Consider the following 144179-nt stretch of genomic DNA (forward strand, 5'->3'; position numbering starts at 1 on the left):
ACAAGGGTTCTAATTGTTTCTAAGAACAGTCACGGAAGATATAGCCTTGGCACAAAACCAAACAACGTAACTGATCCACTCTCAGTCCCCTTACATCGAGACACGCTGTATGACAATATTACAGTAAATGTGCATCACGAGTCCCTTGGAGAACAGATACTAAACATGATCTTAGCTTAAAGGCATAGAAGACTCGCCCCAAACAGCGTGCCGCCATCTTTAAAAAGTTAACTTTCCGTTGCTTGCAAGTGAAATCTTTCTCTTGTCGCTACAAAATGCAGACAACGTGATACCTTGTTTTCTTTAGCTGGACCTGAGATGTCCATAGCTGCTATGTACACTGTGTTGTGGATATTGACCGTAGCTGCATGTTCTGACTGTACACTAGTGTCTAATTACCGACGGTAGCAAGCTGTGCGTGTGTATTTTCTGGGATCGATGGTGGTGTCTAACACTTCTGTTACATCTCATTCGAAAATAAGTCAGATTACTGGCATGACGTTTCTTTTTGCGCAAGTCTTCACACCCTTTTTAAAGGCCACGAAGCTTTCTAAGTGATGACCATTACTAATTTCAAGTTAGCAGGCCTATGGTCCTTGCACTGCAGTGGACTTGCCTTTTAAGTACTAACTTCATCCATGTAAGGTTTACTTTTGTGTCATCAGGTTGACAAGGTTTTCAGACTTTGACCTCTGTTGACCTCCACCAACCTTAATATTGTTCTGGTATGCAAAATATATAGATCTATATACAAAAGTGTAAAGTTCAAACCAAGTTGTAAATTGGAGTTGTTATCTTAACAAGGTTTTCAGACTTTGACCTCTGTTGACATCCACCAACCTCATTGTTGTTCTGGTATGCACTAAGCAGGATCTATATACAAAAGTGTGAAGTTCAAACCAAGTTGTAAATTGGAGTTATCTTCACAAGGTTTTCAGACTTTGACCTCTGTTGACTCCACAAGTTTCTTGTATTTCTTGCAGGGATTTGATTATCATCTATGGACTGCAACCAACATGTGTTAACAGGGTTTTCAGACTGATAGTTGTTGTCTTCAAACGACCTTTGACCTCCACCAATAGGATTCTTGTACTCACCATAGGAGGATCTACATACTAAGTATGAACTAGAAGATGTACTTTTTGAGTAATCGTGTTTACATTTTCAGACACTGACTTCAGTACAGAGAAGATAGGTCTTGTATCCAAAAAAGATGGAACCATGTACCAAGCTCATCCACTAATCAGGGCTTCTCACACCTCCACAGATAACATCGCGTAGATTCCGTTTGCCCTCGACAAGATATAAACGTTTCAAGGTCCCTTTATTTTAGATGTTCAATTTCATTTGTTAAGATGTAGTCAAGTTTAGTTACAAGTGCCAAAGGATATAAATGAATGATGGTTTTGGTTGAACAACTGCTGTAGTAGTAAAGTAACCCAAGTGTTGTTAGAATGCCCTTCATATTTATGAAGTTCGTAAACCTGCGATCGAAGCTTAAATCCATGTTTCCACACATAAAACTGCTTTAAATTTGTTTAACTGGAATAAAGGATTCATAGGTCTGAATTTGCTATCTTGTTTAAATGGGATTTTATATGATTTGTAGGCAGTCAATGGCTTTGAATTATTTGGATTTGGTCAATTGGGTCAAATGAACCAAAATATAGTGAAACCAGGAAACGAAAACGTTTCAGTGGTTCCGATACCTCATGATATTCGTGGTGTGGTATGCAATACATGTTAGTATTCATGCATTCAACTTGTGCACACTTAAATGAAGAGGATCATGTATTGACTGATGTGGCAACATATAAAGGGGGGTACCAGGAATAGTTATCGTAATATAGTATAAAAACATATAGGGCCTACATTCATGAATATTAATGAGGTCAACATTTTATGATCTCATAAGCATGTATCTATATATTTACATTGCATGCTGCAAGTAGGCTTACATGTGTAAATCTAATGAATTTCAGAAATATCTGATTAAGAATTGTATGTTCACTGATTAATTCATGATATGCACACTAGCACAACATGGTTGATTGTATGAATGTAGTGTGTCAAATTTAATATGCCAAGGATGAAAACCATGCAACATTTGGTTCTTGTCCTGTGTTTAAAGGCATTTCTTGCAATTTGATGAATATTAATGACATAAAGTCAAAAAATACTTGTTATGCACCAACATTACCATACCAGCATGAACCAACTTTATGTTGAGCCCCAACCACTCATTTATATTCATGAGATGAGAACCAAGAACAATAGGGCACATCTACTCATCATGGGACATCTATCTACCCTTTATTGATTCAACTAGTATTTGTAGAGATATCATGTTTACAAGCTGTTTCTGACAATTTCCCATTACACCTCACCCACTCATGAATATCAATGAGGTAAAAATTATTTTGCAAAGAACTTAGTATACATAGTTACATCACTATACCAACAATGAACTAAATCCAGTGCTGCCAAGTCACCCGCTTTGGGCGGGTATCACCCGCATTTTCGGGTCGTCTCCCGCTCACCCGCCCACCTGTCCGAATCTCCCGCATTTTCCCAAAAACTCCCGCATTTTTGAAGAATCTCCCGCATTGTAGGCCCACAGAGTTTTTCCTGTGAAAGTGTATCATTGCTAGCGTGAAATTCATTTCATCACACCAAAATGCGAATTATCTCAGAACCGCCAGGATCGGAAATTACTCAAAGCCGATCGTGCTAAATATGCCCGGCTGAAAGCAACGTTACCTATACGATTCGTGAAAAATAATACCGTTACGACACACGTGAACGCTACAGCGTCCGCAAAATTTCAGAGATTTTTTCTATTTCAAGATATTTTTTCCTCTGGAATGAAAAAAAAAATAGACACAATACAAATATGGAGACAGTATAGATTCAGCTTAGATGACCCGGGAAGTGATGTTTCCGGCCATCTGAGGGGCCGTAAGATCCCAAAATTTTCTTGTACGCTTCGCGCAAACTCATGGTGGCGCTCCGCTTAGATGGTGTACGTAACCAACAATACCAGACAATTTTCACCCGCCTAAAAAACAACTGACCTTGGCATCTCTGTAAATCAGACATATGGTTGAAGAGACATTTTAATAATGTTAAGCCCTGCCCACTCATTGATATTCAAGAGATGGGAACCAAAACCAATAGGGCACATCTACACATCATGGGACATCTGTACCTACCAAGTACAGTATGTCATTGATTCAACTTGTGTTTGAGATATCATGTTTACAAGCTTTTTTGATGATTTCCCATGAAGCACCATCCACTCTTGAATATAAGTGAGGTACAATTGTTGTTTTGCAGAGAATATGTACTTACTATGTAGTTACATCACCATACCAAATATGAACTATATCGGACATACGGTAAAAGAGACATTGACATTTTAAGAATTTCACGTTAAGCCCCGCCAGCTCATTAATATTCAAGAGATGGGAACCTACATACATTTGGGAACACCTACACATCATGAGGCATCTACCTACCAAGTATAACATTGATTCAACATGTGGTTGTTGAGATATTTTTGCAAGCTATTTGTCACATACACACATGCTAACATAATAATTATTGCAAAAGTTACTGAGCCTTCTGACATCGTAACTTCCCTTCGGACATCGTAACTTAAAAGTTACCTAAGTTTGTGTGAAATGGGTCAGATTAACAGGACTGTTGTACGTCAGTGTGAGTTAACATATTCTTAACTTGCACATATGATGTCATCACAGCTAATGGTGTGAACTTATTACAATGGACGGAATGTTGTACATTAAAAACATAACATAAACACTGTGATGTTTATCTGCAAAAATAGAATATTTATTGTATTATTGCTCTTTAACAAACATGTTTACAGAATGTGGCAAGACATAGCTGGACCAAAGATAATCATTACAGTCACAAATATCAGTTATTGGTAAATGAGGCAATAAGTTACCATTTCTCATTGCAATGCATTCTTCCAACTGATCAAATATAGTATAATAACCTTGTTTGCTAACAGAATCCTTATAAAAAAGAAGCACAGTTTTATATTTACTAACTCAATTCCTTCTGAACATTACAAGTAAATTATATTTTCAAATATTAACATGGCAATGACATTCAACTTATGAGAATAATAAGTTGTATCAAGGGTATTCAGTAATTGCAGTACATTTATTACCTATGGATATATTGTTGTCTTTACTCTTGTAACAGTGGAGTGGTTTTGAAATGAAAACGTGTCATTCCAGTTTTACATTGATGACTCAATAATCAAGTTTTGGACTAAAGACAATACCTTTACCACCCATGATATTAAAAGATGGCTTAAATAGGGAAAATACAAACTGTCATCAATAATCATAGGCGTAGGAGCCCAATTTGATTTGGGAGGGGGGGGGGGGGGCTGTAACGACTTGCCCGAAAAATATAACCAAAACGTTCAACATTTTAATGTGCATATCATATAGGCATGCATCGGTTATTACATTACATGCCAATAACATACAATCATTTGCTGTGTTATTACCCTTCCATATTGGTTATAATTATTGGGGAAGTTGTTACAATAATCATGATAATAATATCAGTCTAACCATTGAAAAGCACATTGCAAATTATTTTGTAGTATATGCCCGAATAATTCTCAGCATATTGCCCAAATTTTCACAATAAATATTGGTTGGGGGGCTTCAGCCCCCCCCCCCAGCCCCCCACCTCCTACGCCTATGTCAATAATTACTGAAACAAAGAGTGGCATATTACTGTGATATTTCCAACTAAGTCTGATGAGTTTGATACAGAATAGTGTAACTGGATGAAGATGCAAATGTTTGTGTCAAAGTTTAAAATGGTGCTCCCCCCCCCCCAAAAAAAACTTTGTCCTTTAATATGGTAAACTGCATTGAGCTACTGTAACTTGAATGGTTTACCTTGAATCCTTGGTACAGTATTTCAGTCCATTTGATTCTACTGATCTAAATTTGATGTAACCAAACAAATACTAAACACACCACAACTAATTATGAGTAATTAATATGGTTTGCCACAGAGGGTTATTACTCTCCATAACTATATATATATATATATATATTAATATAATACTTTCAGGGTTGACCTAGTCATGACAACTACCAGGAGTGATGACCAAGCTGAAATTAATACTAAGCAAGGCTTTTCTTTCCCAAAATCTGACATGTAAAATGAAACCCTGCAGGAATTTGCCAATTTGGGTCATCATTGATAAACTATGAAGAAATCTTTTTCAGCGACTATCAGATTATTATATTAACAGAAAGGTTTTAAACATGATGACGTTTAACTTAGCATGTCAAATCGTGTGAGTTAAAGTAACATCCAAAAATATTGTCCCTGAAATTTTGTATAAAGTCAATGTGAAAGTTCTTAACAAAGAATAAAAAAAATATAAAAAAAATACAGAAGAAGATGGAGAAGAAAAAACATGCAAGTAGAGACTAAGTGAGGAAAGTAAGAAGACCAAAACACTGCTGGAAGATGCAACAAGTCTTAACCAGATGGAGGACTTTCACAGACTTGGCTACTGTACTTGCCTTATAAGGAAATTAAAGGGTGTGAAGACTTGCGCAAAAAGAAACGTCTAATGCCGGTAATCTGACCTAGTTTGGAATGAGGTGTAACAGAAGTGTTAGACACCACCCATCGATCCCAGAAAATACACACACAGCTTGCTACCAGTACCATCAGTAATTAGACACTAGTGTACAGTCAATACATACAGCTACGTCAATACCCACAGCACAGTGTACACACGAAACAGCGAAGGACATCTCAGGTCCCGCTAAAAGTAACAAGGTATCATGTTTCATTACTGTCTGCATTTTGTAGCGACACGAACAAAACGTCACTTGCAAACAACGGAAAGTTAACTTTTTCAGATGGCCGCACGCGGTTTGGGGCGAGTCTTCAAAGTCTTTAAAAGGCAACATTCAAGTAACCAATTTTGCTACTCTTCTGTATGCACATTTCTTCCACATATCTGAAGGGAGCTGTTTCAATCTTTAAGAATTTTGTTAAAGAGGGTTTGTTTTGACATAAATGTCACATTAATTGTCAAACTAAATAAGTTACTTGAAATGATAACCATCAGACCTTTGGCTGAGGTCTTCTGATGGACAAAGGTTAAAAATATGCGCAGTAAAATAAATTTCATGTTTTGCTGGTTTTTCTGGTCTTGCTTTCACTTATCGCATATTGTGCCATATAGCAAAATCTGAATCAAACTTTCAAAGCTGTAAGGGATTGATTTGATCAGAATTTTTTAACAGAGATAGCACTTTGAAGACTCTCATTTTAGCATCATTCCGTTTACCTCAAATGATCTTTGATGACACCAACAAACAATAATTTGGATCATCCTTGCACTTGTTAAATTGGAAAGGCACAAACTAATTATGATAATCTGTCAACATCACCCTTCTTGAGATATCATGTTCTCACATTAGGGTTGTGATGGTACAGTATGTCCATGAATGTCAGCTTGGGATCACAACTGCTAGATCTCATACCACAGACAGTAATGAGGTAAGTCCAATTTGCCGGTATGTGACAGATAATTCTGTTGAAGGTGATGTACTTCAAAATAAGTAGATATAGACTGTTCCTGGATGTACACAAACATAATGACAGCTTAGAAACATTGCCAGTTTAACTCTCAGTACCAAGATATTTTCTCAGCTTCTAACAGGTACTGCAATGTAATCATGTTGTAATTGTTATTCACCTGACATTCTGTTAAGTTACAAATCATCTCACAAAACCCAAACAGTATTAACCTGATGGTAGCTTCATATGACTTGCTCATGTGTAGAATACATGCAAGGTTCATTTCTGTTGCAAGCTTGGGTCATTCCAAGGTTCTAGAATCCTAGCAGTACACTTCTCGTCGCAGGTGCCCCCCTAAGGCACACCCTGTACCCGCTCGCAGCACTCCGAGGGTAATTTATTCCAGTTGTAAACATAAGACTGTCTGAGTTGTTGTTCACTTTCACACATCTTACCAGTACTTTGCAGATGCTGCCATTTATTTCTAAGGCTCTCTATGCTCTGTTTATGAGAGATGATATACACATTCCGACAGCCTCGTGATTTGTACTCGGTGTCGAACCTGGGGTCGTGCTCCCTGGTGACATCGACCGGAGCCAGCCATGAGCCCAAGGAGACGTCTTCGGCATGGTGAAGTTTAAGGTACGGAGCATTCCTGGCGACAAAGTGAACAAGATCCGATGAGATGACGTACCCTCCTCCGAGAGCATAGGGAATGTATCTATCGCAGAGGACCCAGTCAGCTTCACCATACTTGCCATTTCTATGGACATGCGCCCGGCCATCAAAGAATCCCCAGTATAACTTGACCTTACTCTTGCTTTCGAGTTCTCTCTGGAGTACATCCAGTCTCACAAAGGAATCATCGTCCACTTTAAGCATGTAATCAAATTCAACGTTACTGTCGGCCCATACCATCATTTCCAGAACTTTACGGGTCAAACTCTTGAAAGCGTCTTCGACGTTGGTCAAGTATAAGAGATCTTTAAACTTGTCGTTCTCTTTCTTTAACTCTGCAAATTCCTTTTCAGAGACTTTCGCCGTTCCTAAGACAAATCTGATCATGACATCTTTATTTTGCTTCTGTAGCCAATTGTTTCGTAACTCTTCCCTCCTGGTCAGGAGAGGTGGTGCAGAGAGAATAAATACAACGAGAGATGCTTTGTATTTCTTATGGACAATGGCTGAATCATCCCGGCTAAATATGTCGGCACTTTGATGGTCATTGCCGGCACATTGACCACCGGAAGGATTGCATCTCGCCAGGTACAGGAAGATTGCAATGAAAGACAGGCCTGGGATTATGATGAGAAATGGGTTTGTGGTTCTGACCATTCTGCCCACCTTTCTTTGGGCTTTGTAGTTCATACCTATCAAGAACAAGGAAAAAGTAATCATTATTTATTAGAGGTGGTAGGTATGTTACATAAATGTGTTAAATAAACTAAAAGCATTCTTAAACAACAATGTCAGTCATCAGTATATCTGCGATTGAAAATGGTGCAACTGTGTACATCGGCAATCTACTGTAGCTCTACAGTAAACTACTGAGCAAAATCAGCAAAGTTGTTCTTTTGTTAACTATACAATAAGGACAGTGTGAGGAACTTTAATGGGGGAAGGGTAGGGGGACTTAATTAAAAAGTTCTTGTGTCTAGTCATAAAATTAAAATCTAGCATATATACTGTAGTACTATAGACATTGTAGCATACTCATTTTTAGTAAATTAAAGGAGATAAAAATGTCGCTCATGATGCTAAAAGTTGCTTTTAAGATTTACTTTCTTACTCAGTAAAATGAGCCTTCAAATTTTTCTGAACTACTGTATTAAGGAGGGTTAAATGAGACAATTCACAACTGACTGACATTACATTTGGCAATAGTCAAATATGTTGCTGGACAGAAATACATCAGGCACAGTGTATCATTCTGGGTAAGTCATGGATGTGTTAATAATGCTGTTTACTTCAGCATGCAGTAGGTAAGACATCCCATCCACTGCATTTTATATCGGTTAGACAGCTACTATTAAGCATTCTGAAGATCATCAAATCCTGAATAGCTTACACATTCAGCATGTTTTAATGAGCTACATGCACTTTGCATACAAATAAGGAAGGGCTTCAATGTACTGTACTTTTTCCAAAGGGCTTCTGATTGTGCTGGCCATTAATGGCCTGGAAGTCGGATCAAAGTGCTTTGTTTGCAAACTTTGAGCCACTGTAATTACTCTTTGGACAAGATACTGATGAAAGTGTCTTAGTGATGTAACACTACTGTAACAATGGTTTGCAGCCACACCTAGGCTGTAGTGGCATGCACTGGATTTGAAAGGTAGTGGAGGGAGGTTGGTATGTCTAGCCTGGTTAGGTTACTAAAATCTAGATTATTGAGGATTACTACTTACTTAATAGTTTCTACAATTTCATACTTCACAATTTAACTCTTTAACAACGTGGCAAGTTCTTCAAATGCAAACAAGGTAGCAGTGCATAAACTGTAACACAATTGGAGTTGAACAACGTCCGGATATCTGACGTTAGGCTACATTGTGTCCATATTAGTAGCGATCAGCTGTTTCTTGTATTATGCTCCACGCAGGCAGTAAACAAACCGGCACTTCAACAAATTCTCGTCCGAATTCTTTAAAGCAAAAACCACTTACCTGATCTAGTGCGGATTGATAATGATGGTACCTTGATCCAAATTTCTGTCACATTTGCCCTGACATTTGACTGTATGATAACAACGACCATCTAGCGGTATTTTTTCGCGTAGGCAATGGTAGCCCCTGATGTAGGCGTATATAGCAACGTCAACGTAGTGTCCATGTGTGTTTGCACACTAGTTTTCAAACAGCAGACTATTTTGCCTGTCAGCAAAATACATCTCAGACGAAACATCACCGAACAAGCATGGAACGCCGAACTATCGCACGCATTTCTGTTGTGTGTAAACGATTTTATGGTAAAATACACTTTCCAGGCAGTGGCTCACCGCTCACGTACAAATGTTCGACGGAGATGGGGAGGAAGGGTTGAATCAATGTGTTGTTGGCACTTTGCACCTTCAAAAATCTCTGTTTGTCCCGACAAAAATCTGTTTGTCCCGACAAAAAATTCTCGAATTTCCCATAACTCATACTCCTCATCATTGATGGTGATAGCACACTATGTACAATCAAGTAATTAATTTTCTTCATAATCCGTCGAATTTAGATTTATTTTGTCAATATTAAAAAAAAAAGGGACAAAATAGTTGAAATTTTGTTCTAAATCGTCACAATGATGAGATTAAACATCAAAATTTTGAGACATATTTGTAGAAGACTTGAGATAAAAAGTGACATAAGTTGTCACACATTTGAGATGAAAAGTTGACTTACAAGTACACCACATTACTGTGACAATTTTGTGATGCTTAAAGGTAGTCGACTCAGTATAGGCCCCAAATTATAGCATGCTATAACTGCTGGAAGTTTTCATAAAGTACTTTCCTGGAGGTCTTTACTCTTCAAATTGTTCTCAGACAATTTTAAGTAACACACAAGATGACTTCATGTCGCAGTGAGGAAAATTTCCTCCAAGGTTGTAATAAAAACAGTTTAAGATTTTTGACCAAAGGTGACCATATTTGAAATATCTAGCATATTTGGGGTGAATACAGCAAACCTTTAAGTCACCTTCTAGGAAAATTACATGGAGTATGCTACCCTAAGATGCTTCCACTATATTCTTCATCGCAAAGGTAGAATCCACTTTCACAGTTGGTCCACTGTCTTACCCACTGGTAAACATGACAGCCTGCACATAGAAAAACAGTCCTCCTCAAATTCACTCGAACATTAATAATTTGTTACCTGATAGCATTATATACCCCAAATGCTGTCGTTAGCGTTCATCCTTGAGCACAACTAGTTAATTGACCAGTCACCTGTGTGCAGGGGCGGGATTTGAGTTGTTAAAGTGGGGGGGGGGGGGCAAACCTGCCCGCAAGACTATCTCAGCGGAGCGCCACCATCGGTTGGCGCGGAGCGTACAAGAAATGTCTTGGCTTTACAAACCCTCCAGTTGGCCGGAAACGGTACTTCCCTAGTGCTCTAAGCTGCATGTACCCATCCTTGAAATATGGATCTCATGTCTGCAATTGTATCTAGATAGTTAATTTTCGTTTAAAAATTTGAAGAGGATTGAAAGTAGAACATATGGTCAGATGGTGATGTACAACTTTTGTTATACGTCACTATCTAAGCGGAGCGCCATCATCGGTTGGCAAGGATCGTCGAAATTTTCGATGAAAGGTACCCTTAGATCGGTTAAATTAACACCCATATAGGCTTTAAATTGCATCTAAACAATTAATGAACGGGTGCAAATTTAGGGAGGACGGATAGAAGAACTTATATGGTGATGTACAACTGAAGCTTATACGTACACGTCACTATTAAGGCGGTGCACCACCATCAGTTGGCGTGGCGCGTCGAAATTTAAGCAAAAAGGAAATCCTAGATCAGCAAAAATGACACCTCTGGTAACAATAAATCGCATCTAGACAGTTCTTTCCCCCTAAAATTATTAGTATATTGTGTATTGGACCGATCAAGAAAATGTTCAGCACCCACTTCGAAATTCTCCCCGCGGTCCCCACTTCTTGGAGCACTTGGTAAATATTGGGGGCTGAACATACCTTTACCCCCCCCCCCACACTTTTTCATGGGGGATAAGCCCCTCAAGTCCACCGGTTCCGTCGCCACTGAAGTCGAGGCGGGGTGACTTTTTCGATTTTACAATGCGACTAGGTGCAACATGGAGCAATATTTACGGCTAATTTCATAGTACTGGCTGAGATGCATCATTCCAGGATTTCGAGCAGTAAAGAAATTGCATCGGCATTGCCATTGCATATTGTTGAATGACACGGGGGGGGGGGGGGTGTCATGTGTCAGTGTATTGAATTTAATTATTGATATACCCAATATGCAAATCTGGATTTCGTAAATCGTTTCTCTGGATTTAGTTATTCAACGCATTCAGTAGAGCAGCAACGTTGAAAATCAATTCCTGAAGCTAGCACTGTAGCACATGTCGCGGATTCATCACATGCATAATTGAATCGCTAGTGTGTAAGCTCCAGGATTCGTAACCTGTGCTGCCAACCATGTGCTAGTTCCAGTTATTCTGCATGCTACATGTTAAACACATATTCGACTTAGATTCGAAACAAATAGGCCTATTTGATAGAGCTGTTGTGGGGGAATAATTTCGATTAGGGTTGTGAACATTTGTGTGCAAAAACGACAAAAAAGTGAACTAAGGTCTGGGAAAAAGTGGGGGGGGGGGGGGGGGCAAATGCCCCCTCTTTCCCCCGTAATCCCGCCCATGCCTGTGTGATTGTAAGCACAAGTGCTCTAGTGGCCAGCACTACTTTCCTGTGTGTGAAGACAAGTTTAGCTTGACCACTGAAATGGTACGCTGTGCGTTTAATTTCTGCATATGTGCATTCAGTATGGCTACCATTATCAACTCTGGTATGGTAGATTTTCAATCACCCGTTTTTGGCCAAAGCAGGGGACTCTGGTGGTATTTTCTATAGGCAGGGAAGATCGTAAGGAATTCACTATCATTGGCAAGCTTGCTAACTGATTCTCATGGCAAACTACTACACAAAATCATCGGAAAACAGACAGAAAAAGAAACACCAACCAAAGCGGAAGCTCGGTATTTTTTATATCTTTACGTATATTTGACTTCTAAAGGAACAGAAACTTGTTTCTAATTAGTTCATTGTAACATGTAAAACTTTCCGATGAACCAGGTTACTAAAAGAGGGACACGTGACCAATATTAAGCATATTAAAAACAAATTTCAAGGCTCAGATGTCTTAAAATGTAATCTCTAAAGTCATCTTATTAGGAATCTGTAAACTGGAGGCTTGTATCACAGATAAACCATTGTACAAGTGATGGTGGCACCTAAAAACATCCGTATTTTGAATTTTTTTCACTCTCAACACAACAAAAATGAGTTACCTGCACATGATTAAATTAAGGTATGTTATGGTTTAATTCATCATACTCCATAGTAAGTTATTATAGCAAAGGCATTACAGCGTATTATAGTTCTCATGTAGTTCTGGTCTGAGTTTGTATGGTTCTTGTTCCAGCTTAGACTCTCTGGTCAAGTGTAGCTCCTGTTCCCTTGTAAAGAGATGCTTGATCCCAACATAAACACAACATGCTGTGATTCATAAATGCTTTTTCTTAAATTTCAAACTAACAAAAACATATATCTAAAGAAGGGGAGGAGTGAGGAGGGGAGAGATGGGGAGGGGAGAGGAAGTGAGGATTAGAAAAGATTTTAAAACTGGGGATTAACTGTATATGGTGGACCAAGAGTGTTTACTGAAGGTTGCTGGAGTTGAAGAGTGGATTTGAAAAAAAAATCCAAATCCAATACCTTTATTTTAACAACTCGGCTGAGGCCTTCACTGAATTTGCATCAAGACATACATATTTTTTACTTAAGGTCCAATGAACTAATGAATCTTAATGATAGATGAAATTCTTGAGAAGCATCCAGCAAGATTGACTGAGAGCTTGGCTCCACTACTATTACTAATAATGGTAAATGTGTGACACTTCTTGAGACAATGAACATGTGCATAAACTCTTCTCTTTCACAGACATAAAAAGGAGTTTCAAGTGAAAAGGAAAACAAACAAAAGTCAAAGCCCAAAAGTTACCATAAACAGATAAAAAGGTTCCCATTGTTAACGATGTGCCACTAGTCTTGAAAAAAGGTCAGTATTGGTAGGCCAGGGTTGCAAGCATTTCTCAATATCATTTATTTTCCAACTTTTTTATATCTTTCAAACTGAAACATCTGGTGGCTTCCCCCAAACTCTACAAATAATTGTATTTAGTAAAGACTGATTATAATGCATAAAGGCACTGTCCTTTGAGCAAGTCATAAATGATAACTACATGTACATGTTGCAACTTGTCATAATCGAACACTACATCATTATGTTATCTCCTTGTGATACATAAAATCATGTACCTATGCAATTCATCACCAATACATGAGAAACAGGTTCTGATTGGAGGATAGAGCTGCTTAAAGGCTAGGCCTGTAGCTACATCTGGTGGAAATGTGTGGTAGGATATGACTTTTTGGAGAATAAAGGTCATCACTATTGCACCCAAAATATGCTAGGAGGTCAGAAAGTGGTCACCAATATTCAAAATTCAACAAGTACTTCCCAACAACTCTAATGTAGCGATTCTGCGATATTTCATTGTCTACTTTAGGTCTACTCGACAACTGGTATCAGAACCTTTAAGAAAGTACTTTTTGAAAACTTCAAGCAATTTTAAGTACGCTATAATTTGTGGCCAAAACCGATGACTTTGACAGTTGACCAAATATGCTAGACAGTATGAAGTCATATGTGAACAAATATCCTCAACTATTTTTCCGGGTATGCAGTGCCATACTTATAGATATAATGCCTGTATCTGTTGGTAACCTTTGACCTCACTGTGACCTATGACATACCCATGCACAGTTGAACTCATGCAACCTTCACAACTAGACAAGATAAAGTGTGTGTCTTTAATTCACCTTCCATCTTTCAAGAGATAATTCCTTCACGAGCATAGAGAAGCAAATCACATTTCAAGAAATCTGGTATCCAATAATCAAATGAACAGGATGAATCAGAAACTAACTAGGTAAACCAATCCATATCCTTCAATGCAGAGCACAGAACCATTGGTTTACATAGTAAAAGCTATTGAAACTAGCCAACAGTAATAACAATTCACCCAGTTGTGGAAATGCGATGGTGTATCAAGCAACTTAGATAGAATTCATGAAAGATAATATGTGTGATTCTGATCTCTGATCAATGGCCTCTCATACAGGCACCCTATCTGGTAAATCACAGCCACTTACAGAAGGACAAATTTCATGTATGTTTATTTAATATGTAACAAATACATACAAATTAAATCCAGACTATTGGATCCAAAAAGGGGCTGGTGTTCCAAACTCTGTCTTTCAGTGGGTAGAATATATACTTAGCTCACTCAAACGGTGTGAAGACTCGCGCAAAAAGAAACGTCTAATGCCGGTTATCTGACCTTGTTTCGAATGAGGTGTATCAGAAGTGTTAGACACCACCATCCATCCCAGAAAATACACGCACAGCTTGCTACCATCGGTACTTAGACACTAGTGTACAGTCAGTACATACAGCTGCGGTCAATACCCACAGCACAGTGTATAAACGATACAGCGATGGACATCTCAGGTCCAGCTAAAGATAACAAGGTATCATGTTTCATTACTGTCTGCATTTTGTAGCGACACAAACAAAACGTCACTTGCAAGCAACAGAAAGTTAACTTTTTCAGATGGCGGCACGCGGTTTGGGATGAGTCTTCAATGCCTTTAATGATATCCCTGTATCCTTTGACACGAGCAATGCCCATTGTGGCTCTTATTCTGATGATCTGTACTTTAGTAATGTAGGTCACAACAGCAGAAGGTGTATCAATATCAAACCCTTGAGGTAGACACATACAGCAGGAGTGTTCTTGCAGTATAAACCCCAAGAGTGTGTCCATTGTGAAAAACATCCCCAAAAGTGATCATTACTAATGACAATCCCAACCGATATGGTAAAACATGATAAGATAATACTAAAACATAAAAAAAGGAGTCCCCGATTGGTCGTCAAGTTTACTTCTGCAGAGCGAATTCCTTCTCCACCATCTTCTTGTAGGCATCGATTCCTCCTTCCATCGCCTTCACCGTGCCTGATCCACAAACCCACAATTCCTTGCAGACCATCCGTATTAAACTCTCGTCATGGGACACGAGAATCACACCGCCCTATGATAAAGAAATGAGCCAAACCTCAAATTACTGGACGAAAATAATGTTGCCTTCTTCTGAGAAAAACAATAAACAAAAACAGGAATCCTTTGTGTGACTTTAATTTTGTTTTCCTACAACACTCTATTTACTTAAGTTTAAGAGAATCTTCATTTTGTTTTTTCTTCAAAGTTGGTTTGTTTTTTTAGTGATAAAAACATGAAAAAATATACTAATTTATGTCTTCTCTGTTCATTTCTTTATGTTCTTTCTTGATCAATTTCATATTCAAAATAATTAACTGTCGACCCACAAATTTATCAAAGCTCATTCTAGTTCATACATAGTCATTAATCAAAAGCTTGTTTGAATATACAAAGCTTGGTAGAGAATTTAAGATCAATCTGTCGCAATTATGGTTTGATTAAACTTGACCAATTTTGAGCAAATACCAGATAAGCATTAAGCTGTATTTTATGTTGAATTTACCATATGTTGACACCATAATTGACATTTAATGCAAAAATAAGTAAACAACATACGCTGCTGTAGTATACAAATCTGGCACCAGTTAAGATAAAAGAAGGCAAAGTTTAAAAGTGGAACATTGAAAAAAATCATTAAAATTTGTGGGTCTTGGATGAATAAGTTAATAACATGTGAAACTAGAAGTAAGCATAATGATGAAACCAAACAGATGTCAAAATTAGAATAAGAAGTATCCTAGTACCCAACTAATATTTGTTAATATTCCATAGATTGGTCAGAAATGACTAAAAGTAACAACTGTTTGTAAAATACAGCAATAAATCAACTCCTAACATCGGTTCTAGCAACATGTCCATCGCAACTCACCTTAAACTTGTTCAAAGCATTTCCTAGGCCTTCTACAGTCTCTATATCTAAATGGTTGGTAGGTTCGTCAAGGATAAAGAAATTTGGACTGTGGAGAGATAAAGAATGTCGGTCATTATTGACGAGACTAGAATGTCTACTTGTATTAATGAAGGCAGCTGTCTGAACTTACAAAGAATTTCTACATCAGAGGAACAAAACACACATTCTGAGGGTAAAGGCTGGGGAAGGGCATGAGAGTAAATTATAGTCCCATTATGCTTGTCTTCTTGCCATTCTGAAGAATCTTCTTGCCAAAAGTTTGGCTCATTCCCAGAGATAGAGCAAATGAAAACTTCAAACGCTTTGAATACATGATATTAAAAACCAATGCAGCTACAGTGAACAAACTTCGTTGGACACTATATTGCAATGGAAGAGGCTTCTTTGTAGAACTCGCGAAGAAGCCTCATTGGCTTATCAAAGCCCCAAGCTGACCGAAGTCAGTCTCTTAGATTCATATTTAACGTCCACGATGATGAATTGTCAACAACTCTGTAACTGGACGACATACATTAATCTTGGAGTGACTCAAACTCCAAGCATAGGACATGAAGCATGGGGAGGGGTCCGAGGGGAGGTGGGAATAATAGAGAGAACATGAATTATTACGACTTCTAATGAGATGAATCAAGGGCCGACACAATACCTACTATCAATCTAAAACTCTATTCTAATAATCCTATCTAATAGTCGGGTGTTACCTGCACCTCTCATGAAATATAAGTACAGAGAAGTGACCTTCATCAGTGGTTTACAGTAACATCCTGGCACTCTCCTGCACCATCCATGTCAAGTTGAAGACTTTCATATTTTAAAGGCGAAGACAGTTGGAAGGTGTTTTGTTCTTGATATATAGTTTCACAATGGCTGATAGAGGGCGATAACTCAGTGTTTACAGACTATTCATGAGTGTTGATATTGTTTTTACAAAACTCTGAAAAGTTTCACATACTTTGCCATGCACATAATTGCAAAAGCGACACGACTCTTTTGTCCTCCGGACAAGCTGGACACTGCTCTTGTAGCTAGTTCACCTGTTACACCGAACCCACCCAGTATACTTCTGTATTCCTCAACATGTTTGCCTGCAAGAGAAGCAGAGAACAAGAAACACCTAGTGGTTTGCTCATTAGTTCTTATTAATGGATAAATTGATATCAGGAGAAAACATGAATGCAGATACCAAGCTAAAGACTGCCATAGCATTCTTGTAAAGTGGTGAAGCATACATACACACACACATATATACATGTTTGTATTACATTCTAACCGAGGACCCCATTGTATTTTCCATTGTTCAAATCCACGTACCCTAACCTTAACAATACCCCATACAATAGAATTCCTCTGGGACGTGGTGATTCTTTAGAAATCACAACCGAGGACCTGGAATTCTTTTGTTCAAGTCCTCGGGCAGATAAAAAAACAAATGCACACACACACACACACGCATATATATATATATACCCTAATGTAATTGACAAGCAAAACTGTCTGAAATTATCTTGAAGATAAACATGAATGCTACCAGAGAAAGGAAAAATTAAAATTTGAAATAATTCCTGTTGTGACTCACCAGGATACCTAGCAGCACACACTTCAATAGCATTCTTGTTTAGGTCCATCTGTTCTACGTGGTGTTGACTGAAATAACCTATTCTGAGGTTACGATGGATGTGACATATACCACTGGTCGGACTTAGCTGGCTCTGAATAAGCTTCAATAGAGTTGTTTTACCAGAACCATTATCTCCAACCTAGAAAAAAACAAAACAAAACAAAACGTGGCAGCATAATGTTGCATCACTTATTGTTGACAGGATACAGTTAAAATTGAACTATCCAGGGCTTTATACCCAGATGGTGGTTTATGTGGATGAGAAATCTAAGCAATCCGTATTGTATGCCTATGTATAGTCAATACAGTCCAGTACTACCATTAACAAAATACATTTACTTGTCATTACTATAACATCAAAGCAGGCTATTTAATGTTTCTCAAATAATGAAGCTATGACTGTAAGCTCATTATTGTAATGTCACAATGTACTGTCATGAAACACAGGCACAGAGGGCATTGGACGGTTTGTAAACTACAAAATCAGCCACAGCGGCCAATGGACAGTCTATTAACTACTAAATCAGCCACAGCGGCCACTGGACAGTCTATTAACTACTAAATCAGCCACAGCGGCACTGGACAGTCTATTAACTAGTAAATCAGCCACAGCGGCCACTGGACAGTCTATTAACTACTAAATCAGCCACAGCGGCACTGGACAGTCTATTAGCTACTAAATCAGCCACAGCGGCCACTGGACAGTCTATTAACTACTAAATCAGCCACAGCGGCCACTGGACAGTCTATTAACTAGTAAATCAGCCACAGCGGCCACTGGACAGTCTATTAACTAGTAAATCAGGTACAGAGGGCACTGGATAGTCTATTAACTACTAAATCAGCCACAGCGGCACTGGACAGTCTATTAACTACTAAATCAGCCACAGCGGCCACTGGACAGTCTATTAACTACTAAATCAGCCACAGCGGCACTGGACAGTCTATTAGCTACTAAATCAGCCACAGCGGCCACTGGACAGTCTATTAACGACTAAATCAGCCACAGCGGCCACTGGACAGTCTATTAACTAGTAAATCAGCCACAGCGGCCACTGGACAGTCTATTAACTACTAAATCAGCCACAGCGGCACTGGACAGTCTATTAGCTACTAAATCAGCCACAGCGGCCACTGGACAGTCTATTAACTACTAAATCAGCCACAGCGGCCACTGGACAGTCTATTAACTAGTAAATCAGCCACAGCGGCCACTGGACAGTCTATTAACTAGTAAATCAGGTACAGAGGGCACTGGATAGTCTATTAACTAGTAAATCAGCCACAGCAGCCACTGGACAGTCTATTAACTACTAAATCAGCCACAGCGGCACTGGACAGTCTATTAGCTACTAAATTAGCCACAGCGGCCACTGGACAGTCTATTAACGACTAAATCAGCCACAGCGGCCACTGGACAGTCTATTAACGACTAAATCAGCCACTTGATCAACTGTATTTTGTGGTTGTGTTACAAGCACATGCAAGTTCTTGAACTACAGTATGTGCTACACACTCAATACTCTACCTAGATTGTTTCATACATCGCCAGTCATTTCTAAGAATGCACTTACTACACTCATTCTATTGTGTGTATGTTTTTATGTATATCTCTCAGATCTATGCAAAATGGTTCTAGGAAACTTTTCCTATGGTATCCTCATGCAAACACACTTGAAAATAAACTGTATTGATAGTTAACGTTGTTGCACTAATATATACAATATGTGTAAAACCTTGAAAAACTGTTACTTTGAAAAAAACAAATATCAAAATTAATATGCAATTTTCACAACTTCATGTATCAGATGAATAATTTTCACCTACTTTGCATAAGACCTGGGCGGGAATTTCTCGTCATTGACAGCTAAGAACTAATTTACCACCGTTTTAAATATTGTACTCACATTACACATAAGACTGAAGTGTTTACTTGTGTGGATCTTGTAAAGAATGGTTATGTAAGGTAAAGCTCATCAGGTTGTCCCACAAATAGATCACACTTCAAGAGGCATGTTAATACCATTTTCAAAGTATCGTCCAATGGTCAGAAATGCAAGTTTCATGTGCAATGTTTGGAAACAGGTTGGAAGATCTTGTACAGCAGGGGTTCCCTAACTAGGGTGCATGAACCCCCAGGGGGTGCATGAGTCCATCTCAGGGGGTTTGTGAGACGTTTCTGAAAGTCAAAACTAGAATAGTTTTTGTTGAACTAAAATCTGACAGATCATATAATTAAGTAATGTACAAAAGTCATACCTATCGACAAACTCTTTCCGCGCTCCATACGCATATGTTGCCATAGTAGTACCGTACCGTGCATGTACCATGCATATATAAATATGTTATGCGTATTATAGTATAAAAATGACTCAGATCGTATCTCGAAAGTTGGGGGTTCGTGCACAACTCTGACACCCACAGGGGGTTTGTGGGGGAAAAAGTTAGGGAAACCCTGTTGTACATGCTCCAGGACATTTGAAATCAAATAGTAAGGAAAAGCAAGAGGTTCTCTGTAACTTGCTAAGCTTTGTGAATGCTCTAATTATCAAGACACTGAGATTCTGGTTTTATCAGTGTAAAGGTACTCACTATACAGATTCTTGATTCTAGGTTTGCCGAGAGATCTACACTAGTGAAGATCGTCTTTCCCGGAGAGTAGTGGAAACCGACCTCATCCAACTGAATAATCGGGGGAGAGAGTTTGTCGACATCTGCAGGGAACCTGAAATGAAACCAAAGGTATAAAACCCAAGATATGTATTTAGTCCTTCTGTAATGTACACAAAATTCTCAATAAAAGATTATGACATATGTTGTCAAATCTTTTTGACAAGAAAGGATAACAAGAAAAAAGAAAGCAAAAAAAATAAAAAAAATCAGTATTTGCATAAGATTGAAATTGATTAAATTAAGTATATGTTGGAAAAAAAACAGTTTTTCCAAGAAAACAAGACTGAAAATATCGATAATATCACCACCAAAAAACAGTAATAGCAAAGCCACTATTGTGACCATTCTTCGTGAATAATTTACCAGGAAGTGTGGGACAGAGGAAGGAAACAGCAATGTCTGACTAAACATAAAAACTGTCAACAGTTGTTTTGGTATTATCATGTACCTGTATCAAGAAATATTTGATAATCACATCAAAGGTTTTATTTAGTGAAACACAATGTAAGGTAAAAGGGGAAGGAAACTACTCACCTAAACGTCACATCTGGTTCTCGCACAACTGGTTTAAGTTCTGGCCTGCAAAAGATTTGACATTTCTTTGTAATAGTTTATTCCTGTTTTCCAAATATTAATCACCTTACAATGCTAAGCTGCCACATATGCCATGTGGAAAACACAAACAAGGCTTATATAGCTTCTATTCCTCAGTTCTATTGACTTTTTATTTTTTTTGTATTATTGTCATCTTTAACGAAGGTAGTCCTTCTCAGTGCAGAAGCGCTGCTTTCCAGAGGAGCCCTCAATTAAGTGCTCTAGATGCAGTTTGTTCACTCTCTAGCACACCACATTGAGCTTCCAACATGGTCTTCAATACTCACTGCACGTCTTTATATCTCATTAGGTGGTTGCTTTAATTAATTCATGGTTCTAACATGCTACAGTACGAGGATTGCTATGACTGCAATCAGAACAGTGCTTGTACCTTGTCACAAATGGCAAATAACACAACTAATAAGAATACATACACTTCAATTAGCATTAAAAGGCCATCTCAACTTCTTCTTCTTTACATATGTCTTGTTTAAATGTTAAATGTTGTCACTGGCTGCATATTACACTTAAGATGACAGACACAGCCCACTGGACAATTGGTCATCAATGCCTGTTTTTGTTTGAACGGATTATTATCGACAAATCCACGTCTAAAACAATAGAAATACGGCAAAACATTTTCTACTCACAGTTTCTCCAATTGTTTCAGTTTGCTTTGTACCAAGGAAGCCCGTTTTGCGTTGTAACGGAACTTATTTATGAAAACCTGCAACGAAAGGCAGCGTTAATTACCAACGCATCAATTTGTTGTAACAACAAAGAATAACAAAAACATGCTTGTGTTTCTGAAACTTTGGCATTAAACTATCAAAATATAGGTTTGCATCATTTATATACTTTTACATATCACACCATTTGGGAATGAATAAAATAATAAAACTTTGCAAAAAGAAAGAAACAGTCTTTTAAACAAATTTAACTTCTCAGATTCCTAAGACTGAATGACATGCTAGACAAACATGATAGCCATGAAAGAAGTCCAATGCAAAACTTCATCACAACTTGATAATACCACGAACACCTCCCCCAACCCCCTGCCCCCACCCCCAAAACACTCAGTTCTGCTATCTGGCAATAATGGGATAATGTAAGTTAGTCATTCCGAAAATTGATCTCTCCATATTTCAATTGTGTATTACAATCGTCCTTCCTAGAATTACTTGCCAACAAGGAAACCTTACAGTTTAATTTTATTTCTGTCTGATTCGATATTCTGAGCAAGCCATGCAATATTCCCACATAATTTGATACCCAGTAGTCTCAGTAAGTGGTTACAACAATTTGGTTAAAGTAAACCAGCCAATCAATACTCATTTAGTTCAATAAAGCAATCTTCCAACATTTAATGTGATGTGTTATATTTTGCTCCTTTGTAAAGTACTATTTTATGGTTACTGGTGTAATTTTGGGTGGACTTAAATGACAGATTATGTTTAACGATTTAACAAAGATGTCAATACCATTATGTAATAAATTCGTGGCAAACTTTCATCTGTATTTCAGCAATGTACCTACCATAGCATGAGCCCTGAATTGCATCTGTATTTCAGCAAGGTACCTACCATAGCATGAGCCCTGAATTGCATCTGTATTTCAGCAATGTACCTACCATAGCATGAGCCCTGAATTGCATCTGTATTTCAGCAAGGTACCTACCATAGCATGAGCCCTGAATTGCATCTGTATTTCAGCAAGGTACCTACCATAGAATGAGCCCTGAATTGCAGCTGTATTTCAGCAAGGTACCCACCATAGCATGAGCCCTGAATTGCATCTGTATTTCAGCAATGTACCTACCATAGCATGAGCCCTGAATTGCATCTGTATTTCAGCAATGTACCTACCATAGCATGAGCCCTGAATTGCATCTGTATTTCAGCAAGGTACCTACCATAGCATGAGCCCTGAATTGCATCTGTATTTCAATGTACCTACCATAGCATGAGGCCTGATTTGCATCTGTATTTCAGCAATGTACCTACCATAGCATGAGCTCTGAATTGCATCTGTATTTCAGCAGGGTACCTACCATAGCATGAGCCCTGAATTGCATCTGTATTTCAGCAAGGTACCTAGTACCTACCATAGCATGAGCCCTGAATTGCATCTGTATGTCAGCAATTTACCTACCATAGCATGAGCTCTGATTTGCATCTGTATTTCAGCAATGTACCTACCATAGCATGAGCCCTGAATTGCATCTGTATTTCAGCTAGGTACCTACCATAGCATGAGCCCTGAATTGCATCTGTATTTCAGCAAGGTACCTACCATAGCATGAGCCCTGAATTGCATCTGTATTTCAGCAAGGTACCTACCATAGCATGAGCCCTGAATTGCATTTGTATTTCAGCAAGGTACCTACCATAGCATGAGCCCTGAATTGCATATGTATTTCAGCAAGGTACCTACCATAGCATGAGCCCTGAATTGCATCTGTATTTCAGCAATGTACCTACCATAGCATGAGCCCTGAATTGCATCTGTATTTCAGCAATGTACCTACCATAGCATGAGCCCTGAATTGCATCTGTATTTCAGCAATGTACCTACCATAGCATGAGCCCTGAATTGCATCTGTATTTCAGCAATGTACTTACCATAGCATGAGCCCTGAATTGCATCTGTATTTCAGCAATGTACCTACCATAGCATGAGCCCTGAATTGCATCTGTATTTCAGCAATGTACCTACCATAGCATGAGCCCTGAATTGCATCTGGGCTTCGTATTCTCTGATCTGGTTCTTCATCTTCTCTTCCTTGGTTTGTGTAAACTTGTCGTAATTGCCTTTGTATGCATCGATTCGCTGCGAGTGCAGATATATGATGTCAGAGGCGACCTCTCGTAAGAACTGTTTGTCGTGAGATACTACGAGGAGAGTTGTCGGCCATTCCTGACGGTAAAGAGAGCGAGAGAGAGAACCACTGTCACTGCTTGCAATATAAGAGATCTAATCATCCAGAACCTCTTCAAAATGTCAGCAACCCTGGCAATGTATCTACCCACTTCTTTTGATAATCTCTTGCTTGCAAGAATACAACATGTAGTTTAAATATAATTAACTTAGTTCATCGCTTTCATGGCATTCCTCATCCGATCACACATTCCAAATATTCTTGTCAGGATCCCAAAGCTATATCAGAACACTTGAGACACTATTTCTGGTAGTTTTTACAAAATCTACCAAGAGTACGATTGACAAATTGATCTACTAAGACACACTCCTAGAATTTTTCCTAACATATACGGTCTATAATATCTCTGCTTAGTCAATAAACTCTTGCTAATATTCACAGCATCAAATTTGTACTTAATATTACTTTGCAACTCAGCTAATGCATTTTAGCAACTCATATTTACCTTTGCTTTGTGAGCTGTTATTCAATAATGTCAATCTCATTACTTGATTTTAAGCCTGTGTAATCAACCATTGTGATGACGATGAGTTTAACAGATTCGCAGAAATTGTGCTTCTGGTGTATAGATTACTTTATGATCAAATTCTGAGATGATGATGATGTTTTACCACAAACTGAGCAGTGTGCAAAAACACTCATTGGTGTTTGGGAGATGAAGAGCAATTAATCACACGATTTTATATTATATCACTGGGAATGAATGCTTTACCCATAAAACAAAAGTCTTGGAACAGACTTTTAAGACTAATATGAATATTTCAACCTAAGCTGGAGTCACCAAACTGACATATCAAGGATAAGCATAATTTCAAATTGGGAAGAAATTTTCCTGACTCTTGAGACTAGTGAATTCACACAATGCTATCAATAATAAACGTTTGCTTAATATTTCAAAGTAAATGATTTATTTGCTCTTATTAGCAAGCTTCCATTTGAAAATTTGGGTTTCAATAATTTTGTCTGCTTGTCTCTGAAGAAGATCCTGCCAGTGGCAAAATATTTTGCCATTCAAGTTTTATGGACAAAAAACATTTCTAATGTCTATATGAAAACTACTGTCTGTAGATGTAACAAACAAAAAAGAAAAGGCTTTAATACTGTGCAAAATTTAATATTAACTTGCTCCTGGAACATAGCCAATCAAAATCACAGATTGAAAGACTTACCTGTAAGTAATCTTCGAGCCATAAGATAGCTTTCATATCCAACATGTTCGTAGGTTCATCTAGAAGCAACAGATCTGGTTTTGAGAACAGTGCTCTTGCTAATGCTATCCTCATTCTCCATCCACCAGAAAATTTCCTAGGAAGAAAAAATTGTTTTTGTTTTGTTTCATAATATAGTCAAAAACAGAAATATGGTTTTGAAACAAGAATCATTAACAATCATATGCCCCAAAGAGAGTAGCAACAGTGAGAATAATATCATGATACTTTGAATAATTACCGGTCATCTAAGTCATTGCAAAATTGTGGCAGACTTTTCAGTACCATTTAAAGACTTAACAAAGCCCAAATACTCTGGAAAGAAGTCTTGTTTATGGTACAAACTAATGATTGACAATAGAAGAACAAATCAACCCTCAATATTGTGCCACACACTTCTCGCATCCTTCGGTCATCCTCTGAAACTTCTGCTCTCACAACTTGTAGATCAAAACAAGCGAGTCGGGGAGCAAGCTTTTAGCCATGTCGCACCTTTGTTGTGGAACAAGTTACCATCAGAAATACGAAGCCTTACCTCTATCAGCACTTTCAAATCATCGTTAAAGACTTTTACTTCAAACAAACCTATGGTTAAGTGTATTAAATTGTACTTTGTATTTGTTTTGTTAAGCGCATTGAACCCTGGGATTTTGCGCTATATAAGCACCGGTGTAATCATAATAATAATAATAAAATCAACTCTCAATATTGTGCCACACATAATGTACTGTATAAAAACTACTATAAGGAATATAACTGAGGTCTATGTTTTTGAATAATTTATTCATTTCCTTTATGTCCTATGAGGTCAAATTTCAAGAGCAAAGTTGAACTGATATTAAACTGTGTAACAGTCAAAACAGTCAATATGCATAAGGTGCTGTAACAACATGTAGATCTTTTTATGTACACTTTCACTGTTATCAAAATGAACACTCTTTCACCATTATCTAACAAAACTTACAAAATAAAAAGTGGAAATAGATTTGAATTTATCATGACAAGAAAATGAAATGGATTGCTTTAACTTTGACTTACTTTGTTTCTTGTACCTGCATTTCAGAAGTGAAACCTAGACCAGACAATATCATGGCAGCTCTATTTAGACAAATAAAAGAAGACAGAAAAAAGATTACTTTATGAAATTTACAGATCCAGTATATGAAGAACACACAATGTGACTCCATATAATGTCAAAGGGCTGTTAACTTATAACTACTGCACACAAATCTAATAGAAATATTCAATTAATGTCATAAATACAAAGATTTCGCAAAGGACTGTAGAGTTGATTTGGGAGGAACATTTAACACAGATGTCCGTTCATGTCAAAGATGTCATATGACCTCATGGACAAACTGAACATATCAAATACAGAGAAACTCAAAAACAAAACAATGGTAGGATGTATAAAATATCAAAAATGATATTTTTCACTCGGTCAAGGAACCAGTGTAAAAGCAAATGACATATAATGGCATGGTTCACATGTACTGTATTACTGAATGTGGTGGGTACAACAACAGCTCACTTAGATATAATATTAAATACATTATAATAATAACAATGATAACCACACCATAGTAGAATGAACAACCATCTACTGAGACCAGCTATCTATACACCTAAATAGTTAATGTTAAAATCAGCATACAATGTACTACAGCATTCTTTAGGAATATCATTACAGAGTCAATCTTTCTTTTCAACGTACCTTGCAGGGGCTTTGTCGGCTTCTATTGCTTCTAACTGTGTGTAGACTTGGCTAAGCCTGGAGGATAACTTGGGATCAGATGATCCAGGACTAGGGAGAGATACATATGATAATAAGACATAAATAAATCTGTATGCAAAATACATATATTTCTGCATAATCCACACCCTGCCCCACATACTAATAGATAAAAGACATACGAAAACAAAACCAAGCCTGCATGTAATAAAGTCATCCTTTCAACTTTTATAGGTCATGAAAATGGAGAAGAGTTGTTTGCTTGATTGTAGGAAACTCAAATTGATGGTTAATAAATTTCATGGTTAATGTTTATGACTTTTCCATGCAACAATGAAATGGTGCATTACAAAGACATTTCCATGACGATTGACAATAATAATATTAATTTGATTATGTTATAACACCCACAAGAATTAAACAGCAGATCATTGCTTGTACGTAAGGATGGTGACATTGTTAACAGAGCAGGGTAGCTTTACCTTGTGGAATGAATCTTTTCATTTAATTCCCGTTCTTCTTTCAGTAACCTACTCCTGAGTTCATCACACTCTAGAACGCTGTCCACGGCCCTAGTCTCATCCCCAGCCACTTCTTGTTCAACATGGAGAATGCTGAAGTGTGACTGTATCCTCAATTGCTTGCTACATGTAAAGAGAAAATTGTATGGCTTCAAAAACAGCTTGCAAAAATACATTTAGACCCCAGCAGGATCTTCAATTGCTTGCTAAATGTAAAGTGAAAAATGTATGGCTTCAAAAACAGCTTGCAAAAATACATTTAGATCTTAGCAGGATCTTCTTCAAAGGTGGACTGTACACAAGTTTTTTTTTTGGCACTAAATGACCAGCCTGCTTACAGCTTTTCCCTCCTCATTTTCATAAATGTTATCATATAAATTTAATGTAAAGAATAAAAACTGATTAAACCAGTCAAATATTTCAGAAAGTGCAGTTAACCTTTCAAACAGATACTTGCTCAAGAGTGCTGCTGATGAAGCTCTCTCCAGAATTTTTCTAGTTTATCAACATTCAGTTTTTTTAAAAGATTGTAGCACCAGATTACACTTAAAGGCATTGAAGACTCGCCCCAAACCGTGTGCAACCATCTGAAAAAAGTTAACTTTCCGTTGCTTGCAAGTGACGTTTTGTTTGTGTGGCTACAAAATGCAGACAGTAATGAAACGTGATACCTTGTTATCTTTAGCTTGACCTGAGACGTCCATCCCTGTATTGCTTGTACACTGTGCTGTGGGGTATTGACCGCAGCTGTATGTACTGACTGTACACTAGTGTCTAATTACCGATGGTAGCAAGCTGTGTGTGTGTATTTTCTGGGATCGATGGTGGTGTCTAACACTTCTGTTACACCTCATTCGAAACTAGGTCAGATTACTGGCATTAGACGTTTCTTTTTGCGAGAATCTTCACACCCTTTAATTAAAAAACCTGTCTCAAATGGAAGAAATAGTGACAAAACTTTACCTGGATATCATCCTTAGTAATGTACTTTTTCCGACACCATTTCGTCCGACGAATCCATACCGCCTGCCGAAAGATAATAGAAGATCAGCTTCCTTCAAGAGAACTCTGCAAGAAAGAGGAAACAGTTCTAAACTCGGTCCCTCGGTCGCTGCACCGAAGCTTTGGAAAGACCTACCACATGACAGAAAGGCTGTCAAATCTCTCGCCATATTTAAGAAAATTGTAAAAACACATCTTTTTAGTTTCTCAACGTGACTTTGTCACTTTTATATACTCGTGTTTTTATATAGACTTTTACTTTTGTACAACTCTATTTTATGTGCGTATCCTTTGTTTTGTTTTGATAGGTTTTGGTCTGTTTTATAGTCTTCTTGTGTTTTTAGATTTTTGTGTTCGCATTTTACATACTGTTTAATTTTCGTTTATGTGTTTTCTAGACTTTTTATTCCTTTGATTTCTCTGTCTTTTGATTTTTTGTTTTGTTTTAGGTTTTGTAAAGCGCCTAGAGGCCTTTTGGTATTTGGCGCTATATTTAGAACTTATTTATTATTATTATTATTATTATTATTAAACAGACATCCTCATGATTGGGTTTGGGATGGAGTGAAACAGGTAGAACCTTCAACGTTTATGAAAAGGACAGAAACCATTTCAAGGAAGACAGGAGGATGGGGTCCGCTGAATCTACACGAAACAGACTCTTCCAGGGAGGAGAGAAACAGAATGGAATCCTCAGTGTTAAACCAACAATTACTCTGTATGATACTGTTGGGTGTCTGGGCTGTTCCTCTGGTACCCCCCTCTTACCCATTAGAGAGCGTGGTGGCCAATTGGCTAAGGCGTCGGACTCGTGATCCAAGGATTGCTGGTTGGATTCCTGCCTAGTTCATTACGTTGCGTCCTTGGGCAAGATGCTTTATCTCACTTGCCTCTCTCCACCCAGGGGTTAAATGGGTACCTGTGAGGTAACTTGTCATTGGGCGCAGTATATAACTGCTGCCGACTGGAGGCATTGTCTCTGGGACAGGTTATCATTGACCAGGGGTAATATTACGTCTGTAAAGCGCTTTGAGACCTATCACTGGTATAAAGCGCTATATAAAAAAAAAGAAGCCCCCCCAAAAAAAGGAAAAAATTTCAAGGAAGACAGAAGGATGGGGGTCCCACTGAATCTACATGAAACAGACTCTTCTGGGGGAGAGAACAGAATGGAATCCTCAGTGTTTAACCAAAGTTACTCTGTATGATATTTGTTGGGTGTTTGGGCTGTTCCTCTGGTACCCCCCCCTCTTTCCCATTTAGTCAGGAACCTTCCAGAAAGAAACACATGCCCATGTTTCACTGCAAGAGCTAGTTGAAAGCTGTTCGATAACTGCAAGCGGGGATGAGACATCCAATACCGTACCATGCAAAAGTGACATATTATCAGGGGAATAATTTACCTGTTGGCACGATTCAGCAGTTTCTTGGGGTTCTAAAAGTTGGCACTCTCCGTACAACTGCACACACAATTCTCAAACATGTTGCCCCACTTTGATAGCATTTTTTCTATTTCGTTATGAGATAAAATCATAGTTTGACTTTTACCTGTTACCAAATGCAACATCAAATTTTTCAATTCTGATATCTCTGGATCTGTTTGTGCCTGCATCATCTTGTTTGATGTCCTTCCTGTTGGTCACTTGACTGGCCGTCGCAGTGACCAGAGTTCTGCAGAATTTAAAAAAAAGTACAAATATTGATTACGAAAACTGGAAAGTTGTAGTAGAGCAATCTAAGGTATCGTACCTCTTTCCTCAAACGGAAAGAAATTGAATTTTGGATCGAAAAAATTGAGGTAGACATAAGAAAATTCTTTGCCATTCATGTTTGAATGTTGCAAAAAAAAGTTGAAGTCTATAACTTCAAAACCCACATTCACCAGACATTTGAAAAAGGAATTTATGAACTTGTACTAGTATTATATAATCTATTCACGTATCCATCTCAGCATCATTAGGATATTATTACTGTATATTTAATCCTTACGTATATACACTGTATTATATATATTTGTAGTTTTTTTATCTTTTCTTCCAGGGAGTCTCCTACCTTGTTAAGTCTTTTTAAGACTTTATGCAGTAGGAGACTTCCTTTCCCATTGTACGCAATTGGCGATAAAACAAATAAATAAATAAATGAATTCATTGTCAACAAGAAACGAAGATTGATGCATATGGCCTTGTCGGACACAATCCGTTGAACAAGAAATGATCAACACTCTCCAAATCTTGATCAGCAATCAACATATTTTGTGAAAAATGAACAAGTGAAAAACATTCCTGCATGAACAAAGAGTTATACATTTTATTCCACATGCAATCCATCCATCTTTACTCCTTGCTATGTATTTGTTACACAGTGTTTGCTGATCCTCAATGCAATATTCTATCCTGACAGATCACATAAATTAAATGTTAATTTGACATTTTCATCTTAACCTTATCAACCTTGTCAACTTTTTTGTGTTACTTCTTTTTTGTCATCTATCTGATCTCTTGTAGAGTTTGCGGCATCCAGTATGTGGCGAAACCAAAACCACCATCGAGGGGATTCTATGATCACAGATCCACAGTCAAATCCATGAAGACTGAGACCCCAGTTGGAGAACATTTTAACCTTCCCAACCATACTATTAACGACATGTCCCTACAGGGGATTGAATCCTTAGGTAGCCCTCCTGACCTAGTACGAATCAGCAGAGAGAGACTGTGGATGCAACGCCTTTGCACCATTCAACCTCATGGGCTGAACATTCAGGAAGGACATGACTAACTTTTCTTCTGTCCCCCACTCCTACTCCCCTTGTTCCCTCCCCCCACCCCCCCTTCACCCATCTTCTCACAGTTCTCTTCCCCTCCATTTTTCTCCACACCTTTCTGTCTTTGTCCCTTTCCAGTTTATTCCTTCCCTGTTCCTTTAATCCTCTCTTTGTCCCTCCACTGTTAATCTCCTACCTCTCCTCTTCCCCTGTTGCTTTCTTCTCTCCATCCCTTGTCTACTTATAATCCCCTTTCATCTATCTCATTGTGTTCACCGTGCTCATTAACCTGTCTGTATTCTGTGCGTGTTTTTGTCTCTTCTGTTACTGTTACTTGTCATTTAGCCTCTGAAGAAGATCCTGCTAGGATCGAAACGTCAGGCCAACTTAGTTTTACACATTACAGTACTTCTTTTTTAATAGAATTTTCATCATTATCCAATACTTAAATCCCATCTTATGCAGGTGATTTACTTGACTAGTCAACTTTCATTTGAAACAGAGAAAATGTTGATTTTTTCCCCCAAAAAAATTCCCCAATTTTGCAAGAGGGTAAAACTAACTGTAACATGACAAAGTGTGTGGGCAACAAAGTATCAAGGATCAAACGGAATTCTTTTAAGACTTTTCATTAACATTCATTCAGGATAAACATTCTATGATAATGTCTTGAGCTTTGATTAATTCAAACAATGTTTTGATTAATACTAAACAAGGTTTGGTAAAATTGCTATGGAAAGGTCAAAAGCTGTTTAATACTTTTGAGTATATTTATGTCCAACCTGGGTCTCTGCCATTACAATAAGGAGTGTTACAGTAGCTCAGTGGTTAACGCCGGTGCCTTCCCATCATAAGGTCCCTGGTTTGAGTCACTCAATATTAATGTATGTCGTTCAGTTACAGGGTTGTTGACAATTCATAATCATGGATGTTAAATATGAATCTAAGAGACTGACTTCAGTCAACTTGCGGCTTTGAGAAGCAAATGAGGCTTCTTCGCGAGTTCCTGCTTGCAGGAGGATCTAAAATACATACATACATACATACATACAATGCAAATACGCTGCAGCCCTTTCCAGCAACCAATCTCTTCTTTACTTCCAACTCACCCATTCGAATCAGGACTCTCATCCTTCTGTCCCGATCGTTTCTCTTGTTTTGCTTTAAGTTTGGCTTCAGCTTTTTCAAGTTTTCTCCTGTCTACTGTCTACAGATGTTAAGAGGAGAGTACGAGAACCAGGATGAAAACTATCTGTTAACCCAAAGATCGATTATCGAGGTGTGTTCCTTCCAATGCCTTCCCTAATTATCAGATTATTCAGAGACTTCTGATGGGTTATCAAGGTGTGTTCCTTCCAATGCCTTCCCCTAATGATCAGATTATTCAGTTTCCCTGACTGACATTTATTCAAAGTAGTTAGAAGTTACTGTACATTGGGATCAGATGATTAAAAACTAGAGATAGAATTAATACTTACAGTACATCCTAAACTTCAACAAGCAGTTTTGTCCTACAACAGTCTCACATTAAACATACTGTACATACTGTAGTCTAGGGTTCAGACTCTTCACTTGCATATTAAATGATATTAAAAGATTGGCATAAAAATACATAAAACTTGCTTCACACAATTGTGACAATCTGTCGATTGTGTCGTAACAAATGACCAGAATCTACCAAGTAACACAGCGCATTGAGTAGTAGATAGGGTGTATGTAACATAAATAATTAATATCAGCAGTTTGGGGCAACAATACTTTCCAAGGTTTGTCTGGAAATATTTCATCACATTGTCTTTGATATTGTTGTTAATTTGCAACAGAGTCTTATGAAATATTAAATGCATCTCCAATGCTTCTTGTGTAAAACAAAGATCATTCTTATCAACTGATTTAAAAAACTATTAACTAGTTCTCAAACAAACACTACATCTCCAGAAGTCTAGTTTTCAGAGTACAAAGCAGTCGTTGGGAGCTCAGAGGTGGTGAGTATTTAAACAACTTACCTTTCAAATTATTAATGAAGACTTTTAGTGTTTTGAATTTTGTGTTGAATCTTGACCGTTTGTATGAGGTGCGAGGTTCATTCAGTTTCTGACAGACATTCTTCATCACGTGTATGTGTGTCTATGAGTGGAAATGTTTGTGTGTATATTTGTGAGTTTGAAGTAGTATACCTAAACATTTACAGGAACATATATGGATGAAATGCTGTGTATAAGGTACCTTTCAAACTATGTTGGAATAAGTGGGTGGTTATGAGGTCAAAGGTTAAGGAAATTAGGTAATTATACTTACTGCATTGACTTCTTTAACTTCCAGCCAGGAATATGTACCTGTCACATCCTCTGTAAGAAGACAATTAAAAATAGATGAATAAACAACATGTAGTTAGACAACATGCTAATTCTCAGAACAGCCTTAAAGGGTGTGAAGACTCGCCCCGAACCGCCCTCTGAAAAAGTTAACTTTCCATTGCTTGCAAGTGAAGTGTTTTTCTTGTCGCAACAAAATGCAGACAGAAATGAAACGTGATAACTTGTTATCTTTTAGCTGGACCTGAGATGTGCACTGTGTTGTGGGTATTGACCATAGCTACATGTATTGACTGTACACTAGTATCTAATTACCTACGGTTGCAAGCTGTGTGTGTATTTCTGGGATCAATGGTGGTTGCAGGTGCCACTTCAACTTCAGCTTAAGTTATATACAAAGTCATTGACTTCCTTCTCAATATGGCCTTGTGGATTTCCTCACAAATCTTGCATGGAAAGTACTTAAAGTGTGAAACATTATGGCCAAATATGATTGTAATACTGGAATTTGTTTCAGTATTCATTGAATTTAATAGCACACCTATGATCTATCTATTTAACCAGTTTCCTGTTTGTTCAATTCAGTTTGCTCCTGAAGGAGACCCTGCTACGATTCAAAAGTCAGGCCCATCTGACATCTAATATACTGTACCTTTACTGACAACGCCTTTACCTTGTGGAAGATAAGCAGTTTGTTCTCACACATTTCTTTCTGAGTATGTATGTAGCAACGTAGGATTTTGCCTGCACCAACAAGACATGGAACAACCACTTTATAAAGATCTAAAAAGATCTGTAAACTAATATATAGAAAGTAACAGAAAGTAACAAAGTCTTAACTTTAACCAAGGAAAGTCAATGTGCTTTTGTATAGAGAGTAACAGACATCTGATGCAATGTCTGCGTACCACCAAATCTCATGGTTTAAAACCAAAATGAAAATTAGTTTTCCTTTTTGTTTTTCAACTTCCTTTCGAAAAATTTGTGATTTTCTTTTGTTTCCTTCGTCATTTTTCACCCTAATTTGCATATGACTGTCTTCAACCACTAATCATTACTCCTTTAAGAAGTTGCTCCTCTAAAACTGACTGCATCCTCTATTTATTCAACAGCTTTAGATATGGTTACTTCTATAGTAACTGTGTCCAGTCCATCTGATGCTACAGTATCTGAGTATATGTTACTCTACTCTTGGTTGAAAAATCTTGTTAATTTTTCTTGAAACAATGTTCTGAAATAATGATGTGAACACGGTCAGACCTTCTCACCTAATTATTTATTTAGTTAGTATAAGATTGTTACATACCTCCATCATCTAGGAGGGTATTTCTACTAAGCTGCACTGGTGCATCCAGTAATAGTATAGGCTGACTGGAATCCTTGTCATCACTAAAGGGTTGCAAAGAGAAACAAAATAAACCACTATAATTATAAAGCACTATAAAATGAACCACTATTAAATAAACCACTATTAAATAAACCACCATAAAATAAACCACTGTGAAGTAAACCAATATAACATAAACCACTATAAAATAAACCACTATAAAATGTACCACTATAAAATGTACCACTATAAAATAAACCACTTTAAAATGTACCACTATAAAATGTACTACTATAAAATATACCACTGTAAAATAAACAACTATATAATAAACCACTATAAAATATACCAAGTAAAATCAGCAACTCTAAAATAAACAACTATAAAATATACTCCACTATAAAATAAACCACTACAAAATATACCACTATAATATAAACCACGATTAAATGTACCACTATAAATATACACAACTATAAAATATGCCACTATAAAATGGACCACTTTAAAATAAACCACTATTAAATATACCGACTACAAAATCAACAACTCTAAAATTGACCACTATATAATAACAACTATAAAATATACTCCACTTTCAAATAAACCACTACAAAATATACCACTATAAAATAAACCACTATAAAATGTACCACTATAAAATAAACCGCTATAAAATGTACCACTATAAATATAAACAACTATAAAATATGCCACTATAAAATGAACCACTATAATAATAAACCACTATAAAATGAACCAATATAAGATAAACCACTATATGTGAAGCTGTCACAAAGTCTCCAAGAATAATGAACTGTATGTCAAACCTTCACAAAGCATATCAGCATAAAATAGATCATATTTCTAGATTAATTACAATTAGTTAGTATTAGTTTGCTGTAATTAGCATGCTTTTGCTGTGACTCATTGTAAACTCTTGACAATATGATTCCTAGCATTGAAACCCCTACACAAAAACAAAACTGAGATAACACCAGACCAGATACTGAGACCTGATAATCATACTTGTTATACTTTAAAATAATGGAAACTGGAAAAGAAGGGACTTATAGTGAAGATAGAGAGTCCTTCAAAGAAAAGTCCAGGTCAAATTTCGTTACGATATGTTAAAGAGGAACAATATCTAAGCATACTGGTGAAATTTGCATTCAATTCCTATGTACCGTTTTTGAGATATTGACAGATATTCACCAGAATGCTTAGATTATGTTCCTCTTTAACCTATCTTTAACCTTTAACCTATAACAAAATTTTGTCCTGGAGGCTGGACTATTCTTTTATTGATCTTTATAATAGGATGATATAGCCATAACCGAGACTACTTACAGATTTAAATTGTCAAAGAGTTGCTGACAGATCTTGACTATCTCATCTTCATCTTTTGAATCTAATTCAGAGAGAACAGCCCCAATGGCTTCATATATGTCATCTGCAGTCTCAAAATCTTCAATTCCACCTTCTAGTACACCTACAAAGAATATACACATGATTACAAAACTTAAATGTGTCTTAAATCATAATATTTTTTATTATATAAATGATGTCTGTTTCATATGTTAGTTATTTATTATACTAGTTAGTTAGTTACTATTATAAGCATGCATTATTGGTATCAGCTGATATCTGTGCAATCAGTCTGAAATTGGTGTCAGTAAAATTGCGTCATTTAATGATAGTTCGCAACTGAAATTTGTAAGAAATTAATGATAATAAAGGACAAAAAGAAAAGCATGTATATATCTATAAATTTATTTATATTGTCATATTAAAAATGAAATACTTGTAAGAAACAACACTGAATGCACTACATCACTGAATGAACAACACTACGGAATGTTCATGAACATTCCGTAGTGTCTTTTGAGATCAAGATTGGTAAGTTTAATGGAGAAGAATTGCACACAGATATGTCCCATCATTAGATTCTAGTTAGTATAATCATTGTTAGAGGCATACTGTAGCATTGGTATCGGTTGATATTAAGACTTGTAATATTGGTTATCAGCAAATATCATCTTCCGTGCAAATTAGTTTGGATGGTATTGCATTTCACACCAATTGGGATGTGTTTTTAATATTTACTGGCTACTAACAGTTTATTTTACAGCGATGGGTCTCGTATAAACTTCGGCGCAACACCGTAGTCACAATGATACCGTAGTACTTACTACCCTAGCTTTTGCAATGATAGTCAATACTCATACTCATATCAGGGTACCGTTATTTTCCGCACACGTTACTTTCCGCTGAAACAAAACGGTGTTTTCCGCAAACAAATTTGTCAGCGGAAAACAACGTTTTTTTCAGCGGAAAATAAAGTTTTTTTTTGGAGGAACAGAATAACTTACTGAATTGATCAGGCACATGGAATGATTTAGGAAGATGGATAAGATAGGATTTAATTGTAACAGGATAAATCGGCCATGATTTTAGATGTAACTCGTAAGAAAGGTGGTGCAAAATGCGTGTTCGGTTATTAAAACAGCCCTTACTTATACAGCCATTTCCAGCGAAAATCAAAGATACCGCCTTTTACAACTTTTTTTTTAAAACTATCATTACGCGGACCGCAGTTTTATCACTTTATTAGATAGTCAATCCTTCATAACGCGGGCGTCCCTTTGCCCATTTATCGGCCGACCGCCTCATACTTCTTTAATAATCCCTAATTACACACCCCAAGCCTCCTCTATATTATAAGCAGCTTAACTTTTCTGACATGAACTCAGTCTAACCATCCTTTATCAACATTCTTTGATACTTTCTCATGTTATTTTCATCATCCTGCCTGAATTTGGTATCCTAAAATTGCGGAAAAATATAGTATACAGGAAAGTGAAAAAAAAGGTGTTTTCCGCAGAAGAATTTTTTCAGCGGAAAGTAATCAGCGGAAAGTAACGTATGCGGAAAACAACTGAAACCCTCATATCATAGGTCTAACTTTACACTGTACCACAGCTATTGCGCAACGTTATACACGTTAGTGTACGTTTGGTCTTAGTGGAAGTGAAGCACTTTTGCATTCATTACAAATATTCGTAGTTACGATGATCAACAATTTATTTTCGAACTTATTGATGTCTTAAAAACATTATCCGAAACTGTAATACTGTAAATACCTTCAACGTATTGCAATAATTCCGTATCTATTTCAGGAAATGTTTCGGTGATGATCTTCATGCAGGCTGCCATTTTGGAAGGATAGAACTAATGAACAGTCGTTTTATTGATGGTCCGGTTTGGTTCTAGTTCTTTGATTCGGTCATAATTCACGTTTCAGTTTTACGTGACCATTTTGCTGAGGCGATTGCGCAACATATAGCAAAATAGGCTAGTTTCGTTGCTGTCATAATACACAACACCAACAAAACAGAAGAATAACGTTTCCGTGTTATCAACAGAGTAGAGCTATTTATACTGCCCAAACTTACGCACAGATTAGGTCTTACCAATTGAATAGGTCTTACCAGTACCAAATTGTTACTGCAATGTTATATGTTTAACTAGAGGCTAGAGCTCAGGGATGTTTAATACGTAAGTATTCTGCATATCAGTCACCGGATAGCTTGAACTGTACTTCTTCTCTATTTGGCGTGTAACAAACATTAGAATTTATCTTAACTATTTTCTACTTAGTGTTACTGTTAGTGTTATTATACTTAAGTTAGTATGCTAGTACATGATGGGGTGTTAGTTCTTAAGTGTCTAAGTAGCCTAGATGTGAATTTAATACCATTCTAAACAGCACACCAAGCTTAAAGGTCTGCTGTATAGACCCCAACTAAAGCATGCTATAATGGAAAAGTTTCTTGAGATTATGTAATCAACCTGCTTTGAAATTGCAAAACCCAGGCCACAAAATGTTGACTATATACTGGTGAAATGCCAGAGGATTTTGCCGTTTGCCCGAAGAAAAAAAAGAAAAGAAAAAAAAGCACAAGCAATTTTTTAGCCAGTAGACATTAAGAACTATTAAAACAATGGTAAGTCGATTAAGCATCGTCAGTAAAACACTTGGCATGAATCTGTATCTAACTGAAGCCCTTGATGACTGCTTATTAGCAGCAATTATAGTGTGCAGCTCTCAAAAGTCTGTGCACTAACTGATGTATGTTGTAATTCAAGAAAATGCCAGTGAGAAGTTAATATTAGCTAGTAGATTTATTAAGCACTTGCATCTTTTAGCGAGCGGCTAATATTGTGAAGTTGTACGCCTGAAATGTAATCAGAACTGGTTTAGGTTTGCTAGCTTTGTGAATTTTATAACAATTTCAACTGCTACACCCATATGTAAGTACTTGATGCTTGGCCCTAGTCTAGATAAATACTAATGTTGGAAAGTATTGAAGTCAACATTTTTTTGTCCATTTATTCTAGTTTTGCTATTTTTCAACATTTCGGTTATCACATGAACAATATATATTGGGTCCAAATGGTCTTTCCGAAGGTTGGGTAGCTCAGTTAAAATTAATAGGATGACATTGTTTCCTGTATTAATTGCTACCAATAATTGTTCTATTTTAAAATTTATTTCAGGTAAAATGTCAGAGGAGATGCTCCGGTTGTTTGCTGCATGGTGTTAGAGCTCCACAAGATGGTACTCGTTATATCTTGCCATCCTTTTTCATCTCAGAGGGTGATAAATCCCTCCAAGGAACCAGTCAAATGCATCATCTCTGGAGAATGGACCTTTCTTTTTACCATTGATTGCGGGATGGAAATTCATAAATTAGTGAATTCAGATTGGTGCCTCCAATTCACTATTCAAAATGAAGGATTTGTAGAGCAAGCTGTGATTTGTAGGAAAGGTTTGTACTTTAAGATGTAATGTTTTTTGTATTGTTAGCATGTTATTTCACGGCTGACCTTCTTTCAATTGCCTCTCATTTGCTCATTTAGATTCTGATTTTTTTTGGCGTATTCCAAGTGACATGTATACATATCCTCATTTTGACAGTACACACTGATTTACCTACTAATGAACATCTAAGAGAAAATAAAGAAATCCACCTTCAAGCACTAAGTATGTTTTGCAGCAGAACTTTTCACAAGAGGGGGAGGCAGAAACATTGCATGTTGCTTCTCTGTGATCGACCACCATTAAGCTACGATGACCAGTTTTGGTTTAACCCTTGAAAGTAAACAGAAAATTCATGTTGCTGTTTCATCTACCCAAACATGGACATATCAGTTTAGTAGAACAGGTGCCCAGACTCCCAGGGACAGTCCCTGGATTCCATGTGCCATCCCTGGGTTAAAAAGTGTCCCCGGAAATGTCCTTAAATTTTATATACCGACCCGGGGTTAGGCTTATCTTCAAATTTGAAAAGGCTCTGGTTGATCATTTTAGCCTCCTGTTCATAGGGAAATCTTGAACGTAATTAAGCTGTGAAGTCTACTGAACGGCTTGTCCATGCATTTATTACATCTCGCTTGGACTACTGCAACAGCCTCTTGTATGCTATTCCATCTTCCGAACTCTCTAAGCTTCAGCTCATTCAGAATTCGGCTGCCCATCAGGTTACTCGCTCCAGGAAGCACGACCATATCACTCCAATCCTCTGTGACCTGCACTGGTTGCCTCTTCATCTTCGCATTCACTACAAAGTCGCCCCTCTTGCTTTCAAAGCTATCCACGGTCTGGCCCCTAGCTATCTGACAGACCTCATCGCCTCCTACTCACCACAAAGTTGTCTCCGCTCGTCGTCCGAAACCTTTCTCTGTCGTCCTCTCAGGTGGAACACTAAATTCTATGGAGACAGGTGTTTCAGCTCTGCTGCTCCCGAAGTCTGGAACAATTTGCCAACAAACATCCGTAGAACACCTAACCTTAATCGTTTTAAGACAGATTTGAAGACGTACCTTTTTAGCTGTTTTTAAACTGTCATTATACTTCTTAGCCTGGTTTAACTGTTTATGTTCCTTTTTACTTATTTTATATTGTACAGCGCTTCGAGATTTCTGGTAGGCGCTATATAAGTATTAGGTCTTATTTTATTATTATTGTTCATAACCACAAATGTTAAGTTTTTTCAGGCTAATAGATAATGGCAACCCAGAGCATTAAATAGATTTGTAACTGAAATTCACATGAAAAGAATCATGTTTATTGTTGCACTAAGTAATGAATAATGAGATTTCCAGTTGACTTCATGTTTTTGGTCATTGGATTTTATCTGGAATGAGATACTTGTTTCTGGATGAGGAGTTTTAAACTTGGGAATATCCTTAAAAAGCACAGAACTACCAAAATACTCATTGATCATCAACATCCCACCTATCCATTCAAATGAACATTGTAGGTACCAACCAAGTAATGTGAACATGAAGGGGGGGGGGGGGGAAAGGTGTCAATATCGATATCATGTCTGTTGATTTCCCTGAAAGGAATATGGTCACCTTATCATTAGTACAAGCAAATGCCTCGGAGAGGGAGAGCCTGGGGGGGGGAGGAGGGGCATTGTGGGATGAATGGATAGTTCAGTATTTATCCTCTACTTGGTGATGGTAACTTTATTCTCTGATTGCTAAAGTGATGCTACAGTCAATTCTAGCAGTACAGCTACTTATGCAATTTGAGAATTTACCTACTATAGTGTGATATACGATGTAAATGATTTATATAAGATATTATAGTTTGTCACATTTTGTTGTTGTGATATGTCTCTTGATTACATGTGTGTTACATATTTTCAAATTTTGGTGTTTCTCTTTATATCATTTTCTTCAGGAAGTTATCTTGCATCTTTGGAAAAGAACCAATTTGGGGACTTTGTTCAAGTTTACCACGACCTCTTAGATGACTCAAGAAATGATTCTGACGAACCTGAAAATTGGAGATATAAGTTGTCGTTAGACTTCACACCCACCTGCATCGATTGCTGCTCACTCTCGGGGAGTCTGGCTGTCGGAGGAAATGAATGTGTCAGCATCTTCAAACTCGATTCAGAAGAAATGACAGGAAGGGCGACTTTGAAAGCCTCAATGAATATTCATGTATCATACTTAAATATACAGCTACTGAATATTCAACAGAACTTCCTCGCAGTCTCGTCCACCAAGGAAATGCATGTGCTGTACGTTCCGAATATGAACATACGCGAGTCACATCGATTGCCTAAACATTATCGAGAGGTTTTGGAGGCAACAATTCTTCCATCAGTGGCTGCAGAAGAAATATATTATCATAGAAAAGAGGAAATATTTGAGTTACATGGGCCATCATGTTTTGCACCCAGAACAGCAGTCTTGGTACAAAGCAGTGATAGAAGGTGAGTGAATGTATTGTATGTATTTTGTATCATGGTTTTCATCTCAATTTCCACCTCTGACTTTGCTATCTGCTATAAACCAGCAATTAACAAAAAACATATTCTTGGAGTAGTCCTATTTTATGATGAACACTTAATGTGTATATTAAGATATAATGAGCCAAAGCAGAAAAATTTCACACTGATCGTTTCTTTTTTTCTTGTTGATCTTATAAGTGAATCTGAAGCTACAGAGAGGACCCTTCACTTACTCTATAAACTTCTGTCTGAGAAAGAAACTCCATTTCATACTTTACAACTCAGTCCAAGGTACTATTCCCAAGGTATGTATGACATGTTACGCTGGCTTAAACTTTGTTACGTCTTCTCTCTAATATGTTTTTTAGATAATTCTTTTATGATACTTATTAATTACCTTTTAACCTTTTAAGCAAAATTTGTAAGAAACAGAATAATAGACATGCAGTTACAACAACAACAATAGGGCCGGTGTAATTGTCATAATAATAATAATAATATTAGCAATTTATAATGCGCACATATCCGCCCTGGGGGGTGCTCAAGGCGCAATATTAATGAAGAAGAATACTGCAATGTATTGCAACTGTATATGACTAGGCATGGTCTTTCTACAGTAGTGTATCTGGGGGGTGGGCAGGGGGGGAAGTGACTCCCACAGAAATTTTTGTGGATAACTAGGGACAGCAGAAGATAAAAATTGTCAAGCAAAACTAAATAACTATGATTACATGAATAACCTGGATAGGCTATTTGTGTCCAAAGCATCGGATGATCTGCTTCTCATAAGGTTTTTTCTTTAGCCACACTAAGCATAGGTCAAGATTTCTCTGAACAAGTTAACTCTGATTCAGTAATGTGTCGTTTGTGTGTCGTTTGGAACTGGCTTGTTGATTATAATAAAAAACCACCTGTGTATAACGACCAACCTGTTCTATTAGTATTTGTGAATGTTTTACTTGTTGAATTTAAATACAGGGTTGCAACCACTGGGAGCATCGGAACACATGCCTCCTCCCACTTGCCCCCCACGCCCTCCCAATTATAACACACACATACAAAGTCATATCCACAAATATACTTTAAAAAATGGAAATGGTGGAACCATTTTGCTTTTAAGCCTCCTTTAATGACACAAAGTTTACCCATCAACATACTGTATGCTGCCCCTTAGGACCCGGACAGCAAGAAAAGATTGTGCCCCACCCCCTTAAAATTTGTAACATAGCTAGGGCAGAGCCTCCAAGTGTCATGAAAAGTCATGTATTGATACATTCATTAATTAAAATTTGGCTTTTTCTCTTAAACCACGAGGGCTGCGCTAAGACTCTACTTTGTGTAAAAGTAAGTTGGCCTGACGTTTCGATCCTAGAAGGATCTTCTTCAGAGGCTAAATGACAAGTAACAGTAACAGAAGGGACAAAAACACACAGAATACAGACAAGTTAATGAGCATGGTGAACACAAAGAAATAGATGTAAGGGGATTACTAGACAAGGGATGGAGAGAAGAAAGCAGCAGGGGAAGAGGAGAGGTAGGAGATAAACAGTGGAGGGACAAAGAGAGGATTAAGGGATGGGGTTAGGGAATAACTGGAGAAGGACAAAGACAGAAGGTGTGGAGAAAAAAAGGGGTGGAAGAGAGCTGTGAGAAGAGGAGTGATGGGGGGGGAAACAAGGGGAGATGGAGGGGGGACAGAAGAAAAGTTAGTCATGTCCTTCCTGAATGTTGAGCCCATGACGTTGAATGGTGCGAAGGCGTTGCATCCACAGCCTGTACTTTATAAGTATTAATCAAGAAAGGAAACTAAATAAATATTTGTGAGTATCGTATTTAATCGATCTGTTCATAATCCTCGGTGATGATTTCTTTCTGCAGATGAAGGTCAAGAGGCAGCTCCATCAGTTATAACAATGCACTGTCTGGTCAGTAATAAGAAAGAGGGTTTTCTATTCCAATTGTACCCCTGTGTGATGCTTCAATCCAGGTACCTCTACACCTCTCCCTGTACCTCTGTTAGTTTGGACCACCAGTTCCTCTTTGCTACCACCGATCATGGGTTGGTCACGTATACACACCGTGCCCATGCAGCTTTCATCAATCAGCTGTATCTTACAGGACGTATTGACGAGGTAAGCTATCATGTGCACCAGACTTTTGTTTGACTGACTGATTGTCTTGTAAATAGCTGTTTCTGCCGAATGGCGCTTCAGAGAGCCAGGGACAAAAGCCCCTGACCGGTAAATATAAGACTCCTAAAATTAGAGATCAGAGAACTTGAGATTTTTAAGTTTGAACTTTGTGGGCCAGGTCGGAGAGAAACATTGCTGGACGGTGACAGGAAGTTAGCATGTTTTGTGGGTTGGAGGAGGCGATGGGTGATGGTGGTGATGGTGGTGAGTGGTGGCAGGCTTCAACAGTTCGTTCTTTGTGTTATTTGTTTGTGGAGGCTATTTATAATGAACTAAAAGACATATAAGGTCCTTGCATCTTCTCTTGCTGACGAGTTTTGTATCAAGCACCAGCTCCACGATTTGATAAATTTTTCTCAAAATGTAACGTCGGCATAAATTGGCAACTCAACATTACTATACAAATTTGTTGTGATGTTGTGTTATACTAACACGGTTAGTCTGCAAACCCATCTGTTACTCCATAACCACCTTAGTCCCTTATATATGGAGTGGACAATCGGTTAATACAGTCTTCAATCAAGCCAAGGTACAGGTGTAGAGGGGGGTATTTATCTTTTCTGATAGTCAAATGCGTGCGTATACTCATCTAACAGATTGATCAGCGCAAGTCTTGCAATGTTAGCAGGTCTTACAGACTGTTATTTCAGTTTCATGGGTCTTAACTCTGCCACAGTTTCGTAATAAACCTCTCCCCCCATATATATCTTCTCTCTCGTCTGCAACATAGGATGGCCCTGATCCGATGCACGAAGTTTGCCTTGTAAGTCAAAAGCCATTTTACGGTTTGCAGAGTCTGTGCACGTCGGGAAACAGGGTACTTATGATGTCAAAGATCAGGGAAGAGAGGAAATCCACGAGGTAAGTGAGATGAAGATAAAGATGAAGATGGTGTTTGTCACCGAAGAGAAAGGTGTGGGGGAGAAACTATTAAAGGTAAATATCTACAAAGTGTAGTATGTAGAAGCAAAGTAACAGAGAGTTATTCTTTGAGAGATTGTGTAGGAAACTAAATCCATATGTATGTATTTTAGATCCTCCTGCAAGCAGGAACTTGCAAAGAAGCCATCATTGGCTTATCAAAGCCGCAAGCTGACCGAAGTCAGTCTCTTAGATTCATATTTAACGTCCATGATTATGAATTGTCAATTATCAACAACTCTGTAACTGGACGACAGACATTAATCTTGGAGTGACTCGAACTCGGGACCTTATGATTGAAAGGCACCGGAGTTTACCACTGAGCTAACACTCCTAAATGAATGTAGGATATATGAATGTAGGATAATATCTGTCAGAATGAAAGGAGAGTTCGATAGGGATGTCAGTCAATGAGGCAGGTTGGAAAGCAATGGGAAATGAGAATGTACTGTTTAGATAAATAAATCCCAGGAAAGACTTCATGATTTGAAAGCAGGAAAGAAGGTATGCAAGGTAAATCCATGACAGATGTGAAATAAGCAAATAACATGTAAGCTATGAGGTGTGAAAATGTGTAGTCTCCAGCAGGTAGCAAAACTTGGTAAATATAGAAGGCTACCTTACAACAAAGAAGGTGTAAGAAAAGTATAATTAAAGAAAAGCTAGGAAGTGAAATTCACATAGGGGAAGATAGCCTGTCAGGTGTAAATGAGACAGATCATTTTAAGTGTCTACATTTAATGCAGCAATAAAGTCTACTTACATATGTGAAGAACTTTGTGTGAGCAGTGTAGACTGCACTGTCCCATTGGTTTGACCAATCAGGTAAAATGGAAGATAGTGTGGGAAGTGAAAGTTACAGTAATTTATGCTTGGTTATCAGGCTAGCATAATGTATGTATTTGTATGTATTTAGATCCTCCTGCAAACAGGAACTCTCAAAGAAGCCTCATTGGCTTATCAAAGCCACAAGCTGACAGAAGTCAGTCTCTTAGATTCATATTTAACCTCCATGATTATCAATTGTCAATTGTCAACAACTCTGTAACTAGACGATATATATTAATCTTGGAGTGACTCGAATAGGGGACCTTATGATTGGAAGGCACCTGCGTTAACCACTGAGCTAACATTGTTTTTACATGATCATTTAATGCTAGGAAAAGTTGAAATGAGAATTTACAAATGGACTCATGACACCGGAAGATAATTTCATGTGTATGGTAATAAACTAACTGGTAGTCTAATTTGCATTCTTTGGCAGTTCTTCGGAAAATTCATGGAGTGTTTACATTCTGGATGCGGCCAATCCCTGTGACATCTTTGATGATATTGTAGACTTTAGTCTCCATAGCAACCAGATGAATCCAGAGACCTATTTACAAGGTCTTATAGAAGCCCACTTCCTCTTGAGGTCAGAGGTCATCAATAAGATGTCATTAATTACTGATGAACAGCTGAAGGAGTATTTCAAAAAGTCATGTAAACTACTGGGGGAATTTTATGCAAGGTAAGTTTTTAGTTTTACTTTGGTGTCTGAAGAATGGCGTATATATATATCTTGATGTATCATATTATGCAACAAAAACTGACCTGTGTATCACATTTTATTTACCTCCCGTAGAGCTATACTAAAGTTAATGGTTGTAAACATAATGATGGTCTATGGGTTCAGTAATTATAAACATAGATAGAGGACTGCTAAAGTTGCAACATATCATTGTTCATGCTCCAGTGAGTTGAATAAAATTTGAGTTAATGATATTTTGAAAAGTCTGTCATTTTGGATTTGAAAATATATAAAAGGTTCACATAACTTGAATCACTCTGTATTGTATAAACCCATGGTATTCAAAGTAGAGCTTGTAAAATTTATTTCGAGGGTCACCACACAAACACTCTGGTGCAGAAAGATATTGCAGATATTTGTGAGAAAGAAGAGGAAACACCTAGAACATCAATTACTTTGCAGATTGCCAAATTAAATAACATTTATGAACTAAGCACCCTCAATCATGTAAACTATTCTCAAAGGGGAGGGGGATAACACTCCCTGTGGACCCCTTTCCTAGGCTGTCAAAGGGGATGGGGATAACTCCTCCAATGGTCCCCTTCCCCAGGCTGTTAAAGGGGGAGGGGGATCACTCCTCCCTGTGGACCCCTTCCCCAGGCTGTTAAAGGGTAGGTGGATAACTCCTCCAACGGACCCCTTCCCCAGGCTGTAAAAGGGGAGGGGATAACTCCTACATTGGACCCCTTCCCCAGGCTGTTAAAGGGGAGGTGGATAACCCCTCCTTGTGGACCCCTTCCCAGGCTGTTAAAGGGGAGGGGGTATCTCCTCCCTGTGGACCCATTCCCCAGGCTAAAACATCGGCCACTCAGACTGGAGGGTCGCCAAGTTGATAAAGATGTAAATTGGGGTCACCAAGCAAAAAAGTTTGAATACCCGGGGTTACAGCCTAATTGCAGTGGAAGCGTTTCTTATTGGCCTGAATGAATGTTAAAATGATTAAACTATCATTTAAATAGTTGCAATAATGTTCTAGTTCATACTGTTTTGTTTATTAAATATGACTGCTAAAGTTCAATGCTGCTCATAAATATACGGAAACTTTAATCAACATCTGTTTTGATTAGAACGCATCCATTTATTTTCATCTGTACTAATTTTACCAGAAAATTCCTTTTTAGTGCTTTTCATTTGAAACATTTTCTCTTTGCTAGAGAACCAAACAAAAACCACTTGTTAACCCTTGAGTATTTTAGCCTGGCTGGGATAACTCTCGAAGAGGCTTGGAGATTGTGTTTTTTATCCAGGAAGAAATCGTCTTCTTCTCAAGTATGTTTATGTTTATGTTTACTTGTGTTCTCATAATGTTATGACAAGTTTATTAATAATTATTTTATAAATCTTTAAACATGGTATTAGCTTTTATACAAGAACAGACAGACAGACAGACAAACTAACAAAGAAACTAACAAGTAACCGAATATAAAGGATTGCTATTAATTTTAATATTATTCTCAATTAAGAACAATTAATTTATTACAAAATATTCATATCAAAGTGTCACTAACCAGAAATGTTCTTGCAAAGAGCATTGAACGGGATCAGAGAGGAATTGTCATTTCATGTCTCAGGTTTATAAAGCATAGAATGTATTCGGAGCAAGCTGTTTATTATATAGACTGTATTATGCCAAAGCTTTGTGTGTATGTGGAGTGAGGGACAACAGTCCCTTTGTGTCTTCAGATATTGTTCAAACCAATTGACCTGAGATATTCAGTCCGAATATGTACTCACAGAGGATATAAGGAAGTTGTCAAAAGGTTATTTCATTAACTACTTAATTATCTACAAAAAAAACTTTACTTTATTTTCCACACGTATTCTACATACTTTCTAATTTTTCTTTATTTAAATCTTTGATACTCTTGTATAGGTAGAAACAGTCAGTGCTAGTAGAGGGTTCTTGCATTATCTCAAAAATGCCATCTTCAGCTCAAAGATGTGTGGGCAACATATTAGCCAGGTATGTTTAAGTGGTTCATAGAGCGGTGAGGTGGCAGAACGGGAGAGTACACGTCTGCAGTACCTGAGGTCCCTGGTTCAAACCTCGGTGTCGACACTGACACCAAATTTCACCCCGCTCCTTTCTCGTGGTAGGAAAGTGGCTACACGTGGAAAGCGGTACTCACGTCCTTCGGAGGGGACGTTAAATTGCGGTCCCGGGAGCAGGACTACACACCCCTGCCTCGTTACTTCAGGGCACTATTCGAAAAGAGAAGGCGAGATTCGCCGGTGTCCTTCCACGCACAAAAACTTGGAACCTCAATAATTTCCGACTAAGGATTTCCTTAGTCTGCTGAAGCACCTTCGGGTGGAAGCGTAATACGAGGTGTATCATATCATATCAGTGGTTCATTTTCTTTATAAAGCTTTAGGCAGAATTTTATTAATGAAGGGACAAAATATTTGAATTAGAGTAATTGAATTCTGTCATTGAAAGTAAACTCGCTTAATTTGTCTCCAAATGGTTGACATAAACAGGTCCTTGGGAACCAATTTTTGACTGACATTGTACTATTCTGTTTTTATAGTGTGTGTTAGAATGTATTCAAAGTGTGAATAACTGTTCAACGATTTCAGCAAATACTTCAAGCATTGGACAAATTCCCTGTGTGATAGGAAATGTCAAATTAACAATCCTTGCATATCTGCTTATATACGTACACTTTTCGTTACATACATAGTTACAAGAACTGATTCAAGCGAACGTTTCCTGGTTATTTGAAACGAAACTCAAAAGTTAGGCAAAATGATGAATTGCAGCATCATCTGGTCATTGTGTTTTGTCAGTTTGACAGAATTCATACAAAATTCTACTTTATGTAAAAAATATGAACATGAAAATCAAGTTAAATGAAGAGAAATCTCTTGTAATGAACCTGTAGTTCAGCTCAGTTTATTTCCATTTGTGTATAAAAAAAGGTATGTATAATTATGAACGAGTATGAATACAAAAAGTTTGGATGAGAGCTTAAAGTTTAAGAAACTAGATGCTTTTACAGCCAGCTCGCAATTACAGAACTGAAGCAAAATATAAAGACAAACAATACAAGAGGCATAGAAAAGAGAGTAACTAAAGGGAAAAAACAAGAAGAAAAAAAAAACACTAAGAGAAAAGATAAAAAAACTAGGAAAAGTGGACATATAATGTAGCTTGATCTGTTACCTAGCAACAATTGCTCTTTTAATTTTTGGTAGAAAATAGCTACAGTCTTACAGATTCTAAGCAGGATGATTTTCAAGACTGATCCATAAGTTCGCACCAACTGCAGTTATTAAATACACCCCTTTAAGCAGCCACTTACATTATAGTGAAAACAGAATGAGTTTCAGAGTGTGCATTACATGGGTTGACAACCCAGGGAATGATTATGACTCATTTTCGACTTTGTACTTGGGCTGTGTGTTTGACATCTATTTCAGATACAAAAAACTGTGGATTTCACCTGGATGAAAGTACTACATGCACTAGGGTTAGAAGACATTTTCTTCCAGCTGTTAGTTAATTAACATTGCTAATCTATTTTCCTTTCTTTGTTATGATGATGCAGGAATGTCTGTCGTCTGTGCTTGACATTTTCCTGAAATACGAACCTATGCTGTGCTCTGAAGTCATCGTTGCTCCTCATCTTCAAGAAAAGATCAACCTGAAGAAAGCAGATGAAGTGCTAGCTCATCTGAGGACACAAGTCATGTGTGGACAACAGTATCAGTAAGTATATATTATATACAAGTCATGTGTGGACAACAGTGTCAGTGAGTATATATTATACACAAGTCATGTGTGGACAACAGTATCAGTGAGTATATATTATATACAAGTCATGCGTGGACAACAGTATCAGTGAGTATACATTATGTACAAGTCATGCGTGGACAACAGTGTCAGTGAGTATACATTATACACAAGTCATGTGTGGACAACAGTATCAGTGAGTATACATTATATACAAGTCATGTGTGGACAATAGTATCAGTGAGTACAAATTATATATAAGTCATGCGTGAACAACATCAGTGAGTATAAATAAGACACAAGACATGTGTGGACAACAGTATCAGTGAGTATACATTATATACAAATCATGCGTGGACAACAGTGTTAGTTAGTATACATATATACAAGTCATGCGTGGACAACAGTATCAGTGAGTACAAATTATATAGATTCATACACAGTATCAGTGAGTATATTATTTACAAGTCATGTGTGGACAACAGTATTATTGAGTATATATTTTATACAAATCATGTGTGGACAACAGTATCAGTGAGAATATAATATATACAAATCATACATGGACAACAGTATCAGTGAGTATATATTATATGCAAATCATGCATGGACAACATCGTCAGTGAGTATGTACATATTATATACAATCTGAAAATGTATAACTTATCTATTCATTGTTGGTGTTGCTGGTAGTGGAACCACTGCAAAACTTGAACTTGCATAACTTGTTTAACTTATTACATGCTGATGATAGCAAACTAGATAGTTAAAGGAAAATTAGGTACCTGAAAACCTAATCCATATATATGTAAGTCCACAAGAATCTTACCAGCAACTGTGGAATTAGCAAATACAAAACTTGACAATACTTGTCTTTACTTAAAAGAGTGAAATACAGATTAAAGAAACAAGCTGGATTTATTCAATTTGTATTTGATTTGTTCAGTCAATTTGTTTTATGTTTGTAATCCCATGTTACCCTGTTCATTGATACATTAGTTTTGTTAAATCTGAAATAGTATGTGTCACAGAACACATATGAAGTCATTTAATGAACAGAAGAACCTTTTAACTGTCAACAAAACTTAATTTTGACCTGTTTGTCTACACATCTTTTATAGCATGAATGAACAGTATTGTTTTCTACTTCATAGTGGTAGGCCAACACCCTTGCTTTCAGTTCAAGATTTCAAAGCAACACATCCTTTCTCAAAATATGACCACATTTGTTGGAAAATTAATGAAATACTCTGGATGAACTTCAGGTTTGATGTGTAGATTTACAATAGTGCAAGAACCGTTGCTGATGATTTGATGTCAACAATTGTCAAAACCTGAAAATGCTGTGTGCTCTGGGCATAAAATGTTCTCAAGTACAACTAAAGTTATCAAGGAGTCAACACTTTGGTTGGACCTGTGCCCTGTGTGTGTTAAATGTTCTCAAATGTAAATTGTGGCAAGGACTCACTACCTCATTTGTCCCTGTGTGCTGTGTACATTAAAGGTTCTCACGTACATTGTGGCAAGGACTCACTACCTCATTTGGCCCTGTGTGCTGTGTACATTAAAGGTTCGCAAGTAGAGTGTGTCAAGGAATCACTACCTCAGTTGGCCCTTTATTTGTTCATTTCAAATCAGGTGGAAACCATTAGATTTCATTGCTGCTATCACTGTGCACCTGCGGAAAGGGGAGATGGAACAAGCAATGGCGACCTTTGACCTTATCTATGAAGATGAACTTGTCAACCTTTGCTGTGGGAGGGAACATCTGGTGGTGAGCAAGACCAAGAAACTGTTCACATACTTTGCTGAAGTAAGTTGATACTATTCCAAATATGTTAAATTGATCTTGTCACGTGCATCTTCTCAAGACATTGCATAATTAGTTTCTCGACGTTAACGACATATAGATGTGCTGATCTAAGCATAACTGTTGGTACAGATTTAATCAAGGATATATTGTAAAGAGTTAAAAACCAGTCTAATGTGCAGTGTCAGCTCCTTTAAAGAAATTTTGCAAACTCAATGGATGCACAGAAGACTTGTGTTGCCTCACAGAACATGTAACTTACAGTGAAATTACAAATTTGTCACAAAAAGAAAACTGATATTGGTTATCGTCTATGGGTGAATCTGTTATTTGTATGAAATTAACCCCCAAAAAAATCATGACAAGTTATAAAACAATGGATTAACATCAGCAATTAAGTTAAAGATCTGTGAAGCCGACATCACAATTTGATTTACCCTTAAAGGAGCATTGCAGACATTTTAAAGATGAACAATATTTTGTTGAAACCTGTATAGCCATAGAAACATAATTTGTGTTCAATAATATTTGTTGTTGTTGGACAATAATACATCAGCAGTTAAAAGCCTGTCTTATTTCATCCTTTAATATCGCAGAGTCATCTGCAATCAAAGAACAAAATGGATTAAAAACTGGCAAACTATTTTCATGTGTTAACCTCCATCAGAAGGACAGATGGGGGATGGGGGAGGGGAGGATATGTGAGAAACAAAATGTTGTGTCGGTCCCGGGACAACCTAACAAACTTATAGGAAACTTAATTGACAACACGAACGCAATAGGTCCGTCTAAACGGTTATAAAATTAATGTATTGTGATTTATTATCAAGAAAGTGTTCTCCAAGAAACCTTGGTAGATGTTACATAACACATACCATTCAAATTAATGTATGCATAAATTAACATATATCTAACTATATAGATTATTTGGTGGCGCTAAGTAACTATCCAACACAAGATTCATTTCCCTGAAAACGTCTGTACAATATGTGAACCTGATTTATGTCTACAGTGGGATTAACCCTGATAAAATATACACAGTACTGTCTTATTTCTCAGTAAATATGTATCATGCTTTTTCTTTTCAGATGATGTCTAAGTTTCCATCTGCTATCGTGTCTATCCTGATTAATTTGACCGAAGTCAGGAAAATGAGCTACTTAGAGGTCTGTGATGTTATAGAGGTAAGATCATTTAGACATTTAAACATGGCACAAAGCAGTCAGAGTTATCTGTATCCTGGAACAGAGAGAATTAAGTTTGCTCTACACTCCAATTCTTTGCCTGGCATGATGAAAAGTTATGATAGAATCTTCATCGTTTTGGAAACGGTAAATGGACTCCACATGATGATAGGATATTTCATTAATTTTTAGGTGAGGAAGTCATACCATGGCTGGTTTAAAACCCTCTTGATTAGGTATTGTTTTAACGCTGGCACTCATTAAGCATTTTACATGTTTACGAGGTTCAGAGGCTTACGAGGCAGGTTCATCAGTGTGATAAAAATCATAACTGCTTCTATTGGTAGGGCCACTTAACATTATCCTCATCTGATGGATGAGAGTTTATGTAGGCTACTGAAACAGATTGTCAACCTTCTCAAACAGGGATGTGAAAATTGAACATTCCTCTGCAGTGGAACGGTGTTGAATGAAGTATTTTACTTTGAATCTAATGGAATAACAGAAACAAACTAGTTTCCGATTCTCCAACCAAAAATAACATCCACCCACCAGCAAGACACAGTAGCATTTCTGAACAGGTTAAACTACTATGGTTGTTTCTGGTTAATTTGAACCAGGATCCTTATGTAACATATCTGTTGGTCTGGGGCAATCACTCTTCTAGTATACCAAGTAAAACCAACAGACCCTCCTATTAAAGACATTTATATAATTTTCTGTACAGGTTAAACTACTATGGTTGGTTTTGGTTAATTTGAAATAGGATCCTAATGTAACGTATCTGTTGCTCTGGGCCGATTACTCTTCTAGTATACCAAGTAAAACCAAATCCAACCAGACCCTCCTATTAAAGACATTTATATAATTCTGTACAGGTTAAACTACTATGGTTGGTTTTGGTTAATTTGAACCAGGATCCTAATGTAATGTATCTGATGCTCTGGGCCATCCCACTCCTAGTATACCAAGTAAAACCAAAACCAAACAGACCCTCCTATTAAAGACATTTGTATAATTTCTCTACAGATTAAACTACTATGATTGTTTTTGGTTAATTTGAACCAGGATCCTAATGTAATGTATCTGTTTTTCTGGGCCATTACTCCTCTAGTATACCAAGTAATACCAAAATCAAACAGACCCTCCTATTAAAGACATTTATATAATTTCTGTACAGGTTAAAGTACTATTTGTTTTTGGTTAATTTGAGCCAGGATCCTAATGTAACGTATATGTTGCTCGGGGCCAACACTCTTCTAGTAAACCAAGTAAAACCAAACAGCCCTTCTAGACATTTATATATATTTGTTTGATCAAGACAGAGAGAGTTTCCCCTCTTCGTCATCTATTAATAAGAAGCTCTTTATGATGATTTCCATTTACACAGAAGAGCATCCCCGAGGGTCTCGGACAAGATGTGATCTTAATGCAGTATTTAGAAGCTTTCATCACCAGTTCGTCAGATTCTTGCCTGGGTTTCAAGATGGTTGCCGTGGTATGTAGGATGTATACAGCAAATGAAGTAAAGTACTGTTCATCAGTTGAAACCAGAATCGTACAAGCATAACCGGACATATGTATCAATAATGCAGTGGTGAATTATGATAGATTCAGGGGCCCAGGCCCGGGCCATGGTATGTAGGATGTATACAGCAAAGGAAGTAATGTGCTGTCAACAGTTAAAACCAGAATCATACAATCAGAACCAGACATGTATCAATAATGCAGTGGTGAATTATGATAGTTTCAGGGGCCCGGGCCGTGGTATGTAGGATGTATACTTCAAAAGAAGAAAAGTACTGTCAACAGATGAAGCCAGAACCATACAAGCATAACCAGACATGTATCAACAATGCAGTGGTGAATCATAATGGTTTCAGCGGACCAGGTTAAAGGGGGAGAACTGCCAGCTCTAAATTCTAACTTCACCTTAGCTGCAGTTAATTGACACAAAGTCACATATGAAAAAAATCACAAATGGCAATGGCAATCTGGCTGCTCAAAATGTCAGAACCAACCCTTGGGGGGGTCCCTAGACTTTGGGGGCCCTGGTTCAATGACATGCTTATTGCTACACCTCAACGCTTACTGTTTGTACAATGCGTTGATATTATTATGATTTACACAGTAATTCCTGGTACTAAATTAAGATTTAAACTAAATGTAATGTGTTAAATGACAAAAGAGTTGTTGTAGGTTTCACGAGAGACACATACCTTTGATTTATTTTCTTTAAAGTTCATCCAAACCCTAGTTTTAGATTTGCTAATCGGTTAACTAAAGCTATCATTTCTCAAATGATGATTCCATTAATTTTTTCTTATGCAGACATAATAAAACATTGTATATCAGTTTTACCATCTAAACTGCACAATACAGGTTATGTAGTTTCAAGTACGTTCTTCATAAAATTATGTGTTTTTGATATCAATGAGCACTTTGGCAAAAGTGTAAGTGTAATAATTTCACTATAAATGGTGACAGTTGACCCCCCTCCCCCATCCCCACCCACTCCACCCCACCCTCTATTGAGAAGAAGAACAGCGGTGAAATATGTTACTTTGAAACATGAGAAACACACACAAATGTCTTTGGATAGCAGATCAAAGTTTTGTCATGGAAAGATTCACTGTATGTGTAGCATTTAGTCATATTTGGAAATGCTTTTGTATTTGAAGATGATCCCTGAGTTTGCACTAATATGATGGAAGACTAATTAATGACAAGTTATGAAAAAAAAATATTAAAAAAAACAAAAAACTTTGTTTTGTTTTTTGTCAACACTGTTGTGGACATGGTATTACATGTTATTTGAAAGAAACTCAGCATCTAAAGTACTGTGTATTGCAATTTCATGGGGAAAACAGAAAGTTATTGAATTTTTTTCCAAAAAATAAATAAAAATTTGGTAAAATGAACAACAATGTCCAAAATGTCATTAAATTGATATATTGCGTTACACATCTGACCAAAGTTTATTTGTGCTTTTTTCCATCCTCAAGGAGAAACTTCTCCATCTTTACCTGAGACATCTGATGTTGGAGGCATCATCATCATCCTCATCCTCAGAAGTCATGAAGAGGAATCCTCAAAGTGTAAGCTTGCAAGTTTAATTTTCTCTTTGTTGAATAACTTATTACGGTATGTGTACTTGTAGCCTTTAATATTTGGTAATACTTGTAATCTCCAAGTTTGTTCTGAGATAATTTGTTCTTGTAACATCCTTGTAAAGATATTCTGGTCAATACAGCTTTCTGATTTGATTTTGGATAAAGTTTTGGCTGATGATGAAATTTCATAACAGCACAGTTCATTAGCTTAATTGTCTATTACCATTTAACTGGGGTAAACGATGACATTATGGCAATTTTTTTGAGATTTGACCACAAACTTTGAATTTATGGTACTTTAATCCAAAAATACCAGTTAATACTCAAAAAGGGAGATTGCAGATGATATTTTGTTGCACTGATGACTTTTCACTGTCACAGCCTTCAGTATAAATGACAAACTTTGTGCGATTCATGCTACTTATATAGTTGCCATGGATACTGAAACTTTAATGTATTTTGTAGTCCAATGAAAAGAGTAATATTTCCTCACAGTGTCCATCTTGAGATCGTTAAACTCGAAACTTTTCGAGACTGTCTTCTGTTTAATCTTCTTGAGTGCATCAATCTTGGAGGGTTTTCTTTGATATATGTGGCTCGATAGCTATCAATGTCTCTTAACGTGATATGTCGACGATGTCCTTGAGCTGTAATAAATTTAGCAGAGTTATCGTCATTGAGTTGTAATAATCACTCTCAAAAGTATCCTTGCTCCAAAAAAAACGTTTCTAAGTATGATCTCTTGAAACTGTCATTTTCTTGCTGATGTTTGTCATTGGAAAGCTCCAGAAAAGAAGCATTTTGAGTAAAAGAAAGAGTTTGACATCTTTAATAATTATGGCCTTTTTTTCAACAACCTCATTCTCTCGGGTACTTTAGACATTGAGGACGGGTGGGAAACAAGCAAAGAGAAGTTCAAGACACTCGTGGCTGGACAAACTGCCTCCGTTCGAAGGTACAAAACAGGGCTGTCTTTCCAACTTGCAACTTTGTTTTGCTATTTTCCTAAAAGTGTTTTTTATTTGATATCTGTTTGCTAAATTTGCTCCTCCCCCCTTTAAAAAAAATTCCTAGGTTTTTCATTTTTGATCACTGTAAGATTGACATATATGTATAAATATAATGAGCAGGTAGTAACAGATTCATTATCTGAAAAGGCTGAGATGTCTAATAGACTTTATAATATTTATATTACTTTTAAACTATACAGCAATCGTAATTCAAACTTTTGTATTCCTTCGTCGGCGTTCATATTGAAAAGCTGAGACCTTGTAAGAGATTTTTATGCTCATAAAATTTCTTGTGATGTAAGAATGTGACACAGATCATAAATGCAGTGTGGGTGGACTAATTGAAGTCAAATATAGAACTGGCTCTTACAAGGAGAGATTACCTTCTATTTTTTGAAGAGTTTTATAATCTCAAATGACGTCATAAGGGGCCATGAATTTGTTAAAAATAGTACCGGATAAATTGTAAAAGAAGGAATCATTTTAATCTTTGATTCTGTGTTAATGATTTGCTACTGGTCTTTTAATAACTTTCTTAAATGCTAAATGAAAGATTGGTTACTTGAAAGAGACTATGTTACTGGAAAAAAAGAGTTTGTTATTTACATCCAGTGGGAGGGCAACAGAATGATGACATTAGACAAACACTGAAAACGTTTCAAAATACAAAAATAGACCAAAATAATTGTCCTTTAGCCTCTGAAGAAGATCCTAATAGGATCAAAACGTCAGGCCAACCTACTTTTACACATTCTCCTACTCAGGCTCTCTAGTGGATAAGCAGTTTGCTAACAGTTTTACTTTATTTTGAAAAATAATTAAGCAGTAAATTACTCACATTTTTAAAATTATTTTTATGACTATTTTCATCTTTAATGAAGGTAGTCCTGGTCAGTGCAGAAGCACTTCTTTCCAGAGGAGCACTCAATACAAAATACATATACAATATAATGCAGTAGAAAAACGGTAAACATCCAAAAGCACGGCAAAAAGATAGACAAACAAATATCAGACATCTAAACAAAATATATAAGTTTTAATATGATGGGTGGCAGCTGATTTGTTGTAACCGTTGAAGATTTGTTTAATAATCAGTTTAATATTTTGTTGATACCACACTTCCTGTAGCCTAATAACAGCATCTGGTATCGGCAGCCTAATGTATAAATTTTGATTAGAAATGTAACAGATATTCCACCATTTAAAGTTTGTCCTATGGAATCGATTATATTTTAAGTATTTAGCTTGCAAAGCTTTTTTTTGTGTCTTAATGTTTTGTGTCCTAATTGTGTCTGTATCAAAACTTTTGTTGTCAGTCCAGTTAATAACAGAATGTGTTGTTGGCAGGAGGTATTTGTTTGTAAAGTTTCTGCGAATGCTCAGCAACAATAGTTGAACGCTTCATTGTGATAGGATGTGTACAGCAAAGATGGGCATGTGTAAAGTGTGCTGGAAGTTTTCGGAAATGTTATTGGCAACAGTGGCGTTAGTAAAATGATAAAGACAGTTGAGCTGAACTATATCTTTGCTTTCCATTAATTATTATTTGCATGTGATTATCCAAAGAGCTTTGTCGGCCAGATATGGAAGTTGATCCATTTTAAGCAAGCTTTCTTCCATGATGACATAATAGACTTACTATATGTTACCTGCTGTATGTTACCAGCAAAGAGCCATATCTTAGAGCAGTTGAAATAGGCATCGAGAAGTGGTTTACTAGTAGGGTAGTTGCCCAATAATTGATTCATTCTCTGTCACCAGGACACATGCCATTAAAGCATCTTGTTGTACTGATTCTGTCAACAGTATTATGCTATTCGATACTTTAATTACATAACAATACAAATTCATTATATAGCCTGACTAGACAAACTTCTTTCAAAGGAATTGAAGAAAAGCTTAAAATCTCTGCTTAGAATTTTACATGTGATTAACCCTTCTGCTATGAAAAATATGTTTTTACGATGTATTTATTAGATTCATGTATTATCTTTAAATTAATTACTACTGGACGTTTCCTTGTTAACATATTTCATGAAGATGTGTTAGCTTGATCCATTGTAATATAGTTTACATTGTTATAAGGTTCCATATTTCCCCACTCCAAGATACATTGCGTAGTTTTTTTTACCTGGTTAAGTCAAGGTTTACTAGACACAATATTAAGAGCATTTTAACCCCTCTGTTAAATTGCAATATTTTCAAGGCTTTTTGAAAATTTGAAAGTATGCTTGGATTTGAGGCCAAAACATCAAATGTTGTTTATTTTAAATTCAGTAATACATTTAAGCATGCAACATAAAGAGCTCCGTTTCCTTAGCTATTAACTTGTTTTACATCTCTTCAGGTGACGATGTTAAAATTTGTACCAAACAAGTAGAAACTACAAATATTCACATGAAGAGGAGAGGCCTGTGGCGTTTCCCTGCCGGGAAATCACCACAACTGGATTCCTTGACCGTTAAAAAACAATGTCATTGTCTTCAGTGCCATTCTAAACTCGTCAGAATCCAAGACCTCTTATGCATGGAAATCAGCAGAGATATAAATATTCATGAAGCCATGGAGATATGTCTTCAGCTTCCAGAGGAGAAGGGGAAACTGTCCTTACAGTTGCTGTGTCTGGCTCTCACTTCCCCTCTGGTAAGTTCAACCATAAAATGGAGCAAAGACATTTAGCTGCCGTTGGTTAAAATAGTAGTTCAAGGTTAAAGGGTGTGAAGACTCGCCCAAAAAGAAACGTCTAATGCCGGTAATCTGACTTCGTTTCGAATTAGGTGTAACAGAAGTGTTAGACACCACAATCGATCCCAGAAAATACACACACAGCTTGCTGCCGTCGGTAATTAGACACTAGTGTACAGTCAGTACATACAGCTGCGGTCAATACCCAGAGCACAGTGTACAAACGTTACAGCGATGGACATCTCAGGTCCAGCTAAAGATAACAAGGTATCACGTTTCATTACTGTCTGCATTTTGTAGCGACACGAACAAAACGTCACTTGCAAGCAACAGATGTTAACTTTCTCAGATGGCCACACACGGTTTGGGGCGAGTCTTCAATGCCTTTCAGATAAGGTGCTTAAATAGCTTATTTCATTTTTGTCGTGGGGTACTGGTAGGCTGGGTGGGATGAGTGGGCCTGGCCCGTGAGTGGTGGCTGTGAAGAAGGAGTGGAGAAAGATGTAGGAAAGTTCAACTTTTGTTGGACTGTAATTATGTTTTGTTTTGTTGTTTGCACCCCCTAGTTATGGTTTATATATATATCTTTGTGGGTTGATATGCTTGATAGCAGTGGAACCATTTTAGCAAACTTTAGAGGTCATCGGGGTCAATTAGCAGGTAATTAGCTTACCTGCCAACAAAAGGAGAGGTTAAATGTTGAAAGAACTGAAGGTAATATATAAGTTAGTTAATTTAGTGTAACAACAGATTTAAGATTGCCTCTGAAGGAGATCCCTGCTAGGATGAAAATGTCAGGCCCTCTGACTTTTGCAAAAGATATTTGTAGAGGAAATTGTAGAGTTGTATCTTAGAGTTTCATAGTTTTGTAGTTTCGTAGATTCGAGTTTCGTAGATTCGTAGAGATGTATCATATCATTATGTCAAAAGCATGTTGAGGGAAGAGGGTGTGCATGATAAAGAAACATTTTATTGCTTTTGAAAAAAATTGCATTAGTATAGAATAAATGTTTTAACTTTCATAAAGTGACTGTAAAATGATTCCTTTCCTTACAAGTTTTTTTTATTTTTTATCACGTTAACATTATAAATGATCTTTACGTCATATATAGCTAGATGTGATACTTGATTGTTTATTCAAGTGAAAGCCTGTCACTGTCTTTTTATTTATGGTGTAAGTAGTGGGACAATTTTTTTAATATCATTTTGTAATTGATTGTCATAGATCTTAATCAATTTTTGACCAATGAACTTTAAAAATACTACTAGATGTGTAACTAAAGAAGTTGTCTTAACGGTGATGGCGGCGGGCAGCTGTAGTCATTCTTTGTTCGTTTGTTATCTGTTTTTCGTACAGGAAGCTGTCAGAATAATTCTCGATAAGTCGCCGTCCATCTTGGGTGATTTCTGTGTTTGTGCAATCAGAGAGGGTGACTTAGAATCATGGAAACTGATTCTACAGGAGATAAAGAGGAAGGAGAATGATACAAGAGGGAAAGATATCAAAATATACCAACAGTATACAAATGGTGAGTGCAGCCTTTAAGTATTGTGTATATATATGTGGAAATGTTGCCTCAGAGTGTGTTTATGGTGGGGAGGGGGGAGGGGGATGGAGGAGGGGTTAGTTTGTGGGCAGGTGAGGACAGGAAATGTGCAAGGTGGGAGGATCTGAACATAAGAAATGAAAAAGTAATTTAATTGGAAATGAGGGGAAAAGTACGAAGTGGAGGACTTGATGAATTTATGCTACTTCTTGGCCCCCTATGATATATGTGTTATTAGTAGTAGTAGTAAGTTGAGTCTCGTCTATCCGACATACTCAGTGATTAACCTCCGCCACGTATCACGATCTTGTGCAAGGTTTATTGCTTCCTCGAAATTGTTAATGTTAACGTCCTTAAATTGCGACTTTATTTTTCCAAGCAAGGTAGTCACGGGCCTTCCTACTGGTTTAGCAGTATGTCTCAGTGCTTCTCTTAAAGCAACCTTTGCTGGAGCGTCCTCCGGAAGTCTTGCTATATGACCGAAAAATCTCAATCTTCTATGTGCGACTATGTGTTATTGCATATATATATGTTATACACACAACCATGGTGCCAATCACCCTAGAGAGTAGTCAAATCTTCCCCCTCTCTCTCCTTTAATTCTGTAGGTTGCAGAAATGAAAATATTTCAACTTAATGTTGACGATATTGATCAAAATCTCAATTTAACAGACCTTTACACTTCCTCTTAGTTATCAGAAGGACATGTCAACAACTGTACCAAATCTTTGAAACCGACTCACGTCATAAATCTGTGTCAGAGACAGTGGACGGGGAAGATTGATCATTGTTTTCAACTCACAACCATAAATTTTGGTGATGGAAATAATCTACAAGATCATCCTATGAATATATTCTTGCCTTACAAATATTTTTCTTCTCTCCTGTGGAGTTCACAAAAGACTGTTTTTGATGTTATTTCTTAGACAGTAGTTAAGTACACTGAATTATCATTTCTTTAGCATTATAAAGCCTACATGATATGCTAGTGTATATTTATAATAGAGCTGATACATATCATGTCTATTAGCCTGGAGTGTTAGATTCCTGGAGGGTGGTCTTGAGTAGGTCAATAAAACTTGGCAAATATATCTTAATCACATCTCAGGTCATTTAAAACTAGTATCAAGATACAATGCAAGGCACAGTGTGCTTAACATTTTTTTAAAACTTGTTGACAAATATTTTTCGAAATCAAACCATAACTTTCCTCGCGATCTGGAAAACTAGACATTTTAGTTTTCTTGAGTCACAAGGATAATATTTCGGAATATGAATGTCCTCGCTATCTGCCGATATAATTACGAAGATAAACTAGCGAGAATCCATACAAGAGCTGAGGCGATTGATGTACAGTGTAGTTTATGTGCTTGCGATGATTACAAGATGAACCTAAGTTAAAGCGTAGTAGTAACAGCCATCCTATCTGAAGTAAATATAAGCTAAATCCCGAAGATAGTATAATAGCTCTTCACAAAATATGGCTTCGAAGGCTTCCTTAATATTGTATCCATAAAGACTAAGGAATAATCCTGTGTAAAGATACATATCATATATAATAAAACTAAAGCCATGACGATATGGGGTAGCATTAATCTAGCAACTGTTAGACTACTGCTGCTATCTCATGGGCCATGTTGTTCAACAGGCTAGAAACCCAATTCAGGGTCACTATGGAACACATGTCATGGACTAATCCAATAAGAAATTGGTGGCCGTAAAATATATTGAAAGTTATTACAAACTGACTGGGATATTTTAGACAATGGAATAGAGCAAAGAATTAATAGCTGGAACAGGATTCAAACCAGTGAGTGATCTCTGGGTTAGAAGCTTAGAATTCTACCAACTGAGCCCTTAGTTGGTGTAGTTCCATATATATATATATATATATATATATATATATATATATATATATATATATATATATATATATATATATTGCCATTTCTTTGCTGGGGGCGCCAGTCAGAAGCCACAGTAGCTTGTATCCCTTTAACCAGAGATTACACTCCAGTTTCAATTGATACAAATCAACCATATGATGTAATACAATAGTGCAATAGGCTGTGTACAGTGTTAATTTAAACTATATATGGTCAATAGAATGGAAATATTTTGCATAGCTGTGGTTTGATATTAAAATTTCATTTCTTACAGTGTTTACGTTTAAACTATATGGTCATTCTAATGGATATATTTTGCTTAGCTGTGGTTTGATATTTACAGTTTCCTTTCTTATGGTTTATTTCTGCAGATCTCTTAAATCATCTGGCCAGTAAACTTTCACCTTTGGACTTTAAGAAAGTTCTTCCGGAAGATGTTACATCCGAATTTTCTGCTCCTTTTCTGGCCAAACTGATTGAGGAGGATAAGCTGCAAAGTCTAAAGGAGGATATTGTCGCATCTTTAGAAAATCTTGTAAATCCGTGATCGGAAGGTTTTCAAAAAAAAAACGTGGAGTAGTGATGTGATCATTGGACACACGTGTCTAATCAAAGACACTTAAATATGACTTACATGATAAATCATTTTGCTATTTATGATGGTTTATTGACAGTCTATTCATTTAGTTGTGGTTAACAGGGTGTACCTGAAGTGACCTTCCTGCAGGCCCCATTAAGAAGGAGAAGAACATGTAAATAAAAAGTGCTAAAACATAATGTAAAGATGGGGATGGGAAGAGAGAGGGGGGGGGTGGGAGAGGTGGTGAAGAGATGACGAAGGCAGTGAGTGAGATGAAGGTTGAGAGTGGCTGGGAGAGGAAGAGGGAATTAAACAGATATGAGATACACAATTATGATGACAAAAATACCTTCAAAACAAAGAAACAGAAAGGTTTGCTTGTTTTCAAATGGAAGTTTCCCAACATTTTGACAATTTCAGAAGTCAATATACTTGCATATTTTGTTCACATTGTGTCAGGGGCGTAGGAACCGGGGTGCTGGGGGGGGCGCCAGCCCCCCCAGTGAAAAATATGGGGGGCGGAAGTATCATTCCGCCCCCCCCCCCACTTCGCAAGTCAGAAAACCACTTTTTCATTTCCAAATGAGAACAAAATCTCATTTGGAGCACCAAATTGCATCTAAGGTCAGGTGAAAATGCAAAATTATTTACAAAATGGAGTGGGTGTTGAAGTGTGCTATATAGCACCAAATTGCATCTGAGGCCACCTGGAAATGCCAAAAAAATCCAAAGGAGAGGGGGCCACCCCCTCCCCATAGACCCCTCCCCCAGGCCGGCCATCAGTCTTCAGCCCCCCACTCAAAAGTACCTTCCTATGCCACTGCATTGTGTTACATAAACAACTGTTGTTAGAGATACATTCAGTATTGTACCTTATATTGTAATTTAATTAAGCCAACATGATTGGGTACTGTTCTACAGGTGACCTGTTATGATACACTGTTGTTTTGAGTCGTATGACTTGAAAACAGATATCAATGCTTTGACATAAGATACTAGCAGTAACGTCAGTCCACTGTTTGAATTGTGCACTCTTGGGTGTGTGGGTGTAACACACTTCCAATGACCAGGGGTTAAATGTTGTGCACACTTGGGTGCTGATGTAGCACGCTACCAATTAGCAGGGGTTAAATGTTGTGCAGGCTTGGATGTGTTGGTGTAACACGCTACCAATGACCAAGGGTTAAATGTTGTGCACACAATTTGCATTGATATAAGACTGTAAACATTGAAACTTTAAATTTAATGTAAGGATATTCATGATTGATATGAGCATAATATAATAATGAAAGGTTAAACATAACATGGTAGAATCTTGTCTAATGACACCAGCATCATTGTCTTAGTATTCTAGTACAACTGGGATAGTTTCTGTCCATTATGGTAGTCTGGTACAATTGACATCCATTGGCTATAATGTGGAATGATTGAATGGATTTGATCTAAAAGACTTGTGTTAGCTACAAGAAGATGTGTTGTTATGTGCGGTTTAGACTGTCCTTAAATCAGGGTTGGAGGTTTGGAAAGTCATTACTCTGTAAGAACCATGAGCTGGAATATGTGTCCTTCCTGATTCTGTTAATTGTCAAGTAAAGCAAAGTTCGTTAGGAATAATAAAATGCTATTCAGTACTATTAAACTTAACAAAACTCATTGTTACTTTTTATGATATATAGATCACAATAAAACTGACAACTATACATAATAATGAACTAAATTTGACTTGTATACATTTTTATAAGTACATAGGATCTAGTAAAGATGAAAAAATTGCCTGTTGAGTGTTTTCATCAGAGTGAATTTTTGAATCATTACAGAGAAATTACAGCAACATCCTTAATTAATGAACTTATTCCATAGTAGTGAAATGATGCATATTCTATTTCTATTATAACTCTGTGGTATGGTGTAACTCTATGGTATGGTGTAACTCTGGTATGGTGTAACTCTGTGGTGTGGTGTAACTATGGTATGGTGTAACTCTATGGTATGGTGTAACTCTGGTATGGTGTCACACTATTGAATGGAGTAACTCTGTGGTATGGTGTAACTATGGTATGGTGTAACTCTATGATATGTTGTAACTATGGTATGGTGTAACTCTATGGTGTGGTGTAACTCTATGGTATGGTGTAACTCTGTGGTATGTTGTAACTATGGTATGGTGTAACTCAATGGAATGGAATAACCATACGGTGAGCCAGGTCACTTATTATCGCCTAGAAGTAAACATGTTGACAGATTTTATCCATATTATTGATTTAAATATGGTAATTGAGTGCTTTAGTGTTGGTAAGCTTCCATGAGCTTATATTTTGTTAAGCCACTAATGATGTCAGATTTACGCCAGCAATATTTCATTGTCTGACATTTAAAAGTTGTTGTCATTTAACCGTAAAGAAAAAAAAAACTACTGACGGCAAGTTATGTGTGGGATTAATGTGTTTGTGCAGCTAAGTGGGTTGAGGTTTGACTCCAGGAAGTTTGTAAACAATATTACGGTTATTACCAATTTGCGGTAGTTTTCTAAGGTAGTTCTAAAATTTTACATTCTGTGGCATCGGAAGCTACCCAAAAATATGAGGGGAGAGAAACCATTGGGGTAAGGTGGTCTTCCCTAGAAGAAATTTTGTAAGTGCTATGCTGGCCCAGATGGGACATTGAAAATTTCTGATATTTTCTCTCTCAAAGTTTGATTTTTGTCTTTGATATTTTGAGCTAAATCCCGAGATCTCAGCTTCTTTTCTTCAACCCTTTGCTTCACCGTTTATCACAGAATTTGTTATATTGACATTTTTTCTTTAAAATTTCGGTTAAATCCTCAAAATAACGACATTCTATCTTCAAGGTTGGATTAAGATATGGTTGAAATAGGAGGAATAAGTCAAAATTCCGATCTTTTTATTTGAACACTCAATTTTTGATTGATAATGAGGTATATGAAATGAAAATTATCTCTCATTTCATTGCTAGGCACTGCTTTTCCCAAAACAAGGATCTAGCAACATAAATTGCTGCTGCTCAGTTGAGTCCTGTGTGGGCGGTGTGGTAATTCATGTTATTGCTCAGTTGAGTCCTTTGTGGACGGTGTGATTAGTCAGGTAGCTGCTCAGTTGAGTCCTGTGTTGAGAGTATGGTAATTCATGTTACTGCTCAGTTGAGTCCTGTGTGGACAGTGTGATAATTCATGTTACTGCTCAGTCGAGTCCTGTGTGGACAGTGTGATTATTCAGGTTACTGCACAGTTGAGTCCTATGTGTACAGTGTGATTATTCAGGTTACTTCTCAGTTGAGTCCTGTGTGGACAGTGTGATTATTCAAGTTACTGCTCAGTTGAGTCCTTTTTGGACGGTGTGGTAATGCAAGTTACTGCTCAGTCGAGTGTTGTGTGGACAAGGATTGGTAGTTCATGTTACTGCTCAGTTGGGTCCAGTGTGGACAGTGTGATTATTCAGGTTACTGCTCAGTTGAATCCTATGTGGACAGTGTGATTATTCACGTTACTGCTCAGCTGAGTCCTGTGTGGACGGTGTGGTAATGCAGGTTACTTCCAAGTTGAGTCCTGTGTGGATTGTGTGGTAATTCAGGTAGCTGCTCAGTTGAGTCCTATGTGGAGAGTATGGTGATGAAGGTTACTGCTCAGTTGAGTGATGTGTGGACAAGGGGTGGTAGTTCATGTAACTTTTCAGTTGAGTCCAGTGTGGACAGTGTGATTATTCAGATTACTGCTCAGTTGAGTCCTGTGTGGACAGTGTGATTTTTCAGGTTTCTTCTTAGTTGAGTCCTGTGTGGACAGTGTGATTATTCAGGTTACTGCTCAGTTGAGTGTTGTGTGGACAAGGAGTGGTAGTTCATGTTACTGCTCAGTTGAGTCCAGTGTGGACAGTGTGATTATTCAGGTTACTGCTCAGTTGAGTCCTGTGTGGACAGTGTGATTATTCAGGTTACTGCTCAGTTGAGTCCTGTGTGGATGGTGTGGTAATGCAGGTTACTTCCAAGTTGAGTCCTGTGTGGATTGTGTGGTAATTCAGTTAGCTGCTCAGTTGAGTCCTATGTGGAGAGTATGGTGATGAAGGTTACTGCTCAGTTGAGTGATGTGTGGACAAGGGGTGGTAGTTCATGTAACTTTTCAGTTGAGTCCAGTGTGGACAGTGTGATTATTCAGATTACTGCTCAGTTGAGTCCTGTGTGGACAGTGTGATTTTTCAGGTTTCTTCTTAGTTGAGTCCTGTGTGGACAGTGTGATTATTCAGGTCACTGCTCAGTTGAGTGTTGTGTGGACAAGGAGTGGTAGTTCATGTTACTGCTCAGTTGAGTCCAGTGTGGACAGTGTGATTATTCAGGTTACTGCTCAGTTGAGTCCTGTGTGGACAGTGTGATTATTCAGGTTACTGCTCAGTTGAGTCCTGTGTGGATGGTGTGGTAATTCAGGTAACTGCTCAGTTGGGTCCTGTGTAGAGAGCATGGTAATGCAGGTTACTGCTCAGTTGAGTGTTGTGTGGACAAGGAGTGGTAGTTCATGTTACTGCTCAGTTGAGTCCAGTGTGGACAGTGTGATCATTCAGGTTACTGCTCAGTTGAGTCCTGTGTGGACAGTGTGATTATTCAGGTTTCTTCTCAGTTGAGTCATGTGTGGACAGTGTGATTATTCAGGTTTCTTCTCAGTTGAGTCCTGTGTGGACAGTGTGATTATTCAGGTTACTGCTCAGTTGAGTCCTGTGTGGATGGTGTGGTAATTCAGGTAACTACTCAGTTGAGTCCTGTGTAGAGAGCATGGTAATGCAGGTTACTGCTCAGTTGAGTGTAGTGTGGACAAGGAGTGGTAGTTCATGTTACTTTTCAGTTGAGTCCAGTGTGGACAGTGTGATTATTCAGGTTTCTTCTCAGTTGAGTCCTGTGTGGACAGTGTGATTATTCAGATTACTGCTCAGTTGAGTCCTGTGAGGATGGTGTGGTAATTCAGGTAACTGCTCAGTTGAGTCCTGTGTAGATAGCATGGTAATGCAGGTTACTGCTCAGTTGAGTGTTGTGTGGACAATGAGTGGTAGTTCATGTTACTGCTCAGTTGAGTCCTATGTGGACAGTGAGATTATTCAGTTTACTGCTCAGTTGAGTCCTGTGTGGACAGTGTGATTATCCATGTTACTTCTCAGTTGAGTCCTGTGTGGACATCATAATTAAAGGAAAGCATAAACAATTGAAGTAGGCCCCTACATGTTGTTTCGATGATGTCATATTTAAACTTGATCAAGTCTTCAACATTTAATCTGGAATATTATATTTCTTAGCTGTTTGGGGAAGTTATATCATTACAGCTATATGTCTGTCTCACAGGTGAAGGATGGCTGGGTTTGTGTCTCCATTAAATACGCGCCCCATCATCCAGACTTATGTAAAACCGGTGCTGTGTCCGAGTGGAGAAAGGTGGTGGCATTTGAAGCAATGAGACTTAGCAATCGGGAGGTACCGGGTTCAATCCCAAATGACTTTCTAAAATTGAAAAGATTCCAAATTTGAGTTAAACTGTTGAATTGGAAGCCACCCGACGTGTAAGTTGTAATCCATAAGCCCTTGCGGGTTTCTCCCACAAATTTTGTGGTCGCTCAAAGCGTCGATAAAATAACTGCTGATTTTTATCATTATTATAAAAGCAAATAACAATATATTCGATGGAGCTTTACCATATCGCAACTCATATTTGACACAAAGAATCCCCTTTTCATAAGTGTGATTATTGCACAAAGATCACCTACTAATAATTGCTGAAAACATCGAGAATGTGTGCAGAATGAGGCTTTAATATGGTGAATGTTTTTTTTACAGAGAGACCCTTCTTCTGTTGTTTGCTAAGTTCATCTGTAAGTAGACATTAAGTAAATATTTTCTTTTTTTTCTTCACAAATATTACCGTCTGACTGTATGATTTTTCTCTTTATTTATTCCATATCTCTGGTTGGAGTCAGCTGTAATCGCTTCCAAAAGCAAACACCAGTTTGCTAATTACCATTTTAATTATCATAGTAAGGCCATTGCTTCAAGAAAAAAGATTGAGTTGATTCTGTAGTAGATTTATTTTTTAATCTCAGCAATGAATTGTCGGCTAGAGACACAGAAAGGTCAGTCTTTCCATAATTTGGCATTTTCGATTATTAAGAGATGTCTTTATTATACGATATCTCCGCCCCCAGGTGTACGGCGGTAAAAGTTGAGATTACCGTAGTTACTAGAAGAAGGAAAAACAACGAGAAGGAAATGTACAGAGTTCCTCGGGAGAGTTAATGCGTAGTGTTAAAGGCGATAGAAGCTGCTTATAGGAATATTAAAACCACAGTTTATGATGTGTATATTCATTAATCTGTGTCGAATACTTTATGACTTGTACATTTTAGGATAAAGTCAATATTTCTCCAACAGTATAGCTTAATTTTGTTTAAGTATAAAGTCCATTGACTGATGAAAGACGAACAGTGGGATTTCCAATCAGTTTCTAACCACAAAGGTTAACAGAACGTTGTCGTAGGTTTTACGATGTGTGATCATCCTAAAGTTAAAAGGTGCGATGGATTGTCAATAACATATTTTGCGTTATATTAATATTTTACTTTAGCGTATGTGAAGTTAGCAATCAAACAGTATGTTGGGAATTCCTTTTTATGAGGCGTCCCAATTTTAAGTAGCTAAGTGGATACAATTTTTGAAGAAGGAAAATGGTAGAGTTGTCAAGGTGCATATCATATATGACGAGCATCACACCTATTTGCTACAAGTTCACTGTAGGTAGGGTAGAATGATGAGACTACATACAGTTCTAAAAATAAAATACCTCATCTCCTACAGACGTTTCTTCTCGCATACTCTACTGGAGAACCTAACCATCACACTATTGGGTGAATCTTGTAACCAAACTTGGCATAATTTCTAACAAAAGAAAGTCCATATTAATCATCATCAAAACTATTGAAATATTGAAGGTCACTCGACGTCCGCCGGAATACCTCAGCTGACTGCACGGAGTATATATTTGATGATAAGCTGCCTTCTAGTTCATTAGGGATTCTTGGGTGAAGTGCAAATCATGACTGATTAATTTACCTTATGTTATATAGGTCAGTTAGCTGAGGCGAACAAATTCTCAAGACGTTGTATCAGCGACCCTCGTGTGGCCTCGCAAAGTTCACTGATCGGACTCATCAGGTGACAGTTAATTTGACGCTCCTGTGAAATACAATTTAATACTTTCACCTCTTTTGCTGCGTAAAGTTACCGTCTCGGTATCTTAGTCCTAAATCGAAATAATATTGCTACCAGTCTGAAATTACCGTGTTTAATATAATCTCTGCAATGTAACTACTGACAGGGTTCACTGACTTGCTAAATTTTGCTGGAAGCACAATGCAAAGGAAACAGCATACTTAGTAATTATAAAGCCTTTAAAACCAAAACAACAACAAATTAAACAAACAAATAAAACCTCACAAGGAATTGTTATTCCTTTTCAGATATAATTTTGTATCATATTAAAAATATTGGTTTGTTGTTCATCTGTCGTAATGAGGTCACTTAAGATAAACTTGATTAAACCCCACAAAAGGTAACTGAATGCTCGCATAAAAACAGTGTTATACATATATACTAATGAGTTACAAAAGGGCAAGAACAATTAAACAAAGCAGGACATATATAAAACATTGCGCAGTGACAAATTAGCGTTTAAAATTTAAATTATGGAAGTTTTATACATTGTGGAATAAAAGAAGAGGGTTGCCTATTTGTACTGGCGCACGACAGCCTCATCCTACCACTCCGAGAGAGCACTGTTTAAAATCCCCTCTGTTACTCATACTGCAATGCCATTGGTCTATAGGGACAAAAAAGAAGGGATATGTGTGCTAAGATACCCACAAAGGTTCAAAGATTTACGAGATACTTATAATAATAATGGACACTTTGTATAGCGCCGGTATATCCGCCCGAAGGTGCTCATGGCGCTTTGCAGAAACAGCAGAAAAAAAGGTTACAAATATGAAATTTGGAACAGGTAAGTTTTTAGATTTATCTTGAAGGTTCCAAGGTGTTGACAAGTCTTACTGATTGAGGTAAGTTATTCCACACTTTTGCGGCTGCACATGAGAAGGATCTCTGGCCCCACCGATTCATTGAAACACGATACTGGAGTAGAGGCTTTAAATATATTTTTTAAAGTTTTGTAATAAAGTTCAATATATTTTCCTGAGGACCAGTCAGTCTTCACCAAGCTATGCGTCTGTCTCGCTTCATCTAGTGTTCTCATTTAACGGTGTTGCAACATATTTTCTAAAACAAAGGAAAAATGATCTCTGATCGGCCAATCCCTTTAACCATGATAAATGTACCTGTGACCTTTAAGTGGCAGATATCTCATCAGAGAAATATTAACTTCTTCAATTCCATTAGAAGACCCCTAAACTAGTTTCATGTTTTGTATAGGTCTGAATCAATGGTACTACTTTTCTATGCCCTCGATTTCTCTTTGATCAATCGCAAATTTAAATTACTTTGCCTCCTTGGCTATTTAAACTGTATTTTTGATTCTATGAATGTTAATTTTTCGAGTCTTATCACACCTATTTGATGTGCTCTCAGGCTAAACTTTAGATCATTCATTGCTTTTGCGATCGTTATTCTTATTATTCTACATCAAAGATACTGGAATACACATTCAACTCGGCTAGCATGCAGCACAATTGGAGTGTATACGTACAATAGAACACAACAGAACATGCATTACACTATAGCAATCAGCATGTTTAACATGAAACACAATAGCGCCTGCATTGCACTATCGTATCAGCACTTATACTCTTATAACACAATAGTACTTGTATTTTACTATTGTAATCAGCACGTTTAACATGAAACACAATAGAGCCTGCATTGCACTATCGTATCAGCACGTACCCGTATAATACAATAGTAATTGTAATATACTATTGTAATCAGGCCGTTTAACATGAAACACAATAGAGGATGCATTGCACTATCGTATCAGCACGTACTCGTATAACACCATAGTAATTGTAATATACTATTGTAATCAGGCCGTTTAACATGAAACAACAGTATCTGTATTGTACTATTGTATTATTACGCACCACATAACACAATAGAACATGCATTTTATATTGAAGTCAGCATGTTAATAATGAAACACAATGGCATTCATCGTAGCATTTCTGCTCCTTATCAATACATATAACTTTTATGAAAATGTTTTACCTTCATTGGCCAATCATATCAGTGCACATGTCGTAAAACACGATAAAATATTAACATATTTCTTCGAACTTTGGGGAAGGAAAAAATAACGTTCTGTTCCTTTGAGGTGAAAGAACTTCAAAATGAAGTTTGGACCTCGCATAGAAAGTGACTGCATCTAGTACATCTTCTTAAAGTAAATAAATACTTAAACCGAAAAAGTGCAATTGTACATAACCTCAAGGGAATTTCTCATTAAAATCTTCGTCGACACCTTGATGCCACTTTTCATTAAACGTGAGTGGATTTTGTTAGTTCTGTAGTTATTCGAGGTATTTCCAAAAAAAGGCATGGCACTAATTTTAATCGTAGTCTATTAGCATTTGGGGCGGTAGTTCGAATAATACGTTAGAACTTGTGGAGCATGAAGAGGAGACATGATGGGAAAACCATAACGGACTTATCTCATAAATCAAATAAATAACTTCCAAATTTAAATGTTAAAATCTGTGTGTAAGACCATCAGCACCAGGTTAGATATGAAACTATCCTGGCAAGACCAAATAGGTTATGTGTATGAGACCTACAGCACCATGCAGGTATATAGGTCCTCTTTAGATGAATCAAGCAATATATTGATGTACAAACCTGTGTATTATAGTATCATGGATAGTTGGATACATTCTTCCGTACCTCGAATACTGCAATCTTGTATGGGGATCATGCAACCAGGGAAATATTAATAGGATAATTAAGCTCCAATAAAATGTTGCCAGAATTATTTTAAGAGCTACTTATGACTCAAGATCATGTGACCTGTTTAAGGTCTTGGTTGGCATAACTTTGATGTACATTTAAATTATTAACCATTAATTATGGTATTTTAATCTCTACACGGATAAGCACACAATTAAATGAATACAATTTTACCTCCACACGTAATGTCCACGATTATGCTCTAATGTCTGTGACATCAAGAGAGCTCTCCTTGCCCGGGGCAAGACCGAAATAAGCAAGGCAAAATTTACATTTTCTGCGCAGCCACAAAAGAATGGAATGTGTTGCTTCCACATATCAGAAATAAAAAACAAGTTTAGCACCTTTAAACTATATGTGAAAGGATTTTATATTCATAATGTTATTTTATGCAAATGTTCCAAAGATCATATTCCAAATTAAAATTTTATATATAGCTTTGTAACATCTTACCTATTTTATATGTACCGTTTTTTTAGTCTACATTTGATTGGTTTACATTTAGTTATCTATTTAATTTGTTTTATCGTATTACATGTTAGTTCTTATATTCAAACTGATTATTGCATTTACAACTATGTTTTTTATTCTATATTGTCTTTATAACAATTATATTTAAGAGGGCTTCTGGAAGATTAGCCTCGGCTCAGCGAGTTACTCTCTGAAAATATAGTTGAAATGACTATATATATATATATATATATATATATATAGTCATTTCAACTATATTTTCATATATATATATATATATATATATATAGATATATAGATATATAGATATATAGATATATAGATATATATATATATACATATATATATATATATATATATATATATATATATATATAGTGATTAGTCATGTAAATTGCACACACGATTTTGAGTGTTGCCCTTTGACTGAATTTCTAGAAACCTGGTGTATAAGTGTCATATATCATTTGTTATCACCCTAAGTGATAATTATGTAAATTAAGTATTTAACTTTACTGATTGGTGGAAAGTGAACATGTGATAGTAAAGAATACATCCTCTGTCAGCAACGTATATCCAATCTCGTTATGTGTATAACAGATGGTCAAGGGCTTCGTACCTCTTTACATTTATTGCTAAGTCAATATGTTTACCCATTAATCGTACATAAATCATCGTTAAAATCAATTATTTACTTCTTTGAACATATTTAATTGCATCTCGATGTCGTCATCCCTTCCCATCAAACATCAAAATTCAGCCTTAATGGACCGGAGTAAGCGAGACACAACAGTTTAAAACATAATTTGCACTCGACATTTATTCCCTTTTCTGTCCAATTAAGGAAGGTTTGATCAATTACATCTATTATTACTTGATATACAATCTCTCTAATCTACATTGTCTTATAACTGTCGTTTATGATAATCAGAGACAACATTTGCATTCCTATGATGAAAATCATAGATGGTCTGAATTAAATTATCCCGTAATTGATGTATCTGGCGATATATTCAGAGGAGTTTATGACACCGAACGTGTTCGGATATATTACAAGCTATTAATAAGATTTTAAGTTCGCGTCATGCTGACTAATCTATTTATATTCATATATATTGGAATAACGTTTAATCTAACTAAGAGTTATGCTGATCATTTCATAATCTTAATTAGTGAGTTATTAACCGTTTTGAACAAACACAGAAAAGTTGTTATTATCCTGAACAATTCAAACATCATCTGAACATTCTCTTCTCGTCTTTTAATGTTAAGAATATAGCTGTGATCCTCCGGCCCTCTTCAACCTTACAGGGATCTCATAATTACACCCCTTCAACTGGAAGCCATGCAATCTTTAATTCCAGTCGGTTCCTGTTTCGTGTACTGCCCCGTAGGGTGCACAAGGGAAGAAGGGGGGGGGGCATGACCTCCAACCCTTCTGGAAAATGGATCAGTTGGGGGAATTTTTACATTCAGTTGGTGGAAGAATTAGACCATCCTCAACTGATTTCTCACATAAAACAGTAAAGAGTATTTGTTAGCACAACCTTTAAACGTAAGCGTTTAAACGTAATTACAAACCAATGCACAATTTGACGCCCGATTTCTGGAGGTATAATTCCTAGATCTCTCTGAATGGGAAGTCCGCTTGAACGACCCCAGCCTAGGCTACCCCCCCCCTTTTATGGATCATTCATTCCCCGCAGGCTCTTCCATTCAACGTTCATGCCCTTACCTATAGATCAGTCGCAGGAAATGTAGAGCTTCCCCTTCCTACAGACACCTTTGAAATCCTTGGCACATCACAGTTATTGTCCTTTTACTATACACAGGTCAACCGGCTCCGTAAGCCAGGGGCGGACTGGGTCTTAAAACCGGCCTGGGCATTTTTCACCTAGACCATTATCCATTGATATATGTTACTTATTTGTTACATAGTGATCGCCATCCTGGGGGGGGGGGGTCTAATTAGATTCTTTTTGAAGTTAAGGAATGTCTAGATGCAAAATGGTGCTATATTTCTCAATTTTGTAGGTTACAATATTCCTTTAAAACAATAATTTTCCAGAAGCAACGCTGATTAAACTGAGAAAATAGACAAAAGTATATGTTTTAGACTGGATTTTATTTAGTTTCTCAAGCATTTTGTGACAACATGCTTGAAAAAAATGGAAGAAAACCTAAATAAAATCCATTAGCACGGACGGGTTGCCAATAGAACGTTTTTTTTTTTGGTTACGAACTAACAGACTAACTAACATGGTGATTTCATGAGCTGATTCCCACAGTTAAAAATATATTTCTACACAGCTACTGTTAAAATGGGCTGTACTTTTTACCAGGCTCCCCAGCCCACCGGGCCACCGGGCGTTGCCCCAAATGCCCGTGTGGTCAGTCCGCCACTGCCATAAGCTGACTGTTAAAATTATAAAAGAATTTGAAAAGAGCAAAAAAATGTTGTCAAGGACAGAAATCGAGTCAGTGATCTCAAGATTATTAACCATGGGCTTTTTAACGCAACTGAATCAGTCACCCACTAACTATAGTAATAATCGGTTTCGAACAAATGTGGACAACTTTCAAGCTTGACCACGTTTTGGCCACATGACCATTGACGTTTTCACGTTAATTAATAGGAAATGAACTTGAATTCTTATTCTAAACATGAGTATGCAGCCATTCTATATCCTGTTTGTAGGCATATAATGGACATACTGGTTTTTATGGTTCTTTTAACCTTTGTCTCCATGACCTCTAATCTTTAACCTGGTCACGTCCTACGTCACCGGTATGCAAAACAGATGGGAGGGGTGAGGGAGGGGTTGGGAGCTGGAGGGTAAACTGTTTTCAGTTCCTTCCACCCACGGTACCTAATTTATAAGTCAATCAAAGCGTCCGAGATATTCCAAATATTGCCAGTTACGACAGGACCATGCAGGGCCTGATTTACCAATGGGCAACGTGGGCAGCTGCCCACGGGCCTCCACAACAAGGGGCCTCCACATACTTCATGAAAAAAAAATATATATAAGGGGAAATTTGAAGAAAAAAAATTAAATGTAGGCTGACAAATATCATCAATCAAAATCATATTGCGCGCGGCTTACGCCATGCATACGCTTGAAGTCATATTCAATTTTAATTGTATCTCTTTGTGAATGGTAGAAACAGCTAAGTGGTTGTTTTCCCGTTATTGCAAATCACAAGTCGGCAGACAAACATGATTGGCCTAATATCCAAAGTCATCAATCTCAACGTCTATGTTCTTTAGAACTAGGTTAATGGTTTTGGTTGAAACATTTCAGTACACCCTGACAGTGCGCCTGTCATCACCTCCCGCTAGGTTTCAGACAGGTATTGCTAATTGATTCTTTTCATGTGCAATGATGAAACAACTGTCTTCTCACCCCCACTACACACACATACACAGGCCCGTGCGCGTCTGGGCAGTTGGCAATTGGCATTAACATGTTCGTCATGAATCATGTTAGTCCAGTCCAGCTAAAAGCAAGTTTAGGCCCGGGGTGTGAGTTTTTTTCGGTTTTCCGGGATAATTAGTATATGCAGGCCGATCAAATTTTTGGAAATGGGACAACACCCCCTTTCTCCAGAACCCAATTTCTAGATAACTTTAGTCATTTTTGACGTCGGATTATGAAAGAAAATGCTCCACATCCCCTTTTAATGGACCCTGACCTGATATTCTAACCCTAACCTTGATTTTGAAAACATTTTGCAGTTTCCAGAGAGTGAGAGAGGTTGTAGCAACCTTTGTACGGAAAATTTTGCAGGCAAACAGGCCTACATACCGTAATGAAAATTCTTCAGAAATCACAAAATTTACTTCAGAAATCACAAAATACTGCACCATTTCGCATCCAAGAACCCTTAATTATTGGAAAAAATCCAATACCCCTCCCCTTACACACCTCCCCCAGGACGGCGATCACTGGAGGGGGGGGGCCTCCACCACTGAAGGTTGCCCACGGGCCTCCACATGTCTAAATCCGGCCCTGGGACCATGAATATTGCTGCTTCAGAATGAATTGTAAATAATTATATATCTTTTAATAAATACATATAAAATCAGTACATAAGGAATGATGATAACGCACTCTCAAATTGAAAGTATAACGACAAACAGAAAGGGCCGTTTGCCAAGAAATTATAAATACATGGCTAATCTCTAATCGACAAAATAAAAAAATTAAAGATGGTCTAACTCATCCAGAATTAATAACGTATCGTTTGTTAGAATAATGCACCCTTTTGTTTCAACGATTGTATCCAAACAAAGACGATATATTGTTGCTTTCATTCAAGGATAGAAATTCCTGCGGGCTTAGACATGTTCTGTCTGCATGGATTATATAACTGTAAGTATCAATGGGTTTAAAGGTCTTTAAAGGTCAATGCGCGCATCGGTTTGTTACGTTCAATGGGTTTAAAAGGTCTGTAAAGGTCAATGCGCGCATATCCGTGTTTCGTTCTGCATTCAGGTTATCTGCTGACATGTTTACGCGGTATTACACTTCCTCTGTACTCGAAGTGAGAAAGTTGTTTAATTTTTTCTGTGAAACGCACGTCATGTATATTCTCCTCAGGAAATAAACAGGGTTGCTGCAAGTCATTCAACTTGTCATAATTTTCTATTGTGATCTCTGAAATAATGAAAAATCTTTCTAGACGTATAATTGCAAAATCGTGTTTAATTAAAGAATACGTCTCTGTGGTAAAAGCGCATTGCGTTGGTAATAAAAAAAGAAAAAAAAAAGAAAATAATAAAACAAATGGTGATTTATGGGGAATGACATAGCGACGTAACCGCTAATGTCAATAATTGTTTTGGTCATTGAATAAACAACGAATGATGTGTTCAGAATGAGAAGCTGTGATTGGAGATAAAAAAAAAGGAACAACTTTTAACTGGTCATCGGTTCGGTAAGTCGTTTACTTCAATGCAAAGACTGCTGTCCGGGTACCGAGAGGATAGGTACAATGACGCTATATGCTCTGACTCCTACATGGATATACCAAGGGGATAGGTGCAGTCGCGCTATATATGTCTAGCATGCTGTGACAGGCTACATGGATATACCGAGAGGATAGGTACAGTCTCGCTATATAGGTCTAGCATGCTGTGACAGGCTACATGGATATACCGAGAGGATAGGTACAGTCGCGCTATATAGGTCTAGCATGCTGTGACTGCTACATGGATATACCGAGAGGATAGGTACAGTCGCGCAATATAGGTTTAGCATGCTCTGACTGTTACATGGATATACCGAGAGGATAGGTACAGTCGCGCTATATAGGTGTAGCATGCTCTAACTGCTACATGGATATACCGAGAGGATAGGTACAGTCGCTCTATATAGGTCTAGCATGCTCTGACTGCTACATGGATATACCGAAAGGATAGGTACAATCGCGCTATATAGGTCTAGCATGCTGTGACAGGCTACATGGATATACCGAGAGGATAGAAACAGTCGCGGTGTATAGGTGTAGCATGCTCTGACTGTTACATGGATATACCGAAAGGATAGGTACAATCGCGCTATATAGGTCTAGCATGCTGTGACAGGCTACATGGATATACCGAGAGGATAGAAACAGTCGCGGTGTATAGGTGTAGCATGCTCTGACTGTTACATGGATATACCGAGAGGATAGGTACAGTCTCGCTATATAGGTGTAGCATGCTGTGACTGCTACATGGATATACCGAAAGGATAGGTATACAGTCGCGCTATATATGTCTAGCATGCTGTGACAGGCTACATGGATATACCGAAAGGATAGGTACAGTCGCGCTATATATGTCTAGCATGCTGTGACAGGCTACATGGATATACCGAGAGGATAGGTACAGTCTCGCTATATATGTCTAGCATGCTGTAACAGGCTACATGGATATACCGAGAGGATAGGTACAGTCTCGCTATATAGGTGTAGCATGCTGTGAAAGGCTACATGGATATACCGAAAGGATAGGTACAGTCGCGGTATATAGGTCTAGCATGCTCTGACTGCTACATGGATATACCGAGAGGATAGGTACAGTCTCGCTATATAGGTGTAGCATGCTGTGAAAGGCTACATGGATATACCGAAAGGATAGGTACAGTCGCGCTATATAGGTCTAGCATGCTCTGACTGCTACATGGATATACCGAGAGGATAGGTACAGTCGCGGTATATAGGTCTAGCATGCTCTGACTGCAACATGGATATACCGAGAGGATAGGTACAATCGCGCTATATATGTCTAACATGCTCTGACTGCTACATGGATATACCGAGAGGATAGGTACAGTCTCGCTATATAGGTCTAGCATGCTCTGACTGTTACATGGATATACCGAGAGGATAGGTACAGTCTCGCTATATAGGTGTAGCATGCTCTGACTCATACATGGATATATTTGTTGGATAACAAGACGTCATCAATGTAAGTTATATATCTCATCACAACATCTGGTTTATATGACAACAAAGACGTCTCCATTCCATACAACTACTAATTGTGAACGAATTGGATGGAATTTGCGACACCTTCAGTAACGTTTGACCGCTGACCTATGACATCATTTCTCACTGCTAATTAACAACCCATGTTCAGGCATACATTGACCCAACAAGTTTGAATTTCTTCGGCCTTAGGGGATTTATGGGATATGTCTGTTAACACACATACACACGCACCCACATACACACACACAGTCCGACATGGTAGGTCCACCCTATTTTATTGAGTTACCAAAGTTTCACTTGAGTACCTCACGGGACATGAGGTGGCTGCAAGTTTAGTACCATTGCAATGAAATATATCTCAGCCCCCGAATATTTTATTCATAGGCATGAAAAACAAATCAAATGTTCGCAAGTGCTTTGAGCATTAATTTGTCGTGCATTAATCTGATATATAACTTTATGAATTCAACAAATGCCCGTTTGATCCTCTGTGTTTTTGAAATATGAACTGTTCCGCATTTCGGTCTGAGACACAGCCTCTTGATTTCAAGAGAAATGACCTTTTCTTGATTAAAAGTGAGATACGGATAACAACCTATACAATCATTCATAAACACCATAGTTTTCACCCACATTTCTTGTAAACGAGGACAAGGCTGTGCTAGAATAAGCTAAGTGTTTCCACGGCAAATTCTGTGTCGTTATCAGGACTTGCAGTAAACTTACATGATACCTCTAATACGAAGCATTTATACGTGAAGGGAACACATATAGGAGCGGGAACACATAGGAGCGGAAACACATAGGAGCGGGAACACATAGGAGCGGGAACACATAGGAGCGGGAACACAAAGGAACAGGACAGCCAAATACGGAAGGGGTCGTTAAGAAGCAAAGTACAAACAAAAAATATTTGAAAGCAAATAGCAAGTAAGTGAAATTATTAGCCCTCCCCCCCCCCATGAACCTTGGTGATATGATGGAATAGATAAACATCGCACACACAGTTCCCTTCACTGCTCAATTAGTTCAAAGTGCCCCCCCCCCTTCACCACTTCCCCTCCTCTCAAGCCCAAGGGATGATCTCCTATGAACATTTTACCCCCATGCGTATGCAGTTTGTTTTTGTATGATATTAATTAAGGTATTAGCTAATTAACGTAGGATAATCAGTTACATTCTAAACCTCAAACCAGTCAAGACATAGAGGCGTTTAAAGCCAGGTCTCTCACATTCTTCATATATTCTATACTTTCCCGAAAATCCTCCATATTTTCCGGCCCCGGGACCCTGCGTTATGACCCCGTGACTCCTTGTTCCCCCCCCCCCCCCGCACCCCTCTCGAAAGTCCTGTCAATAAGTAAGTGGTTAAGATGCAACCCTGTATGCTTCATGTAGTTTGCATATATATTTTGATGCTAAACGTTGGATTCAACTCTCGAGTACTTCATTTAATAACCAAACCACAGCGGATGTGTCATTAAATTATTGTGACAAATATTTCCATAAATTTGGCTGGTATAAATATTTCACTGCTAATTAACTTGTTAGCTAATATGCTAAATTATAAGCAAACCCCCCAAAAGAAAACAACAACAAATTTTGGTGCTAAAATTAGCTTGTTAGTTTATATTTCTACTATAACCGGAAAGTCACTCAGGAAATATATCATGATCTACTTTCTAAAAATGAGTATGTAAACAACTAATAACTAATTCAAACTATTATCATTATTAAAATAAAATATTATTATCATTAATATTTATCAGTTCTTTGGCAGTAAACAATTATTTTTCTTTAATCTTTCCAGTCTAGAGTTCAAGTTTTGTGTACCGGAACTAAAGACCAACGATCCATGGGGGAGGGGCGGGGGGGGGGGGGGTGAGTGGGGGTTGTTGGGTGATGTTACAAGTATAACACAAGTAACCGCTCCATATACATATCATAAAATTAGTCACACCAGCTGGATATGGTATAGTCAGAAGTGTCCAACTTGCACGTAAGATTTCGAACTTGTCAAAGAGGGGGAGGGAGGAGGGGTGGAGGGAGGGTGGGTGTCACCATACCAACTTTGCGTTCGCCACTGAACATAACAATTTTCTGACTCAAATCATGTTTATAGTATCCTATTAATTTGAGAATTTGGATCGTGTTATAGGACATTGTAAACAAATAGTGTGAATATGGTTTGCATGGTCCCATATACACTATTTAACGGTTGGGAGAAAGCGCCCCTTAAGCAACTACTTTATCATAAATATCGAAAGTTAGAGAAAACGGCATAAACACACATTCACCTATAATAATTTGTTTTTGGGATGATTGTTACTATGGTAACTTTGTTGATATGGCGTCATCATTGAAGACGGATCTATTAGCACTAAAGTAGGAATATTCAGAAATACGGACAGACACCGGAAAGGAGCAGGTATAAGTTGTACATTAAACCTGCCAAGTTAATTATATTGTAATACAAAAAATATATAAAAAAAAAACGACTTGCGAGGGAGATTTCTTTTCGGTGGCCAAATTTTGATGGATGCAGGCCATTACAGCTACGTTTGAGGAGATGACGTCATAGTATATTTTAAGTAAGCCTCACTTCTACAAGGAATTATAGTTCTTAGGAATAAGTTAACATTTTGAAAAACGAGAAATTGCCGGATTCAGACGATTTCGCTATTATTAGATTTATAGATATATGACTGCATATTTCCTGTTATTATTTAAAGTTGATTCTGATTTTCCAGTTTTCAATCTGCATATCCATGGTCAATTCGCCTCCGACGATCAATCCCTCTGTCAATTAGGGACTCATTTTATTTTGCTTATCTCACACGTCACCTTCATTAGCCCTCGGGTATAAGTAAATATCTTTATTCAATTTTCTCGATAAAGATCACCATTTTGAATAGAGAAGTCGGTCCTTGCTGCTATTTAAAACCATTATCAGTCTCAGGACACAACCAATTTACAGGTCGGAAATCTTTATAAGCTTTAGCTTTCGACTTTGCTGGCACATTTCTGTGTTTTGAAAACTTTTCAGGTAAAATAGGATTTTTTTTACTACAAATTGTGCCTTAAGTTATAATCGAACATACAAACAAGCTTGTAGAGAAGTTGGATCGACGAGACTTGAAGGGGAAAAAAAGTTATATCAATTAAAAATAGAACTAGCGGTCTACCGATCTCAAGATGTTTTCCCTTCTGGCTAAATGTTCGGTTTTGTTTAGTATTTCAGTTATTCTCTTTCACATCACTGAAGGCAGTAGTAGTAGAAACCATCCAGGCGGTACGATCACCGAACCAGATCTCACAGAAATAAGGAATCTGGTAAGTATAAACTATTTATGGATAATGATTTCATATATTTATAAAATCATTTATTTATTGCCTTAAAATATCATTGAAATTTTTTTCGAGTTAATTACTCGAGTTTTAGTACTAAAATGAAATATATATAGCCTAAATAAACTTAAAAGGCCAACAAAAATGAAAGAAAAAACTCCTCCACCCCCCAAAAAATAAACAATCACAGAAAAAAATAAGGAAGAGAAAAGCGATGAAGTTAGTTGGATGGTTGAGAATTCTATACATATTAATTGATATGAATAAATTATTTTCTTGTACATGAATGTACTTGATATAATTCTGGCGGTTTTCGTTTTATTATGAGCTTAGTTTCATTTTGTCGAAGAATTTGAAAAAAACTTGTTGTTATGCGCCAACAGTTTTCAATGTTTTCATGATTTCTGGTGGAACAAGAAAGAATTTGTGAGTCAAAGTCTCTTAAAAGTTTGTTCAATATATTGGAAAAACAACGTTTCGAATTAAACTTGGCCAAGTCGCTTTTTAAATCCGTAACTGTAATATAAGGGCTTTTGCGGTTTATTCCTATAGTTGTATATCTTTCTCGATCAACTTATAGAACAGTGGTTACTACAAATAAATAGTTTAAAGATGATAACTTTTAAATAACCAAATCAACTTTATTTATTAAGTCGCTATTTTGACTTCCATGATTTGTGATTTTCACACGACAATCGGTGGTAATGGAACGTACATGGCACAAGTTTTCACTCATAAATGTAATATATAGATTCGATCCTGGAACATTCTTGCGCTTACAACGGCAGATTACGGTTGTGTATATAGCAAAGGCCGCTTCGTTGCGCCTAGTATGTATCGTGCTGCACGCATTGATTAAAAGAAATTTCTGCGCTTGAAGCAACCGAAGAGTTTGATAAAGACCAAAATGAGCCGATTTTCTTCATGATTAGTTTAAGTTTTCTTAACAGACATTCCAGAAATGTCTTCTCAAAGTGTTAGTGTAATCATATAATGATATACTGCATGCATGTGTAATCATGTAATGATACTGTGTGCATGTGTAATCATGTAATGATACTGTGTGCATGTGTAATCATGTAATGATACTGCATACAAGTGTAATCATATAATGAAACTGTGTGCATGTGTAATCATATAATGATACGGTGTGCATGTGTAATCATATAATGATACTGTGTGCATGTGTAATCATATAATGATATACTGCATGCATGTGTAATCATGTAATGATACTACATGCATGTGTAATCATGTAATGATACTTCATGCATGTGTAATCATATAAGGTTATTGCGTGTGTGTGTAATCCTATACAGACAACACATCTTCAGTCATGTGATTACACATCTTGACAACACCACGATTAAATATATGCAGGGATAATCTACGCAAATATTTTTACAAGATTGAACAGGCAGTATAGATTCATATATAGCACTGCATGTTATAAATCAAATAATTACACTGCATGTACGATTCTGTTAGTATAGTCATGAGATTACATTTGCATAGGTACGGTAATCACGATAATACACTGCAAATGTAATCAGGTGATTATATCTTCATGGTAAATGATGCAACTATTGTGCGCGTATATTCATACTACATTGGGCAATGATGTGATTACCAACTGCATGTGTAATCATTCATGTGAATGCGATTATATGATATTTATATTCATATGATTATATGAGCTTTTTTTTTCTTCATGTAATTGCACTGCATATGTTACCATGAAAATACACCACGTATGTATAATCATGTAAGTACATTACTTCACTTACCAGCAACTCCTTGACTGAACAATATTGACAACTTTCCCAAGAAAAAAAAATGAAAAAAAAATGTGTCTATTCTATAAAAACAATCTTATTATCCCCCGTAGGACCTCTCGCGAGGTCGACCAGGGGTTAAACTCCTTTTGATTTGAACATCACATCAAACTATATTACATAATATTATACATTGCATTCACATGTTAATTCTTTGACTATTGCAAATACATGTGAATGCATGTTTCAGTGTAATCAAGTAACACTAGTCTGTTGTTTCGTTCACTTATGAAGAACGCAGAGTGGTAAGTTTACCATGCTAAACGTTAATGTCAAACGCAATGCACTATATAGCATCCAGAACGGACGTACTATACAAAATCCACTGTTTTGAGACTTGATTTTTTCTCGGTGATTTTAAATTTTAAATTTCCTCTCCATTCGTTTTAGCTTCTACAAAGTCAGCTTAACTTGTACAAGGTGCAGAGACGAATTGACCACATTTCAGAAGATGCAGGTGGACTTAGTCTGACGTCATCAGCCGAAGAGAGCCTACCGCTAAGCGGATCTGTTGACGAGAGTTTGTCCGCTCTTGAACCACTATCAGCGGCTAACAAACGTGAGTTAAACCGATCTAAAAGTTAACCTTAACTCAATGCCAGTCATTATAACATGTACCTTACGATTGACCGACACGTGAAGTTGGTTTGGGAGGGGCACTCAGGGGGGGGGGGGTGGATATGGTGGCTGCATCCACCTGTCAATAATCATTGTGGGACTTAATGGTAGATAGAGCAGTCATATTCAAGAAGTCCTTTCACGAAGCGAAATGCTTCAAAACAAAGTTTTAAATCAAACATTTATGAGGTGAGTGAATTAGGGCCTTACAATTTAACTAAACGCTTATAGGAACCATACAAATACAAGACTGTATTTAATGATGAGTTTCACGTTGGGTAGATAGTTAACGGCTATTGTAGAGCTCCCAATCCGCGTGTTATTGTTACGTTTAAATCGAAAACAGTAAGTTCGTTTCCATCAATGTCTATGTAATTACATTGCCTGTATTTGCAATATTTTCCCTCCCTTAACGGCCCATTTACTACTGCAGAAATGTGGTGAAGTAAAACAAACTTCACGTCGAAGTAGTCTGTTGATTTCGATCACTAGTTTAGTTACTGCAATTTTACAACCCTGCTTAAAAACATAAATAAAGTAATATTACACTTGATCATTCCCCAATATTTATGACTTATTCGCAAGCAATAATATTTTCACAATTGTAAGAGATCATTGGTTGCCTACATATATTCCGCTTGTAGCGTTAATCACATGCAAGATGCAGATCGAAAAGAGCGCCTTTTTTTATCAGACAAACACAACTATTGACAATTGTCAAGCTTATTATTGAGTTTTAGCATACACTATCAGAAAATTGAACAAAACCAACCTCAATAACTGCTTCAAGCACAGCCACATTTAAGAACTGTATATTACCATCTTAAACACCCCTGAAAACGACGATCACGTACATATTAAATAGGAATCTCTTCCAGGAAAATGATCATATCAAATATTTCAATCGCGAAAAACACCATTAAAGATTTTTGGCCTAGAGGCTTTTATATTGTTGAGAACTGTATATAGTTTAGGATAACGGGATCATAACATCCAGATCACGTGAGACAGAGGGTACAGCGAAATACAAAACTTACCCTAGAGGTTGGCTGTGTGTTTCTAAGCAGTCCTAACAATAGCTTTGAATTCTTATTAAAAAAAAACGACTAAACACTTCAAGCTGATTTCTGAAATTATCGCTGTAAAATTAGTAAAAGTGTAATACCATATCGAAACATATATAGGCCTATGACCGACAGAGGCGTAAGCAACGAGCAATCTGGCCCGGTGCAGTAACTAGAGAGTCCACTTGCACTCAAGACCAACTATGGTTGTATATGGCACCTACCCGGGCCTCTCGCTTTATATGCGAACACCATGGCCAATAGGCTATGGATGCTGATTGTACGTCCAGAGTTCGAAACAGGCAAGGAAGTTCGTAATTACACTGTAGGCGGTATAATATATATATATATTTATATATATATATATATATATATATATATATATATATATATATACATACATACATATATAATTGAAATCGTAATGAGTTGGAAAATCAAGAACAGTGAAAAAACTTCCAGCCTCCATCGGGATTCGAACCCGGGCCTCCCGCTTTATACGCGGACATCCTAACCACTAGGCTATGGACGCTGATTGTATGTCCAGAGGTTCGAAACCGGTAAGGAAGGTCGTAATTCCACTGTAGGCGTTTGTCACCTGTATCGAACAATACTAGTCCTGTGTTTGGTGACATATTTTGCCTTACTCTAGAGATCAAACATGATGCTAACCAACTCGAAATCATTTGTGATTCCTAAAGCCGGATCTCGAAAGAGATACTTTGAACAGACTTTATGTTAATGAAATGGAGGTAAACGGTAAAGGCAAATGAATATATATAATTGAAATCGTAATTATATATATTTATATATATATATCAGCAAATCACTCTTAGGAGTACTGAACAGAATTAATACTTTTAAATATGAATAACATAATTGTTTGTCACATTTCTTGGTCCTCGATACCGGGCCCCATGGGGTCCTGGCCTTGAGTAGGCCTAGGTAGGCCACGGATTACAGACAATAGGAGTCGAGTAACAAGTCCGATCTGACCGTAAACCTTGTACAACTCAACAGAGTCTGCTATTATACGAGCTGATATTTCCAAGGATTTTCTTTTGCGGTATTATGAGAGATCTTACTTGGTTCCTATATTAAAGGAATATTTCGTTGGCAGAGATTGTAACACTCATCCTGGGGAGGAAGGCATTCCACGTACATATATTAGGTAGTTTAAGACCATGCATTCTATATATATATATATATATATATATATATATATATATATATATATATATATATATATATATATATATATGTGTATATATATATATATATATATATATATATATATATATATATATATATATATATATATGTGTATATATATATATATATATATATATATATATATATATATATATATATATATATATAAGATATGTGTGATAGGATGTAACCTAGTTTAATCTTCTTGTTGATTCGTCCTGAATGTGATAGGTGTGTTTATTGTTTGTTTAGCCGACAAATGTTCCTTGTTTGTAGAATTTCAGCAAAAGTCAACTATTGTCGAATTAGATTAAATGTACGGTACGTATTTATCTATATCTTTTTCGAAGGGGCAGTGTTATACTTAATTTGATGTAACACAGGCATGGTCACATGGTTACAGTCCCAACGTAATTGGACTGGTGTTGAGAGTAAATCGTGTTATTTGGTTTTCGTACCAAGACTCCTCTATCTTTAAAAAGATTTGAAGGAGAATACTATGCGTTATTTATCCATTTTTTCAAGGGAATGCCGATACTGCAATAACCGCAAACAGCGTGATTATATTACATCTGTACAGTCAGATATTGTAACTGTTATGCTGTGAACTTGTTTAATTAATTAAAAGATTAAAGAAAGGGGCTAGGATGAGGGTCAACCAGCAATTTGGATTCTCAGGCCCTCACTATAATAAATATTCGCGTAAGATTAACAATGATCCGTCTTGTAAGTAGATTTTGACTCTATTAAAAGAGAGACTTGAAACAGACGTAGTTTATGTATAACTATGTAAGACCAAGCACAAGCACAGACAATCTCACCTTTTACGTAAAACTGTTCATCCGTATATACTCTACAGTGTTAAAATTTGAATGTTGAATCCCATTATTCTGTCACCCTAAAGCCAATATTTCAGATTTTTTCTTTTTTTACTTTTTACTTTTCATACTTTACTTGATAATCAGTTCTGACAGCAAACATCGCTATCGTGTTGAATATGATCAGTATTGTCAGTGTGACGTCATCATGACATACTGTTTTTACATTCTTCGCTGTGTCCCGAGGCCAATAGACTGTGCTATATAATTGGAAACAATTGAAATGCGGTATGAAAATGACACACACACAACCGAAGTTATATTTGTCTTCCTAATGGGCTATCATATCAGCGATAAATTGCTTATCTTTCAAAATCGTAACATATCTATTGAAAATTTCTTTTTGATTGATTCTATCAACCTTATAAACATCTTGAAAGGTCATCTGTTTTACTCTTAGTTTTGGAAGAAAACCAAATAAATGCAACTGTCAAACATGTGCTTCGCTAGGTACAAAGAAAAAAATACCACTTGGATACCGCAGTATATGTGAACCCCGTAACTAACTGTCCTTGTTTTTGGATGAGAGATTTCTGCCATCTGTGAGGCTAACTTACCCGACGAGCTTAAATATGGTCGGTTCTCCTGTTACAGGTATGGCACTCGTCAGTGGTGGATCAAGGTTTGCTCGAAGGAAGGGGTCCGGGAGACCAGTATCGGTACAAACCGAAAGAAAAAGTAAGAAATGCCCGGCTAAACCTCTCCACCATATCCCTCAAATTTGTTTGCAGCCAATTTCTTTGTGAGAGAGTACAGACGAGGCAGAATGGCCCCCGATCCCGGAATGGCCCCCGATCTCGGAATGGCCCGGTTCCCGGAATGGTCCCCGACCCCAGGAATGGCTCCGATCCCGGAATGACCCCCGATCCCGGGAATGGACCCGATCCCAGGAATGGCCCCCGGTCCCGGAATGGCCCCGGTCCCAGAATGCCCCCGATCCCAGGAATGACCCCCGATCCCGGAATGGCCCCGGTCCCGGAATGGCCCCCGATCCCGTAAAGGCCCCCGGTCCCGGAATGGCTCCGGATCCCCCTGCCTGAATCCGCCACTGTTTTGTATGACTTACCAAAGTGTAGTGTTAGTAATGGTTCGGATAACACATGCGCAATAAGGGGACAGTCACCAATTTTCATATAGCTGGTAGTGGTAAGGGTGAGGTAAGCTGGTTTCATACAATATAATGGAAAACACATTCACTTTCAATGCGCCTTGTACCGATGTCTAAACATAACATAACATTTATTATTATATTATTATTATTATAGGAGACACATCAATCAAAACGACTGAACAATATTAAGTTAAGTATCACATGAACTTGTTTTTACCAGCTCTTCAGAAGCTACATGCGATCGACAGGTAAATTTAAAAAAAATCGTCCGGTCTCAGAGAACATGAATTTAATGCAAATGGTTGAATTTCGTCTCATAATTTCTTTCTGTTTTACGTCGAGGACAACATGTTGTCACATATAGTTATTAGAAATGATGGAACAGAAGGTTGACATTATCATTTAGGCCTAGTAAATAAATATAGTTCAGAGGTAAGTTTAGTTCGGGGATGTAAAAGAGGACCTTGATTAGCTAAGTACCCAAGCGAAACTTGTGATCAATTCTTACATATCGTTTCCTGGGAAAATACCAGTTGAAGATGTCACAAATGCATTACTTGTTTCTCTTTTATTTCTTTGATATTGGGTTGGGTGAGGTTCCAAGTTTTCCCTATAGAGTTTTGAAGCTTATAGAAATACCAATCAACGCAAGTGCGTTCATATCCGATTGAGTCAAACGGTTATACATATGTATGTATGTATGTATATATATATATATATATATATAAATGAAAATCGTAATGAGTTGGAAAATCAAGAACAGTGAAAAAACTTTCAGCCTCCACCGGGATACGAACCACGGGCCTTCCGCTCTGTACGCGGACACCCTAACCACTAGGCTATGGACGCTGATTGTATGTCCAGAGGTTCGAAACCGGTAAGGAAGGTCGTAATTCCACTGTAGGCGTTTGTCACCTGTATCGAACAATACTAGTCCTGTGTTTGGTGACATATTTTGCCTTACTCTAGAGATCAAACATGATGCTAACCAACTCGAAATCATTTGTGATTCCTAAAGCCGGATCTCGAAAGAGATACTTTGAACAGACTTTATGTTAATGCAATGGAGGTAAACGACAAAGGCAAATTAATATATATAAATGAAAATCGTAATGAGTTGGAAAATCGAGAACAGTGAAAAAACTTTCAGCCTCCACCGGGATTCGAACCACGGGCCTTCCGCTCTGTACGCGGACACCTATAACCACTAGGCTATGGACGCTGATTGTATGACCAGAGGTTCGAAACCGGTAAGGAAGGTCGTAATTCCACTGTAGGCGTTTGTCCCGGTGGAGGCTGAAAGTTTTTTCACTGTTCTTGATTTTCCAACTCGTTACGATTTTCATTGATATATATTCATTTGCCTTTGTCGTTTACCTCCATTGCATTTATATATATATATATATATATATATATATATATATACATACTCAAGTTTGAGAAGAGTGTGAGAAGATTATAAGAGCAGAACGTATATTTTGCGTGATTCAGCGCAAATTTCGACTCGCAATACCTGTCTTATAGAATACCAGTCTAGAAACATGTTTGTATATGTTAACATTTATTACGTTTGTACGCTTTCGATGTTTACGGTCAATTTCATTTTCCTCGTATTTTTGTTGCGGTCTTTAAGGTCCTTCCTAATTACACGCTCTAATAGAGTAGCATTAGCTAATTCTGGCAAATTTAACACGATATGCAATAATTATGAAGCTGAATTTAAAGTAACAACACACGTCAAGAAGTTGTTTACGATAATAAATTATATAACTTGATACAGGTTATGTTTTTAAAGGTCTTGTACTGGCATCCATTAGACGTCGGCTAATCTAAATATAGCTTCAAATTTATGCGAAACTCTGGGATTTTCCCTTTTTTAACCTCTGCAATAGATGAATGACTGATGTATTAGTCGAGAAAAAATATAAAAATAATCAACCTTGGGGTGGGGGGGGGGTTGGCGGAGAGTGGGAGGGTGGGGGTGTAGGCGAGGACGCAGAAAAATGTGTTTATATCTCATTTTACCTGAAAAATATACGATTTCTGTTTAGAAATATACAATTAGAGGTAACCTGATATAAGCTCCGATTAAGTTTATCTTTCAAAGCAAAAGCGAGGGAATCGTAGAAAGCGTAAACGCAGTTCTAAATTCTCAATCAACATGCCGCTTGTATTAGACGCCCTCGGCGTATTTTTATATAAGCGTGAATTTTAAGACGGTACGGGCCACTAATTGGGCCTCCTTAAAGAGTAATTAGCGGGTGGGGGGGGGGGGGTCGCAAGCTTCCCCGACTGATTTAGGTACGAGCTGAGCTTTTATTGAAGGTTCAAATGCGAATGAATGATTTTATAAAAGAGGGTGTGTGGCCATTGGGTCGTTCAAGCCGTCTCCCATATAGGGGAGGGGGTCCTCGCTCACTAGGGGGTTCAAAAGGGATATACACCATTATATCAGTATATAATATAATTCTTTCTTCCCGGCTGAACTGTTCCCCTCCCCTCCCCCTTCCCATCCCACCCCTAAGTATTCAGATTGTATTAATTAGTGTGTTAGTTGATTCCAGTATATCCCTGTAACATCGTCCAGTTATACACCTGTACAAACGATGCTAAACTCACTAGTGTATTAAGTCTAGAGTCTATTTGTAGCATTGAACTATAATATAGCTCCATGTTTGTAATGTATGCAAACATCTGAGGCTTTTGAGGATAAACATCAGTTTAATATATTAACAAATCTTTTTACATCATTTCATAAGTTAAGCATAAAAATGCACCATCGATACTGAAAACTTCAAAGCACTTTATAAAGTAACAACAACAACAACGGCAACCACTCTTACGCCACCCCGACCCCCACCCCACCCACCCCCCAAAAAAAAGAAGAAAAAAAAAAGAGTATTATAAAGCACATTCTAACACTTTTGTTTAAGTATATATTGCCTGTATAGTGATATGAATGACACAGTGGTTCCACTCTAACACTTTTCATCGACACCGTTCCAGATCAGTGTGTTAGGCTAACTTACGATATGTGTATCGGGGTTCCTTGTTGCTAAGGATTTCAACCTACTTTTTTATCACGTTTACACAATGAATTGCGGCAAACTGCATGACGTCGATATTGTTGAAGAAAGATATTCATATTAAGTGTGCCTCGAAACAGAGAAATAAATGCATTTGAATACAATTGAATTTGTTAATTTGTTATATTAATATCATCCCTTTTCTTTTATATCTTCATCAAGAGTCGGTTATTTCTTTCAAATTAACGAGCTATCTCAATTGCTTTGCAGACACAAAGATTACTGAAATTACTTGAAAAAATCTGCTAAAAGGTCCAAAATTGTTGTATAAGTGGAAAGGAATCATATGCATCTCATAACGTGGTTAAGACTGTTATAAAACATTTGCAAAGGCCACATTATTTTGCTAATACTGAACTAGTAACTGTTGTCATGTAAAGGTCTATGTAAAGTTGTAAAGTATGGTCAGACCAAGGTCAGACCAAGGTCAGACCAAGGTCAGACCAAAAAATCCAGAAAGATATAAAGCTGACATCTTAAGTAGAATTTAAAATGCTGCAGACATGCCGTAGTCCAACAAAACAAAAGACAAAATTTAAAATTGCAACTAATGTTTCTACAGCCAGTCCGGATTTCTAGATATTCATTTTTAAATATATGTTTAATATCTATAAAGCTACTTCAACGCTCAGGCGTTGACGACATTGCCAGTTTCGCGAGTCAGATCTGTGACGATTAATGCTAAACCATACATTGTTTAATCAGTTTTGAGCAATCAAAGCATTATTCTTTAATATCATACAACTAACAGAATAGGCCGACCAGTGGTTGACATCCGCCACCGTTGTAGTCTTGAAATGATCTCTTTGTACATACGGTGATATTAGTCTTAAGTTTTGTATCATTTCTGAGAAGCTAAACTAAGTAATTCAGCCACTTTAATTGATGTAGGGCAATTTTTCACAATAAATAATTTTATTATTATATACCACTCGTTTGTACTGCCGTTGTTTTTTTTTCTCAATCTTTGTTTTGTCTTTGATTGTTTTACTATTCTATGTTTTGATATTTTGTGATATTTTTACGAATGATTAATTAACAACTTATCGATGTTTTTGTTCTTTTTTTTGTCATTGCAGGCAGCAAGTGTAGCTTTTGGAAGATACTCTGCTAAAATGCTGCCCTCTTCACGAAATAACCTACCATACATACAGCCCTCGAACGGAATAAGGTGCCATGCAGACCTCGAAAATTACCCACAGACTTAACTCAGTAGTCAGATGAAGATCTATGTAACCATTATGGACAATTTTGTTTAGAGTTGCATACAAGAGGTGCAAGTGAAAAGACCAGAGGATGGGAACGGATGGGGTGTGGACAGGGAGGCGGTGGGGTGAGGATAGGGAGGCGGTGGGGTGGGTAGTATTCCCACCGGATCAAAAGAACTTTTCACATTGCTAAGTTATTACTTCACACCTTGAATGGACTATGACACAATATACAACTGTACAAAAAGTTACAGGACACGATATGTCTCAGCACTTTACTTAGTCATTTTATATATACCGAGGGTTTACCATCAAATGACCGATGCGTACCGGAGGAACGTTTTGCTTCGATCGTGCTGATCTCAATAGCATCAACGGATAGAGACGTTATTCGAGTCAAGATAAGAAATTAAAAGTTGACCGGCGCCCCCTATTTGTCACTTCACCGTAGCTGTGAAGACTGAATGTCTGACGATAGTTTCACTTACGGAAAATCATTGTAATGGATACTTAACAGGGACAATTAATGCACCTGGTGGACATATCTATAACTATACTTTAAAATCTTAAGGGACATTCAATGTTGACATGTGTTATTTCTTTCTTTAAAATGATATACTCGGATATTTCGCCACTGACGATTTGTACTGCTCAAGCACATCGAAACAGACATATCAATGAATTGATTTTATTTCTAGAAAACGAATAACTATCTTTCACACAAGAATACCCGTTGACTGTTTCGCTTAGATGATAAAAATAATTGGTGATAAGGTTGCAAACATCGCCTCTAATGTTGCTTTCATGAGAATCGCGTTTATGGATATAATTGACGTTTTAAGAAACATTATCATCGTAAGAGAAAGATGTATATATATATATATATATATATATATATATATATATATATATATATATATATATATATATATATATATATACATATATACATATATATATATATATATTAAATATATATACATATATATATCATCTAGTTTATTCCTATCTCTTTAATTGAGTTACAAATATAAAAATTAATAAAAGTAATTCTTTAATTAAATAATATTTAACATATAGTGTATGTCACAAACTGAATGTTTGTTCAACCATGGAATATAATTCTTTGTTATTCGTGTTGAGAACATGATTTCAGCTTCTATAGAAAATATGAACTTATGAAGAAAAATGGAAACCTCGGGTGTTTAATTATTTTGCTTGCGATGAAATATGAAATACTTATCAGGTAGTAAAAAGAAATTAATAGGATGAATAACATCATCAAGATACCCAAGCTTAACATATTCGTAATTAATAGTAAAATGTTCTTTTATAAGCAGGCGAGAAATCTTTATCCAAATATCGTTTACTGGGGAACATAGCCAAAACAGATGTTCTAAAGTTACATCCTCCGAATTCAGTGTCGGACTTGGGCAATCGGACTTGGGCAATGCCCGGTGAGCCGGAAGGCCGGTGGGCTGGGGAGCCTGGTAAAAATTACAGTCCATTTAACAGTAGTTAATAGAAAAAATACAGGCGGGCTGTGTAGAAATATATTTTTATCTGTGGGAATCAGCTCATGAAATCACCATGTTAGTTAGTCTGTTAGTTCGTAACAAAGAACGTGCTATGGCAACCCGTCCGTGCTAATGGATTTATTAGTTTTTTTTTCCATTTTTCCAAGCATGTTGTCACAAAATGCTTAAAAAACTAAATAAAATCCAGTCTAAAACATATATTTTTGTCTATTTTTGTTAACGTTTTTTACTTTTCTCAGTTTCATTAAGTGTTGCTTCTGGAAAATTATTTTTGGGTCTTCTTTAAAGGATTATTGTATCCTACAAAATTGAGAAATATAGCACCATTTTGCATCTAAGCACTCCTTAACTTAAAAAAAAATCTCAAAAGGGAAGGGGGAACCCCCTCCCCTTACACCCCTCCCCCAGGATGGTGATCACTATGTAAGTAACATATCCATGAATAATGGCCAGGTCTAGGTGAAAAATGCCCGGGCCGGTTTTAAGACCCAGTCCGCCCCTGTCCGAATTGCAAAAAGCACACAAAGGTGAATCCTTGCTTTAATTTTGTGAAGAAAGCGTGTTTACACAACATTCTGTGAATAAACCTGATACGGAGATACTGTAACTTTGAGTCTCGTACAGCAACAAAGGGTAAGCTGGGTGAACAATAATTTGATATCTTTAATGTTCAAATTAAATTACACAAAATAAACATTTCTAATACCTGGAAGGTATTTTGGACGGTCTTTACTGTGTACAAGTAAGTAAAGTATAAAAATTGAAATTTTTGTTAAATGACTGGGAATATGAAATTCAAGTTTATTTGAAACGACCTTGAAATAATCAGTGAAACATCAAGTTTGATTGAAAAGCACGTAAAAACGTTGAGCAACAGCTCCCTCTTTCCAATCGTCCGCAACAGTCGCAAGTTTGTTGGAGTTGAACAATTTTTGAAATTGGCTACCTTTAGAGAAACCACTCCTGATGTTAGCAACATATTAACAAACAAAACATTAACCAATCGGGATTGCCACTTTCGTCAAGGATAAGTTTAAGACTATTTGCTTACTATAATATTTGCTTTTAGTTGTTTAGTTGGAAGGAATGACATAACCATGAACTTCCGTGATACATTAGAAACTTCCGAGTAGTGCCATCAATATAAACCAGTATTGCGACATTCTGATGAATTAATTTGAATAGCAAACGGATAACTGATATTGCATCAGTTTTCCTTTTGTATGAACATTCAACGAACTGGTGCCTTGGTTGACTGCAAACGTGTACAATCTTCATGTAAGTTCCGGTTGAAGTCAAAAGGTCAAGAAAATGAAACTCATGACCACAGGCCTGCATCATACTACCAATCCTGTACAAGTTCAAGAATTCTTCTATATCTTGAATTTTCTACGATAAAAACTAAAGAAGTTTACTTGACATTTGATAGATATGTGGTTATGAAAGTCCCCAGTTTAACTCAGATACGTGCTAAACAGTGTTGTAGTCAAGTATCTTATCAGACTGAGTACCAAGTACCACAGTCCGAGTACTGCTTCTTAGAAACCGAGTACCATATATGAGGACAGCATTGCTGAATCCAAGTACAGTAAAGGTACTTACATACCAGTACTTTTGAGTACTTTTGATTTCTTATCAACAAGAACATTATGCTGCACACATGCTGAACACATGCTACACACATGCTGCACACATGCTGCACACATGACACACACATGCTGCACACATGCTACACACATGCTACACACATGCTGCACACACGCTGCACACATGCTGCACACATGCTGCACATGCTGCACACATGCTGCTGCCTGATGGTCACTGATTGTACTCAATGGATTATAAGAGTGGTGTGTGATGACCCTGCTCCGATCTTGTTATTGTTAGCCGTAATAAAAATGTCTACTTTGATATTGGGTAGACGAAGCGGTTTACTGCTGTACAGTTAGTGTTAAGAAACTGTTGTTTTGTTAACATAAGTACTCGTAAAGCACTCATCCTAAGCAAGTATCAAATACTTTCAATCGAGTTCGAGTACTAAACAACGAGTGCTAGTGGTACTTAAACATCCCAGTAATTTTCACCTAGTGCGAGTACGGGATACTTGTACCGAGGTACTCGTGTAGTATACTCAAGTACGGATTCCTTTTCGAATGCTTCAACACTGGTGCTGTACACATTAGTTTACAACACACAACTGTAATCCAATCGTATCGTCATCATCACCATCATTTTCATCGTCGATTCCATCGTCAACGTCATCGATATAGTCATCGTCATTGTAATAGTCATCGACGTCATCGTCACTGTAATCACCGTCGTCGTTGTAATCTTCGTCATGGTAATCGTCATCTTCAGCGTAATCGTCATTGTAATAGTTATCGTCACTGTAATCGTCATCGTAGTCGTAATCTTCGTCATTGTAATCGTCACTGTGATCGTCGTCTTCAGCGTAATCGTCATTGTTATCATTGTCGTCACTGTAATCGTCTTCGTCACTGTAATCGTCGTCGTCGTTGTAATCTTCATCATCGTAATCGTCACTGAGATCGTCATGGTCATCGTCAACGTAATCGTCATCGTAAACTTCATCGTCATAACATCGTCATCATCCATGTTGCTCTCCTCATCGCCAACAGTTTTACTATGCATTAAATATATGATCAGATCGGGTAAGAGGTTATTAAGGTCCAAATTTGAGTTAAAATGTTGAATTGGAAGCCACCCGACGTGTAAGTTGTAATCCATAAGCCCTTTCGGGTTTCTCCCACATTTGTAGTCGCTTCAGCGTCGTAAAAATAATTGCTGATTATTATTATTATTAAGGTGGGCGGATTCATAACGAAATCACACATTATTAATACTCAATACTACATGACAATATCCCAGAGGATTGTACGTCGTTCTTCTGCAGAAGGGAATTCAATTAATTTAAGAGAGTTCATTGATATTATCAGAAATGCGAAGGATTATTTTAGACTGATGAAGGTGTCGGAAAACTTAAGTAACATGGGAAAAATCCATGTTTGGTTTCTTCTAAAGCTTCTTACAAATGTCTTACTACACATAAAGAGTCTGAAGAGTGTAACATAAATACGCGTTTCCTTGTTGGTAATTGTAATATAATGTTACAACTGAGTCATGTAACAACTGTCTATACCTTAAATAACATATATTAAACTATATTAATATTTGCTCGAAGTTGGGCAGTAATAATTCAATGTAATAATGGAGACATGTAATATCAGGCTGTACTAACGAATCGTATTTCCATAATCCTCTTCATTTATGTTCAAATGGGCTAATAGTGAGTGAATAACCGAGTCATGTAATTAACTACTGCCTCTACCAACAAATTATACTTTACAAAATCGCCCCATGTTTCGTTCAAAGCGTAATTTTTGTAATAACTGGTTTATGTAATAACTGGTTTATGTAATAACTAGTTTATGTAATAACTGGTTTCTGTAATTACTGGTTTATGTAATAACTGGTTTATGTAATTACTGGTTTATGTAATAACTGGCTTATGTAATAACTGAATACAAATAATTCGTTTTATAAGGGGCTTATAATATCATACGGTTACAAGTAACTACCAAATCACATTAAGAAATCGTCCTCTCTTACGTTTGAAGGGGCTAGTAACATCATGTTTTAAGTTAGTCATGTATTAACTGCCGACTAAAAAATCACTTTCCAAAACCTCCCTCACCTAAAAATAAGTTTAAAGGGCTAGACACATCATCCGTTTTGACCTCCGTTATAGTTCAGATTTGAGTTTCGCAACACGTAGAAAAAAAAATATACGTTAGACAGGAAGCAGCACTTTTCTTTGTAACGACTTTGTGTCGATATTTTTCTCAGGAAATATCATTCACCCCCAAACTGGCCACACGGAGATGTACTTCGATACATCACAAATGGCGCAATACGTCAAGATTTTTAGGGGAACTAATTTGTGTTATTGAATCTATTCTGTCTGAGCAGCAAAAAAGTAAGACCTGCTGTGTATAGGGACTTTTTGGAAACTTGAAGTAATTTTAACAATTTCTCTTACCCTAAAATTAAAATAAAGTACAAATAACACCCGACCCATACATTTTTTTGTCAGTTTATTTAGTGAATGGTTTAGACCAGAGCTTACAAAACCATACCTCGATTAGTAATGAATGAAAACTAACAACAGAGTGTACGTAAATATATATAAACGTATACGCGCAATGTCAGCGATATCAATAATTATTATTTCAATATTGTAAGAAGTTTCAGTTTATTTAATTGCTGGATATTATGCTCAAGCTTCCTTGTGAAAATATTCTTTTGTATCTTCGAGATCAATCTCAAGTATCCTATTAATGTAACATTTAAACAAAAAGACCACATATTATCAGTTTCTTCAAATGGGCTGTCCATGCGCGTGACGGTTGAAAAACGGACAAAGGCTGATAAAAATAAAACAACCAATACTTATGTAAGGCTGTTCAAGTGGATCAAATTTCAGTATCAATGTGTTGTGTTGACGGGTGTGAGAAAGGAACCAACCTTCCAATCAGTCCTAAAGACACCTTAAAATGAAATAAACTGTGGCAGGTACTTACATGACGTGAGAAAGGAACCAATCTTCCCCTCCTCACGACCCCTTAAAAGGAAATAAACTGTGGCAGGTACTCACGTGACGTGATATGCAAAGTGGTTTGATCTTGAAATGTAACAAATCTCAATATGTTTGTTTCTTTACAAGATATACATCAGAGAGCTAAGACTTAGTATGAAAACAAGTGCATGTTAAAGGGGATGTACACTCTCAGTACGTGTTTGTGTAACGAACAAAAGACAATATAGACTAGACTAGCGTAGACAAGATTCGAATAGACTACATTCTGGCCACACAAGACAAGGCAAGGCAAGACAAGTCCAAAAACAGTATAATTGGGCAGGGCAGGACAGACCAGGAATGGACAGGACAGAACGGAACAGGACGTAAAAGACATGAAAATGCAGTACTGAGAGGGACAGGACAGAGCAGGAGAGGACAGGACGAGACGGTAGGTGGAACAGGATAGCACATTACATAACTGAACACGGCAGGACAGAGGACATGTTGCAACAGGGAAATTCGCATATTTTGTCAAAACTCGCATCATTTGTCACATAGACCTATGAACGTACTTTGAATACGGTTGCATAAACATGTTGCCAAGGAAAAGTCGAGGTATTATCATTATAGTCTAAGGAGGATTTCGGTCTGAGACGACCGAGACTAGTGAAAGAGATTGAGTGAGTGGGTGGGGTGGGCTAGGGGTTGGGGGTGGGCGGGATAGTAGGAGACCTAGCATGAATCGGAGTCCTTGTGTACACTGCTATATATATATATATATATATATATATATATATATATATATATATATATATACACAGGATTTGTTCATCAAACTAACATAATGTACGGCGGTAACCCGAAAAATAATTCCGTTTTATCGTCATTGGTAGCACGTATTATGATCTTAACAACCGCCAAGACTCTCATGTCTTTGGACACAATTGTGAGAATTCCGATGAGAAATGTGCGAAGTGAAGCACTACATCCACCCCCGTCCTCCTACGAAATTAGGAGAAAAGTCTAATGGAATATTGTGCGAACTTTGCACGCCTTCGAAAATTGAAAACTGCGAAAGGGCACTGGGTGTTTGCTATAAACATTAAACGTATATGGTAACACTAAACGTAGCTAAACCAGGTAACTGTCACCGACCTCCTTTGCTGAATAAATACATAGCGTCATTATTCGGCAACTAATACAACTTTCAACCAAGGTGCGAATCCAGAGGAGTGTAGGGGTATTCACCAGCTCTTGAAATCCCACACAAAACTTGTAAGGTAGTTAGTAGCACAAGATTCCATGTTCAGCTAATTATAGATCTAATTTATCGTCTAAATATGTCTCAGAATGCATCATTTGACGTCCAAAATTTTCATTAATATTTTTTATAAAAGGAAGATCGGCCTGGAGGACCTCAGGATCACCTTGTCCTTTATGAAATCACTTGCTTTTTATATATACATATATATATGATATAGTATACCTATATACGGTAACTTATAGCATGTTGTTACTCGAGTTTCACGCCTGTAGTGCGCGGCGATCATCACACAACTGGCCGTTAACATTCGTGTATGTGACCTTATCATGTTTATTCTTCCTAGCACGGTCGAGCAGTTTGTTGACATACCTATACTGTTCCTTACAGCATGTTGAATTAAATTAAAATTGTGGTGACTTGGAAAATTCAGAACAGTGAAAAAACTCGAACCCCGGCCTCCCGCTATATATGCGGACTCCCTAACCACTAGGCTATAGACGCTGATTGTATGTCCAGAGGTTCGAAACCGGAGAGGAAGGTCGTAATTCCACTGTAGGCGTTTGTCACCTGTATTGAACAAATACTAGTTCTGTTTTGCTGACATATCTGCCTTATTCTAGAGATCAAACATGATGCTAACCAACTCGAAATCATTTGTGATTCCTGAAGCCGGATCATGTTCTTTCCCAAATAATATTTGCAGTAACTGTGCGGTTCACATGTATCATTCAATATATCTCTTTAACATCGAATCTTAAAGTGATATTCCGGTCTAACCAAGGAATTTTACACAACGTAGAAATTTTGAAATGCCAACACCACACCTGCTGACTGGACAATGATTCCATAAAAACTTCCAAGTTAAAAGTAAAAAATATATTGATTCTTGTCAAAAGGGCAAACCGTTCTTTTTATAGCTATGACGTCATATTTTAACGTTGCTATTAGTCTGATGTTCTTGTATGTATTTTAAACCTTTCAACCTAGAACAATCCATAAAGTTGCTCGAGGGTGTTTATATATGATTACGTGGACTATTTCTCGTAGTCTTATACGACTCCGTGTAGACTATGTAGTCAGAAGAATTAGTAAGCTCGAGAAAAAACAACAGTAACAACAACCAAACAAAGACAACACAAAAGTGAAAGAAAAGGAAACTAAACTACTAATCATGTCACTACACGAGTGTACGCGTAAATGCGTTATATATTAATATATATATTAATATATACAAATAATAGTTTGATAAAAGAAACCAACATATATAGTTACAAGAGTATGAAAATACATTACTTAGTATAATAATATATGAATGTAGATCCCCAAATACAGTATATAATATATTAATATAGATCCCCCAAATACAGTAATAATATATTAATATAGATCCCCAAATACAGTATAAAATATATTAATATAGATCCCCAAATACAGTAATAATATATTAATATAGATCCCCAAATGCAGTATAAAATATATTAATATAGACCCCCAAATACAGTGATAAAATATTAACATAGATCCCCAAATACAGTATATAATATATTAATATTGATCCCAAATACAATAAAAAATATATTAATATATAGATCCCCAAATAAGTAATAACATATTAATATAGATCCCCAAATACAGTATAAAATATATTAATATAGATCCCCAAATACAGTAATAATATTTTAATATAGATCCCCAAATACAGTATATAATATATTAATATTGATCCCAAATACAATAACTAATTTATTAATATATAGATCCCCAAATAAGTAATAATATATTAATATAGATCCCCAAATACAGTAATAATATAATAATATAGATCCCCAAATACAGTAATAATATATTAATATAGTTCCCCAAATACAGTAATAATATATTAATGTAGATCCCCAAATACAGTATAAAATATATTAATATAGTTCCCCAAATACAGTATATAATATAATTAATATACATCCCCAAATACAGTAATATAGTATATATAATCCGGTATTCACATATTGTCAAAATATTTAAATAGATGAATATTCATATTGATGCAGAAATACAGAAATAAAAGTTCAATATCGATACGTATGTCGCATATGAAATACAAATTTAGTATCAACACTATATGAGTATCAAATACGTATATATCTGTATACTATACCCGTTTATGCATCTCTCTTCCGTAAAGTGCCACTATAATTGTTTTTCAATCTTACTTTCATTCAACAGATATATACCGCCCTCACTCCTTATCGGTTCGACCATTCGGGCAGAGCATTTGTTTCCCTCAAAAACTCCCGATTTTGTGCAATTGAAAACGATATAGTTAACGAAGCATACTGACAGATGACAATGACCAAGAATTACAAACAACGAACTGATGACATTTCGCTTATCTTTCCAATGCATTGACTACAATCTGTACTGGTCGTGCTTGCCTCATCCTCTTTATCTTTACTGCGCCTGCGCAGTCATATTATTCCACAGCGTCAGGTTTTATACAGCTAGGGGTATTAATCGAGATAGTTAACTTTCATCACGTGGCCATTGCTAATAGGCAACGACGTGTACGGACGGTTCCCCATTTAGGGAAACCGCCGGCTAAACAACACTTTGATAAATTTAGATATCATTTTATATTATATCGCTTAAATTTAATCCATCTTCTTCAATTAAATATGACAATTTCATCTCGACCTAAGTCGTATTTTTTTTAGGTTTGATAATCTGATTAAAATTGACCGTTTTTACGTGAACAATCTCCACGAATAGAACAGCAGGAAAAATATAAATAAAATTGGTTTGAAGCAGTCACATGTATAGGGATAGGTTATTATGGGGAATGTTACAATGAATAATTGGGGATCGCTTCTCGGCCTTTTGGCTAAGATCATGTGTAGTATCTGTTCCCTTTCGAGGGGAATGGTGATGCACACCTGACGATGATCACACACTGCAGTCACAGTCCCGATGCAAGGGGACTGGGGTTAGAAGCGGATCAGTCGTTCAGTAGTTTGGTTTTCGTGCCGGCCAGGTTCTTTCCTGGGCGACTTTTTCTTAAAAAGTATTGGGGTAAACAAAAAGTATTTTTCTCTTCAATTAAACGTTCAATCCTAGATAACCTAAAAAAGAAAAAAAACGAAGGAGAACAGAGAGAGAAAGATTAAAACCAAGATAACCACTTGAATTTGAAGATAAATTGGTAGCTAAATTAAACAATATACATATCATAAAGGTTAAAATATGGATTCTTTCACCAGTACAATTCTTTTCGGATGATGAAATGTGTTTTAAAATCATGGTTATAACAAGTATATGATATAATATACAAAGTAAGTTATTTTACACCGCAATATTATCATTAATATTATAATTTACAGCACACGATCAAGCGATTGATTAAGATTGATTGGTCATCACTCGTATGACGTCACGTTTTTGTGTGTTTCGAGAAGCCCTGTCGCAGAAGACATTCCCTCTGGTTTCATAGCGCAATGCATCCTTTATCTAACAATACCCCCCTCCCCCCACACACACACCTTAACAACCAACATTATATATTAGGCACTATATGATATTGAAGTTCAATTATCAAATGTGGACTATTTTTCACCATTTTCTGACGGTTCATGACAAAACTGTTCAGATCAACCTAACGTGGATATTTGCAGCAATTTTGCTTCCAAAGAAAGAAAGAAAAGAAAAGAAATAACTTCTAGATATAATAATAGTAATCGACCAAGTATCATCATTTGTAAGGCCTCAGATTCTTAAAGATATTACGTGTCACATTTACGTTTTAAAAATTATCATCTAAGCCAATCGTATTATAAGGTTGTTTAGTTACGACACAATTTGAGTAAGGGTGCAATCGATAGTATTACAAGCTTAATTTACATAAATATTGCTAGCGGCTCGTATTCGTTATATAACCTCGCTATGTACTATACAAATCTTTCCTCTATCTATCCAAAGAGGGCAAATATGTGACCAGGCACGTCATTTTCATATCACGACACATGTATACCTATCACGTGTATACCTATATCACATTAAATCTCTCTTCCTTTCTAGAGCATTGATAATTGCATGAGGTCTTCTTTCAACTTTTGATTCACTTTAGAGTATGAAATTCCAGAAAGGGGCCTTTTAAACACAAACCCTATATCTATTATCTTATTATATTTTATGTAATATATCGTCTGCTATGATGCTGAACCCTAAATCGAAGTCTTTCTTTTTGTCGCCTTTCCGGACAGAAACCACGTCTGAAACCTACATACTCTGACGTAAAAATGTTGACTTTAGATCATGTGTCCGTTCTTTATCTCTCGCCTGTATCTCGACACCTTAAGCCGAACATCTCCATAATTTAGCCTTACAACTGAATAATGCAACATACACATTATGTACTTAAAGGGTAACTCTTCATGTGTAAGATACAGAATTATGTACTTAAAGGCTAACTCTTCATGTGCAAGATACAACTTATGTACTTAAAGGGTAACTCTTCATGTGTAAGATACAACTTATGTACTTAAAGGGTAACTCTTCATGTGCCACATATAAATATGTACTTAAAGGGTAATTCTTCATGTGCTACATATAAATATGTACTTAAAGGGTAACTCTTCATGTGCCACATAAAAATTATGTACTTAAAGGGTAACTCTTCATGTGCCACATACACATTATGTACTTAAAGGGTAACTCTTCATGTGCCAAATACAAATTATGTACTTAAAGGGTAACTCTTCATGTGCCACATACACATTATGTACTTAAAGGGTAACTCTTCATGTGCAACCTACAAGTTATGTACTTAAAGGGTAACTCCGATGTGCCACATACAAGTTATGTACTTAAAGGGTAACTCTTCATGTGCCACATATAAATATGTACTTAAAGGGTAATTCTTCATGTGCTACATATAAATATGTACTTAAAGGGTAACTCTTCATGTGCCACATAAAAATTATGTACTTAAAGGGTAACTCTTCATGTGCCACATACACATTATGTACTTAAAGGGTAACTCTTCATGTGCCAAATACAAATTATGTACTTAAAGGGTAACTCTTCATGTGCCACATACACATTATGTACTTAAAGGGTAACTCTTCATGTGCAACCTACAAGTTATGTACTTAAAGGGTAACTCCGATGTGCCACATACAAGTTATGTACTTAAAGGGTAACTCTTCATGTGACACATACAAATATGTACTTAAAGGGTAACTCTTCATGTGTCACATGCAGTTTTCTCTTTGGTTCCATGATATTTAAAAGAATAGAACATGGGGTCAAAATTTATTTGAGCTGATGAAAGAGTAACTTCTAAGCACCATGCCGATATTTGTATTCAATTCCCATATGACGTATGACGTTTGCCCCGTCCCCTCCCCATATAAGTAAGCTTGAAACTAACATACATGTTGTCATCGCTACACAACAACTGGAAAAAAGTTGTTTTGCTTGGTCCAGAAAGTGCAATTAACAATATACCAAAGACATTCGTGTATTCATATTTGCTTTGCATCCTAATTCTGAAGTAGAAACTTGAATGTATCATCTGACGAAAAATATAAATTTCTGAGGGAGGACCCCCAGCCCCCTACATGGGATTCGGCGTCAGTGACCCCATGCAACACGCCCTCGCTTAATAATCATTCATTCGCCTCTGCTCATTCCTTAAAGCAGGGTTTCCTATCTTTACCCCCCACGAACCCCCTGTGGATATCAGAGTTGTCCACGAATCCCCAACTTTTCGAGACACGATCTGATTCATTATTATACTATAATACGCATAACAGTGCTTCGTAAAAGATCAAGTTCATAGTGTTATATTGTAATGATGAAAAACACAAGACGTTACATATATTTAATTGGAAACTTCAGCTCTTTATCTTCACGAATTACTGTCATGCGTACACCAACTTCACCAACGTCATGCAGCCTGTGTCTGTTTCATAATTCAGTTATTTATCACACATTTACGGCACGGTACTACTATGGCAACATATACGTATGGAACGCGAAAAGAGTTTGTACATTACTAAATTATATGATATATCAGATTTTAGTTCAACAAAAAGTACTCTAGTTTTGACTTTCAGAAACGTCTCACGAACACCCTAGGACGGACTCACGCACCCCCTGGGGGTTCATGCACTCCAGTTAGAGAACCCCTGCCTTAAAGGTTCAGATCCCTACATAAATCAGTCGGGAAAATGTTATTTCACTATTTATTAAACACAATCATCTCGTTTTAGCGCTACTTATAAAAGACCTAATTTTACTCTAAATAATGTCTCAGAATAGTGAATACACCATTTTATCTGACTGGGCAGGACCCACAGACTCCCATACATGTGAGTCGGCTTCAATGACCCTGTGGCCTGCATCCCATCCTTCATATAATTCTTGATTCGTCTCTGGTCCTTCCATAAAGGTTCAAGGCCTCGTTATGTAAATTAGTAGAGGGAAATTTTAAATCCCCTCCCCCTTCCTGTCTCCGCCTATTAAAATCATGCACACGACACTCCTTAGCAACAGTTTTGCCGCGGGAAGTGCCGTAGGCAGATTCTTTTTCCTATGTTTCACCTTCAGTACATCGTTTTCACAATGTTAGTGTCCTAGTTATCAACAAGTGGTAAGCTACACGCACCAAAAACCTGTACCGACAGTATAACACGTGAGGAGGAACCGAACCACTTTGGAAAATTAAACTGAACCCCCGCAATTACACGAAATTATTACGATGTATCGCCCGTTGTATTACTCGCGATTCTTGTGCAGACAACATTTTCTCAAATCAGTTCGGAAAGTATTATTCAAAGAATTTCATTCATCAGAACATTTCAAGATTCGTTTGGAACGCCACAAATGTAAACAAGATGAAAGTGCTTCTCTCGTAGTTGAATAATCAACCGGGACATTGTACTACTGCAGATTGCATTGAAGCGACTGAAACTTTTGACCAATGCAAGTTAACTTAATAAATAACAATATACCTTTAAAGTCTAAACTTAAAACATTTCAAAAATTCTTATGTTCTTAAATTCCACTCTGTGACTATATCATGGGTTGCAATAAAACAGAAGAGATTTGAAGTTAACCAACTCTCCTTTGATTACACACTACGTGGTTGAGATCATAGAAGCTTTTTTATGCTTCCACTCACTGATTTTCACGGAAATTTTGCCTGTCTATTAATTTCGTTTCACGCTCTGGTAAATGATAAAACATGAACAACGTCATATTATCAAAACTTGATTTAGGGTTTATACAAATAAGCGTTTCCGGTTAGGAACATGACCGGGAACGCTTCCAATTGAAGCAAAAATAGTGTTTTATTCAGAGTAGATCAATTTGCCATAAAACAGAAAAAGAAAATGGTTAACTATTTTTAAAGGTCACAAGTTAATTTAATTTTTGGTGGCAAATTTAATAGGTATCAAACTGCAAATCTTCTGCGTCGGAAATTGCACTGTAAATCACACTATATAGAATGGCGTGTTTTGATGCAACGATATATACACACGTTGAATTGGTGGGTGGGTGTCTTATTAGTATGGCTCACTCAGAATAGCGAGGGCGGTGTCAGCAACTACACGGACAGAGGAGGTACAGGTTATATCGTTACGAGAGAACACTTGACATCAGAAATTAGAAAAGTCACAATTTGTTTCCCACTAAATTAAACTTTTTAAATTTCAACCTGGGATAATATTACACTATAACCTGCTGGAATACATGCCCTCATACTTAACAGGAATGCATTATAGTATCAGGTATAGCCTGCTAGAATACATGCCCTCATACTTTACAGGAATGCATTAGTATCAGGTATAGCCTGCTAGAATACAAACCCTCATACTAAATATGAATGCATTATAGTATCAGGTATAGCCTTTTAGAATACATACCCTGATACTAAATATGAATGCATTAGTATCAGGTATAGCCTGCAATAATACATACCCTCATACTAAACAGGAATGCATTATAGCATCAGGTATAGCCTGCTAGAATACATACCCTCGTACTAAACAGGAATGCATTATATCTATAGTATCAGGTATAGCCTGCTAGAATACATATCCCCATACTAAACAGGAATGCATTATAGCAGAAGGTATAGCCTGCTAGAATACATACCCTCATACTTAACAGGAATGCATTATAGCATCAGGTATAGCCTGCTAGAACACATACCCTCGTACTAAACAGGAATGCATTATATCTATAGTATCAGGTATAGCCTGCTAGAATACAAACCCTAGTACTAAACAGGAATGCATTAGTATCAAGTATCAGGTAAAGCCTGCTAGAATACATGCCCTCATACTTTACAGGAATGCATTAGTATCAGGTATAGCCTGCTAGAATACGAACCCTCATACTTAACAGGAATGCATTGGTATCAGGTATAGCCTGCTAGAATACAAACCCTCATACTAAACAGGAATGCATTAGTATCAAGTATAGCCTGCTAGAATACGAACCCTCATACTTAACAGGAATGCATTGGTATCAGGTATAGCCTGCTAGAATACAAACCCTCATACTAAACAGGAATGCATTAGTATCAAGTATCAGGTAAAGCCTGCTAGAATACATAACCCCATACTAAACAGGAATGCATTATAGCAGAAGGTATAGCCTGCTAGAATACATACCCTCATACTTAACAGGAATGCATTATAGCATCAGGTATAGCCTGCTAGAACACATACCCTCGTACTAAACAGGAATGCATTATATCTATAGTATCAGGTATAGCCTGCTAGAATACGAACCCTCATACTTAACAGGAATGCATTAGTATCAGGTATAGCCTGCTAGAATATGAACCCTCATACTAAACAGGAATGCATTAGTATCAAGTATCAGGTAAAGCCTGCTAGAATACATGCCCTCATACTTAACAGGAATGCATTATAGCATCAGGTATAGCCTGCTAGAACACATACCCTCATACTAAACAGGAATGCATTATATCTATAGTATCAGGTATAGCCTGCTAGAATACGAACCCTCATACTTAACAGGAATGCATTAGTATCAGGTATAGCCTGCTAGAATACGAACCCTTATACTAAACAGGAATGCATTAATATTAGGAATAGCCTGCTAGAATACATACCCTCATACTTAACAGGAATGCATTAATATCAGGTATACATAGCCTGCTAGAACCCTCATACTAAACATGAATGCATTGATATTAGGTATAGCCAACTTGTTCTAGTCCATGAAAAATATCACTTGGCAGTAGTATACACAGTGTAAATTTAATTAAATCCGTGTAGATAAAGGAATATACACTTTGAACGATCTTCTATTAATGTACGAAGGGATAAAATGTTAAATCCTGTTTACTGAATCACCGTGACAGGATATAATTCGCCTTTGGCAGGATATATTTTCCTATTGACTGTAGGCTTATATATTGTATTTGCCCTCTTTGATAATATTCATTTCCTTGTTGGCATTATATATTTTCCACATTTGACAGCTAGTCATAATATGGCAGGGCTTGTGCAATGTTTTGACATTTCTTCGACAGGTTTGTTTGCTACATTATATATATATATATATATATATATATATATATATATATATAATATATATATATATTTATATATATATATATATATATATATATATATATATATGTATATATATATATATATATATATAATGTAGCAAACAAACCTTTATACATATATATATATATATATATATATATATATATATAGTGTGATGTATACAATGTCCTATTGATATTGTACATGAAATGTTCAGAGTTATACGTCATCAGGATATTTAGGGTTACATCCAGACTATTCGTTACTATACCTCTATGTTTGATTATCTGCAAAGTTGTGTTAATCCTCTTATTGGCCATGCCTACAGTAAGGCTTAGAAACTCTCACCTAAAATAAGCCCCAAACCCTCATTTAAGCGATTTTCAATATCAATATGAAATCATATCAAATTCTAGATAAGCCGATGAGAATAAATAGTCTCAAAGGAACTTAAATGTAAGATACCCTCATATATCAGGAAGATGAAATTTCATATTTAAAATAATAGACAAAGAAATAAATTAATCAATCAATTTGTAAAGACAAAAAAGAGAGTAAAAAACGAAGCAAAAAGAAAAGAAAAGAAAGAGCTCGTTTTCACTTCTTTGATTGATTCGTATATTACGATACACAGAGGTTAAATAGGGTGCAATAGGGTTGACAAAAATGTCTGTATTGTGCTGAAGAATAAAGCACATACGAACAACATCGTTGCAGTTTTATAATATAAATTATACAACGTGGTTAAGTTATCATTCTTAGGTAGCGTTTGACCAGTTGACAGTGTACCGTATAGATCTTTTAACAGTCATAAAGGGAAAAATGTTTTCTTATGAACTCTTTGAGTTTTAAAGTGAGAAAAGCAAAATCAAATTCCTCTCAAATTGACTCCTTTTCAGGATTTTTGAGGAGACAAACATTTCAACATTCCCTCAATGGAATATTTCAAAGTGCTCCCATATGGCCTAGTTTTGAAGATTAAACAATCTTAACAAATATTTTGATTTCATAATCACTTGGAAGCGCAGACCAATGCGAGAAGCAATAATTTTTACAAAAGTATAACATTATTAAAAAAGATCATTAAAGCAACACTCTAGAATCCTCGTAGAATCGATTATAAGCACTTGCGGCACCAGCCTAGGCAATCTGGGGGTGTGGGGAGGGGGGGGGGGACTATACGGGGCAAGGAATATTTTTTTAGCCTATGGGGGAGGGAGAATTTTTCAACAAATAAAATGACTTGGACACAATACAATCGATTAGACTAGCTCTATATATTTGGATAAGTACCAGATCTGTTGGGAGGGAGGGGGGGGGGGGGCAACTGGGGGAATTCCCCCACATACCCCGTCAATAAAACTACACAACTAGCAAATATGTTACAAATCATTCCATAAGGCATTGTCATGAACGAATGAATTATAGGTATATATTGTTCTCTCCATGAAATCAATTGACCTTTTGTGTTTGGTCAACACTTTTACCAAACCAACTAAACTAAACTAAAATTACACTTTACTTTAAACACTTTAATTCTTGGATTTGTCATCAAATGGTGAAAATTAAATTCGAAAGGTGAAATAAAGTCAGTCTACGAGTACCATCTATTACTTTATCCGGTATGACAGATGGTATGTATACAATTAATGCAAGGAGATATTAGTCTGAAGATAAGTATATTGTGATAACAATTTTATTAGTCTGAAGATATTAGTCTGAAGATATTAGTCTGAAGATATTAGTCTGAAGATATTAGTCTGAAGATGAGTATATTGTGATAACAATTTGAGATGTGTTATCAATTAAAAAAGAAAAGAAAGGAAAATGAAAAGAATAAAAAGGAAATTAATTTTGTTGACAACTTTCGGAATCTGTGTTCTTGTAATTAGTCATTTTGTGAGATTCTAGTGTTTACAAGTTTTACAAGTGACATGTTTACTGCAACATAGCATTCTTTAACTGACTTACTGGAGCCACCAAGCGATGATTGCACATTATAACAGGGGCGCCACCACGTATATACTTCAAAAGTAAAATTAGTAGGGCCCCATTGGTAGACAGAATATTACTATAAATCTAGAAAATACATCCCAGTAAAACTGTAGAAAATTCTTCAACATATTTGAAAAGTTGCAAAATACAAGCAACAATTTTCATCCAAGTACCCTTCATGCTATCAGAGTAAAGAGGGGAACCATCCTTCCCTTTAGACCTCTTCCATGGACGACATAACATCTTAGCCCCTCCCCCCCATTGTAATAATTTTAATGAACAATCTGTGCCGTGTATTTTTTTGTCTCCAACTCTTCCCTTGATTTCAGTGCCAATGTTCACTAATAGCAAAATAGCGATATGTTTATGATTTCTAAAACAATGTGTTGATAAGAATTGAGACTACATGTTAAGGGAGTTTTGACTTACCTATATCAAATACACGCTTTACTAGGTCCATTTCGAACATAGAGATGCATTGTAGTCATCATATGTATGAATACTATACCCCTCAACAGAACCATCCACAGAAAACGTATGCCCCAATCAATTTTAATTACTAGAATAACTAATATGTAGGCCACCACTGTAAGCTTCCTGCAAACATCTAATTTGCAGAGAGTGAAATAACGTTATCCAAAGAAGAAGAAGAAGAAGAAGAAGAAGAAGAAGAAGAAGAAGAAGAAGAAGAAGAAGAAGAAGAAGAAGAAGAAGAAGAAGAAGAAGAAGAAGAAGAAGAAGAAGAAGAAGAAGAAGAAGAAGAAGAAGAAGAAGAAGAAGAAGAAGAAGAAGAAGAAGAAGAAGAAGAAGAAGAAGAAGAAGAAGAAGAAGAAGAAGAAGAAGAAGAAGAAGAAGAAGAAGAAGAAGAAGAAGAAGAAGAAGAAGAAGAAGAAGAAGAAGAAGAAGAAGAAGAAGAAGAAGAAGAAGAAGAAGAAGAAGAAGAAGAAGAAGAAGAAGAAGAAGAAGAAGAAGAAGAAGAAGAAGAAGAAGAAGAAGAAGAAGAAGAAGAAGAAGAAGAAGAAGAAGAAGAACAAAAACACCGAATCGTCTTAACAGCAGTTTTGTTTTCTGATTTTGAAGATTGGAATTTATTACAGTTTAGAGTGTAAATTCAAGTTTCCGTTCTGGGAATAAAAGAACCATCGCTATGGTCGTTTGGAGAGATAATTATCTGTTCCCTTTGAAGTTTGATGAAACTGTTTTATTAGCCAAACTAACGTTGAACCAGAGTCCCGCGGGCGTTAGAGATGTCGGCATGTGAACCTAGCCTCAATTCTAAACCCCAACAAAGGCTTGTTTTTACTCACGATTAATCTGCTTACTAACATGTATGGAAATAAACTCCAGCCCGACAGTATACCGCTACTTCGAACATTAGTTTGGAGGGTCACAAATTTTTGCCGTTCTAAGGAAGGGAAGGAGTGTAAAAAAAGGGGGGGGGGGGAGGTGTAAGTGGACGAATAAGGGGGTTTAGATGTAAAATGGTGCTTTCATCTTCACCATTTTAGCTGTACATTTGTGTTTATATGTTGCCAGTATACACGGCTGCGTGTGTTATTTAAAATAAAACCTGGATTATCATATACCATACGTATAATATACCGTACGTAGCATAAACCGTACGTATCATATACCGTTCGTATCATATACCGTACTTATCATACACTGTACGTATCGTATACCGTACTTATCGTATACCGTACTTATGGTATACCGTACGCATCATATACCGTACGTATCGAATACGGTACTTATCGTATACCGTACGTAAACTATACCGTACGTATCATATACTGTACGTATCATATACCGTACGTATCATATACCGTACGTATCATATACCGTACGTATCATATACTGTACGTATCATATACCGTTCGTATCGTATTCCGCGTACGTATCGTATACCGTACTTATCGTATACCGTACGTATTGTATACCGTACGTATCGCATACCGTACGCATCATATACCGTACGTATCGTATACCGTATTTATCGTATACCGTACGTATCATATACCGTACGTATCATATACTGTACGTATCATATACCGTACGTATCATATACCGTACGTATCATATACTGTACGTATCATATACCGTACGTATCGTATACCGTACGTATCGTATACCGTACGTATCGTATACCGTACGTATCATATATTATACAACACCTAATTATATTCCGGCCATTTGATTGGTTAATTGCTCGTCGATTGCATGCAAAATCCGCTCTATTGCACGCTATGATGATAGAACCATGCGTTATACTTTTTTGATAGCACTTTTTTCAATGGTAAGAGAGCAGAGAAACTTGTTTTTCGTGCAATAGTGCAAATATTTCACTCGTTGAAAGATGTAATTTGTTCCATTCAACTCGGCTGCGCCTCGTTGAATGGAACATTCCATCTTTCAACTCATGAAATATTTGCACTATTGCACTCACAACCATTCATTATTTGTATACTGTATACCGTAGAGTTTAAAGCTAACAAAGCCAAACTTGATTTACTTAATATACTATATAAACTTGATGATTACGTCTCCCTTAATATGTTGGAGGACTTGTGGCATTGTCCTTATAATAATACAACACAATATATGTTCATAGAAATCTATTATGAAACACAATTACCTTTTGTTGTCTTCTATTATATCTGTATAATAATTGTATTATTATAAACCTGTACCTTCTAGATCTCTATCTGTATATTAGAGCGTGACAAAGTATTCATTCATTCACATGTAATTAACTTATTATTAGCCTACCAGTTTTATTTTATAAAACTTTATTTGTATGTATATATATTGTATATATTTTATATAATTTTATATAATTCTTTTTATTTTACCAGTAATATTTTATCAAGGCCTTATATTAAAGTCTCATGTTAAGATGTTCTAATGATGCTCCTTCGTATATAGTTCTTGCTTTGATTCCAGTTTTAGAAGATAAGTGAATACATCAAGAAGCCCATTGGATGAGGAGGGGGACGAAGGAGAAGTAGAAGAGAAAGAGGAAAAGGAAGAGGTGGATTAAGAGGAGTATTAAGAGGAGGAGGAAGGGAAGGGGGTGTAGGAGGAGTGGATGGGGAATAGGAGGACGAGGAGGAGAAGGAGGAGGAGGAGGAGCAGGAGGAAGAGGAAGAGGAAGAGGAGGGGAGAAGGAGAAAGGGGACGCAGAGGAGAAAGAGGAAGAAGAAGAGGAAGAGGAGTAGGATGAAGAGGAGGAGGTCAGTTCTATCATTATTCTTGCATGATTTATCCAAACTTCTATCATCCGACTTGTGCTCGTTTCAATAAAAAAAAAAAAAAATTCTTGAACCCTCATTTCACCAGCAACCGGGATGACGTCACAACTTACAGTCAATGTATAACGTCACGCTTGAAAGCAGCAATGCTAATGAAGTATAGCAAGTGTATTACTCGAACATCCGAGTTTTTTAATACACAATACAACTACACAGTATTCTGCTATGAAAAGTGTCTATAGTTTCACAGACGCAATCACGCCCCCTTCCCCCACCCCTTACCACCATCCCATACATGTGCGCAATGGTATCACGTAGCTTCATTGCGATGTCATTTTGCAAAACAAGAAAACAAATCCGTATAATATTCCTGCCATTAACGATCTTCTGTACGTTCTCAACTAAGTAATCAAACATATGCTTGTTACTTATTGAGTTTAGAAGAGAAACCAAGCCTTAATTCTACTAAATTTGTTACAAAATGTTACCATGTAAAAGTCAAGGAACTTTGCCACAAATATAGGTCAGAGATGAAACCCTCTGCGAACTTGTCCCCCCTCAAACTTGTGGTTTCTTAATATACATGTCATCTCATATTTCAGAAGCCACGATGTGTGGTGGAATAGTCAGTAGCAGGTGCCTGCTAATTTCAGTTCGGTATCTTAGAAATCCCTTTGGGTATTGAATCGTCAATCGCCATTGTAGGAAATCCCACGTCCAAAAATGCTAACGGAAATTTCAAGATAAAACTTGACTTAATGGTTTTCTATGAAAAATTCATCAGATTGAACTGAAGAAAGACAGACTGGCAAATAAAGTACTCCTCGTTTGAATGACAAGCTGACCTATTGGAATTGAAATCAATAAAATTCACTCAGATTTACAAAATAATGCTTGGAAATTGATTATGCACTATAATGTATCGTTTATATATATAGGTGCACGAGTGTGACATGCGTTCATTTAGCATACGGTGCGAAGATTGCCTTAAGAGACGAGGGGTATTTTTATGGGTATGTGCTCACATTCGGGTAGTATAATGAACCAACATTGATGTGTACTTATGCCTTAAACGAGTGAACTTTCTGGATGCTGTTTTTCTTTTTCAGAATGAAGAGGGTCACGCGTTCAGTGATATATCGTCATATTATCGGACGAGACAGCTAAAATGGCGAAAAGTGTATAAATAAGTGAACTAGTGCGACTTATATAAAGAGTATTTACATGGTGCCGAAATCAGCCGAAAAGTCATTGGTAAAAGGTTAGATTAGTAAGCCCATCGAGGATAAATTAATACTAGAGTGATTTTAGTTTTGATTTAATATATAATATGTCCGTCTGCCAAATAAACCTGGCTTGTATAAAATTTCGCGCTGTTTTTACTGCACAATTCAATATACGACCTATACACCAACAACGACATTCTCTTTGGTACATATATTGGCGTTCCATGGAGTACCATACTTTTATTAAGAGGATATGCCAGAGGAAAATGAAGAACGTATTCTAATCATCGTTTTCTGTACCTTTCTTGAGATAACAACATCTGAGGTTGCTATGATTGGTCCCAAAATGGAATTTGAAGCAATAGGTGTGATGTCGTCATACGTATTCACACTGACAAGTTTTGTGTAAGGGTTTTCGTGAAAATCTTCCAGATCTACTTTTCTTCAAAATTGGGATGCATGAACAACATATGAAAACAATAGTCGTTTTGGGGGTATTGATAAATTCGTATCCCTACAAATGGTTGGAACCCTATCTAATCCAAGTTTAAAACAGTATAGTAAAAAATGACGTCACACCATTTGGCTTTATGTGCATTTATGGTACAAACTCACCATTTCAACTGTTAATAACTAGAAAACGCAAAGAACGAACTGCATGCTGTAAACTTCACCAGTATGGTTAAAATATGATCTTCTTTTATTAATTAAAAATAAAGTTTCCTCTGGACTATCCTTTTTTGAAGGTCATCGACATCTTTGGAATGCGAGTTTCTCAGGTTGGCGAATGGGAGATGAATTATGCATGCTAGATTATGAATAATCGATAAGTTACCTTTTTGGGCATGTCCTTGAGATCCAACGAATTCTTGAGATGTGAAGGACTTATACAGCTCCATATATATATATATATATATATATATATATATATATATATATATATATATATATATATATATATATAAATATGTATATATATATATATATATATATATATAACAAGATCCTTTGTAGTAGGCATATCTTTTCAGATACCGTACACAGTAAATCGCTCTCCAAAGTTTAACCGAGTTTATATGATGTAATATATCTATTCACTTTTGAAGAGACGTGATATTTCACTTGACTTGATAGTCTCGATACAAGGGCCGGGGGGGGGGGCTGCTGTTGAGAGTGTATCAAGTTGTTTGATTTTTGTGCCCAGGCTCTATCCTGGGTGACTATTCGAAAAAGAAATAGAGTAAGAGAAAGTTCGCATCTACATATATACAGCATTTGAAATTTCAGTGTATACAATTACTAACGTGTTTTTTGTGTGTATAGAATCTTACTATAGAAGACCAGTACTGATTTGAATGATTACAGTCCACGAGACCGAAGGTCCGCGAGACCGAAAATAAAAAAGGTCCGCGAGACCGAAGTTCCGCGAGACCGAAATGAAAAAAAGGTCTGCGAGACCGAAATGAAAAAAAGGTCCGCGAGACCGAAATTGAGAAAAGGTCCGCGAGACCGAAATTGAAAAAAGGTCCGCGAGACCGAAATTACAAAAAGGTCCGCGAGACCGAAATTGAAAAAAGGTCCGCGAGACCGAAATGAAAAAAAGGTCCGCGAGACCGAAATTGAGAAAAGGTCCGCGAGACCGAAATTACAAAAAGGTCCGCGAGACCGAAATTACAAAAAGGTCCGCGAGACCGAAGTTGAAAAAAAGTCCGCGAGACCGAAGTTGAAAAAAGGTCCGCGAGACCGAAGTTGAAAAAAGGTCCGCGAGACCGAAATTACAAATCGGTCTCGCGGACCTTTTTGTAATTTCGGTCTCGCGGACCTTTTTGCAATTTCGGTCTCGCGGACCTTCGGTCTCGCGGAATTCCCCCATTTGAATGTGAGCAAGATTGTAATGTTGTAGGTGAACGTGCACCGCCTTGACTTCCCGTCAATCCGCCGCACTGCAGAACAATCTTCATTTGGAAATGGTAATAGGTGTAGAATGTACAGGGTATACGGGTGTTGGTTAGAGGTTTAAGAGAAGGGGTTGATGGTTCAGGCTAGAATTAGCGGTGCTTATAGGGTAAATGGGGTAGGTCTAGGGTTATGGTATAATATCGTCGGAGATCATTAGACTATTAGAGCTGTATACCATTGCAGGGTTTCAGACAACAGGGTTTTCATTTACGCAGAGATGACGCAGGACTTTCACCGACAAAATTGTGAATTATCTAAAAACTAAATTAATATAAAGATGGGGAGGGAAAGGGGACCGAAGAATAATGACTTTCCTCGGCAAAGATCACCTTACCGTATTATCAGAACATTAATCTATCAATATGTCTTAATGTACATAATTAAATCGTTGATTTAGACTCGGGTGTAGTCTAAACCAACGATTGCGATGGATTGACGAAACGGTGATATAACTGGCAATCTTTAGACTGGTGATTTTAGTGATACATTATCCTACGTTACAGAGCTAGGAGGATATGAGGGATTCAGTGACATAAACGGGTAAACAGTCCTCGTATATGGAAGTACAATCAGACGGAAAGCTACAGCTAACAACACTAACAACAGCTAGCAACAGTTCTACCACCTCTACTGACGACTGTTTTGTCCTAATTCATAGTGAATCATTGCTTTCTTTCTCTCTCCTCTCCACACAGGGATTTGTAATACGGCTCATAGGATCAACAACTGTACCCTATAATTCTTTCAGTATGGACGGGGTGTTTGGGGTGGGGTGGGGGAGGGGGGGGGAGTTGCTGTTGTACCTGCTAGAAACTTCTGTATGTACTATACAAAAGTTTTGGCGCGATGCGACGAAAAAGCATACACCAGAATTCAAATAGCTAACCTTGGATATTCTAAGATACTATTCATGATATTCTAAGATACTATTCATGATATTCTAAGATAGTATCATGATATTTAAAGAAACTATTCATGATATTCTAAGATACTATTCATGATATTCTAAGATGGTATTCATGATATTCTAAGATACCATTCATGATATTCTAAGATACTATTCATGATATTCTAAGATACCATTCATGATATTGTAAGATACTATTAATGAAACCGTAACATAGCATTCATGATATTCTAAGATACTATTTATGATATTCTAAGATAGTATTCATGATGTTCTAAGATACTATTCATGATATTCTCAATATCGAAAATCCCTGAAATATTAAATTCTAGTCACTGATTTCTTTGCATTTTCAAATTTATAGATAGTCGTCGAGTCAGTTTTCTGTCTATAATTTAATAACCTGAAACTCATCTTGAAATCTTGAAAGCTGTTAAAGGTCACATCTCTCGTCCTCGTATGATAACGTTATTATATGCATATGGCATCAGCTCATGATGACAGTATGGATGACCTCAATATTTGATGACGTCAGCATAGGATGATATGTAAGTATGGTACGTGGTTATACTGTCCAACATATCAGTAACAAGAGTTGTACGGAAGTGCAGAATGTTGCAAATTACGAACTTCTGTTTATCTCTTTCATAATACTTACATAAATATATCCCAAACCAATTTCTTAAACCCATACTCCTATTTGTACGCAGGTAACTCTGTTTAATGTGCATGATTAGTAAAGCCTGAAAGCTTCTTATGAAATCATGTGATCAACTTGCTCAAAGATACCTGTATAACCAGCAATCCATAGCATAATACCCATAGCTATAGATATTCATTATAGTTTGCCCTGAAGTTACAGTTGCGCTCCTCCAAAATACTTCCCAGTTCTTTGCCATTTAGTTGCCCTCCAGGCGATAAGACGCTCAACTAACAGAGGAATAAAATGTCAAGATAACATTCCTACGAAAGATTTTAATAATGAGAACATAAAATTGCTGTAGGCGGGTTGGAAAATCAAGTTCAACCAAAAAAATATCTCTCTCGTTGGTTGGAAAAGGTCATACCTATGCCATTTTCATAGAATATTAAAAATATAATTTCTTCTTGCTTATGAAATAAATCCTACCCAACTGACTTCCCCCACCCACCCCGTCATTGAGAAACTATAAAATCTAACTATATTAATGACTTGCCTAAATTTACCTAACACATGGTGCTCTCGACTTCCCTATCCATTTGATTTTTTTATTCGAGTGTCTTTGGTGTAAATTCTCAAACATAAGCGTGCGTTTGTCGTAGATTTACGTCATAACCACTTCTGAGATTTTCTTTATAATACTTTGTATATGTTAAGGAGAAACACTCACTGATAGAATCACAAGCCATATGTCACTACAAAAAAAAGAGTCTGTATTTTAAGCAAAACAAAAAAGAGTGACAACGAATGGAAGAAACTTACCTAATTTTTATTTTTATTTTGGTGATAAAGAGTAGGGACGATAATTCAAATGATATTAAAGCAATAACAGCTGACGACGTCGACTTGACAACTCATTTCTCAATAATGTATCTATTCATTGTTGAGTAATTGATGAAATGAATTATGCCAAGCGTGAAAACTCAATTCACATTTCGGGGCCTCAATAATTCATGGTATAAATCGTAAATGAATCAATAAATTTGATAACTCAATAACAATAACCGGTTAGAGAAAATTTAAAATTAATTTTGTTTTAGCAACAATGGTATACATATATACATATATATATATATATATATATATATATATATATATATATAACCAACTCATTACGATTTTCATTTATATATATATATATATATACATATATATATATACATATACATACACACACACATATATATATATATATATATATATATATATATATATATATATATATAATATATATATATACATGCATACATATATATATATATATATATATATATATATATATATACATGCATACATATATATATATATATATATATATATATATATATATATATATATATATGTATGTATATAAAAATATATATAAGCAACAAAAGAAGAAGGAGAAGTCAATCATAGCAACGACAAAACATATAGCATACAGCTATATCTGTGATAAGTAAGAAAGCAGGAAAGAAGTTTAACGGTATGAGAATTGTAAATTGTATTTGGTAAAGTTGATTTATTCTTTTCATATCGATGACGTCAAAGAGTCGTTTATATATTCTTGTTTAACGCACATTCAATAGTACCTTCAATGGATTATGACAAAACATATGATATAAAGAAAATCCTTACAGGTCTATTCTTTTTGCCGGAACTGATTATTAACAATCGAAAATATAAAAATAACGAACGAAAGTATAAACCTATAACAAAAAAACATTACCGAACATGGCCTCAGACGTGTAAATGCAGTATTTAAGAACTAAAAATATTAGGCCTACTCAGATATAGATCAAGTTTGTGGGGAAAAATGTAAGGATATGGAATATTTCATATAATATCATTGTCTAATTATGCACTATTTAAAATACATTCTATATTAGGTCATAACCTCACATTATTCTGACCAATGTGTTCATATTCACACCAAACTGGATACTTACCAATTTAAATAATTGTCTAGATTAAGTGGATCCCATCAAACGCATTTGAATGGTTCATTATTAATGAATTAGTTAAGCTACTCTCTAAGCCACTACCGACAAGTTTGTGTCCCACAAATATTAATGTACAGCAGACCGCCGAAGTAGTAGAAATTCCATTCATTAAAATATAATTACAGAATTTCCATTTCTCATGAAAGCTATAAAAAGTGTTTCACCTTTACGCAAAGCGCCGGGCGAGGTGACCTCACTCGCAAAGATCAATTTTGCTGGCTTTCTTCTTTGGTGCGCGCGAAGTTGGAAGAAATTTGCATGAAATCACCTGGTTGATCAGCCGATTTAGAATACGAACGATATATACGCCTGTTTACGACTATAACGTAACCAGGGGTCAAGGGTTATTGTTTGAATATACAACGAAATGACAGATTTTTGTAAAACTTTCTGTAAAATTTCGATTTCTTCCTTATCCAATATCACGTATTGTGTGAAATTTTCGTAAATTTCAATAAAATCCGTGAGATATTTTATATTTCCCTATAAACCGTATTTTACGCCCATTACCGTGTGATTCACGGAATTTCGTGGGACTTGATTAAGAGGTATGGTAATATATTGGTTTATTATGTGCAAGCCTTACAACTAGTCATAACAATTATTTATAAACTATTCTTATGACAAAGGCGAATTCAAGCGCAGTAAAGTAAATAAAGCAACTGCGCATGAAGTAGGGGTAACCCTAACCCTAACTTTAACCCTAAACCCCAATCCTAACCCTAACACTAACCCTAACCGGAAATTATTGTTACTCCTGGTCGTAAAAAATAGTACTCCTGTCATAAAAATAGCAACTGCGCATGCGTAATCGGAAATTATGCCTACGAACAGTCGTAAGAATATACCTGATGTCAATTTCCGTGCTGTGGTTTTGCTGTACAGAGTATAGTCGACTGTGTTATGCGGGCAATTTATCGTTCCTTAGTGGCACATGGTACCAAAGGATTGTGGGAAACTTCAAAACCAAATGCAATCTAAATCGACACGGTCTGTGGGGTGCGACTAAAATGTGGGTTGCGAAACATTGTTATATTGGGTCGCGGGATGTTTGCTAGAGGTCGGAATATTGTATCTACGGTTTTCGGAGCTTGTCAATGGATATGGATTAAGTTTTTTTTCTTTTGAAAACGTCAAATCCATTGTCCCAACTAGTATTCATTTATTCTGAACATTGATTCTGAGGGGAAGGAAAGGGGGGGGGAGGGAGGGGGGTGTCCGGCCGTTGTTACTCAGTCCTCATAGAAGATCCTGGGTCGTGAGCAATGGATGAGACACAATTATTTGTTTTGTATATAATGTTATACATTGACACCAGATGCTGCTATTGTTATGAAATAGTGATACCATCTCTTTGATGTTACCGAAACACTCCATCGAGACACCTTACAGGCCTCTTATGTATTTATCTAGGTCATGGATTCAGTTTTCCCACGAGAAGTTTTTTAACTATCTTATTGAATCTTGGTACAGGGCCTTTTCCCAAAATAGATTCCATTATGTCTGTGGAACATTCGAGAAGGTTCTCTCACGTGGTATGGAAGTTTCCATAGAAAGGGGATGGACTTCCAAACTCCCAACCAATCAGGGCAGATCAGTGCCAGTGCACTTATTTTTATATCATTAAGCTAATACGGGATGGTCAGGTTATTGGCTGCCTACTGATTGTGCGCAGTGAGATTTTATGGAAGTAAGGTTTAAAAGTAAAAGGAGGCCGAAAGTTTGAGTACTCCGTCAGCAAATTTATGACTTGGTCAGCAAATTTATCACTCCGCCGAAAGTTCATCACTCCTAATTGCGTAATTGACGGAGTCAAGTCAAGTCAAGTCAAGTCAAATCATTGTAATTTAGTTTTATTTGTTAAGAGAATCGACAGAGAAGAAATTATACCGAATCATTAATCAAATCTGATCTTGTCAAATTGTTTTTCTGTGAACTCATTGTTTTCGCCCGTTCGAGACACCTCCTGAAGAAGCGTAAATACGGCATCAAGATATCCCAGTACCTTTCTATCGCGAGTCCCGATATAGTTTTACTATCGGAGGAAGCGGGCTCGTCACAATATTACATGGTGGAGATCGGTTGCTTTCTTCAGGAACAAAACGGTAAAGGAACTTTTCACAACTTTCGTTCGTTACGATCAATAACGAACAGAAGAATTTTTTGGCCCGAAGACCTAACGAGGAACACAACGTATGTTCAGGACCTAGCCTAACATACACACTCTACGAGGGAAGTCAGCCTATACTAGCCTAAGTCTGTACACCGGAACCACTGATCTGTACACTAACGATGATCAACCCAGCATGCAGTTCGCGTTTGAACATTCGCGCAACTAGTACGTAGAATACTACAGCTCTAAATTATCAGAACTGAACATTTTCGCGATCTAAGCCTAGGCTCGACCCGATGTTAACGGCGAACGAATCTGCAGTATACGAGATGTAGGCCTACCTGCTACTACCTGCCGCTACTACTACTATACTACTACTAGCCGAGGGTCTTCAATCATCGTTTGCAGTTCCACTACCACTACCAGTTCTTAGTTAAACTTAAGGGTGAGTGAAATCATGCCAATTTGTATCCCAACCCCTATTTGAGATCAGAGTGTAACGATAAGTTATTTTAATCGTGTCCATGTATTGCATATTTGTTATTTGTATTTAATTGCGGTCGATAGTGTGTTCAATTGAGTAGAGGCACATGTTGTATACTCGTAACTAGCCTAATTGTATGCGGCATAATGTCCGTCAGTGAACAGGAAACTTCGACCTCTGTTAATGTTATGCAGAAACATAGGCCCACTGATTTTTTGCCATCACAATTTCAGGGCGATGTAATTGATGCAGATTTAGCCGAAGCTCATTATTTGGGATTTGAAGATTATTTAGAGGTGCATAAATTGCCGTCCCAAACCACCCCTGAGGCTGTAGCGGAAGAATTTAATGAAATATGTCGCATATTTAAGCGAACACTTAAAGGCCAGGCCAGACTCTGGATTGAAAACAAAAATTTTTCAACTATTGCTGATCTTCGAAAGCAATTCCTTGCTCGTTTCAGTCCAGGCACTTCTTCCTACGCTAAATCACAGGCATTTCATGCATTAAGCTATACGCCAGGTGATACAGCTCAAGCTCATTTGGCCAAAATTTCAAAAGCTGCAGCACAATTAAGTTATGGCGAGGACCAAATTAGAGATAAATTCATCTCGACCCTGCCTTTGCAATGTCGCTCAGCAGTGTTAATGTCTGCATCACCACAAGCAACAATTGCAGATTTGGTCATGAAAGTACAATGCTATTTTGACTTACAAATCCAAAGTCAACCCACAGCTTCTTCCGAACTATTTATGGCAATGCACGACAAAGCGTCTTCTGTTCAGACTCCTACTATTTCTGCATCTTCTGAGATACACGAGTTGTGTACCAAAATTCAGGAGTTAGAAACCAAGTTTGATCAGTCACGTAGGTCAGAATCGCAAGACAATCCAAAAGATATGAGGCAAAGATATAGTTCTCGTGATTCTCGTGGTCCTAGGACAGGTCAGAATAATAACAGGAGAAGGTTACCGTATTTTAATCCTTCAATTACATGTTACTACTGCCAAAATCGAGGTCATTTTGCACAATATTGCCAAATTCGCCTAAGCCATGAAATGGAGGCTAAGGTAAAGAAAGTACCAACACAGAATTTTCATTAGGGAGCACTTATGATTGCACTCATCATACAGTGACTCCAGACAAAGTACCAAGTAAGGGAAGATCGAAACGTAAAGCAAATAATATTTGGAAGAATAGTAATATTCCTAGTTCTAGATATACAGGGAACGACCGTAATGTGGATATTCAACTGGACACACGTAATTTTGTAAGAGGTACTTTACATGATGGTAAAGGAATTTCATTGTTGTTTGATAGTGGAGCGACACGCTCTATCGTTTCTTCCTCTACAGTGCAAAATTCAAAGTATTTATCCTCTATACAACCAGTCTCAGTTGATGTAGTAAACCTAAAGTTGGGTAATGGTCAGTTTATTCATGCGTATAGCACAATAACATTTCAGGTCAAAATTCAGGGTCATGAATTTCAGCTTTCTGCTTTAATTGCTGCAAACCTGACAGGTATTGACTTAATATTAGGTAGTCAAACTCTGAAGGAATTGAATGGATCTTTGGACTTTACCACAAATTGTTTTAGAATAAAACAAGCCAAAGTTTTCCTTAGGCCAGTGCAGAGATTTGTTATTTACCCAGGTCAGCAAAGATACATTACTGTACAGGGACGTCTTCCACTATATGCACGAAATGCAGATGTAGTTATTAAACCGTTTCCTCTAATATCTCGTATGTGTCCTTCACGAATGTTAGTGAAAATGCATAAAGGTAGAACAAAGATTCTACTAAGGAACATGGGTAATCGGAAATTTTTTCTGAATCCTTCTCGCACAGTGGCTCATTTAGATTTAGCAGATATCATTACGGTCACAGAAGACATACCTACTGATTCTCTAGATTTTCTAAATGTCATGAGAGACATCGAAAAACCGTCTCTTTTTCAAACCAATTCTAACTCTAAACAGAATCGTGATGAAATTACACGATATAATTTACATCGATATCCACATTTAACAGCTGATGATCCCCTGGTTTCCAAATCCGAACAGGAAATCATGAGAGAAAACATTAATTTGGAACAAAGTATTCTGAATGCTTCAGAAACAGAAAGCATTTATGAATTTCTAGACTCGCATAGAGATGCATTTTCTCTTTATGGTGAATTATCTCACTGTCCAAATTATGAGGCTGATATTACGCTTACTAATGATGAGCCATTTTACATACGTCCCTATAGACTTTCAGATGAGGACAAAGTCATTGTCGCCAGTGAGCTTGACAAATTAGTGCGATTAGGAATCTTAGCGGTAGGACATCAGTCTTATACCTCACCGGTTTTCCTCATTCCAAAGAAGGGAACAAAAGACAAAAGGGTTGTCACAGATTTTCGCTACTTGAACAGTAGGATAAAACGTCTCAATCACCCATTTCCATTACTGAATGAGACTATCCGTACCATAGGGTACTCTGGAGCCAAAATTTTGGGTGTTCTTGACTTAAAGTCTGCATTCTTCTGTCTGCCACTTAGTGTTCATGCACAACAATATACAGGTATTGCTTCATTTCATGGAGGAAAGCATTATTATTATAAACGCTTACCACAGGGATTGAATTTATCTCCAGCGATCTTTCAGTCGCAAATTAATGATATTTTGGCAACGATCCCAAATTCAAATAAGTTCTGTATTGCTCATCATGACGATATTATTGTGTACAGTGCAGACAAACGATCTCACAAACAACACCTACAGGCAATTTTTAAGGTTTTAATGGACAACGGATTGAAAATCTCTCCGAAAAAGTGTAGCATTTTTCAAAATTCAGTCCGATATATGGGACATTTGCTCTCAATGACCCCAGAAGGTGAGGCTTGTGTCCAACCTTTACATGATAGATGTGCAGCAATCAGGAACACACCGAAACCACACAATGTTAAGTCAGTAAGACGATTTGTAGGTGCAGTTAATTATGTGGCTTCATTTTTTCCAAATATTCAAGCACTATTGAGACCATTACATCATTTGAGTCGTAAGAGAAAGGTATTTAAATGGACAGAGGAACATCAGTGTGCATTTCAAAGTATTAAAGAGTTGTTGTGTAATCCACCTATATTGCATATGCCACAGAAATATGGTCGTTTTGTATTATATAGCGACACATCACGAGTAGCAACAGGATCATACTTGACACAAAGAGTTAATGGCAAAGAGAATATTATTGCATATTACTCTAAGATATTACCACCAGCATGTCAGAGGTATAGTGTAACTGAATTAGAAATGATGGGTCTATTTATTAATGTGACAGCATTCAAACATTTATTGCAAAATGTAGAATTTGAGGCATATGTTGATCACTCAGCCATTGTTGAATTGTTTAAGTCGAAACAAGAACCAGCAACTTCACGCTTACGTAAACTTCTGTTCAAGTTGTCAGAATATACATTTCAGGTTGGTTACAAAAAAGGCTCAGAATTGGTTTTGGCAGATTATTTGTCTAGAGCACCACAGGAATTCCACTCTGAAATAGATCAGGTTGCTCAAGAGGTAATTTCTTGTGAGGATTTTTCAACTCTACCTAAGGAGACATTTAATCCAATCATGACAAGGTCAAAGGCAAGGTCAATGGGAGTCAAAATTCCAGATTTATTTCCGAATAAAGTCACAAAGGAGTCCAAGCAGGATTCCCCAGCCAAAGAATCAACAAATAGAGTTAAAAGGACATCCATTCCTAAGGCAACACATTCTAATGAGCATGTTACACAGAGACCACAATCTGAGTCACAAAAGACGACTACACCAGTAATTTCTACTGATAAGAGAGAAACATATATTCAAAGGCCTATTGTTACTATGCCGAGTGAAAATCGACATACATATAGTCCTGATGTATTAGTTGTGCCAAATTTTACAAGTGTTTCTCAACCGTCAGAGCCAAGATTAGTGGATCAGAATAGACATAGAGTGCAAGAGGTAGTCAGAGAACCACCACCAGAATTATTTGTTCAGCCAAAGCCAGTCATAACAAACATTGATCATTTGGTTACAGGGCACATTCCAAAACAAAAGGAATTGAATAAAGTCATGAAGGCAATTCAAGGAAAGCTGATCAAAAACTATGATCTGCCATTTGATGTAAAGGAGTTGCAAATTCAACAACAAACTTGTCCTTACTACAAACCAATTTATGATTTTCTTGCACATGACATTATTCCAAGTAATGTTAAGCATGCTAGAACTGTTCGTTCTCAAGCAGAGGATTATTTGTTATGTAATAGTTTGTTATTCAGGATATTTTTGCATGAGACTAATGATGCTAAGATGACTCTTCAGTTAGTCGTACCTGAGACTATGGTAGAACAGATAATATCTCGATATCACGATGACTTGTTGAGTAATCATCAGGGTGTAATGCGTACATATTTGACCATTAGACAGCATTTCTATCTGCGCAATATGTTTCAACACATCAGTAATTATATTCAGGCATGTCTCCGTTGTCAAGAATTCCGTAAGAAACCGGACAAATTGAGACAATATCATGCTCGCATTCCTGATTCTTATCGTCCTTTTGACAGACTTAGTCTGGATTTCAAGACTATGCCCATAACGGCTACAGGATTTAAACATTTGATGGTTGTTTGTGATGAGATCACTAGATTTGTTGTATGTGTTTCTCTTAAGACTCTTGATGCTGAAACAATATGTGAAGCATTATTGCAGAGGGTAGTTACAACTTTTGGTCCACCGTCTTGTATTATAAGTGATGCGGCAGCTTCTCTTACAGGAAAATTAGTGGAGCTCTTAAGTAAAGCTTTAGGCATTGAACAAAAGTTCATCAGTGTAAGCAATCATGGAAGCTTACAGGTTGAAAGACACATTCAGACTCTTTCAAATTTCCTCAAAGTGAACTTAAATCAGTTTGGTACGGATTGGGTACGATTTGTCCCAACATCAGCCTATGCATATAACACATTTTCCTCTCCTCAGTTAGGTAGCTATAGCCCATTTGAACTTGCATTTGGACGTAAGCCGCCAAATCTTACAAATTTATCGTTCAATCCAATGGCAGGATTATCACAATCTCATGGAGAATATGCTGCATTGTTAAAGAAACGATTTGATCATTTGTCTAGGGTAATGATAGTCTTACAAAAGAAGCAACAAGATGCTCAGAATGTTAAGATAAGTGCAAAACTGGACAAAGGTGCAATTTATTCAACGGGTCAATTGGTGTATCTATATAAGCCAACGTCTTCTTCCTTGACTGCGAACTCTCGCAAAATTGCTGCAGAATGGTGTGGACCATTAGTGATCCATCAAGTTTTAGATAGGACTCATTATTTGTTGGCCACTCTCAAAGGAGAAATTCTTAGTGATGTATTCAATTATAACAGGCTTAAACCATGTTTTGTAAGAGCATCTTCTGAAACTAAGAATATCACCAACATTCAGAAATTGCGTCAGGTCTTGAAAACGAAGGGTTCATCAAGTGAAAAGGTTGCACGAATGCGAAATGTTTTGAGTAGTAACACTTCTAATGCAGAAAATGTTAATGTCATGCAAGATGCACATGTTGAGTTTCATGATGAGTTTGGTAACATTTTGCCAGGGGTAACTTCAGATCACATCATGTGTCTTATGACCACTAAGCCAATGAATGTTGCATCCTTTTTAGAGAATAGAGCACATAATGAAGGATTAGCAATTCCATATCCTTCCATGAAAGATAGCATATTGAGGCAAAAGAAAGTTTTTGCAAATGCTCCACAAGGAGACATGAAAGTCCAACGTGCTCGATACAAATTGGGTGAATTACAAGTTCTGGTCACCTATCAGACACCATGTTTTCCATCAGGCTTTAAGAGTCATGATTTTTGGTGGAATGTAGGAAAATATTCCAACACAGAGGAAATAATGAATTTTCTCCATGAAAAGGGATTGAACATTACAGGCAATCCAGGCAGGATGTTGCAAACATTATATGGTTAGTATGTACAGTATAACTGCATATTGCTTGAAGTTCAGATGAACAGGTGTTTTACCCACAATTGTATGAATGGAATGTGTCATGGCAATTACCTGCATACCTATTAAGTGGAAGTCATTGTACTGTATGGTGTAACAATATAAGCTTTATTGTTAAAAACGCCACCAAGTGACCTAGTTTCATCTTTTATAACAAATATGTAGTGAGTATACCTAATTTCTCCTTATGAATTCGTTCAAACGTTTACCCGGCAATTAGAACATATCCGGAATATTAGCAACATGGGTTTTCATATATTGAGAAATATTTTAAGGATATTTACATTGCATCATTAATGTTATATTGAAGGCCATTTAGAGACAGCATTGGTGATGTGCAACTTTTGCTTACAGCAACAGTTATCGAAGCAAATGAAAGTATAGATCTTTTGAGGAAGTTATGTATATATTTTCTTTTCCTCAATTATTCATGCAAAAGTAAATTTCATCATGAAGTTTAAAAGACAAGATGTTAAGTATTATGTAAATTTGAAGAAAGATTTGTTGATGTCATAGTCTATGGGGTCTCTTTTATGGTATCGAATATCTAGTACTTTGGTACTTTACTAGATCATTTCGGAGTGCATACCTAGGGTCACCATGCTATCGAGTCACATTTTCTTGATTTTCTTGAAGTGGATGTATATGATTCACAAGGTTTCAAAACAGTTTTGAAACTTTGCCTTCATTAAAGAGGAAGTACTTTGTAAATGAGTTTGTAATATTTAAGGTTCTTTTTTAATGTACGAATTTTTTATGGAACGCTGAGGCGTTCTGTTCAGTTAAAAGATAACTAAGTCTAGTGTTCTCTGATCTCTCCCCAATTCACGGCATGATTTCACTTTTGATATATATGTATTATTGATGTATGAAATGCATAAATGTATTTTGTAAGAGATACTGCATACTTTGCTGTGTCATGTAACTTTAAGATATCTTAATGATATATTATTTTTTTTTAGATTACATCATATGATGTCATCAATATTGAAGAGGTACACTTCAATTTAAATTTCATGGAGATAGTGTCAATGTATATACCATATGATCATTTTAATAATTCGTAACCTAGATGTTAACCTTTGAGATATATGAAGGCCATTTATTGAAGTCAATGAATATTAGTGAATGTGCTTACAGTACTCTACCTTCTTGAGATAATGATAAGTTAAAGCAGTATGATGTTAAAATTTTGGAGTATCCAAAAATTTTAAAAGATTGAGGGGGATGTTATGAAATAGTGATACCATCTCTTTGATGTTACCGAAACACTCCATCGAGACACCTTACAGGCCTCTTATGTATTTATCTAGGTCATGGATTCAGTTTTCCCACGAGAAGTTTTTTAACTATCTTATTGAATCTTGGTACAGGGCCTTTTCCCAAAATAGATTCCATTATGTCTGTGGAACATTCGAGAAGGTTCTCTCACGTGGTATGGAAGTTTCCATAGAAAGGGGATGGACTTCCAAACTCCCAACCAATCAGGGCAGATCAGTGCCAGTGCACTTATTTTTATATCATTAAGCTAATACGGGATGGTCAGGTTATTGGCTGCCTACTGATTGTGCGCAGTGAGATTTTATGGAAGTAAGGTTTAAAAGTAAAAGGAGGCCGAAAGTTTGAGTACTCCGTCAGCAAATTTATGACTTGGTCAGCAAATTTATCACTCCGCCGAAAGTTCATCACTCCTAATTGCGTAATTGACGGAGTCAAGTCAAGTCAAGTCAAGTCAAATCATTGTAATTTAGTTTTATTTGTTAAGAGAATCGACAGAGAAGAAATTATACCGAATCATTAATCAAATCTGATCTTGTCAAATTGTTTTTCTGTGAACTCATTGTTTTCGCCCGTTCGAGACACCTCCTGAAGAAGCGTAAATACGGCATCAAGATATCCCAGTACCTTTCTATCGCGAGTCCCGATATAGTTTTACTATCGGAGGAAGCGGGCTCGTCACAATATTACACTATTATCTCATATATTTAAAATAAGATCATATTTCAGTTATTGTAAAACAACGCACATCATCTTTTAAGAGAGGTTAAGGACATTGGTATCTTAACGTTTCACTTCTACAAGACTCTGACTACGCAAAGATTATCAGGGAGACCTAACAGAGGACATTTGAGTAATTTTAGGATTTTAGAAAGTTCGAGTGCAAGCAATTTCTAAAAAAAAGGCACTACCAGATAACGAAATACTAAGAAATGTTGTTGTCAGATACACTTATAAAACTGAACAAACTTTAGCGTCTATAACATATTATCAGGGAGTAGTTTTCACTACACCAGAGAACGCATCATAACTGATAACAAATTTCTGTATAGCCTTGCAGTATAGTGCCATATTATAGCTTTTGAAATAAACGTTAAAGTTATATAACAGAGACCTCATTTAACCTCACTTGAGCATGTCCAATTACTGTTCTACAAAAGCCTCCATACTCCAGATTCGAGCGGTAATTTTTTCAAGCTGCAAATTTTGACGTGTGATAAGTTCATTCCAAGTTTCGTTAACTGACTTAAGAAAACCACGTATTACCGTCTACTTCAATAGTTTGTGTAAGGTGATACGCATTTAAAATGAATCAATTATGGTTATATAAACGTCGACAATATGACAAGTCTTTGATTTTTACCGATAGAAACTCACCAAGGGCGTTAAAATGTTGACACTTTTCATTTTTTTCAACGGATCATATGAAAGGAGAAAAATTCTTGAAATTAATGAATGATTTGACAATATGTTTCTGCTTAAGCTTTCGATTGATTAGGCCTTTTATTGCGAGAACCGACCAATCTAATCAATTTATGTTCCGCTTGGTTACAACGCCAAAGGCGGCACCTACAACGTCAACTCTGATTTAAGTTCATGCAACGTTTTTTTTTTTTTTGAGTGAAGTGGCAAAACAGAGATGGCAAAGGCAATAAACGGAAAGGTTTCACTATTTCACGGAATTTTTCCATTAAATTTGGTCATTTAAATATACGATTATTGATTTCCCATTGAAACACAACACGTCATACGTGCGGCAGGAAGGATGCTAAAGGACCAGAGTTAATTGAATTTACATAATGTTTGTAACTTTTTTTTGCAGTTTGTATAACTCAACTGACAAAGGAAATAAGCGGGGAGAATTCAGTCCATAAATTCATTTTGATCGAAATCCTCGATATGAATTTGTTTCATGTTGCTGCCTGTATGTGGTATTTATGCATATGGTTAAAAATATTTTCCATATCAGTGTAAACCTATTTGATCTTTCGTATCATTTATTGGCTTGGGAAAAACATATAACATATTTACTAACGCAAGAGTAAAAACTCATATCAAACCCGCACCACCTCAAAGGAAAAAACAAATTAAGGTTTGTGAGAGGCAAGGCTAACAGACATGGGCTGTCTACTTGAATTGAAACTGTGCGTGTTAGTAACTTCAGGTTCCATATGGAAACGTTTAAGGCCATTTGTCGCATTAAACATTGCACAATACAGATACATCACGATTCTACGATACAAAACTCATTCATACGGTAAAGGCGTGACGGGGGCATCGTTTCATGTTTCTACAGACACTGTGTTTTATACACATATCCATTGACGATATTTACAGTCAAACACCCGTGATTATTCCTAATTAGTTTCATTTCGTGTTCAACTTCAGTTACAACAAGCCTACTCATTTTAAGCTATGTTATCACACGAGTGTGTCGACCATCATCCTAGTACTGCATTACCACTAAGCCTAACGTAGGTCTGCAGCTAAGTAACAGACTGATAGGATAGGATACGTAAATACCGTCTTGGATCTATGAATCAAACCATGCGGAATTCATCACCTTTGACCAACTGCTATCTCTCTATACCAAATATATTGAAACTTACAGTGTCCTGCCTTAAGATTCTTTACATTTTCAGTGATTTGAATACTGTTTAACCCCCATAGCAACCGCGTTTTAGAATGTGCGGTTCAATGTACACAACATGTAAAATTTGCACGTGCGTATGTGAATAATATTGGTAGAGTGTTTATTTCAGTGCATTACGACATTCCCCCACAACACCCCATGACATTAGTCAGCACAACCATCAAGCTAATTTTCGCAGAATATTGCTTTCTAGTTTATAAGAGATGAATCATATGATAGATTATTTTGACTGAGGCAATTCTAACACATACTAGAGCATTTCAATATTTATGATATTAAAGAAACACGAAAAGAAAAAGCTATCTTTGTTGACAACTGTTGCATATCAATTAGCCATTAGACGGAGATTTATCACTTGATTTTCATAACAAAAAGGCAGGCGATAAAAATACTTAACCAATAGACACAGCTTGTATGTACATGGTTGTAACGCTTACTAAATATTTAATGTAATATCGTTTGCCCTAGATCTATCGCATTATAGTTTCGACCAAGTAAGAGCGTTGTGAGTATGAGAAAAACATACAATTTCGTGGGTTTGAGGATGTTCTACATTGACAAATTACATAATATTTTTTATTTTTTCAAATCCTCAGTCCGACAAGAAAACTGAATGAAAGTTGTTGTATTTAACAGAAACTAGGCACACCAAAGTAAAACAATCACTATAATTACACAATGAACCAAGTACTTAAAGGCCTGCCGGATAGCACGACACAGCAAATGCGACGTTTCCATATGGTCCAGTAAACGAACTCTATCACTTTATCTCGACTTCCTATTTCGGTTTAGTTCCTGCCTGAATCATTGTTGTTTACATCAAGTACCATGATGTTCTTCCGTGAATTACCTCTGTTGCTTCTACGCCCTCTTTCATGTAGTAATATTACCACCGCTGCCACCAAGGGCGGCGGAAGCACTTTTAATCTGGGGGGGGGGGGGCACCGACATCAAAGGGCACTTTGCAGAAATTCGATTGGACTGATGCAGCCTTATATTTAGTACCCTTTATAACTCCATCAAAGCCCCCCCCCCCACCCCTCCTCAAGGAAAATATGCGTACTAGCACTGCAATATCCAATGTGCAAATTGGGAAACAAGGAACAAGTTTTCTTTTGAGACAAAATGAGGTGAAATCATGCTAGTTGCTAATGTAGGAATCTTCTGAATTAGAGTTTATTTCTTGATAATATCTTAACAATTTTCCATTCGAAATAGCTTTGAGTTTGACCCACAGAAATTCATTAAAAGTCAGGGGCGCAGCCAGGATTTGCAAAGTTGTATGCACGACTATCTGAGCGGAGCGCCACCATCAGTTGGCGCGGAGCGTACAAGAAAATTTTTGGTTTTACAAACCCCTCAGATGGCCGGAAACGGCCCTTCCCGAGTGTTCATCTGGTTCCCTGGCCTCTTGCTAACTAGAGACACCTCAATTTTTATGTAGAAAAAGGGCACATTTTTAACCTGAGGAAAAGTGGGGGGGGGGGGGCACGTGCCCCCTGTGCCCCCGGTTGTCTGGTGTTTCCAGTAAAGTAATGCTGGTAACAGAATATTCTCGCTCAGTTCCTTTTTCTTATAAGCTGTTACTGTTTCCACTGTAATACTCTACTCATTTCAATAGGGTCTTCCCAAAGTACCTTAGATAAATTAACTATGCCGCTATCACAATCTCCTCCTCACAAAAGTGTAATCATGTTGCTTTTTTCTTGACATTACTTTGCCACATTGATATTACTCCCTCTAAAGGGTTCTTTAGCATCTACGATAAAGAAATGTTGCTATAGCACCAATGTAGTCACACTAACAAAACTTGATTCACATTTTGGATAAAGTGTTACTGTTACCACAATAATATCACTCCCTCAAAGCAGTTCTCTTGTTTCTTTGATAGAGTAATGCTACTGGGACTATTCTTGCTGCCATTTTGGATATAAAGCAGGGGCGGATCCAGGATTTTGAGAAAGGGGGGGCCGACATCCAGATGGTAGCACTTTAGTGATCTGCGTCCTGGGGGAGGGGTCTAGGGGGAGGGGTTGTCCCCCTCCCCCTTGGAAATTTTTGGTTAATTGTGAGTGCTTAGATGCAAAATGGTGAAACATTTCGCCAAAAACTAGAAAAACCAAATACGTTGCAGACACGCTTTTTTGTGCACATATTTTTTCTCGATAGACACATATTTAACAACGCTCAACAGTGCACGTACAATGGATACACTATTGTTGCGTCGATTCGTTTTTTCTTTTGCGCGAAAATTATGACACCAGATTCACCCCAAGAAAAAACATGAAACAAGATATATTCAATGAGATAATTATGATATACTTATTAATGAAAGGGGGGTGTAGGCGGTTTTACACTATCTAACGCAACGTAGTCGCCAAGAACCTGAAATATTTTTAAGGGAGGGCCCGATAATAAGCGGAAACGGATCACCGACCGAAAAAAATATCGGAATTTGTGGACTATTTCTTGCTTCCTATTGTAAAACAAAGCACCTATGTGAAAGACACAAATCACATTCTGAAAATTGTGGAAGCCACCCCGTTACCAAAAGCAGTAGTACTTGCTACACTCGATGTCGTCGCCATGTATACCAATACTCCCCAAGAGGAGGCATTAGATATATGTCAAGAAGTCTATGAAAAGGCGGAAAAAAGCGAATATGGAATAAATAAAATATCTTCCATATCCATGCGCAAACTAATTGAACTTATTTTTAACAAGAAACTGTTTCGAGTTCAATAACCAATTCTATCTACAAAAGATCGGTTGCGCCATGGGTAGCCAAGCCTCTCCGGAAATCTGTGATATCGTCATGCATAGACTGGAAAACCAGATTTTACCGACAGATAATAAAATCTTAAAATGGCTCCGCTATAGAGATGAAATTCTATTGCTTTACGTCGGTTCACCTCAGGAACTTGAACAACTAGTGAACAGGTTGAATGAAATTCACCGCTTCTTAAAGTTTACGGTAGAAATATTACACACCGAGGTAACATACCTAGATTTGAAAATCTTCAAAGGTCCAAGGTTTGAAACCAATGGGTTATTAGACACCAAAGTCTACACCAAACCCACGGAAACCTTCCAATACCTCGACAGAAACTCTGCACACCCACTTGCCACTTTTAAAGGCTTCATCAAAGGGGAAGTATTACGATACGCACGTCTCTGTAACAATGAGCCTGATTTCTTACAGAAAAAGAATGCGTTCACAGAGAAACTGGGGGGGGGGGTGTGGAAGATTTGATTTGCCGACGGATCTGGAGTGGTGACTGAAATGGGGGAGGGATCTAAGGGGAGGGGGTGTCCCCCTCCCCTTTGGAAAATTTTTAGTTTTGAAACGTCCTTAGATGCAATCTGGTGCATATTTTAAGTCAAATTTGGCACCGTAGAATTTCCATTTCGATATTATTTTTATGGCAGTCGGCAGAAGAAGAATTAATTGGGACCAATAATCGAACTGTGTTTTCTCTTTCACCGATCGTTGAAATAGTGAAACTTCGTGATGAAAATGTTCAGAAAACTTTCCGGTAATGAGAAATAACAACATTCATTGACAGTGGGGTAGGAAGGTACTTTTGAGTGGGGGGGCTGAAGACTGATGGCCGGCCTGGGGGAGGGGTCTAAGGGGAGGGGGTGTCCCCCTCCCCTTTGGATTTTTTTTGCATTTCCAGGTGGCCTCAGATGCAATTTGGTGCAATATAGCACAATTCAACCCACCCACTCCATTTTGTATATAATTTTGCATTTTCACCTGGCCTTAAATGCAATTTGGTGCTCCAAATGAGATTTTTTCTCATTTGGAAATGAAAAAGGGGTTTTCTGACTTGCGAAGCGGGGGGGGGGGGGGGCGGAATGATACTTCCGCCCCTCCACATTTTTCTCCGGGGGGCTGGCGCCCCCAGCCCCCCGGTTCCTACGCCCTTGTTCATTGATATACAAGCGAGAAACGTTAACAATTGTGTACAATTCGTGAGCCGTGTCCTTAAGTTTTCCACGGAGAACGAATGACATCTGCGATGACGTCATTCTGAACAGAGGATAATAACAACACGTTGTCACACGATAGCACGACTCATGGGCTGCGGCCTATACGGAAGCCTTTAATTCCATTTCTTTCACTGAGTTGCCGGCGATTCTGGCACTCGTCTAGCTGAGCCTGGCTACAGTAGCTATACTGACGGCCGTGACATTATCAGTTATTTGCCGAGAGGTTTCTTGCAGGCGTCGGGTGATTGGATTGCTCGCTACGCCCCTGCATGCGGAATTATCCAAACTGTTTCCAAAAGAACCGATTCTAGCCTACAAAAAGGGCCCAAAATCTCAAAGATTTACTTGTTAACTCAAGGTTTCATACTAACGAAGAATCAGCTGACTCTCAAGGTTCACACGAAGCTCTTTTAGATGCTCTTATAGCTGCACTATGAGTCCATAAAAAATCGTGCACAGAAAATAGATGCATTTTGAGAACGATACGCCCAGGCCGAATATAAAATATTCAAAGGCTACTACTGATGAAGCTCCTCCTATAAAGTTTGAGAGCAGGAACCGGTCTAGTTGGTCATAACAACCTACACTAGTCTCTCCTACTATTAACAGTACACTCAATTCACCTAATAGGTGCAATTATGTTTCACCACGAGGAGCATGCTATAAGTTCATGTTCCTCGGGCCCTCCCTTAAAAATACTTCAGGTTCTTGGCGACTACGTTGTGTTAGATAGTGTAAAACCGCCAACACCCCCTTTCATTCAGATAATTATGATATACTTGCTAACTGTGCATTGATTTTCCCTGACAGTAATAGTCAGCATTATAGTACTGAGCCGTATCTAATTAATACGTGATGTCGCGTAGGCCTGATAATTGCCTCAGTTTCAAATTTGGAATAAAAACGATCGCGTTTCAGGGAAGAGCAGGTGGATATATATTAGGCTTTTCTTTCACCAAGTTATGCCTATTAGGAATTTGAAGTACTCCCACATAAAAAAAAAAAAAAACGCAACTGATTTCCAAAAAGGGGGGGCCGGGGCCGGGTCGGCCCCCCCTGGATCCGCCCCTGTAAAGTATTGTAAATGAACTTGCGTAGTATATTAACTTTTGAAAGCTTTTCGTTACACTGTATTAACTGTTTAAGATTGTATGGACTGGTAATGTTGCAATTCTTTGCCTGTGGAAACCCCCGTTAACCTCCAAGGTTGTCACTATGACGCAATCAATGGCATACATGGCCTTCTGTTCGAGCAGCTGAGATTCCTGGTCCCCGCAAGACGTGTAGTAGTAACTTCTCACAAACGTAAACTTAGGCCAATTGTTAGGCTAGCATAGAAGGAGCTGATTGTATTATTCAGCATCACATTCTTTGACATACAGTCTCATACAGGACGAGATTACTGTACACAATCTTATCATATTTATCAACCAAGTTGGTATGTTTCTAAAACCACGGCACCATATGTAACTAGCTGTAGATATTTTAAGTTATTAGAATATGATTTTAGGCTTTTCTTAGTCATATGAATTGCTAGCACACTGCACTATTGTACTTTTTGGGCTTGGTGTTCTTAATAGATTGTTAAGTTTCAATTTATTAACATTATTTATTTGTGCTCTGAACTGCGTGAATCTGCGTGTAATTTAGTAGCGCTGCGTTAAATGGCCTTAGTTTAGTCAGTCCGTACTATAGTATTATATATATATATATATATATATATATATATATATATATATATATATATATATATATATAGAAAGGAAAGAAGAAGAAGAAGGAGGCTTGGATGAGAAATCATCGCGGGTAATCATGCATTTTTGGAGAGAATCGGCTTAAATTGGCTCACATTTAGTCCTCATAATATTCTTTCCTGGGGGTGGTGCAGTATTTCTGTTCCGAGCTCTCAATCAACTGGTTGGTGGTACAAAAAATAACTTTTGCATGAAGTTATATTAATGGAGACAAATTTTTGGTAATTGTTCCGAAAAGAGTTCACTTTTATTATGCAGCATGCATGCATGCATATTATTTTGCAGACTCCTCCTATTCAATCAGAATGGACTAAAAACTTTCATCCACTAAAAGTATATTGGTCTCGTCATTTAACGCTATTAAAATAATTTAAAATCACGTAATTCCTAAATAATTGAATGATAAAGTTAACCATGAATGTCAGTGTAACACTTAATGACTACCACCTCTAAAGGTCATCCAAATGTCAATTTTTTTTTATTAAAAAAAAATTATTAATGTAAAAAGTGAATTATTACACTCACAATCTAATCATAGAATTCAAATTGAGAGGATTAAACTAGGATAGATCGTGCCTGTGGTGTGGTCTTTGGGAACACTGATCTGTCCGAATGAGATGCGGAAAGTTATTATCAATTGGTTAGCGAGTCTGTAATCTAGATTAATCCATATTTAACACGAACAAGTCGCTAAATGCCATACATGTGGCAATCTTAAATTGACTGTTTGATAATTATGTGACACTTTTAAAGGAAGCAAAATATATTACAGACTGCAAGATTGGTAATCCAATATCATTTTTTTCTTCTAACTTAGTAGATATTTTTGTCGAATTATCCCTGTAAGAGTTATACACTTATACGCATCGCCCCTTCCCTTCCAGAGTACACTGGTTAATTCTCTCTCCTCTGTTGTCCTTTTCAAGAGGAAGCGATG

General features: G+C 37.0%; 4 protein-coding genes and 1 pseudogene across 6 annotated transcripts; 3 read left to right on the forward strand and 2 right to left on the reverse strand.

The window, feature by feature from the left end:
* Positions 1–4074: 4074 nt before the first annotated feature.
* On the reverse strand, positions 4075–9474 carry LOC139976018 (beta-1,3-galactosyltransferase 6-like). Of its 2 annotated transcripts, none has more exons than XM_071984398.1 (2): positions 9267–9474; positions 4075–7970 (listed from the first exon to the last, which is right to left on the reverse strand). In XM_071984398.1, the coding sequence occupies exons 1-2, from the start codon at positions 9355–9357 to the stop codon at positions 6955–6957; spliced, it is 1107 nt and encodes a 368-aa protein (XP_071840499.1). In that variant the 5' UTR covers positions 9358–9474; the 3' UTR covers positions 4075–6954. The 2 variants fall into 2 exon arrangements, with proteins under 2 accessions (XP_071840499.1, XP_071840501.1); XM_071984400.1 differs by lacking the exon at positions 9267–9474 and adding an exon at positions 9009–9171.
* Positions 9475–12864: 3390 nt separating this feature from the next.
* Positions 12865–38352, reverse strand: LOC139975813 (ATP-binding cassette sub-family F member 3-like). The gene is made up of 19 exons (XM_071984009.1): positions 38211–38352; positions 36418–36559; positions 35047–35129; positions 33724–33773; positions 32535–32632; positions 30213–30335; positions 28626–28730; positions 27624–27785; positions 27124–27213; positions 26448–26507; positions 25371–25506; positions 23979–24179; positions 21914–21990; positions 21204–21248; positions 20589–20721; positions 17955–18135; positions 17331–17463; positions 16337–16424; positions 12865–15499 (listed from the first exon to the last, which is right to left on the reverse strand). Exons 1-19 carry the CDS (start codon positions 38281–38283, stop codon positions 15347–15349), a joined length of 2133 nt encoding a protein of 710 aa, XP_071840110.1. The 5' UTR covers positions 38284–38352; the 3' UTR covers positions 12865–15346.
* A 123-nt stretch (positions 38353–38475) lies between these two features.
* LOC139975812 (BLOC-2 complex member HPS3-like) lies at positions 38476–65322 on the forward strand. The gene is made up of 18 exons (XM_071984008.1): positions 38476–38625; positions 39628–39899; positions 41822–42362; positions 42579–42685; positions 44259–44512; positions 45303–45433; positions 46758–47003; positions 48218–48332; positions 48937–49026; positions 50615–50775; positions 52438–52612; positions 53698–53793; positions 55184–55291; positions 56799–56891; positions 57786–57861; positions 60264–60559; positions 61959–62130; positions 64406–65322. Exons 2-18 carry the CDS (start codon positions 39665–39667, stop codon positions 64579–64581), a joined length of 3072 nt encoding a protein of 1023 aa, XP_071840109.1. The 5' UTR covers positions 38476–38625; positions 39628–39664; the 3' UTR covers positions 64582–65322.
* A 19212-nt stretch (positions 65323–84534) lies between these two features.
* LOC139976043 (uncharacterized) lies at positions 84535–96775 on the forward strand. 2 transcript variants are annotated; one of them, XM_071984439.1, is made up of 4 exons: positions 84535–84888; positions 87129–87297; positions 91105–91188; positions 95787–96775. In XM_071984439.1, exons 1-4 carry the CDS (start codon positions 84751–84753, stop codon positions 95819–95821), a joined length of 426 nt encoding a protein of 141 aa, XP_071840540.1. In that variant the 5' UTR covers positions 84535–84750; the 3' UTR covers positions 95822–96775. The 2 variants fall into 2 exon arrangements, with proteins under 2 accessions (XP_071840540.1, XP_071840541.1); XM_071984440.1 differs by lacking the exon at positions 91105–91188.
* A 9397-nt stretch (positions 96776–106172) lies between these two features.
* Positions 106173–106263, forward strand: LOC139976555 (U2 spliceosomal RNA; annotated as a pseudogene).
* Positions 106264–144179: the final 37916 nt, after the last annotated feature.

Source organism: Apostichopus japonicus, chromosome 11, assembly GCF_037975245.1.
Source record: "Apostichopus japonicus isolate 1M-3 chromosome 11, ASM3797524v1, whole genome shotgun sequence".
Lineage (NCBI taxonomy): Eukaryota > Metazoa > Echinodermata > Holothuroidea > Aspidochirotida > Stichopodidae > Apostichopus > Apostichopus japonicus.

Coding starts and splice junctions, on each gene's coding strand:
- LOC139976018 (XM_071984398.1), bottom strand. CDS start 9,357: ATGGTCGTTGTTATCATACAGTCAAATGTCAGGGCAAATGTGACAGAA. Junction 7,971..9,266: donor ATCAATCCGCACTAGATCAG/GTAAGTGGTTTT, acceptor TGTTCTTGATAG/GTATGAACTACAAAGCCCAA.
- LOC139975813 (XM_071984009.1), bottom strand. CDS start 38,283: ATGGCAGCCTGCATGAAGATCATCACCGAAACATTTCCTGAAATAGAT. Junction 35,130..36,417: donor CTCTTTGACAATTTAAATCT/GTAAGTAGTCTC, acceptor GCAACCCTTTAG/TGATGACAAGGATTCCAGTC. Junction 27,214..27,623: donor GAAAAGATTCATTCCACAAG/GTAAAGCTACCC, acceptor ATCTCTCCCTAG/TCCTGGATCATCTGATCCCA.
- LOC139975812 (XM_071984008.1), top strand. CDS start 39,665: ATGGTGTTAGAGCTCCACAAGATGGTACTCGTTATATCTTGCCATCCT. Junction 48,333..48,936: donor AGAAATCGTCTTCTTCTCAA/GTATGTTTATGT, acceptor ACTCTTGTATAG/GTAGAAACAGTCAGTGCTAG. Junction 55,292..56,798: donor GTTTCAAGATGGTTGCCGTG/GTATGTAGGATG, acceptor TCCATCCTCAAG/GAGAAACTTCTCCATCTTTA.
- LOC139976043 (XM_071984439.1), top strand. CDS start 84,751: ATGTTTTCCCTTCTGGCTAAATGTTCGGTTTTGTTTAGTATTTCAGTT. Junction 84,889..87,128: donor TCACAGAAATAAGGAATCTG/GTAAGTATAAAC, acceptor CATTCGTTTTAG/CTTCTACAAAGTCAGCTTAA. Junction 91,189..95,786: donor GGTACAAACCGAAAGAAAAA/GTAAGAAATGCC, acceptor TTGTCATTGCAG/GCAGCAAGTGTAGCTTTTGG.